The sequence below is a fragment of the Sinohyriopsis cumingii genome, chromosome 2 (genome assembly GCF_028554795.1).
Source record: "Sinohyriopsis cumingii isolate HCF-2022 chromosome 2, ASM2855479v2, whole genome shotgun sequence".
In the NCBI taxonomy this organism is placed as follows: domain Eukaryota; kingdom Metazoa; phylum Mollusca; class Bivalvia; order Unionida; family Unionidae; genus Sinohyriopsis; species Sinohyriopsis cumingii.
In genome coordinates, this window is record NC_142962.1 from 12635984 (window position 1) to 12780162 (window position 144179).

A 144179-nucleotide genomic window follows, 5' to 3' on the forward strand; every position below is an offset into this window, starting at 1 on the left:
ATTTGCTGAACGGGGTGAATGTTCGCCTGAGACTGAATCGGAGCAGTACCGCTTTCCATTTATTGGCTAATGCTGACGAGTACAAAACCAAAATCCAAGAAGCCAGACTCTACGTGCGACGTGTGGAAGTGCTACCTAAAGTAGGTAACGACATCAGTCAGACGTTGAGCAGAACGACCGCCAAGTATCCGATCCGACGTGTGGAAGTGAAAACCTTCACCATTCCCAAGGGACAGCGATCCATGATCGAAGATCATTTGTTCCAAGGACAGCTACCCAAACGTTTGATCGTTGGTATCGTCGAGAATGAAGCCTTCAACGGAACTATCACTAAAAATCCTTTCTACTTTAAACACTTTGACGTGTCTAAGATTGAAGTCAGTCGCGATGGCAAGACCTTGTGTACCCGACCTTTCGAACCTGACTTTAAAAAGAAGAATTACTTGAGGTCGTACTTGTCCCTGTACGAAGCCACCGGACAGTTAGGAACCAACACCAGTCACGGCATTACGTACGAGGATTATGCAGGAGGCTACGCTTTGTGGGCTTTCGATTTCACTCCAGACCAAGGCAGCGACGAGGGACATTTCCACCCTATAAAATCCGGCCAGATTCGTGTGGAAATTCAGTTTGCAATCAAAGACCCCGGTGCTGATGATAATCCAACGTTGAACGTCATCCTGTATGCAGAATTCGATAATACCATAGAAATCAACAGTTTGAGAGAAGTCATTCTAGATTACTAGAAGCCATGGAAGACTGTTATCCTTCTTTACCTAGTGAAGAAACTTTGGACATGGAATGTGAGGAGACCGTGGAAGGAGAATCCCAAGACAAAGACGAAGAAATTGTCATGATGAAGTCGAGATGGCCAGAACAAGAAGCCCATTTAGTCTGCTGTTTTGCCAAACACTTGGTCGACAAAATGACGGAATTGATCAAGAAAAATTGCTATGGATGTCAAAACGATCATCCCAGTCAAATTCAACACGATAAATGCCTGATGTTGAGTCAAGAAGAAAAATTGGACGAGTATCTGGACGAAGCTTGGAGTCTCATCTCAAACAAAGACGTGTTGCACCAGTGGTATAAAGACTTGCGTGAACATTCTTGTCCACCATTAACCACTCAAGAGATCCATCGTATCGAAGCTCTCCTGAATCAGAGTGAGGAAACAGAACGAATAACCGTTTATTCGTCAGACATTTTCAAGCAAAAAGTCAGGATCGAATTGACGACTTATTATTACCTGTGAAGAAGAAGAAAAAAACAACACAGAAAACAATGGATACCTGGGAACTTTATTACCTTTTGAACCACAGTTCGTATACAGCTTCTTGGAATCCTGTCGTCTGTGCTAAAGATGAACTCCCTCATCGCAAACCTAAAGACCATCAAGCTTACGTGATCAACACGGACGAGAGTCATCTCCCAGGAACCCACTGGGTAGCCGTCTACTTTCCTCAAGAAGGATGTGTGGAATATTTCGATTCGTATGGATTGCCCCCTTTGGAAGACGATATCATTGACTTTATGAGAAGAAATGCTCAAACCACCCGATTCAATAACGTGAAATTACAAGGCACAGATTCCTTGGTGTGTGGACAGTACTGTGTGTATTTTCTGCATCATCGCAGCCTGGGCTATTCCTTAGAACATTTAGTGACTCATTTCGATCCTCGTTCTTCTGCTAGAAACGATGTGAAAGTAGATCGATGGTTTTGTGACCATTATGCTTATCTTTTGTCTCAAGCTAGGAAACGTAGTGTCCATCAATGGCCTAATGATTTCCAACAGTGGAAATCACAATTTCATTCACAACGTTGTCAACCCTGTTCTAAGTAGATTGCATTTGATAAGATTGTTAGATGTTATAGTGTTGGATTATTGTTAAACATGTTAGAGTTGTTGTTTAGTGTTAAGTGATTTTTGAATAAAAAATGTTGCGTTTTGAAAAAAATGCCTTTGTCTTTTGTTTAGCTATAAGAATGTTGGATTGATGCTCTTTCATTTCTTACTATCCCTCTCATGACACTCACTGAACGTTGCGACTCGAAAACCGTGTGGGGGATGTTTTCCTTCACGTCCGCGCTTTGACTTTAAGAACCGGTTTGTTCCCAGTCTAACCATCCATTGTCGACTCATCCTCCTAAGATGTGCTCCAAACTAGCTAAGCTCAACGAAGCCTACGTGAATTTGCATAGGGTCAGACACAGTCTGATACCAAAGCCAGAAGAAATAGAGAATGTGAGAATGTTAAAAATCACTGAAGACCTGATAGAAGAGCTCTTCAGAGAAGAAATGAACAGGGAAAAAGAAGAATGGACAGAGAAGTACAGACTTCAGAGACAGCAGCAACAACAGCAACAACAGCAGCAGCAACCTGAACCTGACAGAGGCTTTGTCGATTGCCGTATCGACACCAAAGAGTTCTTCTTCTCTTTCCGAAGAAGCAGACCTATCGCCAGAAAGTCTATCCTCAGAGGACATCGCATTCTTAGAAACTAAAAAAGATTGCCATAGCAAAACAAAAAAACAGCCCTTTTCAGGGCTACCCAATACTCTAGAAAAGAAATAACGATTGATTTGCCAATGTGTGTAGGTAGAGTAGTGTGAAAATAAACACTAACTCTTTCTTAAAAAATGTGAGGGTATGTGTTTGTGTGATTGTGTTTGTAAGTGATAAAGTAAGTTGGTGTGGATAGTAGATTAAAATGATGTTTGTTTTTTTTTTGGACTGTTTGAGGTGTATATTTGGGGTTAGATTGGATTGCCTTGCGTATGTGGATAGTCTATTGAAGTGATTTATAAAAATTTTTACAATAGTGATGGTAGCATAAAAAAGTGAGTGAGTGTTTCTTTTAGGTCCGCGCGTTGTTGTTTTTTTTTTTGGTCATGATCTAGGTAAGATGAATTTTATGTTATTAGGGGGATGTTTTCCTTCACGTCCGCGCTTTCAGTATAAATTGAAACTCGTTCGGCAGTCCAGCTACCCTTGTTGATTGATCAACACCAAAAAATGAACACGAGACTTGAGAAACTGTTGGAGCTTCATGTGCATCTGGAATATGCCAGGCGCATATTAAATGAACTGGCCGCGGAAGCCATTGTCGAGGAGGGAAGGATAAGAGAGGAGGAAAGAAGAAACAAAGAAGAGGAGGAGAGAAGATATAAAGAAGAAGAAAGAAGATATAAAGAGGAAAGAAGAAACAAAGAAGAGGAGGAGGAAAAGGAGAGAAGAAATTTCAAAATCCCAGAGAGCGAAAATTGGGATTCTGAAGCGACATATCCTGCCTCTGCTCTCTCCCCCCAAAAGGTAAAAAGTAACTGGGGGATAAGATGTGTATGTGGCGCCAGGCCTGGAAGGTGCCACCATTAACCAGGTGTCCATGAAGTTCCAAACAAAACAGCCCTTTTGAGGGCTATCCAATACTCTAGAAAAGAAATAACGATCGATTTGCCAATGTGTGTAGGTAGAGTAGTGTGAAAATAAACACTAACTCTTTATTAATAGTGGAAGTGAATGTGATTGTGTGTTTGTGTTAGTAACTAATAAAGTAAGTTTGTGTGAATAGTAGATTATGGGTTTCTTTATTGTTTCTTAGCGTATGTGGAGAGTATAGTTAGGGTTATATTATATGAAATGAGAAAAGTGGGGATGTTTTCCTTCACGTTCGCGCGTTGTTGGGTCATGATCTAGGTAAGATCCATTTTATGTTTTTTAGGGGGATGTTTTCCATCACGTCCGCGCTTTCACTATAATAACCCACAGTGTTCGTCGTTCAAACCATTCTGCAAAGAATAAAAAGAAGATGGCGTCAAACCAAATCGACAAAATACAAACCTTGCAAGACGTTTTAGACAACTTAGGAATAATGGAACAGATGCTATTAAGACTGGTTGAAGACCATTATTCCTATAGTCCCCATCGTGTGAAGATGGAAATTAATAACTTAAGGAAAGCAAAGGACAAGATTAGTGGTGTCATGAAAGAGATTAAGGAGGAGAAGGAGGATGAAGAGGAAAGAATAAGAATACGCAATTGGAACGAAAAAATTGAAAAAGAAGAAGAAAATGAGAAGAGGAAGAAAGAAGAGGAGGAAGAGAAGAAGAAAGAAGAGGAGGAGAAGAAAAAAAAAAAGAAAGAGAAGAAGAGTGTAGGAGATAAAATAAGAACTTGGTGGAGGAAAAGAAGAAATTAGAAGAAGAAGAAAACCCAAAGGCCCTTTTCAGGGCCAGCCATATTTCTCGAAAAGAGATAGTCTTTGAATTGCCTACCCCTTTTTTAAAAAAAATTTTTTAAAAAAAGAAAAAAATCCCATGTTCCATTCCCCTTGTCCCTAAACAAGCCCAAACTATTCCCCATGTTAAATTCCCCTTGTCCGTAGAGTGACCCACGATTTATCGCCATGTTAAATTCCCCTTGTCCGTAGAGTGACCCACGATTTATCGCCATGTTAATTCCCCTTGTCCGTAATCTGACCCACGATTTTTCGCCATGTTAAATTTCCATTGTCCGTAATCTAACCCAGGGGGGTCTGTAATGCTAATTCCCATTGTCCGTAAAGTGCCCCCCTTAACTACTGGCATATAATGCAGAGGTGATCTGATGCAAGGTCATGGGATACCAGGGAGGACCGTAGAATGTTACCATCAGGTCTATGAAGAATAGGGGTCTGTTTACGGACAATGGAAAACCGAGTCAAAAAGATTGTGGGCATGATTACGGACAAGGTTTTTCAGACCCCCATGGGCACGTTTACGGACAATGGGAATTTAACATGGGGAATATTGGGGCTGTTTACGGACAAAGGAAAGTGAAGTTGCTGTATAGGGACAATAGGAATGGAACAGGTAAGGTGACGTCACGGTATTGAAGATTGGTAACAATGTTGCAAAGTTCTGACCTCAATCGGGCCAGAGAGCGGGGAAAAAAAAAACCTACAACACTTGGCGGGAACGGGACTGGCGGGACATAGACATATATAACACAGAGACATTGATGGATGACCATTGATCTATCAAACAACTAGACAACCGACTAAAAAATAATGTAGGCAAGAAAGCAAATCTGTTCGAGGCATATGAATGGCCATGAAAAGGGGCCTTTGGGTTTTTTCTTCTATTTTCTCCAGTTATTCAACCATCTCCTCACCAGCTGAAGTCATGGGATTGGTTCTTCACCATAAGAGAACTTGAGATAGTTGATATCATGACTAAACACCACCTAACCTACAACACAGCCAAGAAACAGGAAAAGACCAGTCCCTTGGAGAAGAGTACCAACACCATAAACACCAACCCAGCGACAATGTCAATGGGTGATTCAGTTCCAAACAACCAAAATAAGAAGGAAGACAAGGAAAGAGAGAGACCAAAAAAAGTATCACTAAAGAACAATAGTAAAGGTAAAAAAAAACAATCAAGGCAATAGGACAAACAGCAGTAAGAACAAGAGTAACAGTAACCACGATGGTAATAATGGTTATTGCATAAACAGCAACAGGGCCGGCGCCTGACGCGGCCAGACTATCTGGCGCCCTAGGCAAGGTTAGATTCTGGCACCCCCCCCCCCCCGAAAATATCAATTTCCAAATTTATAAACAATAAAAAAAATTAAAACTGCGCCCCCCTGAAATCAGCGCCCTAGGCGGCTACCTAGTTTGCCTATATGGTAGTGCCGGCCCTGAACAGCAATAGTAACAGTAGTGTGTTTGATTTGGACTTTTAACATAGCTTTAAAAAAATTTCAGTCATGTCGCTACGATGTCTGCAGTGTGGCAGTTTATAGTGATGTCTAGCACTGAGGCATCATGCTGCAGGCATGTAACATGATGTCTCACCCAGTCACATTATCCTGACACCAGGCTGACCAGTACTAATACTAACCTCTTAATGCTGAGCACCAAGTGAGGCAGCTGTTAGTACCAATTTTGTAAGTCTTTGGTATGACTCGGCCGGGGATTGAACCCACGACCTCCCGCATCAGAGGCGGACACTCTAACTACTAGGCCACCGGAGCAGTCAGTAACAATAGTAATATCAACAGTAGTAATAGCACAGATAAAAACAACCAATGGTTGCCCATCAATCAACAGGAAGAACAAAGATCAAGAACAAATGAGGAACAACAGTTTATCTTACATTGTTAGTCTCAGAGCAATGCAGAGAAAAGCCAAAACAATAACATAATAAACCAGGACAACCATTGGGTAGGAAATACTTACCCTAACACAAATTATTACTGGAGGGATAAAAACAAGACACACTGCTTTGCTATCATGATACTCAAAACTATCAAATTCAAAGAAAAGGGATACAAATGCAAAAATACTAAAATGAAGAAAACATTCAGCACCAAGTGCGACATGTAGAAGTGAACCCGGGAAATGGATGATATTCTGATGGTGAACAAGTTTTTTTTTTAAATTCTAGAGCTATAATTACAAACTGGAGTGAATAATCCTCATTGACTGGGGAACAACACTCTTAGTAGATATAGCCTTGGAAAAATGGGTAATATACTAGTTTTTAAAAGGTGTATCAGCACGTGTGTATGTCAAGGTATGGATGCTACAGATATGTATGGATAGATACTCCACCATTTAAACAAAGCCAGAGAGAGAGAGAGAGAGAGAGATAGAGAAATGCAAAACAAAATTATTAATAGACAGAGAGCTGGACAGAGAGACTTTAATATAGGGCTATGTTTCTTCAAACTAGTTAAGCAAAGCCCGAAACGGAACTACTTAACCCAAGAAAAAGAAACAATGGAATAAAATTATGAATCGTTTAATGTGGCTGGACTAATGAACTACAACGTCACACAGATACAAAGTTAAATTGATGACATACTACTGATGTAGAAATATTTACATATATGATGAACAATGAAAATTCAGTGAAATGAAACCTCAAACGGGAAGCACATTTAGACCCTGCATGGTGTCAATTTCCCATCTCTGAACGAAGAGGACCATTTCAAACTAGAACTGATAATACAGCCATCTGGTTTAACATTTTTTTGTTCTAAATGAATATAGACTAAAAATGACAAGGGACAGAACTCTTGTTGGTTAGCATATATTTATATAAGCAGTTATTCTAAATTTCTTACCAATGACTAATGCATAATTATTTTTTTTTATCCAACAAAGGTTGCTCCTTCAACAATATCATCAAAAAGTAATGTAAATCAGCAGCAACAAGAAAACTTAAGTATTATGGCACCTACAATATTCCATTTTAAAATGAGAAATCACTCTATTCTCCTTTCTAAACTGACATTTTTTTTTAGCAATTTCCTGATACTGAGCAAATACAAATTCTTTTATTGTGATTGTAAAATGTTAGAGGGTTTGCTGCTCAACTAGACAAAATATTTACTACCCAAAAAATATTGACAACTAATGCTTTAATCAAAGAAAAGTGATTAATGAGGCCCCCATGTCCAAAAACTGCTCTACCTTTTATCCACTCATACGCTGAACATAATAGGAAAGAAAGGTCTGTCAAAATGTGCATTTGTTTTCACAACACTCCTATGTTTTGGACTGAACATCCATAAAATATTGACAACTAATGCTTTAATCAAAGAAAAGTGATTAATGAGACCCCATGTCCAAAAACTGCTCTACCTTTCATCCACTCATATGGTGAACATAATAGGAAAGAAAGGTCTTTTTAAAAGGTGCATTTATTTTCACAACACCTATGTTTTGGACTGATGAACAAGTATATTTACATATAACAGACTGCTCCCTGAAAGTGAACATGCCACCATCGCAGCAACTTTTTGTCAGTGAAGTGACTGACTCTTTGATGACTGCTTCAACGAAGTTGAAGTTTAGATTTGTAGAACAAAGCTATATCACTTGTAATTCTATACAAATGTCAGAAATATACAATACGAGAAAAAAAACACAAACAAAAGATTTTCAGAAACTTAATCACATTTTCATTGGGAACAATAATGAAACTGAGATATTCTTGAGATATTCTTTATCACATTCATCTAAATGTAACTGCAAAATATGCAAATCCTTAGCAGGAACATCACTGGCATGATGTAGCTAATTACATGTAACACATGATCTTATTTTTGGTTTTAATATCTTATGTTCAAATCACAGTATCAAGTCACACAATTAGCACCTTCATGAATGACTAAGTTGTAGGTCCCTCTGAAACAAAAGCACAATACCCAGTACATTACCCATGTGATGAACTATTATATCTTTAATTGTATGCAGACCCTTTAATATTGGTCAGATACAAAGGTACTAAATGATTCTAGACATGGCGAACAAAAATATTCAATGCTACTGCCAAGCAAGATTCCCTAGCAATACTAAATGAAAGAAGCTATTTCATTGGTCAACGACATCATGCATTTTGACAGTCACGTCACAGTGTTAGTTATGGACATCATCACATTAGCAGAAAGGCCTGCATTTCTAAGTGGTGAATCGATTTCAGGTTTTTGATTTAAAGCAATTTATTTTGCTGAAGCAACTGTTTTCTTTCAGCTTCCGAGACCTTGGCCTTTGACACCAAACTCAATAGGTGCCTTTCTCATCTCAAATGTTTAATGTTTCAAAGCATGGGACCTTAGTTGTTTTGTGAAAACTGTTTTCCTGCTTGATAAAAATTCTTGTGAAAACCCGATGCCAATACGAGGTTCTGCTCTGAAAGAATATCAACAAGATTTTCAAGATAGCTGCCATGGTAACCATATTGGGCAGCAGATTGGCACCGTTCTGATTTAGAACCTACAGAGCTTGGGATGAATGTGTGTACACCAAGTTTCAAAGCAATCTTCCAAGTAAATTATTAGGAGTAGCAACACCAAATTTGTCGTTTCATGATCTATCCTGACATATGACCAGTAGATTCTTTGTGCAAAATGAGATCACCAAGGGTGTATCAAGAAATTTTCCTGCAAGTGTTCGATTTGGCAAAGTGGCTAGTTTGTTTTGCTTATAATGGCCAGCTCTTTTCTCTGAAGAATATACAATGCCACATACGGCTGTGACTATGAAGTACATGTAAAACACAAGCTCTCTTGCACTTCTTGTCAATCTTTTAATACATGATTTTTGTGCAAAATACAACATTCAACTACAGAAAACTTGCAACACTGTAGGTAATTAACTGCTCTAGTTTGATAGTTTGTCCTATCCATATCAGGGACAACCACATTGCAAGTTTAACTGACACATGAGGTATCCAATTATTATTACAACCTTAAGATGAGAATGAGAAAGGATGAACACAGTAAATTCTTTAAAACTCCTGCTGCAGTGAAATGGTTATGGAAACTCTCCAAATAGGTCTCCTTTTAAATAACTAGTAAAACATAGTTTCAGGTAACTCTCTCTCTCTCAACACTCACATTTCACATCATTCACAATAAAATACACACAATGATTTCGACAACAAAGATTTTAACAACTTGCCATGATGTGTCATGAAAACCTTTTTTTTTGGCCTCAGTTTTGTACTAATATGATACAAATACAATAATCAACATCTAAATTTTTGGGTACATACTGACAACAATCAATAGCAAAATGTACATAATTACAAATTACAAGGGCAATTAATTTTAACCCATTAGCTGCGTAATTGAAATCTGTATCATTCTTTTTTGTCAATACTATTGACCTACTAGATTAATCCCACTGACGCAATGTTTTATTGTTCATTTTCTAGAGTTCCTAATGAATTTGAATGATGCTCATGTGCAAACAAACATTTTATCTATAATACCTGTAAATTGTCAATATCTCTGGTGACAGAGAAGGTACTGATACATAAAGCTATCATAATAAGACACTTGTAATTGAAAATTGAAAAATTTTTGGAAAATAGATTGCCTGTGAAAATAGGCAATAGGGAGAAACATTCACCACTGGTTAAAATCACAGATGCATGAGAATGACAAGAAATACCCAGACAAACCATGGTCACTTCAAACAAAAGGCATTCCTTGCAAACTCTTCCACCACCCACGAGATAGGAAACTGGGTCCTGGTACAGTAGGGTTTAATGCCTTTTTTCTGTACATAATATGCTATAAATAGCAGTCAGTAAATTTGGTGGACGAAGAACCAACAACTCAAAGGAAGCTACTAGCAAACTTTCTCATATACCAACTATGATGCAAACTCACACAGACAGCGGCAAGATGTGCGAGTGATCTGTAAAGGTGAGTGCCTTGGACCACTTGGACACCATGGGGCCCCTTGGTCTAGGTCTGAGCATTCGATAGCGTAGTGAGCTTTTACTAACTGATGCCTAAAAAAAGCATACCCATTATGGTTATCAGGTTTTCTCCTTGTGAAGTTTCATCAAGAAGAAATACCGCAAATATATTTTTCAATTAGGAGTCATAACACAATATAAACTGAGATTCGTAGTCTTGTAAAATTCTCTCTTTTACAACTTTTCCTTTCATGGGCCAATGAGACAAATACAGATGATGAAGCAAACTGATGATTCAGATTGTTAAAATGAAGAAGGGCCAAGCTCATGAATATTAATTATTTCATTATTCCAAAAAAAATAAAAAATATTTTGCTATTCGCTGATATGTACACTAGTGACAGTGTTCAATCCAGCCGCTTTCAGCCACTTGTTCTTCCTTTTCGAACCTATGGCATAAATGTTTTGAAACAGGAAAATATCATTCCAACAGCATGCCACAGCATTTGTTTTCTTGCTAATGAATAATTGCATTTAACAAAAATAAAAAAGTAAACAAGATTCATAAAAACCAGTAAAGGCTCTTATTAACTAATCAAATATTGTAAACATACAAACGTACAAGTAAGATTGAAACATTTACCCATTTCTTCAGTTCTAAACATGAACACATTATATATTAACTGAAGTGATGCCATTTACTTTCCCCTTTCTAATCATTAGGCTCAACAAACTGCTGGCTGCTGTTACAACACTATAAATGCTCATACCTCACTCAACTTGTTCCATGTGCTGTGCATCTTTTACTGCTTATTTTAACAGGATACAGCATACAAGATGTCTGTTAATTTTAGGTAAAACATCAGAATGATGTTTACAGGCAGTAAGCTAAAACTAAGCTGTTGATACATGTAAATGTTGCAGCCTCGTCTTCAAATACTATCAGTTCAACAATTTCAGTAAAAAATTTAATAAAACCCAAGAATGCACTTGGCTCTAAAATTTCTAGAATTGAAAATGCCCAACAAAATGTTTTCTTTTCAGCCTTAAACTGAATATGACTGTTCAGCAATAAATAATAGCTGAAAATACGTAAAATCACTGGACTTGGATAAAACCATATATAATGGTGTTCTCCTATTATTAACTCATGGGACTAGCATATTTTCATTACCTCTTACCCCACCCCCTTAAAGTATTAGATATGACAACCTGTGATACATACATCAATCACGTAATGAGCCTATTCATCAGTCAACACTGACAATTATCACAATGGCCATGGTTGATCGGATCTTTTATCGACCCTTAAATGCAGATGAATCTTTGCTACCTTCTCTCATTATTACTCTATCAACTCTTTAATACACTTAACAAGGTCTCTTAAGAGTAAACATGGCATTAATACACTATCTCATGTACAAAGCATCTCGGGGCCAAAATCTGTGATACTGAAAATCCAATAGCAAAGCATATATATGAACTATTCAAATTTTACATGTCCTGCAATTTCCATCACAAATAAATGTGTTCAAAGTGAGTATGTCAAAGGATACAATCTGAATAACTATTAATGCTTGACAGTTATAGTCTCTGAAATTAGTGTTTGATCAATGCATTGATCAGATCACTACTGATGAAAATAATTTGGACCAACATGTAAATCTGGGTAAAATGTAAAAATTTTGTTCAATATTCATTCCTTTTTATGCACTTTACTTTTTGTGAGACTAGTCCTGTAATGTACCAATTGGACATGCGAAGATCCACAACTCACGGTTCAGATGTAATGCAACTGTATACAGAGTATAAAAATTTCCAAGACTGCAATAACGAATCTTTTACAGTCTATTTCAAAAGTGATTGCTGCAACATAATTTTCATTTAAAAACAATGGGAATTTTTTTTAAAATCCTTAGTTGTAAATCAATCTCACTGGATCAATTTCCCAAGTGGAAGGAAACAAAATTCTTGACTGAGATTGAGAAATGAAAGAAACAAAAACCTCTTTTCTTTCATCATATCAAAGATTTACAACAATGGAGATCAGCCATTGATACTTTCACTGAACTGTTTCAAATATCTTGAATTAGAACACACAAAATAAACAATGATGCAGGATTCTATGAGCTAGAAAAATATTGGTCCTTGATTAGAAAATCCTTGATCAACTTTCATTTGTTTCATTTGAGATGACATGCTTCCTAAACTAAGACCACCTGGCCTTGGTGTCCCAAGCTGAAGATTTCCAACACCTCCACCAAGACTCCTGCTCATTCCAGCTGCCATGCCAACAGCAGATCCATCCTGGGAAGATGCACTGCTTGGCTTGTTGTAAAACCTATCATAGTAGCTTGAATACATAGAACTGTAGCTGGATTTTTGAGCTGCACTGCCTTGGGATGATGACAGCATTCTGTCTCTATAGTCTGCCACATCATAATCGTATCCATTGGAAGTTTCCCTGCCATGACCAAGAGGTCCAGCTGCAGGAGCTCTATCTGCTGGTGGTGGTGATCTGTAAGACATAGAGTAATAAAGATAAATGTATTCAATAAATGTAAAGTGTATATCAAGACTGGTATCAAATCACAGGAAATACACACAAAAATTGCCGTATTAGCTAAATAGTGAAGACTGGCATATATGCCATTGCACAATGCCCCATCAGAAAGGATCTATGCTGCTTGGTCTACAAATGACCTCATTTGCCAAGGCAAACAACTCCGAACTTTTATTTGTCCTGCATAAAGTTTGCTTATCCTATACTTGTTTATAATTGCAAATGCTGAAAAGGTGAATAGTATCTTTCTTCTCAATGCTTTGGCAGGTTCTATAAGTTAGGGCTATTCTAACACCTTTTCTGGCTCTGCAAGCTACACAACTGTTTCCATCTTTATTATGCAATTTCGATGATTCTTTCCTACATGTATTAACTAATTACAATTTGTAATGTTATTTATGGATATTTACGAAAAACTTGACAAAACAGCACAATGGGACCCTCATCATACTCCAGCCAATACTCCACTTAAAATCTGAAGATTCATACTGCTTTTCCTGCCAGGTACATTTCTGTCCTTGTTGAATCCTCTACTATTCCTTTTATCTTTTATCTGCATGCCCACCACCAAAAACACTTGTTAATGTCTTCATGCCCATTGCTATTACAATTATCAGTTGTATTAACCTATGATTCCTCAAATCAAATCCGTGTGAAAATCACCTTGTTACAATTGAGAAAAAGTCCATTTGCAAACCAGTCCAATCTTTCTAGTACCATAGTTACTTTTCCAGATCAAATGCATGTAATGCAAATGTACTGGTGATCAATTGCTTCATTTTCTCTAAATACAGATGATCAAGTATTCCTGATGCACAAAAAGCTTAGGACTGTTCCATTTAAACATACATGGTACCCAGGGAAGACACTTAAAAAAAAAAATATATGCCAGGACTAGTGAAAAAGTTCACAATACAAATTCTAAATTGCATCTATTGGTGTCTATTCTACATTAATAGAGCCTTCCCTTAGTCCGATGCATATTCTACAGTAACAGCCCTTATATAAATCCTTGTTAAATGACAAAAAAATGGTCCGTTTTTATATTAGTTTAATATGCAGACAGAAACTCATTACAAACGAGTTTATGTTAAGTTGGCTAACGCAACTTTCTGAAAAATGGATGAATCAAACTGATTAAAGAAAAAACTTTTTTTTCCCTTATTCGTATTCAATAATTGACTTAAAAATGCAACAGTCTGGCCTGCAAGTGTCTTGAAAATGCCACCTGCATGTCCTTGCCTATTTACTTAAAAATATGAGCAGACGAGTCGAACTTTCCAGCCCTGGATAAAATAAACAACTTCTGGTTGTTGTTGTTGTTGGGTTTAACGCCATTTTTCAGCACACGATAGACTATACATGGCGGCCAGTATTAATGGTGGAGGAAGAACCTGGGAAAACCCCGGAAAGAACCACCGACCCATGAGAAGCTACTGGCAAGCTTTGTCACATACCCACATTAGCCGAATCCGAGACTTGAACCCACGCAGACAGAGATGAGATGCCAGTGATCTGTAACGGAGAGCGCTTTGGACCACTTGGACAACTTCTGGTACTTGATATATTGTTGTTGTAGGGTTTAACGATATTCTGCAGCACAAGATAGGCTATACATGGTGGCCAGTATAAATGGTGGAGGAAGAACCTGGGCAAACCCCTGAAAGAACCACCAACCCATGACAAGTTACTAGCAAGCTTTCTCACATACTTACGCTGGCAGAATACAAGCCTCGAACCCACGAAGACAGAGGTGAGATGACATTGATCCATAACGGTGAGCGCTTTAGACCAATTGAGGCCCCGGTACTTGATATATACTGACAATATATATCAAACACTATTTACATATGTTTATACATGTAAAATGACATTGTTTTTGCCAATCTTCAGCAATTTCACACTGAAATGTTCCGTTTACAAAGGATATGGGAACATGCTAGCTGCAATATTAGCTGTGGAGACAGATGTAAAAATGTATTAAGACATGTCAGTTTACATAGTCGATTTTGTTTATTTTCTGTGGTATGATTGTTTTTGCCAATCTTCAGCAATTTCACACTGAAATGTTCCGTTTACAAAGGATATGGGAACATGCTAGCTGCAATATTAGCTGTGGAGACAGATGTAAAAATGTATTAAGACATGTCAGTTTACATAGTCGATTTTGTTTATTTTCTGTGGTATGATGGAAGAAGGCTATTTTCTGGATTCATAATGTATACTAGAAATATATTTTACAACAAGTTGAATATTTGTTGGGATTTTACATTTCTCCTTTTAAACAATCAACTTATTGTATCATGGTGTATTACTGATCTTGCCCAATTATTTGCATACCAATCCCACCTAGCCAGTAGCAATGTACACATGATCTGCAGGTACATACTTCAATGACAGCCGAGATTTATTACAGAAACGAACAACATTAGTTTACTATTAACCTAAAATACAAATTTGCTTTTTTGTTGTGAAGTGACCACTGAATGGTTTTTACCTTTGCCTGAAATCCAATCTTGTTCAGCCAAGGAAAATCAAAAGGAACCTATTTGGAGGCAGGAGGTCTATTGTATACTGGAGGAAAAGTTATAAGTTTAAGTTTTCTTCTTTGATGTCAAAACGAGTCCCTAACACTAAGAAATGTGTGAAAATCAGGTTGGACTCACCATTTTTGACAATATATCAACAGCAAAGGGAGTCTATGCTAAATTGTGAGAAAAACACTGTCGTGGGATCAGTATTTCATTCTTTAATGGACCCGACAATAGTTAAAAGTCCTCATGGGAAAAAAAACAATTATGTACAAATTCTTTCGATGTAACTGGGTCCAATCAGGAGTCGAAAGACCTTTAGATAAAGCACCAAAATGTGTGGTAAAGTCCAAAAGGCAAATAGAAATTGCACACTGCATGTTCAATCTCAAAAGGTTTCCTGGAATAGACAGACATACAAAAGAATGCACAAAGTAAATCAATATCCGACCATTCTTAAAATAAGACTTACCTCCTGTAATAATCAGGGGGAGGTCTGTGTAAACTCCGCTCAGCATAGTAAGGATCATCAGGAGGGGGAAGTAACCTGCTACGTTCATAGCGATCATAATAATCTCTACAGTCATCATAGCGATCTATTGGGAGTGGAGGATAACGTGGTAAGGGATAACGTTCTCGTAATCTGTCATCTGGATGGGGTGGTAAGCGTCTGTCTTCAGCATATAGTGGGGGATAACGATCATCAGGAAGAGGTAGCCTCTCCCCTACCCTCGATGGAGGGTAATATCTGTCATAGTAATCATAAGGGGATCTGTAATAGGGGTGGTAGGCAGGAGGTGGTGGGTATCGATCTCTCTGGTTAGAACTGGCCCCTCTGCCATGCCCACCAGAATCACGGCCCCTTCCCCGACCAGTGCCTCTCCTGTAAATTAAAAAATGTCTATAGAAAGAAAAAAAAGAGACAAAACACCACATACAAAGGTTCTACAGAATACAGCGTCCCACCTGTACATTGTTATAACATGTACACACTGGCTCTGACTTGCCTGCTAAACAGTGATATAACTGGCTAACTGTGTTAAATAATCATAGCTGTGTTACAAAATCATGGCCGGGCCGAAAACTTATCTAGCTTGTCAGAGCTGATACTTTCATGACTGGTACCAGATAATACATACATATTCAAAATACAGTCACAAATTCAAACTTTTTATCCAATATTCATCATCCAGGTCAGAGTTTTTTAAAATAATTTTAGAGATGCGGTTGTTCATAGTAGTGTGCAATTTATAATATGCCCCCTAAAAGCACGGTTGCTGCAAATGGTGACTCACAACTGTTAATCTATATAATTCATTATTATTATCATAGAATTAAGATTCCGATTTATTATGAACAAAGCAATAGTCACTATAAGTATATTTGTCATTTGCAAGAGAACTTCTGAACTATTTATGAGATAGGAACATTGACAAGATGTGAAAAATGATCTGCTACCAGAAACAGGAGACTATATTGGCTATAAAGCTGACAAAATAGCGTCTCACCACTTGTATTATTATTCATATTTGATGCATATTCCACAAACATGGATTTTAGTGATGGCATATTTTGTTGTTGTGCTTGTTTTTATGTGATTGGGTTTCTACAGAATGTATGATGTTCTTTCCAGCATAACAGGCTTTAAAATCAGAATTAGAGCAAGAGCAGAATGCATTTTCGTCTCCATTGGAACTTGATGGCAACCACTGAAATTCCCATTTCCATCCATCACTGAATTTCACAAGATATTTTGGTTCCTTGAATTTTGGAGTTTTGGCATTGGAATATCAAATCATCTGATATTCTTCAGTGATAACAAATTAGCTATTATTGTGGACATGCTAGATTAGTGCCATTTTAACTTCGGGCCAAGAAAATTATCATTATGTCTTTTTTTGGGTAAAACTCCCGTGTCATTATGGCCAGCCATTCTGTGTAGTAACTGCAAGATTTTCTTGACAGCCAAAATTAGATGTACAAGATGCATCATTTTCATCTAGGATCAACTAGGTATCATAAGAATTCAACTGGTAAATTTGGGTGGAAAACAGACAATATTGTCAAACTGGCCACCATGGTAACCACACTGATGTTCAATTTAGGACCAATTATATATCATAAAAACTCAGCTGTTGAAAACTGTCAAAATGACATCCTTCTGAAAGATGTCATTTCAAAAACCATTTTAATTTAGAACCAACAAGATCGTGAAAGTCTTCAGATGAAAACCCCATGTCAATATGACTTTCCATTAAGAAGGCTGGTGATAATATTTTCAGGATGGCTGCCATGGTGGCCATATTGAATGTCAGATCAGAAGTTATTCTGTGAAAACCCCATGTTACAGGGTTTGGGTTTTATGAAGCACGTGATTTCAAATACGTCATGCCTTAAGCTGCTCCCTGGAGAGTGATCAATCACTCTCCCCAATCTTATTGTTCAAGCAAAGATTTCCAGATGTTTTCTGAGTGAACTTCTAATTTTTTTGTCTGAGATTTCATTGCAGTTACCTTTCAAAATACTGATATGATTACAGGTTCCACCATTTTGACACATGACACCATGTGTTGTAAATGATGCAACTCCCCTCAGCACTACCAGGTGAGCTATTTCCAACTCTGCATTTTATTAAACACAAGCCCTGATGTTAGTATGACCATTCATTCAGGACGAATAGCAACAACCTGATCTTCAAGACAGCCATACTGTATGGAGCAGCACCATTTTTTATTTTGGACCAAGCAGACCAGGGGTCTCAGACTCAAATCACCATGAGGGCCAAATGAGGACTAGTACATTAGCCTGAAGGCCACATCACTACAGAAAAAATGTCCATGGGCCACATGTTTGAGACCACTGAAGTAGACCAAAAAGCATGTACGTGTAAAGTTTCATGTCAATCCTCTAAGAAGAGAAGGAAGAGTAGAAATAACAAACCTATCATAATGGATGAACAAGGACCTTCCTATTCTCTTTACTGGCCTTTAAAAACTGACTCTATGCTTTAAAAGTCACTTATAAATGACAAACAAACTGTAAAAAACATTTATTTATGACATTCAAATAAACTCATTTTCAGTTATTACTTTATGAGTCTCCTAAGAAAATATAAAATTAAATGCATACATTCTCTCTTAACTTGCATTCTTTTAGAAAATGTTTATCCAGTAAACTTGCCAAACAATTTTTTATATAAATACCATAGCGTATGAATTATATTGAGGGACATACATTTTGCCACTTCCTCCTCCTCCTCCACCTCTACTGCCTCCTTGTTTTGAAGAACCTGTTGATTTCTGAAGCAGAAAAAAATTTGCTGGAATCATGTGAGGAATACTTATACCATGAAATCTTACTTAATAAAAACGTATTTAAAAGTTTGGTATTCGGAACAATGCAGAGACAGTAAAATGAAAAGTTTGTAAAGTAGATGTAGATCTTATTTACCACGAGTACAATTTGCACAAACTTCAGTTCCAAACCCTATGCAGCTCAATTATATCTCCCACCACAAGACATATTCAAATTGACACATAATGTCCAATAAATATAATGGTGCCAATTACTGCTTTTATTCTTAAAAACTGGAGAATTGGTAGATAGGTCTGAAAATTGGGATTTTCCCAAATTTTTTTCAGTAGATTTGGCATGTCTGTATAATACGATTTGAATTCCTGATGCTCAAGAAAACATTCCCCTCTATAAAGAATTCATTCTGGATATTTGAATCTTCATTTATTTCTTCCTCTACACTACCTGGGCAATAAATGCAGCTATATTTTTATCGAAGATTTAATCAATAATCACGGTTATGTCCATTTTGTTTCAGTGAAAAGGATTACCCTCTGTAAAATGCAGATATAGGTGTATTTTAAATAAAAAAATAAACAAAATTTATGATATCATACAGATATGATTTTTGTCCTCCATTTAAAAAAATGTTCACAGATGGTCCTCCCCCAACAGGATTTCAAGGGATAGTGCCCCTGATCGGGTGTCCAGGGGGCATCCCCCAGATAAAAATGAAGAAAGAAAAAAAAACTTTATAAAACTGTCAATAAAACTTGAAGAATTTCACAATGTTCATTGTCAAATCAACTATTCCAATAATATTAGTGCTGAAATTACTGCAAACGCATGCCAGTGTTCACACAGTAATTCAGTCACAATAATCTGGCTATATCTGCAGCAAATATAATATTTACACTTTGATCATTTAAGAAAAAATCTGTTAAATAACAAATATATCATCAATATAAAAATGATCACACGAACTTATTCGTCTTTTCGCTCGATGAATAGTATCTTTTTACTCTTGCCATGACCTGGGCTCAAGTTACTCATAACAAAACTAGGAGAATTATACACACACACACACACACACACACATATATATATATATATATGCAGTGCAGCTCGTATGATTTTTTGAAATTCCACTCCATGATAAAGCAAAAAATACCTATTAATCAGCACCATTCCTTGGCAGATATGCTGATGGCAAGCCAACCATTACTGATTAAATACTGGACTGGAACAAACAATAACCACCGTACAGAATTCAATGTAACATGTTTCACTGCATGACACTGAAGTGTAGCCATCACTCAGACCCAATCGATGATATAAGAATGAACTTAGATAAAAGTGGTTTTTAAATGATGAATAAAGTACTTCATTATACATATGCACACATGGAATTTCTCCTTTATGCTGAACATGCAGTTAGGATAAGAAAATTAACATGAAATCAGCGATGTTGAGATGGACTTCACATCTTTACGCCAATGTCTTTAGTACGACTCAACTTGTGTTTGAACCCATGACCTCCCACATCTGAGGCAGATGCTCTAACCACTTGGTCTACTGAAGTGGTCCTGTGCCACATGGGTTTGAGCTGTGAATCTGCTGCTTGCAAATATCTGTAGAGTTTTTAAGTATAATTTCAAGAAGACTTATGGTCCAATAGAGTAAGGGTTGGCAAGTTTGGAATACCGTGAAAATGTCAGGCTGACCAACTTTTACCCATTGTGAGCAGTACCTTCCTAGAATGAAGGTATTTCTTTCACATTAAGCGAAATAAAATGAACAGGAGAAAATAAAAGAATCATACATACTGGTTCTATTAGTAAAGAAATGTCATAAGAATGAATAAGATAAAAACACGAGTTTAAAGATGGCCTACACTGTCAGAACAACTGTGCTAAATATAACAATTTAAACACCTGAATACAAAAAGTAGCCATTGTGACCTTACTTTTGCCCTATGGTAACTGTAAATACAACTGTCAAAGAAACTTGGCAGGGTTGCATTTATGATTTAGTAAATTGGGCACCAGTCCTCCTTGAAGTCGAAAACTGGCACTAATCTGGTCAAATTGGGTCTATGAACCAATAATGGGCACAATATACTCCTGAAAGATACAAAGCCTAATATCTATTTATTAAGTTCCGGCACAGGTTATTACAGCTACAGATTTTTCAATATTTACCTAGGACATGCTCTATAAAACCTTTCAGAACTTTTATCAATATCTTACAGACATGTACACCCAATCGCACACACAAGGCAGGGTTCACCGCATACCCTGTTTTATTCGGAACAGGAACAGCTAAAGTTAAAAAAAAACAGCTTAATGTCTAACTGCTACATTCATACTATACAAGCTCTGACGGTTTACTTAAATATCAATATCCATCTAATCGCAGTGAAGTGGTTGCATTTTTCAAACTCTGTGGACTGAAATATTATAGGTTTGATGAGTGATGGTAGCTGAAAAATCCAGAAGCCATTTTCTTAAATGAAATGATGTCTAATTACATTCAGAAATTCCAAAATTTATTCAATCAAATTTGGTGTCCCTTAGCTACCATTGCTCAATCAACCATATGAAATGGTGGAAAAAAGCATCTGAGTGAGCAGTCTCAAAAAAGAAATCACAACACTAAGCTGTGCAACACACAATCAAAATCCAAAATGCAACACAAAGGAACCAATGACATAATTCACCCGTCTACAATAGCAACCATGCACTGGAGCAAACCAGGAATTTTCTACTTGGAAACAAAGTGTGCACGTTTCATGAAAATTTGCACCCAATCCTTAATTTTTCTCCAAAATTAAAAGATTGCATGGAATTTTCCATTTTAGTATGATCATGCATCACAGATGCAAAAACTAAGCTCACTGCATAAACTCGATGTAAACATTTGTGCATGAAGTAGGTCACTTACCTACTTTTACCCATGGTGGTTAGTGACCTCAAAGATGAACACACTCGTCATGACTATACATAAAAATGTCACAGAAACCGAGATAAATGCAAGAAGTAAAAACAGATGCCATTGTCATTGATGGCCAATGGTGCTGTTAACCAAATAATTGCTTGGTCTCATGGATGCCTTGCAGGCAAGACAAAAATTACCTCAACTCGCATCCTACTTCCTTTCACTAGTGTCCCTGTCAGTTCACTGATGGCTTGATTGGCTTCTTCATCATTTGTCATGTGCTGTGGAAGAAACATTAATATCATATCACATAACAACTTTTACTGTCAAAGGAACAAGAATTCCTATTCCTGTGTCTATCTAGCCAAGGCAATTAGGTAACAATTTTACCACTTTCCAAATATCCCGTGCTGTGAGTGTAGGTCAGGGAGGATAGGCAACATTTGACACACATGCCACAAAGTGGCACGTTAAGAGGATTTGTGATTTTAAGTGTTACCCTCTTACTGGTAACTAATCCAGAAAAAGGTGGCACACTAAGTCAAATATGTTGCCGATTCCTGGTATAGGTCAGTATTTCAATTGTGACTTCGGGCTGGTCTGACGGCAGAGTCAAACCCACACTTTGTCGATCACAAGTCTGGATGTGCAAGATTGTGGGTGTTCTAACAATTATGACCAAGCAATACACACACCAGATGCAAACATGCTCAGTAATCTCTGCTCTTGTATTATGCACCTTCAATACTGATGGAGCATGATGTGTTTCCCTTTATGCACATTTGTGCATCAGGGACGCACGCTGGAGAAAACTGACGCACACGTTTTGTTGCCATGCATTTTTTTACACAAAGAATTTGCATAAATCGATCAGGATTTATTTAACATCCAATATTTTGGATGAGGGATGGCATCGTGAATACATCGAGCATAGGCATAGCCTGGTTTCCTGCTTCATATACTCCATGCGTTGCACTCCGCTATTCGTATAGCGGAGTGCAATGCAGGGAGCATACAAAACAGGGAACCAGGCTAGCATAGGCAATGTTATTACAAAATAACTTCCCTATATCTTGTGAGCTCTCGCGTGATTTCCATCAAGCTCATCAAGATGTTGTCCAGATGTTTAACGTCAATGCTTGTTACACTAGAAAATGATCACCAGATTAAAACGGCTTGGACTAAGACTCATTAGCGAAGAAAGTGAAAGAAGCAGAACAGATTAACTGTGGATCTAACTTTAATGAAAAATGGAGAAAATAATTCCATTGACTGGAATATGGCACAACCATTAGGATTACCGGTGTGACTTCTGATCGCATGATTGCGAAGACTGCAAAAGTAAACAATCCGTTCGTGACAGGTTTTAAGAATTTTTAAAAAATCTGCTCTTGTTTGCCACAAGATATCTGGAGAACACATTATCACCTAAGACATTCTTTCACAACAAAGAAATCAGTAAACTTGCTGAGACAAATGCGTTATTTGGATTACAAAGTCAGGGGGTCATGGCAGATTTTGTTGGTTTATAACTTGCTACAATAAAAGAACGATCTTAAAGTTCAAGTGCAAGTTTTTAGAAAGAAGATTAATCATTAGCCTTTTTGATTTTTGGATAAATGTGTTCTAGGATGAAGTACAATGAAACCGATGATGGCACACATTTTATGACAGGCAGTAAATCAACTGCCATTTGGTTAAAAAGATTTAATTGGCTTTTGTATTGGCTTACATGTAATGTGTTGGTCTATAATATTGCTACAAAAACATTATAAGGAGAGTGTTAAAAGTATGGCTTTAAACTAAAAGAAAAATGAACTATTAAAATTATTCTTTGAATGGACAATGCATTTGTTAATTGTGCATGTTGGTTTATTTGTATTTTTTAAGAGAGAGTATGTGGTGCAAGTTGCAATATCCTATTTCAAGCTGAAAAAGCAAGGGTGAGATGAAAATTTGTGAGTACATTTTTGACCTCCACATTTTTTATTTGACCCCCAGTTCTGGCACCAAGGTTTTTTTTTTTAAACCCTAAATTTTATACCACTGGGGGATACAATGATTTGTCACCCGATTTGGAAAGCATGTATAAATATTCACCTTGGCAAACAAGAATTCTGCTAAATGTTTTATTGTGCCCATTTTAACCAGACATTCCACTACCACGCAAAGTGTCATTTTTTTGCCCATGATGGCCAGTACCCTCAACAATGAACAAGCAAATAAGTTTCATAACCATATATGCAACGTCAGAAAAATTCATTCAAAGGCAAAATATTTAGACTTTTTCCAACAATGATAATGCCATTGGAAAAATGAAAGTTGTATTGCGCCTATGCTTAACAGTAGATGAAATTACATTTTTACTTTGTTCACCATGTGTAATGGGAATGTTTTAATTTCTTATCTGCTTTATGTCAGCAAAATGGTTAGTACAGGAAGCAGTAGTAGGTACTTACAACAAAGCCATAGTTCTTAAGGACATCACACTCTGCAACTTCACCATATTGCTCAAACAGTGGACGGATATCAGATGCATCAGTATCGGAACTGAGGTTTCCTATAAAGATCTTCACCATTTTGCTATACTTCCATCAAATATCTGAAACAGAAATGATAGCAATGACATGTTAATTGATCATTACATAGGACCAAGAAAATGGGATTTCAAGAAAGATGGTACTCTGAAAGTATGCATTCAAAGGGAAAAACTTCAGGCAAAATTGTTGCAACCAGGACACCTACGGAAGAGACATTATGCCCTCAAACTTCCAAACTTTTTAAATGGACAATGGAAAATTGTAGTGCACAATGCAATCAAAATAGAGATAATCTTGTTTGCTTAAACAATTTTCCTGCTACATCTTGCTCCAATTATATACTCACTACTACCTGCATTTATTATAATACATTGTCAAGTTTTCTTACAGTTTTTTTCCCCCTTCAAATTGTTAAATGACAAATTGTGTATTTAGTGCTAGTTGTTCATTTTTAGATGAAAATAGGACAAGCTAGCAAGGTTGGATCTTCAGAGGGGTGAGGAATTGTATCTTCAATTGTTACAGGCTTTAACTCAGTCCTGTTAAATAATGCCAATGTACTAGTATGAGCAATAAAGGCAAATGGTACTAAGAAGTTGCACAAAGTAGTAAAAAAAACAGTTATTAAAGAAAATGTGCTAAGAATTTGTGCAAATCACTGTTAATTTTCATAAATAACCATATTATTATCAGCGTGATGCCCCACCTAGTTGCATTATCTTGACACCAGGCTGACCACTTCTAACACTAACCTCTTAATCTAGTGTGCTAAGTGAGGCAGCTGTTAGCATCATTTTTTTAAATCTTTGGCATGACTTGGCCGGGGTTCAAACCTGCGGTCTCCCTCATCTGAGGCAGACAATCTAACCACTAGGCCACTGGTGCGGTCTCAATTGTGGTAGAAAAGATATACTGCATGTAGAAAAAGACTTGTGCACAGAGACTATGATTATCTTTATGTCTAGATCAAAACAGGCATCATTATTTTGTTTTATCAAAATGCATATTTATACACATTATTGTCTTCATCATAAAATGTTTATTACCTCAAGTACAGGCCTCCCTACCCTTTTTTAAGGAACTATTGTCAGTGTTTAGAACTAACAAATATTCATTTTATTTGCAAACAGTATGTGCAAAAAATACCTCATTTTCAATTTCTCCATGCTTTATACAAAATCCTCTTCGCCTTGCTACTAAATGGAATATTCATAAGTGTCAGTGATATTTCTTTTATGCCACACACTGACTCCATATTGCTTAGTCCTACAACATAAGACACATCACCAGATATTTTTTGTTCGGGGGTAGGTGGTGGGGGTGATGGGTCTTACTGCCCAACTAACTGTGCCGTTCAGCAGGTTTTGATGTCGATTAACACTGTAACGAAAGTCACATTTTCAGGAATATCAAACACAACTGGCAATCAATAACAATATTTTTGCCAGACTTTACTTACCCATGTCTTTTCTCTAATAAATTCAAATTCCTACAAAAGAAATGGACCTGTTTTCAAGTTTCATTGGCCTACATTTCATTGGATGGAGAGCGATGCATGCCGATAACGCCGAAATCGGATTAAGTTGAAATATTATTCTTTAATGAAACAAATAAAAATATATTCTGCCTATTGGAACTGTAAGCAACGTTTAGTTTTGTTCAAGAAACATATTCACCACAAGAACCTACTTAAACATATTTCGGCATAACTTAACTACTGTTGCATTGCAACACAACAAATTCAAATGAATGTCAACGGAACATGAAAATGAGTCCATTTGCTAGTGTCATATTTTCATTCCACCAGGATAAAGACAGCAAAGTATATTAATTGCACAAAAATGAGTGGAAGAGTGTCAATATAGCTGGCCAAGTGAGATAATTCTGAAACTTTGACTACTCTTTCTGATGTCAACCTACAGCAGAACAGGCTATACAATGCCATTATTTGGACAGTAAGTCATAGCACTAAAACAAAAACATGTGCTATGTCTTACATTGTAGGACTACATATTGCGGTCTACTACATTTAAGTATTTGGACAAAAATGTATTCCATTTTATTACGATGTTATTCATTCACACACTCCTAAATGTTGCATGATACTTAACTAAAAGAAATACGGCATCACTACTACCATATTTGTGGGCCATTTCTTCATAATCAGAGTACCATCCCCCATCCACCCGTATCGAATTGTGCATTACCGATAGCCATCCATTTCATTTGTTTCGAATCCATCAGTAATCCTTCAAACTCACTTGTAACGGAGACCTACATCATCAAGTATTAATTACATATCAAACATAAAGTAAATATGTCATATTCTAAGTTTAAAACATATATTTCGTCACCGTAAAGTATATATTTCTACTTTGATTTTTGCCGCATGCCTCATGGAACACATTTTCGTGCAAGAGGGCCATTGTTAACCGATGCAGTTATATGCATTTTTATACCACTTTAGTGGATACATATACTATATTCTGAACACTGTTCATCAGATACAAAAATCAGTTTAATTCCAATGTTTTTTTTACCAATAAAATTCCTTTTTATGGAATGGAAAATCAGTCTCCAATTCTCGGCAAAATATCAGCGTGCTTCAAAATGGCGGCAAAGAAGAAAGGAAATGACAGAGAATTGAAATCATATCAAACGAAATTTCATTGGACAATAGGTTATATTAGCCAATCCGATTGTAGTTAACATTGGAAACAGTAGGGAAGCATGGGGAGAAGGCATGGTCAGCAAAGAATGAAACGCAAACGGAGCGTTATTGATTTAAAGGCTTTGACGAAGAAACGAAGGAAAGAATACCGAGAAAAAAATCAGGGGTCTTCGATTGATAAAAGGTATAAAGAGATCCCATAGTTCCTCGAAGCACTGAAAGTTGGCAATATCGCTAAATAACCCCCGCGGGGGATATTTAATCCGATGATGATCTGATCACATAAACGCTTGGAATGTATCATACTTCGAAAGTCGTACGAAAGAAAAAGAAAGTTGATATTCATATTTAATGCAGTCAAATAAACATGCATTCAAATGTATGCAGTGAATAAAAGTAGTTTTTCATTAACATAACAAACGTCAAAATTTTGAGTCCGTTACTCTATGACATATACCGTTTTTAACCCGTAATATAGAAGTGGAAATGATGGCAATGATTCACAGTAGTTTGTATAACATCAAAATACAATTCTAAATTATTCCATTCTTTGAACGGGGTAAACCTCACTATTGTAATCACATTCGTGCATAATCATGAGATTTTCTTCAAAGTTCCATGGAAATTATAGCGATTAATATAAATATCTTATACGGAATAAAACTCATTATTATATGCACATTCTTGGATATTATTGAGGTTTATTCCGTCTAAGATGGAATTTTCATTTCATACATGTTTGAATAGAGTCCAATGGTTTTATTTATCTGTAACTTATTTATGGAAGAAACTGCATATTAGTAATGCTAGCAGGGTTTATTCTGACCAAATATAATTGTATTTCTATTTCCTAAAACCTTTGGTAAATATTAAGTATAAATCATAAAATGACTCAAAAATGTATAATTATGTCATGTTTTATTTCCATTTGTATAAATATTGTTATTTTACATTAAATGATGTACATAATGAGCATGTAAAATTAGACATTGAAAGTGTGTGTGATTTGGATTTTTAACATAGCTTTAACAATATCAGCAGTGTGGCAGTTTATAGTGATGTCTAGCACTGGGGCATCATGCACCGACATGCAGCATGATGTCCCACCCAGTCACATTATCCTGAAAGAAAACAAAACATAATTTATGTTCATTATGTTGTTTCCACTTAGCAATATAATGCAGCAAAATATATTTATAATTTTTATTCTGTACATTGAAATGACTTTACATGCCATGCTTGTTTCATGTGATACATTTTGTGGTTTTGTACATGATCATCTATTCAGACTTTGATGTTTTTGGGGAGTCTTAAAAGAGAAACATATTTAGATTTAGAAAATGCATGTTTTATAATCTTAAATGTTCTTTAATTCCATTCAGTAATGGTCATATGTGAAAAACCCTGGAAATTTATCTTTAGAAAAGTGTGGGAATAATGCTAACCACTAGGCCACTGGAGCGGTCAGACAATGAAAGTGTAAAGTTAAAAAAACTACCCTTTATTTTAGTGTTATTACTAATGGATTAAGTCTAGTGGATGAACATGAATAATTATTTTACATTAAATAATATAAATATTCTGCGCACGTAAAATGTCTTCTCTATAATGTTACACAAAATAATTCATTATTTTGTGCAAAGAGTAATACATATTCCTACATTACTTCCTTGCTGAGCAAAGAAAAAGGTAATAATAAAGTTTACAAGCATGTGCAAATAAGGTAATAGCTAAAAAAAAAGAAAATTTATATTTTATGGACTGACATTCAAGACTTTATTCGTATGGCTTCATTGTGCCCAGTTTATATAAAGGGCAACATTGTGGGCACAGACTTTCAAGGAATAAAGGTATTATTTTTCCAGTACTATCTTAAGCGTTGCTTAAAAATCCAATGATTTATTGTACACTGTTATTATTACATAGACGATTTTTTTCTCGGGGGGGTGGGGGGATTTAGCAAATTACCTATATAGTCACTAAATTTACACTACCTAGTTTGATACACGTTCCACTTTCTTCCTAATTCTTTTATTTAGAACCCCCCCAAACCAAAGCCCATATAAACCCTTTCCCAGGAACAAAATAACCATCCCTTTCAGTGGTCTAGAAAATTCATCTATTCAGACAGAACATTCTATATAGGTCATCGAAAAAGAAATTTGTTTTAGCACATTACGGGTTTTGAACTAGGTTCACCTGTTTGTAAAATGATCTTATGTACCACAAGGCTATGCAGTCGTCTTGACAAATTACATTCAAATATCTGGGTCATATGTGATCTAGGTTTATTGATAGCAGTGATGAAAACTTACAATATTAAAATAAGGTTCATTTTCAAGTGAATTTCTATGTTGGAAAATGCAACAATGTAGTATAGCATTGTTCCAAGCATCTGTATGATTGTGATCATTAGGAAATTATAAATCCCCCGAGTTGGATGATTGGGGGAAATTTAGCAATATTGCCTGAAAGTTCACTCAATGTCACTGAGATGAAGTATTGTTGACTGGTTCGTTACTATATGAGTGGTCAAATTGGTAACTGGCGTTTGTATTATTGTCTATAGTACTCACTATATGTATGTGGATTTATTTTGTTTTTTATTATTGTTAACCATAGAGCTTCAGATAATTAGCAGCAAAATCTTCATTACCATGAATTCTGACTTGATACTGTCTTGATTGCATTGCATTCATTACATGTACCGGTATATAAAAGAAAATTTAATAAGTTTTAAAAACTGGACTCAAAATTGACCTGGTACTGGTTCTGTTGAGGTGCTATAAAAAAACCTGAATTTTTGAAGAAAAAAACCACAAAACTACATATACAAACTATATCCCACGATGAAGGCATTAATGAGTCGTTTTCAAAACTGCTTTCCCTTTTAAGATGATATTTTTTAAGGGAGACAAAGTCATTTGAAGATTGTTGTTTCCCACAAGTTTTAATGTGATTATTGCAGGCTTTTCTTTAGCAACATGGTTGCTATATTTCATTGGGTGAGTTTATGTTTTCAAGCAGCAAATGAAATGTTCACCATCTTAGATAATCTCAATAATTCTGTAAATATCTTTTTGAACACATGATGTAGGGCTTCCGATAATGCACAGATGTGCATCCCTGATGCAATAAACTCAAAAGTGACTCATTAAATTCCCAGCCTAAGAGTCCTGTATGATGCAATAATAATTGCATACCAAGGCTATTTTCCAGCTTGCAGATTGGTTGAGGTTTCGCAAAACAGAGGTCACGCTCATTGATTATGCATCGTGTACATTTTTGAGCAGCCAAATAAGTATAGTGCACATAATCTCAAAAGGACAGCACTCTAAGGATTCAAATTTAATTACAAGATAAAACCTACGATAATAAATATTACTAACATTTGTTGCTTTCATGTCAAGACTTGGACAAAATGCCGTTTGAAAATCTGGATAAGTATGTTTGCGTTAAACACATACATGCCAGCCATTGTGCTTTTGACATAATCATTATGCTTTTTCCCCAAAAATTACATTTAATCTTCTCCGCTTAAAAATTGTGTTTATCATTTTTAGTATCTTCTATTTAATTCCACTCTTATAAATTTGAGAATCTGCTTTAAAAACATCACTGCTGTGTAAGAATTTTCCTTGTTTTCCATTTATAGCAACTGTATATGACCCATTTTATTTCCAAACAGGTTTCATCAAGTTGAACTTAGCATCACAGATTCAATATATTCATAAAATAATTAGGTGTTCAACTTGAATGGGCTGATAAATAAGCATATTTCCAGTGCTGGTCTCTGTTTGCACAAATACCTTTCAGTCAAATACACTTGTAATGGCTTGCCTCTGGTACATAGTCTTACTTTCAATGTTAAACTTACAAAGTATCCATTTTAGGTCAATTGCCACCACTGTTTTTGGTCGATGTACAATGCACCACAATATTGTTTAGTTGGAATTACATACTAAGGGAGGCAACACATGAAATCCAATAGATGTCGCTAGGGCAAAGCACTGATATAGGTGTTCGATCTGCCATGGTGTAGATAGGGTTATCAGAACCTTTGCTAGCGAAGATGGTAGTATCATGATTCCAATTGTTTTTCCATGAACCTCACTGTTAATACTTGGTGAATCAAGTATACATTCTGCACAATTTCTGCATGCCTGTCATGCACTGTTCTGGAAAGCAATGTCAAATTGACATGGACAGAACCATGTATTCCACGCCACTAAGAGAGATAATTCTGCTGTACAAGGTTAAAAATTATTCTGTTACAGAAGATACATTTGATAAAATTGTAAACAAGCTATAAAAATTACAAAACAGCAATATGAATTATACTGGGGTATATGTGCATGCTGTGACTTATCTAGATTTGTTACATGTGAGTGTATTACTATTTGACTGTGTATATGATGATCATACCTTATTATTATTGTTATTATTATTATTTTATTATAAAGTAACATGAATATTTATGTTATCAACATTGAATATGTTACATACATTTGTGTGAAAGAGCTTTTGTTGAACATTGTTGATGTGAGATTTGGTTACTTTTGGATTAGAACTTTGTTGCTGTTAGATTTGGTTACTTTTGTATTAGAACTTTGTTGCTTTGAGATTTGATTACTTTTGGATTAGAACTTTGTTGCTTGAGATTTGGTTACTTTTGAATTAGAACATAGTTGCTGTGAGATTTGGTTGCTTTTGGATTAGAACTTTGTTGCTGTTAGATTTGATTACTTTTGGATTAGAACTTTGTTGCTGTTAGATTTGGTTACTTTTGGACTAGAACTTTGTTGCTTTGAGATTTGGTTACTATTGGATTATAATTTTGTTGCTGTTTGATTTGGTTACTTTTGGATTACAATTTTGTTATCAGTGATAGTTATTTTTAATCCTTTTGAAATGTGCAAGAAGCTGGATAAGTAGAAATTTTTTTGTCCTTTTTGTTCCAAATATACAATTTTTTGCACCCACATATTGGTTATCATGCAGCTATAATGAAGGTAGAAGTGATAAACTCTTTGTCATGATAGAGTAAATAGCTTGCTCATATCCCATGTCTTTTAAACAAAATTGATTTTAGTAAGATGAAATTAAATGAAATTTTTTTTTACTCTGACCAGTTTGCTGTCACTGTCAGCCTTCAGTTTATTATAAATACTGGTTTGTGTGATTTGGATTTTTAACATAGCTTTATAAAAAAATCAGTCATATCACTATTGTGTCTGCAGTGTGACAGTTTATAGTGATGTCTAGCACAGTGGCATCATGCCACAGATATGTAGCATGATGTCCCACCCAGTCACATTATCCTGACACCAGGCCGACCAGTCCTAACACTGACCTTTTAATGCTGAATGCCAAGGAAGGCAGTTGTTATTACCATTTTTGAAAGTCTTTGGTATGACTCGGCTGGTGATCAAACCCATGACCTCCTGCATCTGATGCGGACACTCCAACCACTAGGCCACCGGCGTGGTCAATTACTGGTTTTAATAAATCCATGCTATTTTGGAAATAAACCTGGCATTTTAATGTGTCACATGATCACTTCAACTAAAGGCATTCAGAGACTGGTACCATTGAGTATTCTGTATTTACTGTTTTTTGTGGTCTTTTTGATTATTTTAAATGAGATAAAAGTATTTAAAGGAATCAGCGTGACTAAGACAAGAAAATTATCTCAGATAAATTGCTGCTACAGTAACTCTTCGGTAGATCATATCCTTTTTTCTTGGACGTATGTGTCAATTTTAAAACATTTGCTTATAAAATTTACCACTATTTGTATTTTTCAGGGAGACGCTGAAGTTGCATGCAGATACAGAACAAGCTGATGGTGTAAACAAGGTACCAGGAGTGGAAATGTTCATTTTCCTAGAAGAATACATTTATGCATAAAAGTCTTAGACTCACTTGTCTTGTAAATACCTGGAGCCAACATGGCTTGCAGTATCCCAAATATGTAGTTTTTAAAGCCCAGAACTAATTCAACAGGATCAATGTAGAAATCTTTCTATCCATTTTATATCTGCTTGTCCCTCTAAACCAATTTTAATTGCCCTACTTTTACAGTTAATCTCCAAACAATGTTGTTTAGGGTTTCATTTAATTTCTGTCTTCAAAACTTAAGCCTCTTGTATTAGTGACCACCTCAGTTATCTGAAAGGTTAGAGAATCCACCTCAGATGCAGGATTTTGCTGGTTCGAACCCCGGCCAAGTCATAGACTTATAACATTGGTACTAGAAGCTGCCTCTTCAAAAACTTCAACAGCTTGTTATAAACAGTATTTCTGCAGGTATGCTGCATTGGAGGTTTCAGATGCTTCTCTGCATTTTAAGTGGAGTTGTGGCCCATAGTCAGCAATTTTTATTCACATCTGTAGTGTCTGATACTACCATGACTCGGTATTTACTAAACATACTTTTATGACATTTTTAAATTTTACATCTGCCTTACTTTCTTCTTCAGTTATGTTATCCAGTCATAATACCTAGGATAACTACTACTTCTTCCTCACAAATCTTGCCCTCGCAGATTTAAAATTTTTGTTGGTGAAAAAGCTAAAAGTTATCTGCCTACCTAGAGTGATCTCCCCTTGATACAGAAATGGTGACAAATCCTCCAGTTACTACTTCTGCTTGCCGCAAGAAACAAGCTCTTTACAGACAAAATTCATACAAGCAGTTTTGAAGTTTTTCTTCCATTAAACAACCTGAAGACATTTCATCTTCGAGGGGAAGTATACTCCACTTACAATTTCCATCTTTTCTGTTCTTTATTTTGACAACAAAGTTTACAACTTTTCAGTGTTATCACTCTGCCATCTTCACACACTTAGGCACTATTACGACTCTATGGTCTTAAAATAAGTATCAGAAGAGAGTGAAAAGCAACAGACTTTGTAAAATTTACCAAACATATTTTCCTTGAATACTAAGAGAAAATTTAAAAAAAATTAACTTATGGTATTGTTAACTAAATCATAAATAATCATAGAATTTTAACGCAAGTCCTAATGAGTAAAGTTCTAAGTAATCTTTAGGGAATTCCAAATAATTTCCAGTGCTGAATGTGTTGATGTGCCTGTAGTGGTAGTCTCTAACGTAATAATCTAGCAGTGGCCTGAATAGTATTGATGTGCCAAGTGTTTTGTTGAATCACAGTAATATAGTTCAAGGTTTCCTTGTTTGACTTCACTGTAATTCCAAGTTAATATCTCTTTCCAAGAATATTATAGAGCACTTTGTATTTCCAGAGAATAATAAATAATTTCAACCAATAAATAATTTCACCCAAATCAAAATCTGAATACAACAATATAAATGATTTCTGCCAGATGTTACCACAGGCATATATAATTTTTCCAGTAAACAAAATTATGTAAAAATAACTAAGAAACAAAAAAATAACCTGAATGAGGGCCAAAAGTTTATGTCTAGGAAAATCATAGTTATTATAATCAGGTCTGTTACTAACATTATACTAAAGAATATGGGATACACACTGTACTTGACTCAGACCAAGATAAATATATATATGTTTACTTCTCTTGATAATGACCCTATTATTAAGATACAATTGTACAGAACCCACAACATATAATGAATTTTAAAAAAACTTGATTTTTGGACAAGGTCAGATACAAACCTAACAGACAATGCAAATAAATATAAATAAGTTTTTTTCTTTAGACTGTGCGTTACTTAGGTGTGGATCTGTGACACATGGTTTCACATCCAAGAAACCTGTTTTCTTGGAACTATGTCATATACAGTTACTATGAATAGAAAATAAGGAAGTTAGAAGGAGGTCTAATGATGAATAAATATGCATCGGCCAATAGTCCCACAATATGAGCCTCAAACTGTAATTGTTATTCTGTGTGTCACTTACTTCTGATGTCTTTGAAGTGAACTTGGAAACATGTTTTTTGTTCTGTTTTTTTATGTATGATTTTTAACAGGTACCCAGTTGTCCATTTTATTACCCTGGGTTATTATCAACAGGCGATTAACCAGCATGTACCTGTTGTCATTCTTAATGAGCAGATATTTTAAATGATTGACTGAAATTTGGAGCTGAAAGAACTGGTGTACTCTGAAGCATGGCCTTTAACTTGTCACAATCCTCTGACATTTTTCAGACCAATGAAGCATGGTTTTCTTACTTAACAAATTGTAAGGAGTTCACCAATTTTAATAAATTTTGGAGCAAAATTTCCAGTAATACCCTTCTATAGCCAAAAATTGCATCAGTTGCTTTTTACTGATAGGCACTGGGAATTCAGAGCCTTGACCTTTCATCTTTAGATTTAATTTGTCCCACAATATGTCTTAAAAATGTAGCATACGTATAGCAAGGCTCACTTTTAGATCAATTGTTATCTTTCGAGATATCATTGTAGATGATGACATCATTAATGTAAGCATCACAGTTATCTAGACCAGGTGTAATCATGTTCATTAAACATTGAAAAGTGCAAAGCAAACCTTTCATCCCAAATGGCTTCCCTTTATGTTGTTAAAGTCCATCTGGAGTTATGAATGCTGAAATTTCTTCTGCCCTTTCATCATTGGAATTTGCCAGAACCCTTTCAAATGGTCAAACTTGGTGACATATTTTGCATTTCCAATGAATCTGGTTTGGTCACACTATTCACTTTTCTGTGGTCTGTGCACGTGTGGAAAGTATTTTCTGATTTCAGTACAGTAATACTTGGTGAACTCCAGTCACTTTTACTCAGTTCTATGAAATCGTTCTCAAGCAATTAATGAGATTCTTTTTTGCAAACATTCCTGTTGGAGAGGGTTCTTCCTGTATGGATGCTGTTTCACAGGTGTGGAATCCATAATTTCAACGTCATGGTAGATTTTATTTGTTCATGTTGGAATAACTTGAAACAGGTCCTCATATTCGAGTAATAGATGTTTTTTGTTCATTCTTTTCTTGTAGTGTTTTAGCTAAACAGTTTTTATCTGGAAGGGCTGGATTTGTGAGGTAGTAGTAGTTATTAAGGTATTATGATCAGGTAAGTATTATCAAAGAAATATTTTGCTAGAAAAAATTGTTTTTATCACAATGTTTTATAAAGTCATAGTTCTAAAATATATTAGGAAAATCAAAAAAGAATAGAATACATTTAGCTTTTTTTGTTCATTGAACTATTTTTGAAACTAGCTCTGTAAAAAGTAAAGAAAACAAACCTGATCAAAAAAGTACCATAAGGTGAAAAGTTCAGATCATAAATAAAGGTCTTCACTAGATTGCCAGTCATAAGAGTGAGTTCATTAAGTAGTGAATATACTCTCTCTCTCTCATCAGTTTCCTTTTCAGCTTGATTGTTGAGAGAGAGAGAGAGTGAGAAGCAGAATATAAAGAACTTTCTATATCACAAGAAAGGTTTCATGCTCTCATTTTTGTTTAATAATTATTTTTTGGCTATGCAATTCATTGAAAGAATACCTCACAGCCAATACCTGAAACCCCAAAAAATTTGAATGGTTGGCCCTATTTGAAGCTTATTACACTTGTCACTCTTGATGGTGCAGTGTATTCCCAAATATAGAAAAAGTTTTCTTTACCTGAAGACTCACTGATAAACAGACTTGCCCACCAGTAAAACTTGTGGAATTTGTAACTGAATGGGATGGCCATGTGAGAACACTTACCCATCAAGACACGGTAAAGTCAGATCAGCATGTGATATACTCCTGCAGAAAATTAATTATCACATTCAGCAAATTGAGCATGTTGCAATTGATGCCCCATTCATACATATGGTAACCAGTATCAACCTTCTTTGAGACTGCAACTATTGAACAGCCACCATATTTTTTACATATTGTGTGTGCAGCTTCCTCAAGGGCTTGGGTAAGAAATTAAAAAGCCACACCTTAGGATATATATAAGCAGATAAAACCAGGTTACAGGCTGGTTCTGGCCTGTGGGGCATAGCTTGCTTATGCCTGATTTTACATCAGCGTCCACTATTGACAGCAGACTTTCCTGGCCTGTTGTAATGATCGTTTCACTGATGTACTGTTACTTTTACGCAAAGTCATTATCTACTGGCCTATAGCTCATGCTATTTCCCTGATATTAGTAACACATGATTAATAATTGGCCTAGATTTGACAGGTGTCACTGTCCTGATTTATATTTTTATGGTATCCGCATACAGAATGGGTTCGTTTTGACCATAAAATATTTTTCCCTCATACAGAACTAAGTGACATCATCTATAAATATATGGCTTCTGAACTTCCAGGGTTAAACCTATTTCTTATGAAAATAGGTCAACTTTGGAAAGAAATGCGAGTTAGATCCCTTATTAGGTTCAGGGGTCATTCAATATTTTAAACTTGTCCATAAAGCTGGACAAAGCTTTGGTTCATGGGTCGCAGGGATTAGTCATGTATGGCTTTTTTGATCACAGGCTTCTCGCTTTAGCCAACTATCTTTTGATCTCTGTGAGTTAAGCAACTGTTTTCTTCCGATACTATTTTTAAAGTATGAACAGCTGTTTCCAAATTAAACTTACACAGGTTGACCAACAAAAGAGTCAGTATTTTGTTTTGTAGTTATTTGTAAGCTATAGGTCAGTAATAAAATTACTGTTTCGTCATGGTGCACAACATAACTTTAAATTGGCAATTATTTTAAGTACATGATGATTTAATTTATAGGATGGATTAAAGTGAGCAGGATACTGTAATCTTGTGTGGAAAATAAATTTGCGAGAGAACAATATATATACGTATATTATGGTTGTGTTTTATATTGTACATAAACCATTATTAATAATCTAATAATAATATTTGTTGCATGGTATTCGTTCAAAAACAAATTTTAAAGGGCAGACCTGTGTACACTGGACAGTTTAGCCTTTTCATAATTGGTGTCTCCTTTTCCCAGGTTTGACGTGACTTAGACAGGTGGCTTCTGAAGAATTATATGTCCCAACATAATTTTTTGTGGATTCCAGGAATAACTTTTTTTTAAAACTTTAGAACTTATTGCATTTTCATGATAAATGCAATTAAAAGCAACTTAAAAAATTAAATGTAACAATTTGCTGATTGCTGTTCATTATTGGTGTAAAATGCACACTCAGATGTAAGCAGCAAGACCAGATCAGTGTCTAGTACAGAATCAATCCTGATGTGCCAGCTCTTTGTGGCTGGTGGACCTGGATCTATGCTCTGTATGCATTCCATATGGATACAAGTGGCAATTATTACATTTTTCTATTTATGTTTTCAGCTCCCTGAATTGGCATCTTCTTCCGATGATGAAGATGATGCATACAGTCAGCTCTTGTCCTCTGTCTCAGGTAGTGCTAGACCCATACAGCAATATGCAGGTAAGAATACAAAATAATTTTTCAAAAAAGATAGGTAGCTTAAATAAGCCTTTAGTATAAAGCATAATGGGTTAATGCTGGCATTTCTCAGCAGTGAATTTGTGTATTATAAAATTTTTTGAGTAATAAATAAAACCTACCATAATCAGATAAAGTTGGCAGTCTGTCTGATAAGGAATCAGTTGTACAAGCATGGATTAAAACCATTACTTAGTGATTCAAGAGCATGTGCAGTCCTTTATACAAACATTTGGCCACCATTTTGCTGTCTCTTCCTACATAGACTAGTATTAATTACAGCAAGTGGTGCGGCTGTTACAAATTGAGACTGAGATCGAGATTGTATAAACACAGAGTGTAAAGATAATTATCTTGTGTTTTTTTTGGTTCAGTCTAAAACCTATTTGAGATCAAGGTCCATCGCAGATCATCTGATAGTAACTGGAATAGTAAATACATTTGTTCCACACTTGCTGGATGAAGAAATCCACTTGTACATTACCTTTATTCAAGCTCAAATTCAGCTTGGGGAAAGCTCAAATTCAGCTTGGGGAAAGCTCAAGTTTGCAAGGTGCTTACCAGAAGGAAAGGTAAAATACTGAGACAAAAAGATGTTGTGCAAAGTTTTATACGCTGTGAACTTGCCACTGTGTGTGTATCAGCACCTTAATTTATTATTGTTTATATGAACCACATGCTTCTGTTATATACATGTTTGTAATTTCATTTATCTATTAAAGGGGCCCTAAGTGGCAGAGTGCTTTAAAGCACTCACTGTTCCGGATCACTGCCATCTCACCTCTGTCTATGTGCATAGCTGCCAATCCTCACAAATTTGGTGTGAATTTCACGACTTTTTCAGCGATTCACGGATTCATGCCGCAAGCCAAAAATTCACGAATTCTCTGATCCTCAATTATTTTAAATCTTTAATAAAATAACCGATTTCCCGTTAAGCGATATTCGTGATATTCGCAGTTGTCGAAACTGTCCGGTACTGCTGCTCACGATATTAGTAGATCTACAGCCGATTAGTACAGTTCGCCCAGTAGTAAGCATTTTAGCCTATTTTAATCTAGATGTATAAGAGTAGTTTTACAAATGCTTTTGAGAGAAACTGGGGCCTAACCGGAATTTTGCTCCGCGCATGCATCACCAACACTGATTTGAATTACCGTTCAGCATTGCATGTAAGATCTTGAAAATGTCTTCACCACCAAGGAAAAATAAATGTATTACTCAAAAAGTGAAGTTTAATTTGGAATATATCAAAAATTGGCCGTGCATTCTGCCATTAAACATTGATATTCATCATGCTTTTTGCACTCAGTGTGCCATTGCAGAGACAATGTGAGGAAGCACGTCGGTTGCAAAAAACACATAGAAGTTGGGGAAAATTAAGAATTCACAGGTTTCAGCTCTGGAATATTTTAAACCATTGGCAGAAGACCTGCAGGCTACCAACACTGAAGCATTATTTGTGAGTTTTTTTGTCGAACACAATCTACCTTTATCAGCTGGAGACCATGCTAAATATTTGTTCTGACACATGTTCCCAAATTCGAAAATCGCTTCCAAATTTTCCTGTGGAAGAACCAAAAATGCTGCAGCTCTTGTGCATTCTTCACAGCAACAGTGACAGCGAAAGAGTATTTTCTTTAGTGAGGAAAAATAAGACAGACTTTAGGGCCTCCTTAGCTGCAGAAAATTTGTCAGCAATTTTAGTCACCAAGATCAACCAGCAGGCAAGAAGTCTGAACTGTTTAGAAAACAAATTTACAATCAAGCAGTTGAGGAAGTTCAAATCTGCCACAGTATCATGTCTTGATAAATAAATATTTCTGCATATATGTAGTGTTTTAGTTTTATTTTGCGATCTTGATATAGTGTAGTATTGACAGTCAGAGTGGATGGAGTTATTGTCATGGTATTTTTCACGAATTCATGTCCAAATTCATGACTTTTTATCCCTATTTTCACTAATTGTGAGCCTGGAAGGTTGGCAGCTATGTATGTGGGTTCGAGTCTGTGGCTGAGCTAATGTGGGTACATGAGAAAGCTTGCCAGTAGCTTCTCATGGCTCATTGGTTCTTCTTGGGGTTTTCCAGGGTTCTTCTTTCTCCAGTTATATTGGCCACCAAATATAACCTATCTTGTGCTGAACAAAAATGGCATTAATCCCTACAACAACAACATCTATTTGACCTTTTTTTGCATCCTGAAAAGGGCATTCCAACATGGTCTAATAGATATACCTTTCAGTTTTCTGAAAAAATACTTGACTAGATTAAAAATGATGACTGCAGACAATGACAACATTAAAACTCAATTATTTTGATCAGGTAAATGGAATGTCAGTTTTCTGTTAAAAATAAAATTTCTTCATCAGATATGTTCCCCAGTCACATTACATTAGGAATATTATCCTGCTGCCTCATGAATCCAGACCTACTAAAGGACAAAAATCGTTTTTGTCCTGTCTATGCCAGGTGTCGCTAGATTTTAGCTTTGCTGCTTTACTGAACATCGTACATTTTATGTACGATAACAGAAGCCATTTTGTGTTCAAATTGGACCATCTAGTATTCATTTTGGATTTATTGTGTGGGATAATCATTCTCGTGCAGGTTGCATACATTACTTTTACACTTTCTGCCAAATTTGGTGACTTGGTCGCCGTTATGGACTTTGTCTATTGAAGACCATATGTCAACATGCATCATTGACTTCATGCTGTCATTTGCAAGTTAGCATGACATTGACTATGTTAGTAAAGGAGTTGGTTTTAATGAGTTATTAACATGCTGCATTGCTAATTTATGCTTTTACTTTTTTGTGTTATTTCAGTATATATGTCAATTAAATGCCAGAAATGCACAAGTTCTAAGGATAATCTATAGGCATAGAATGTGACACTATCTTTGATTACTCTGTTAGTATTGGGGAATATGTATCAAGTTAGTAACATGATGAATTACTAATTTATGTGTTGTTTTCTCTTCTTGTGTTGTTTCAGGAGAAATGTGTACTAAATGCATAAAAATGCAGTGTTCTAAGCAATAGTCGATAATTCATTGAAGGGAAGGAAAGACAGAATAAGTCAAGGAAGACAACCTAAACTTTGTACTTGGCAATTATGACTCTGGGGTAGTGTCCCCAATTTTAAGTAGCCCATTAGGTTTAATTCCCCCTCGCCCCGCATGTACAAGCATGTCCAATCATGGTCTTTTGCCTGCAAGTCGGGATGCATGGGTGGATCCAGTACATAATTCAACCACACTATCACCAGCCGTCCTAGCATGGGGACATTTTCAGTGAAATGGTCCATCCAGCTATGATTTACTGGGATCTTTGTGACAGATCTTTCCATCTAGCCCAGTGGTTCCCAATTACAGGTCATGACCCAAATCAGGGTTGTAGAAGGTTGCCGGGATTTTTTTTAGGGTGGCAAAATGTAGAAATGGGGCTATCTGGCTCAAAAAAACTTGATGTTAGGGTTGCGACCAAAAAAGGCTGGGAACCACTGGTCTAGCTGTACATTGGTGATATGCCCTTACTATGATGGAGATTTCAGTGAGAAATCTTTCCAGCCAGCTAGACCCTTATAGCAGCCAGTACCACTGTTAGCCAGACCATCTTCTCTACCGTCAGCAACGAGACCAATTATTTGTTGTGCAAACCGAACCAGCAGTGCCAGACTTCCATTTGTTGACTGCTTATCCACCCAAAAAAAGCTAGTGACGTTTTCAAAATGGATGGAATTGAGTCATTGCCTCGTAGTAAAACGTCTCCACAGCTACAGGCAGACCGAGATTGAGACTTGACACTCAGTGAGTGTGATGAAATTCCTTCAAATCAGCTGTACTCAGATATGACCATCAACGGGTTATACACTTGTCGTACTTTGAGCTCTCACAGGATCAGAGTAGCCTCATTGGATTTTAGCCATCTCTGCCAGCCGTGTGGTTGAACGTAATGTTTCAACCCAAGACATAACAAGCTATTGGCATGCAGAGTCAACATTCCTGAGTTTTATCTCAGAGGACCACCGAACCATCCAACAGGATCTGTAGCAGGCCTTGAAATGCCTTGAAAAATGAATTTCCCTTTAAGGCCTTGAAAACACCTTGAAGATTCAAAATATTATCTGGGTACCATGAAGAGTATGGATTTTTTTTAAATCGATAAACATTATTTGTTTTACAGATTTCAATTTAAAACAAAAAAAAACTATGTGAAAAAAAAATAATAAACCTGATCTCTTGCTAAGTTTGTTCCAGATTGGAAATTTCCACAACATGCCACTGTGCAGTTGTACGTTTTGAACTTCCGATTAATCAAAGCCCAGATGTAGTTTCAGTTTAAATATGGATCATTTGTATGCTTCAAAATGGCTGGCTACCAATTCCAACTTCATTAGATAAATGAAGAAAAATAATTTTTTTTATATAATACGATCTTTCTCAGACAGTTTTGCAAAATGCAATTTATGTCAGAAAGATCTTGATTGTGTGCTGTGGGAGAGAATGCTTTACGATCTCATGCATCTGGAAAAAGACACTAAGCTCGTGTAACAGTTGCTAATATGTGAAAACAAGAAGCCATCAGCATGAAATCATTTTTGACAAGAGAGGTACGTTTGAGTTTTAAAATAGGAAACTCCATATAGTCTTATTTATGAAATGTAGTGCGAACCGTTTCTATTTTGGGACTGAATGGAAATAGACAGTAATTGTAATGAACAAGATATGTCTAAAACTATAGAAACCAGCTAAGCTGAGAGAAATATTAATATATCTAATATGAAATAGTTCATTATACCCATACGCTGTTTTTAGTAAGTGATAACATACACATACACTGTTTTTAAGAAGTGAGAACATAAAAAACATAACAAATATCTATGGGTTTTTTTTGTTTTTTTGTGGGGGGGAGGGTGGAGGTTTCAATAATTATGCCACTACACAGGCCCACATTAATTTTAAAAAATTTCATGAATTTAATATTCATAGGTGGGTTTCAGACAGGTTTATTGCAGGGTTTCATTTTAAAAATCTATATCGTTATCATGATCTCATTTTCATAGTTGGAATTATTGAAAGAGGGTTCTGTAAAGTATTCCTTCCCCCAAAAAACAATATTAGCAAGATCTTTAATATTAACATTTTTAAACTTGTTTCAGAACAAACCACAATCTGCTGAGGCTGAAAGTCAGAACTCACACTTAACATCTTCAGCCCCTTCTCCATTGGTCTTGTCAGATTTTGTTTCAAAGGAGGAAACACTAAAGTCAGAGGGGCCCCGAGTGGCCGAGTGGTCTAAAGCGCTCTCTGTTATGGATCACTGCCATCTCACCTCTGTCTGCGTGGGTTCGAGTCTCGGATTCAGCCATTGTGGGTATGTGAGAAAGCTTGCCAGTAGCTTCTCGTGGGTAGGTGGTTCTTTCCGGGGTTTTCCCCAGGTTCTTCCCCCACCATTAATACTGGCCACCATGTATAGCCTATCGTGTGCTGAAAAATGGCATTAAACCCTACATCAACAACAACAACTAAAGTCAGAAATAATATGGACTCTGCACACCATCAACTCGCACAACAGTTTTTTCTCAAATTCTGAAATCAATCAGACATTCCAGCGCATGTTTCCTGACATCAAGATTGCAAAGCACTTTGGGCTTTCAGATAGGAAAACATGCTATGTTGACAGCAAGATTGAAAAGCACTTTGGGCTTTCAGACAGGAAAACAAGCTATATTGCTGCTTTTGTGTTAGAACCATACTTCACATCATTGATGGAAGCACTTTGGGCTGTGAGACAGGAAAACAAGCTATATTGCTGCTTTTGTGTTAGAACCTTACTTCACATCATTGTTGGAAGAAAAGGTGAAGACAGATGATTTTGTCATTCTTTTCGATGAAATTATGAAACATGGATTTTTACAATCATTATTGGGACCAGGACATGATAACAACACATTTTTTACATCTAGGTTCCTTGGTCATGCCTCTGCATCTGCTATGATGAAAGCATTTGATGATTCCACACAGAAGCTAAACATAAGGAACACGATTCAGATTTCAATGGATGGGCCTAATGTCAATTGGCCTTTTCATAAAAAAGTCAACCTTTCATTGGAAACCAACCACAGTATCCAGTTGTTGAATGCAGGAAGCTGTGGACTTCACAAAGTCCATGGGACTTGTAAGGCTGCCATGGATGCTACAGACTGGAAACTGGATACAATTTTGAAAGCATTTTACATATTCTTTCATGATATTCCTGCAAGAAGAGATGATTTTGTTAAAGTGACAGGTTCGTCAACCTTTCCTATGGAGTTTTGTAAACACAGATGGCTAGAAAATGTGAAAGTTGCAGAGAATTCTGGATTTGCTTGAACCTGTTAAAACAGATAGCATGATGATATGATGTGTATCTGATCCAGAATCGTTTCGAATTGTAAAGGAAGCCTTGAAAGATATCTTTCTTCCAGCCAAGCTTGCATTTTTTATTTCACTATCAAAGCAAGTGGAACCTTTCTTGACAGGGTATCAAACACACCAACCAATGCTTCCTTTTGCTCATAAAGATTTGAATGCAATTGCATTCATCCTCTTTAAACAATACTGCAAGCCAGAAACAGTGGAAGTCAACAAATAATGTGTTGGCATTTGTAGTGACTGATTCCTCAAGCCATGTCATCAGTCATAAAGTAGATAGACATAGGTTTTGTGGCAGAAACAATTATTAATGAATTGAAAAAGAGAAAGAAAGCAGGTGAGCTACAAATCGTTAAGTTTCACGATGAATGTAAAGCATCATTGATATGTTTTACAGACAAGTTTATTGCTAAGTCCCCACTGCAATACTCCCTTGTGAGAGACATGGTATGTATTGATCCAGAAGTAATTTTTGTTAGCAAAGCAGAAGCAGAGGCTAAACTTAAAAGACCACAAACTGTGATTCTGTCATCTGAGAATTTTCTTGAGCACATTTTCTGGGAAAATAGTTAGACTTGATAAATTCTTTTATGACTGACTTGCATGTCAGAAAGAATATATTCATCTGTCGCCAGCTGTTAAAACATTTCTCTTGTTTCATGGACATGCTACAGTTGAAAGGTTTTTTTCCATGAATAATGATTGTGAAGATGTAAATATGATAGAATGGACTCTGATTGCAAGGAGAGTAATTGTTGACAGTGTAAGAAATGCTGGTAGAATACACAAGATTAATATAACAGCAAAAATGCCAAAAATACTTAAAAATGGAGACAGTGCATATAGTAGGTATAGCATGTACTTAGACGAGCAGAGAAAACACCTTGAGCAAGAGAGAAGAGGACAGACAAGAAAAGCACTGGATGAGGAACTAGCAGAGTTAAAGAGAAGAAAGGTATGTACTGAAAAAGACATTCAGTCAATGACAGCTGCTTCTGCTGATTATGCCTTGAAAGCAGAGGCACACAGGAAAATTTCCTTCGTCACAACATCAAATAGTATGAGGAAACGTGTGAAGGACAAAATCACTGAACTTGGAGCCCTTGAAAAACAGGTTGATGACAAGCTACAAGAATTAAAAATTTCACTATAAAATATTGTGAACTTTGTAAATACAGTAAAACCTGTTATGAGAGACTTCCCCTTCTGCCAACCAGAAGTGGTCTCTCAAGACAGATGGTCTCGTTTCCAGGGTCAATAGTTAGCATTGTTGAAGAAGAAAAGATACCCATAATAACTGGAAAAGTATAATATACTTTATTCATAAATCTTGTTAAACATTGCATGCATTCACAAAATAACTATCTAATAAAGATGTACATTTTCAAACAACGTGAATCAAATTTATATTGGAACATCACATGAATTTGTTGTTTCAGCACTACAGTGGCGGTTAGTGACATGTACTTTAGTCTGGTTTACTGCAGTTTACAAATGACACCATATGCTGGACTTTTAAACAAAAATACCTTATTAGAACAATCTTTACTATTTATGTGGTCGTTGTTACAAAGGATTAAATGATGGTTAGTGGTGTTTATCTCGCTATGTGGTTGTTCAGTTGTAGTGTTATTTAATGCGCACTTTGTTTGCATACTATATGTATCCTGAGCTCTCATGTTTACAAAGGATTAAGTCAAGGTCAGTGGTGTCGATCTGTTTATTTTTTATGCGTTCGTCCGTAGCAGTGTTGAAATGCATATTTTGCAAAGACATCGTGGTCACTGGTCATGTTCAGCAGATAGTCGCTCATAGCAGAGCGTTTTTATAATAAAATCGATCCATGCATTATGATTGTGGTCATAAATGACAGGTGGTCACTCATAAGAGTCATAAGATTTTACTGCAGTGTATTGTAGACATTGTAAAATAAACATTGTTCAGTAACTGTACAGCTGTAGAATGTGTATTAACTTATTTTTCATTTCTGTATCCTTTAAAGTTAATTAAATAATTCATCTTGAAAACCATGATTTTGAACCTTAAAAAACCTTGAAAATTCTGAAAAAAATATGCTACTAACCTTGATCCAGTCTCAACTGAAGATAGTTTCACTTGACAGAAAGGTATTGGCAAACCTTAGAAATGGTAGGTATTGTGGTGGCATCATAGATGGCCACCAGGCCTAATTAAAACAATCAACACAGCCTTCTAGCTTTGTTTTATTAACCGGTGAAATTTTGTAGGTAAGAAGATTTCACTATTTGTCTTCTTAACCATATGTTAGGGTCACAGGTCAAGTGACCCCAGGGTGTGTTGCTTATGTAATTAGGAAAATGGTTTGTCATTCTCATGGGGAATCCAACCATCATTCCTCAAAGAGATAACTGAGGTAGAGGTGTGTATTTGAAGGAGAAGGCAAATTTTTAAGTAAATTATGTTTCGCCAAGAATACTTACCCAATCACATTACTTAAAAACCCTCCCAACTGCCCAGCTATGCAAGCATCCTTGTTAGTATATCACTCAGCGAAAATCTAGCGACACCTGGTGGTGGCAAGGGAATGTAATGAGCAAGAGTTATTGCCTTTGTCTGTGTGAGAAAAAGACGATTTTTGTCTTTTAGTAGAACTGGATTCACAAAGTAGCAGGTTAATATTCCTAATTTAATGTGATTGGGTAAGTATTCTCAGAAAAATAATTGACCTAAAAATTTGCTTTATAGCTATGCTTGTACAAATCATCCATTTTTATAAAGTATTGTGGGTAAGACAGGTTCATTTTTATACTTTTACTAGTTAACCCCTATAGCAATAAACTTTTTTATAAAGGACATCCTATATAAGGCTTGTATATGAGACAAGAAACGCACTTTTTGATTTTGTGTTAAGCAGTGAAGGTCAATAGAACTTCAGGAAGGAAAATGGTTTCCACAAAATACCTCAAACCTAATGCCATAAACCATGAACAAACATTTTGGAAGGCTCTCATTTGAGACAAGAAAGGCAGGTTTTGATTTTGGGGTCATTGGGTCAAAGTTGTGGTCATTCAAGGCTGAAAGAAGCTGGTTTCTGCACACAAAAAATCCTTTGGGTTCTGCTTCATGTACCATGATCAAATTTTGCAGATAACTTGCCTTTTTAGATAAAAAAGACACCTGTCATTCAAGTGAAAAACATAATTTAGTATTGTTAGGCAACATTGCCTAATAAGAGTGACATTGAACTCAAGTTAGGTGGGTACTACATGTTTTGGTACCAGAGTACACTGGTCAACAGTGAAATCATTACTGACTTGAAAAGGCCCTAATCTGTAGTATTTTGGTGTGCCGAACACGAATATAACCGTGAAAAATTTGTATTGGCTCTCGTTTTGAAGATATTCATATACCTCATTTTCTATGTTTCACTGTGTAAATTTCTCCAGTAGGACTGCAGCAACATCCGGAATAATGATGTAACATTGCATAATACCATCATGCTCACATCATCCACAGTTGATTGCATCATTTTCTGATGCAATGCAATACTAATGCCATGCGGCTGCTGAAGTAAGTTGACGTCAGCAGTGTACTATACATGTGTAGGCCTATTATACTAATGCCAGGCGGCTGCTGAAGCTGACGTAAGCAGTGTACTATATAAAGCCCAATCAGATAGGTTCAGCATTTAAAATATTTTAGACGTTGTGCGAGACAGTTCAAGCTACTGTTACATAAAACTTATTATTTTATCCATTTACGTACAATAAAGAACAGTAATGCCTCGAAAGTGTGTTAATACCGCGGACAATTTTTGCTATATTTGTGGGGAAGTGACATTTGCCAACAAGAAGAAAAGTATCAATTCTCAAGTGAAGAAGGCATATCATCTTTACTTCGGATGCAAGGTTGGTGACCAAGACAAGCCTTGGGCTCCGCATATATGCTGTGCTACATGTACAACACAGCTTTCACAGTGGTTGAATTGCAAAAGGTCATCAATGCCGTTTGCAGTCCCAATGGTGTGGAGAGAGCCAAGCAACCACCTAAATGACTGTTACTTCTGCTTGGTTCCTCCTCTTTCTGGCGGAATAACGAATCGAAAGAAGTCGAGAATAGTCTACCCAAACATTCCGTCTGCATTGAGACCAGTTCCACATGGTGAGGGACTTCCTATTCCAGAACCTCCAGCAGAATATTCTCTTGACTCATCTGACGAAGACAAAGGTGAGTCGACCTGTTCTTCTCCTGGTCCATCAGCATGCAGTGATCCAGATTTTCACTGTGGTGCATCATCAACCCCACACAGAATAACACAGGAAGAACTAAATGACCTGATTCGTGATTTGGACTTATCAAAGAACAAGGCAGAATTGCTAGGATCAAGACTCCAACAATGGAATCTTCTAGAAGAAGATGTCACAATTACTGCATATCGAAAGCGCCACCAGCAATTGGAGCCTTTCTTCAGAAAGGAAAGTAATCTGATATTCTGTTCCGATATTGAGGGCCTCATGAATGCTTTAAAAATCACTCATGACCCACAAGAATGGAGACTATTTGTGGACTCTTCGAAACTGAGTCTCAAGGCTGTGCTTTTGCACAATGGAAACATTCTTCCATCTATTCCAGTAGCGTATGCTGTCCACATGAAAGAGACATACGATAACTTAAGGCAGCTACTGAATTCCATTGAGTATAACAAGTACAGCTGGCACCTCTGTGGTGATTTGAAGGTAGTTGCCCTTTTAATGGGACTGCAGCAAGGATATACAAAATACATGTGTTTCTTATGCGAGTGGGATAGCCGAGCAAGGGAAATGCACTACATGAGGAAGGAATGGACTCACAGGCAGAATGTAGCCATTGGAGAGAAGAATATCCAACACCCAGCTCTGGTTGAGGCTCAGAAAATCTTGCTACCACCCCTTCACATCAAACTAGGTTTGATGAAGAACTTCGTGAAAGCCATTGACCGGACTTTGCCAGCATTCCGATACCTGCATGAAAAATTCCCTCGACTCAGCGAAGCAAAGATTAAAGAGGGAGTTTTTGTGGGTCCTCAGATTCGAGAGCTTTTCAAAGATGACCGGTTCAACAACTTGCTGGAAGGTGACGCGAAACAAGCATGGAATGCTTTTCGCCTAGTTTCTACAAACTTCCTCGGAAATGTTAGGGCAGAAAACTATAAGGAACTAGTAGAAGACATGTTGATGAAGTATAAGAAACTTGGCTGCAATATGTCTCTAAAGATTCACTTCCTTCATTCCCATTTGGATTTCTTTCCTAGCAACTGTGGTATTGTTAGTGATGAACACGGCGAACGTTTTCATCAAGATATCGCAACAATGGAACAAAGATACCAGGGAAAATGGTCCACTACAATGCTGGCTGACTACTGCTGGACACTCCTCAGAGATGCTCCCAAACAGCTGTACAAGAGACAGGCGAAGAAATCTAAGATGTAGTCAATGACTTGATTTTTTATAGGCAGGCTATTACAGTTGACCTTTTACTATTGGAATGCATTTCGTTATGTAAACATTAATTTCTTGCAGATTACAAAAAAACTAGAGCCAATTTTGCAATTTGACTGTCATATTCGTGTTCAGCACATAAAAATTGATAAGAATTGACTAATTTTATTTCAGTAACATGACTTTTGTAAAAATTTGTTGTCCAGTGGTATCCAAACAGTTAAAGAGGGTTTTAAATCAGAGAAATATTGTGATACTATTTACAACTAAATTAGGTGCATTATATACTGTTTATGGTCTTACATCTTGTTAAATGATGTTTATTAGTTGTTGGGTTCTCATTAATAAATCAAATTATTAAACAAATATTATGCAGTACATTTCCTGTTTCAATTAAGATTACAGGGTTATTGAAAAAAATCTAGAAAAGTGCATGCTTTAAAAAAAATTCTACACCAAATGTTTTCTTGAATAAATTGGTAATGCTCAATAATTTGTGATACTTTGGCAGAGTCTGAAGAAGAATCCTTATCTGAATCAGAGGAGGAGGAATTTGTAAAGAGGGATAGAGGAGAAGAGCCTGGAGAAGAGTCAGAGGATGTAGATAATGAAGAAGAAGAACAGGAAGAGGAAGATGAAGGAGAGGATAAAGATGTAAATGAAGATTCTGTGTTACAAGGGGAGACCAGACAAAAGGGGGATAGCTCTGAAGAGGAGTTGGGAGAAGAGGACATTACATCAGATGTGGAGGTCTTGGAGGATGGAGACAATCTTGATGACTTTCTCATTAAGGAAAATGGTCATTATTTTTACCTCTTATATCTTGTATAACCATTCAAAATATTATCTTTATAGCTAGCATAGATAATGTTGAGGGGAATATTTTACTGCCTTAGCATCAACATCAGTCTGAGCTTTGGAATATGGCTCACCATGGCAGCCATCTTGGAAATCTTGTATTCGCTGCTCCACCAGAACAGGTGCTTGTGTCAAGATGGGGTTTTCACTATAAGGCTTCTTTGGTGTCTATCTAATTGATCCTTCAAGAAAATAATGCAGATCTGATATTAGTCTGCTGTGGTTATCATCTTGAAATTATTTTTAACATTAGTCCTTTGAAATGAATGATCATATCAAAATGTGATTTTGGACAGACTGTTTTGAAAATAATCAGTTTCTGTCATGGGTATTTATTGACCTTGTCAAGTGCAGGATGTTAATAGGTATTTTGTTAACATAATAAAGACATCAATTAACCATGAGATGGCCTATCTTATGATGAAAAATTACATTAAACTGAAAAAACAAAACAGATATTTCGTGGTAAATAGACCTCCAATTTCAGGGCTGTAGTGGTCATCTTTTTAATCTTGTTATCATTACTTGTCCAAAACTGATAATTGCGACGAGAAGGGTGATTTCACTAAAGGACTTCTTTTAGTATATAGTTCATTTCATATGTGATTGGTGCTGATCAGACAGATAATATTGCCACCATGGTAACCATACAAAAATGTTTGTTATAGCTAGTTTTTCTGAACAGATGGTACTATAGACACTGAGTTTTCACTGAGAAACGTATTACGCTAATCTAGTTGGTCCTAAAAAAAGAAGATGCTGTGGATTTGTGTCTCAGTTTCATTACACTTCTTAAATATGATGTGTGTTATTAATACATTATTTAGTGTTTGTGGCAGTAATTTAATTCATAAGTGATGTTTCTTTATTACTGTTTATTCCTCTTAACATACATGACTTTGAGGTCTTAGGAATAAGAAATAGAAATAATGCAGTTTACACAACCTATGTTATTAAGCATCATCATTTTTTTTTCATCAAAAAATTTCTTTTTTCAGAAATTATTTCATATGTAACAATGTGTGTTTAAGTTTGGGGACAATACTGCCACATGGGACACACACACCAGATGTCATGTACAAAATGTAGACAGTACATTCTTCCTCCACTCCATCTGTATCCCAAGCATCTTGGATTGTAGTCAAATGCTGGGATAGAGTGCATTCCTCAGATAAAAGCGGGGGACATCACCATACCAGAGAGAAGAGCTGTTACCACCCCAGATGTGGAATGTTCCCCAAATATAGGCATGAGGATCAGCATTTCCTCTGATAAAGAGATTGCATCTTCTACAAAGATGGCAGCAACAGCCTAAGGGCAATAGCTTGAGAGCTATGTTTGAGTTCAACCCCTGCCACAGGGGGGAGGGGCATCACCTTCATAAACATGAGGAAAGACTTAACACTGATATGGAAGGGGGGTAGAACATTGTTCTAGTGTGGAGACTAATTATTGTATACTGTATTGAGATGTCACAACTTTTCTTAATGTACAGATGGTGGAAGAAAATCTCTTGCGACGCTTGATGAGCTAAATTAATTTAAAACCAATAAAATCTGAGTTTAGAGTTAAGGTCTAACCGTCTCAAACTTTGGGGTCAATGGCAAGCATAAATCTCCCTAGCTTAAGCTGACAGAACGTACAAATGACTGCAAGCTCAAAGACCATTTCGTTGTTGTTAATTTTTACTTATAATACCAAAATTCCAAAACATGCATAACAAGCATTTTTTTTCGTTAGAAAACAGCTGTTTTCTTACCATATGTTCATGTCTTTTATTTTCTCTTGCAGATCCATTTAGTATCCATTTTGAAAAAGATTTGACTGAACAGTTTGCTGAAGAACTTGGAACAGGAAAACTGTGGACAAAGAAAGAAATAAAGGTTTGTGCAACATACAGTATATACTTGTATAAAATTCTGTAGCCAACTTTTTGTTGCTCAGATCACACGTGTCAGCTGCCATCTACTGTTAAAACTGGACATTTGAGATCTTTAAAGAGCAGGTAACTTCTTTTGTATAGGTGCATTGGTTTAAAAATATCTTAAGTATTTATCCATATACAACATCTATATGTTTAATATGAAGATGGACATACGAGAAATTATTTCTTATTGATTAATTGGTTGTTGTTCATTGTTATTTTAGAGTTAATGCCATTTTTCAGTGCATGATAAGCTATACATGGAGTCCATATAACTGGGGAAGAACATCTGGGAAAACCCCAGTAAGACCCACCAACCCACAGGAAGCTAATGGCAAGCTTTCTCACATATCCATATTGGCTGAGCTCAAGACTTGAACCCATGTGGAAAGTGGTGAGATGGTAGTGTTTGATAAAGGCGAGTGCTTTAGACCATTCAGGCACATATTAAGTGGTGAATTTGTATATGACCTTGGCTCTTGTTTAGGCGTACAGTCGGAAATAAGGCGTCTTTGAGTCCAATTCTCATAGATTTTGTTCTTGGATGTAATTTCAGATTCCAGGAGTAGGCAGTGGCACAGAGAGTATGACAGATTTGAAAAATACACCATCCAAGTATAAGAGAGAAAAAGATCTGAAAAATCTACATGTAAGCAGCATTGAACTTCTTTTGGAATGTAGTGTGCAATCATGTAATGTGTTTGGGTTGGTAAAGGTCTGGATGCAGATCATGTAATGTGTTTGGGTTTGTAAAGGCCTGGATGCATATCATGTAATGTGTTTGTAAAGGACTGGATGCAGATCATGTAACGTGTTTGGGTTTGTAAAGGCCTGGATGCATATCATGTAATGTGTTTGTAAAGGCCTGGATGCAGATCATGTAATGTGTTTGGGTTTGTAAAAGCCTGGATGCAGATCATGTAATGTGTTTGGATTTGTAAAAGCCTGGATGCAGATCATGTAATGTGTTTGGGTTTGTAAAAGCCTGGATGCAGATCATGTAATGTGTTTGGGTTTGTAAAAGCCTGGATGCAGATCATGTAATGTGTTTGGGTTTGTAAAAGCCTGGATGCAAATCATGTAATGTGTTTCAGTTTGTAAAAGCCTGGATGCAGATCATGTAATGTGTTTGGGTTGGTAAAGGTCTGGATGCAGATCATGTAATGTGTTTGTAAAGGCCTGGATGCAGATCATGTAATGTGTTTGTAAAGGCCTGGATGCAGATCATGTAATGTGTTTGGGTTTGTAAAAGCCTGGATGCAGATCATGTAATGTGTTTGGGTTTGTAAAGGTCTGGATGCAGATCATGTAATGTGTTTGGGTTTGTAAAGGCCTGGATGCAGATCATGTAATGTGTTTGTAAAGGCCTGGATGCAGATCATGTAATGTGTTTGGGTTTGTAAAAGCCTGGATGCAGATCATGTAATGTGTTTGGATTTGTAAAAGCCTGGATGCAGATCATGTAATGTGTTTGGGTTTGTAAAGGCCTGGATGCAGATCATGTAATGTGTTTGGGTTTGTAAAAGCCTGGATGCAGATCATGTAATGTGTTTGGGTTTGTAAAAGCCTGGATGCAAATCATGTAATGTGTTTCAGTTTGTAAAAGCCTGGATGCAGATTATGTAATGTGTTTGTAAAGGTCTGGATGCAGATCATGTAATGTGTTTGGGTAGGTAAAGGTCAGGCTGCAAACCATGTTATGTATTTGGGTTGGTAAAGGTAATAATGCTGATACTGAAATGCATTTGGGTTGGTAAAAATCAGGATGCAGATTATGTTATGTATTTGGGTTGGTAAAGGTCAGGATGCAAATCATGTAATGTATTTGGGTTGGTAAAGTTCAGGATGCAAATCATCTAATGGATTTGGGTTGGCAAATCATCTAATGGACTTGGGTTGGTAAAGTTCAGGCAACAAATCATGTAATGTATTTAGGTTGGTACATGGGATGAGCAAGAAACCAACTTGAGTACACAATCTCTAAGCTTTATGCATGTCTAATAAATGCAGACAAACCTATATTGCACCAGTTTCATGAATTTTTCCTCTTGTGGGTATTACTTGGTCAAAAACATCAAAACCTGTGTTAAGCAGTCACCTTTGAAAAGTGAAAAAATTGCCTCTAGGCATAGGTGGTTGCTTAATAGAGGTTAGTTTCAACTTGAATTTATTCTGAGGGACTGTGAAAAAAGTGTCTGCTTTAGGTATCATTTAAGACAGGTTTGACTAATTTTGGAGACAGCATGGCTATCGGGTATCATTTAAGACAGGTTTTAACCGCTCCAGTGGCCTAGTGGTTAGAGCGTCCTTCTTGGATGCAGGGAGATAATGGGTTCAATCCCCGGCCGAGGTCATACCATAGACTTATAAAAATGGTACTTACAGCTGCCTCACTTGGTGCTTGGCTTTAAGAGGTTAGTGTTAGAACTGGTAGGCCTGGTGTCAGGATAATGTGACTGTGATGTCTAGCACTGAGGCATAATGCCACAGACATATAGCATCATGTCCCACCCAGTCACATTATCCTGACACCAGGCCGACCAATTCTAACACTAACTTCTTAATGACGAGCACTTAGTGAGGCAGCTGCTTATACCATTTTTATAAGTCTTTGGTATGACTCGAATGGAATTCAAACCTCCTGCATCCACCAGAATCACCATTACTTTTAGCACTGACTGTCAAAATCTCACCAGAATCACTATTACTTTTAGCACTGACTTTCAAAATCTCACCATAATCACCATTACTTTTAGCACTGACTAGATGTCAAAATCTCACCAGAATCACTATTACTTTTAGCACTGGGGGCCCCGAGTGGTCTAAAGCGCTCTCCGTTACGGACCACTGCCATCTCACCTCTGTCTGCGTGGGTTCGAGTCCAAGGCTCGGCTAGCGTGGGTACGTGGGAAAGCCTGCCAGTAGCTTCTCGTGGGTCGGTGGTTCTTCCCTGGGTTTTTCAGGGTTCTTCCTCCACCATTAATACTGGCCGCCATGTATAGCCTATCTTGTGCTGAAAAATGGCGTTAAACACTACAACAACAACAACAACAACAACAACTTTTAGCACTGACTAGATGTCAAAATCTCACCAGAATCACAATTACTTATAGCACTGACTAGATGTCAAAATCTCACCAGAATCACTATTACTTTTAGCACTGACTAGATGTCAAAATCTCACCAGAATCACTGTTACTTATAGCACTGACTAGATGTCAAAATCTCACCAGAATCACTGTTGTAGTTAGCTTTGACAGTCAGACTAAGATCACCATTCTATTTAATACCGATTATCAGAACCTCTTCAGAATCACTTTTTTGTTTGGAGGGGAAAGTTTAACAGTATTATATTAAAAATTAAATAAAATTATTCCTTATATTAATCAATGATCCCAAAATGAGATAAATTTATATGAGTTTTATAAGAGAGAGGTTTTGTTACTACACAGATTGAAGATATAAGTTTTGATATATTCATTGTCATAATGATGAGCAGACAATTACCATAGCTGCCAAGTATCCCGTATTTGTCCCGTATTTTGGACCCGAATATGGGTGCACATTTTTTTGGCAAAAAATACGTTTTCTATTTTTTTAAAAAAATATTGTAAAAAGTCCGTGCAATTTTCAGTTTAGAACTGGCACTCGGTTCCATTCTGATAGAAATGTATCGCATGTATATAGGAATACAGTTCTACAATATGATTGGTTCATTCGAAATCGAGGCTACAATGCCTGTCTTTATCCGCCATCTTGGATTTCACAAACAGTTACCGCTGTCACTGTATCTCATTTTCTTAATATTCAACTTCTAATCATGTTGAATAGGAAAGCAGAATATTCAGAATTTTCTCCAGGAAAGACAAAAAAAACAAAAAAAAAAACTAGAAGGACAATTGTGCCGTCTTGTTTAGATTTGTGAAACTATAAAGTAAAGGAGAGAACTCTACATTTTGCAAGTTGTGTAACGTGATTTCGCTATTGGGCGCCTATGAAATAAAGAGCACAAAAAAGCTAATAAATATCAGCTTGCTGCTTCATCATACACAACTCAGCTTGAACTAGTGTTGCTGGCGATTTATTTTGCACACGTTTTCCAGACAGTAAAATCTCAAAGGATTACTTATATGCTAGAATGAAAACAGTTCAGTAAGAATATCACACAGAATTGAGATCATCAGTGAAAGTTGATACATTCAAATTGGTAATGATTGGAAGAAAAAAAAGGTGTGGAAAAGGCTACTATAAAAAGTTTGTGTCTGAGTGTGTTGCACTCTTGCACCTTCTGAATGGGCACCTGAATGGAATATGGTACAACATATGCATATTTGACATTAAATAATTATGTAAAGCACTGTCCTACTTTACTGATGGTTGTATATGTTGTAAATAGTTACATATGCATTAAAACTTTAAAAATCAGTATTTGTTCCTGAAAATCAGTATTTTTGTCAGAAGAAGTCAGTATTTTTTTATTCGGGTGTTGGCAGCCATGAATTACTGGTTTCTTATTTTATTTTCAAATTAGTTTCTAGAATAAGAATATTAATGAAACAAAAGGACAAATAAAAAAACCCCACCCTCCACAATGTTTTATCAACATCATCTCTGTGTCATAACCAGTTAGAAATCAACATGATTTCATTAAGACAAGTATGAAGTATTTAAGCATTAAGCTTCTTTGATTTCAGTGGTCAGTATAATCATGAAGTACAAGATTTTGTTTAGGAAGAAATTCATGCCATATTAATCCATTTATTTCCATGATTTTTCTTAACTTTATATTAAATGACATGGAAAATAAGGATATTCCGTCATTAATATTTAGATATATACCATAGTGATTTCTATCATGGAAATGAGGGATATTCCATCATTAATATTTAGATATATACCATAGTGATTTCTATCATGGAAATTAAGGATATTCCATCATTAATATTTAGATATATACCATAGTGATTTCTATCATGGAAATTAAGGATATTCCATCATTAATATTTAGATATGTACCATAGTGATTTCTATCATGGAAATTAAGGATATTCCATCATTAATATTTAGATATATACCATAGTGATTTCTATCATGGAAATTAAGGATATTCCATCATTAATATTTAGATATATACCATAGTGATTTCTAGCATGTAGAATAAGGATATTCCGTCATTAATATTTAGATATATACCAGTGATTTCTGTCATGGAAAATAAGTGATTTCTATTTGTTACATGTAGCTTACATTGTACTTTATTTAATGGGGCTGCTTGTTCAGGGATAATGATAATTTTGTACCAGAGTTGAGTCTGATAATTAATTCATTTATAATTTGATCTGAATAAATAAAGTTGATATGATAAACCGTGTCACATGGTTCTGATATTGTTTTCTTCATTTGTGCATGAAACACGTGTAGATTTTGAATTTAATGGTTAAAGTAAATATGTATATGACATTCGGAATCCAGCAAGTGAACAAGACACCAAGGATAAGCTCCAAAAGAGACTTTGCATTTAATTATACTTGGTACAGCTAGTTGAAATTGCAGTATTTTAACACCATATGCCTTCAGACTTATTTTTAAGTTCCTTCAAACCATTGGATAGATAACAGTTTCAAATATTCCTCAAAAATCTCTTACATGAAAAAAAGACAAAAAGAAATAGTTCATCGAAGGGTAGAAAAATAAAAGTAAACAAAGTTAATAATAAAATAGACAAGTGAAATCTGTCAGGCGTGTTGTAGGTGAGCTAATGATTTCATGCTGTTGCACTCGTACATAAATCTAGTTATATATAGTTTGCAGCAGTAAATTGAAATATTAAAAACTGATTTCATTTTTTACGTACTTCATTACAGTAAAAGTAAACTCTTGTTATATTTTAAGTACTCAAACCCTATTTCTTGCCTGTTTAGGTTAAACAGAGGTTGTGTGCTCAAGTGGAGGAAACAATGAGACAGTTGTGCAATAAAGGTGAAGACAAAGGTAAAGGTATGCTGCAATTAAAAAATTATTTGTAAGATTATATTTTTGTTTTATTTAAAGTATGTTTTTATATGATGTAGATATTTGTTATGCAGTACTATTTGCCTATTTACAAGCACTCTGAATTTTTTCCTTGTATAATCTTTTATTGTAATATAAAATTTTACCATACAAATATGGGGTCATCTGAAATTTGTTAGGATATAGAATTAAGCTTTGCCCACCAGCTTACTTTCTTATGAACTCTGCATATCTGGTGCTTAGAGCTGTTCCACTAAAGTTTACCTTAGCACCACCTACATTTACCTAAAAATGGTGGAATACTACCTATGTTTTTTCTAATACCAGCCAATATTTGAAAAAATGAAAGCATGTGTTTTTGAATTAACTTTTGCTGGGTCCTTCATTCATCCCTAATAAAAGCAGAAATATTTCCTTGGCATTCAACTCCTCCCTGGCATTCAACTCCTCCCTGTCAAATCAAATGGAATGACCCTTAATGTAGAAAATATTTACGCTCGTTTATTTATATAAATTATGCCTATAATCAAATGGTAATGGCTGTGGTGTTATAACTTGATGACACATCAGAAGCCAGGTAAAATTCTCTCACCTTTTTCCAACCTTTTTAGGCTGCTTAACTGGGTTCCAGCAAGGGCTTTTCAGCTGTATGAACAACTATCAGGTAATTCTGATTCTCTCCATCTCTCTCTCTGATTCTCTATCTCCTTTTCTTGTCTGTGTCTGTCAGTCTGTTTCTTTGTGTGTGTCTCTCTCTCACACACACACACACACACAGGGTGTAAACATGCTCATATAGGTGTCCCACACTTTAAAACTCCTCAGTATAAGTTTGCCTATTATGATGTAGATATAGATCACATCAGATTGTTTGAATTTTATTGCATTATTGCTGTTGGCATTATTTCACCTAATTTGATGCTTTGCAGATAAAAAGACCAATTATTGTGTGATTGCACATCATGAAATACCCTAGTTATATATTTGATATGATTTTATGACACAATAATATTCTCCCTCACTTCATCAACAGTAATTTAACAAGGTAGAACTTATTTTCTTTCCTGCCCAGGTGCACTCTTAGAGTGTAGGCAGGGTGGTGTTTTGTTGGTACAGATGTCTGTTTTGATTTCCATTCAACTTCCTGACTGTAGGCATTTTACATCAACTTAAACAATATTTATTCTCATATATTCGTCAGGTGTCAGCACTCAGCACAACTTTGTTTTGGTCAAGTTCTGGCATGAAAATCATCTCATCTCACTCTAGGCATAACACTGTAAATACTTATTAAATTTACCTCAAATGAATCATATTCAGGTAGTGTCCTTTCATTAAAAACTAGCTTTCTCAGTCATTCATTGTGTGTGTGTGATCTGGACTTTTATTGTAGTTTTAAAAAAAAAATCAGTCATATCGCTACAAAGTCAGCAGTGTGACAGTTATAGTGATGTTTAGCACTGGGGCACCATAGCCCCCCCCACCCCCACCCCCGTCTCGTGTGTTGAGTCACAGGAATATCAAACTGTCCACCAAAATAAACATATATAAAGCAGTTGTGCTAACAAGCCTCCTATATGGATGTGAGACCTAGACAACATACAAGAAGCACATCAAGCAACTTGAGTGCTTTAACGCGAGAGCCCTGTGCTGGATTATGGGTGTCAGATGGCAAGACAGTGATGAACCTAGAAGTGATGGATAGAGCAGGTTTAACCAGTATCAGAGTGATGGTCATGAGAGCCCAACTCTGGTGGACGTGTGTGTGTGTGTGATTTGGATTTTTTAATGTTGCTTTAACACTTTTTCAGTCATATCGCTACGATGTCTGCATTGTGGTAGTTTATATTGATGTCTAGAACTGGGGCATCATGCAGCAGAAATGTAGCATTCTGTCCCACAAAGTCACATTATCCTGACACCAGGCCGACCAGTCCTAACACGAACCTCTTAATGCTGAGCGCCAAGCAAGGCAGCTGTTAGTACCCAGTGGACGGGTTATGTCATCTGTATGGAGGAGTCTCAAATGCCTCATCAGATTTTGTATGGAGCTCTATCTAGTAGACACAAAAAAATTTAGTTGCCCGAAGAAAAGATTCAAAGAGTAATCCATCGTGGACATCCTGAGATGATGCTTGATATCTGTGACAAACCTCGAGTCCTGCACCAAGGATAGATCTGGCTGGCATGCAGCTGTTAGCAATGGGTGTAAAACCTTCGAGGATGCCTGCAGAGCGAAAGTCACCAAAACCAGGGAATGCAGGAAGGCCTCAACATCAAGAACCAACCCATGCCTCCAGTGTGCACACTGCTCCAGGATATGTGAATCTTATATCGGACTCGTCAGCCACATCAGGACCCATCAGCGAAGAGCAGCGCAGGATTGGCTTTTTCGAGCCCACTGGTCTACCAACACAAAAATAAAATATGTTTAGTATGTGTACTGTATCTTTGATAAGCCATTCATTTCCTTTTGATGAAAAATGTGTGCATCTCATGTTACATTAAAGGTACAGTTTACATACCTTATATAAAATAAAAAGTTTTATCTCTTTTTATAACTTCATACCTTTGGATATTTACACTTTGTAGACCTTCTGTGATATATGTTAATATTCAAGTGTTGAAATTTTACAATTTTACATTTTATTTTTGAAGTCCTTGAAATGGCCATGACAATCAGTTCTGTTCCCTCTAAAAATATTTTGGACCATTTTTTGCCATATTGTTCCCAAATGGGTTCAAAGGTAATTTAATATTATTATAATAAACTTTTATATTTCTTGAATTTATTGCTTTTATTCTTTAAAACATCATTGGGTCACATGGTGGGTCATTTTATTTTGGGAAACTGGATGCAAATAATCTCCTGTACAGTATCCTTTATTCTGGCATATTTAATATCCTGGAAATTTATTTTTGAGGCGCTGGAGAATCCTGAAAAAGTCCTTGAATCTGAGTGGAAGCATAGAAACCCTGATTTCTAGAGCTTCATTTTTTTAATCTACAGTGCCAGATTTTTTTGACATTCTGTCAATCCCTACACTACTACTATTACTTTATACTTGTGGTCAGAAACATATCATACAAAACTATTTATGGCAAGAACTTTTTATATAATTCGTCGCCACTTATAATTTTTTTTTTTTTTTATTCTTAATGCTGAATCAAATATGTAGATATTTTGCACATGTCAAATTTCTTGATATGATTTAATTGATAGTATGGAGTTGTCCGATGAGAGTATTGTATTGCTATTTTTAGACGTGAGAGCAGACTGGATAAATTGACAAAATAGTTTTAGTTTACTAGTCTGCCACATTATTTTCAGTGTATTCCTGTTTTATTTTGTTTTGTATTTTTCCACAGGATATTTATTACCCAAACAGAACTTTTGAAAATGCTGAAGAAATCAGGATGGTGTATTGCTTGCATGCATTGAATCATGTCCTGAAGTAAGTTTATGTAATGCTGTTTTAAAAACCAGTCAATTTGATGTTTGAAATGCTTTAATTTGTATCATTAAATCAGTTTGCTGCATACATTGTATGCTGTTTTTAATATTTAAGTCTGTGCCAGAAAGTTGTCAGGTTAAGGTAGATGCTGCCCTTTATGAAACTGTCCTCAGCATTGGTGTACCACGGGGCAGCATGCTGTCAGTCATACTGTGCATTGGTGTACCGTGGGGCAGCATGCTGTCAGTCATACTGCGTATTGGTGTACCACAGGGCAGCATGCTGTCAGTCATACTGTGCATTTGATGTACCACAGGGCAGCATGTTGTCAGTCATACTGTGCATTGGTGTACCATGGGGCAGCATGCTGTCAGTCATACTGTGCATTCGATATACCATGGGGCAGCATGTTGTCAGTCATACTGTGCATTGGTGTACCACGGGGTGGCATGCTGTCAGTCATACTGTGCATGTACCACGGGGCAGCATGCTGTCAGTCTTACTGTGCATTTGATGTACCACGGGGCAGCATATTGTCAGTCATACTGTGCATTGGTGTACCACGGGGCAGCATGGTGTCAGTCATGCTGTGTATTTGATATACCATGGTGCAGCATGTTGTCAGTCATACTGTGCATTGGTGTACCACGGGGCAGCATGGTGTCAGTCTTACTGTGCATTGGTGTACCACAGGGCAGCATGCTGTCAGTCATACTGTGCATTTGATGTACCACAGGGCAGCATGCTGTCAGTCACACTGTGCATTGGTTTACCATGGGGCAGCATGCTGTCAGTCATACTGTGCAACATCAACATTAACAACATAGTAATTGTCCTAATCAAGGAGCTGATGGCCAGGAATAGTGACAACTTTTTCATTTGCTGTAGATCCAGAAACTATGCTTACCATTTAATGTCAACTTTACATATTCTTGTCTAGAGTTAAGAAATGGCCGGATCAAAACTAGTTCAGATATTCAAAATCTAAAACTTTTCCTGATGGACCTCTTATCCCTTTTATGGAGGAGTCCAGATCATTAGGACTTATTCTTGATGGCTAGCTAACATTTCTCCCACATATTAGATACCTGTGACAAAAAAAACTTTTAATACAAGTTGTGGCAAGCACAGATTATGGAATAAACTGGAAGGTTGTACAGGAGAGGTTAGTAAAAACCCAACTAGACTGGTGCTCATTTGCATAGAGACCAGCTCACAAATTTATTCTGTGTATGCTTGATTTGAGACGCAGTCTGGGATCATTTCGAACTTCCCCTTCAGAATGCATTTATGCAGTGGAGTAGCAGGGAGGATGAACAGACCACCTCCCTGCTGCTATTGGCAAGTGAACTATCATTGCATCTTAGAAAGATAGAATTAACTTTTTAGTATACTACCAGACTATTCCCAGATCTATCAAATTCTGTCTATAGTGTTGATTTTAGACCAAGCTACCAAGCCTTGTATGAACACAAACCAATTTCCATTACACCTTTTGGCATATGAATTCATCCTGATTTAGAAGCAGCAGAAATCAATTTTGCTTGTAATATAGAATTCCCCATTAACAAATTCGGACCTTAATTATTAAAACCCCTGAAAATACTTGTAATCTTTACCAATACAAAGATTCTATACCAGTCCTCTAATTTTATTAGATGAAAAGATTGAAACATTATTGCAGCTGCTGTTGCAACACCCCAGGTCTCTGTCGTGAGACACTTTCTGAATTTTTCATTCTTGCAGCAGAAATTACAGCCATATTCATATCCTTGAACTACATGGAAACATCTGACAAGCTAATTTCATTGTTTTTTTGTGTACTTGTTCCAAACTGCAAGCTTTGCCATCATCATCTTTTTGTGTACTTGTTCCAAAGAGCAAGCCTTGCCATCATTGTCTTTTTGTGTACTTGTTCCAAACTTCAAGCCTTACCATCATTGTCTTTTTGTGTACTTGTTCCAAAGTGCAAGCCTTGCCATCAGTCTTTTTGTGTACTTGTTCCAAACTTGAAACCTTGCCATCATTGTCTTTTTGTGTACTTGTTCCAGACTGCAAGCCTTGCCATCACTGTTTTTTGTGTACTTGTTCCAAACTGCAAGCCTTGCCATCATTGTCATTTCATGTACTTGTTCGAAACTGATGGCCTTGTCATCATTGTTTTTTTGTGTACTTGTTTGAAACTGAAAGCCTTGCCATCATTTTCTTTTTGTGTACTTGTTCCAAACTGCAAGCCTTGCAGAACTTTGAATTGAATCCCATTACCATCACTTACAAAGCATAATCTGATTATATTTTCCGGAAAAGTATTCTGTACTGATGGCTGACAGGTCGTATTAATATTAAGGGTAATGAAAGGGCATATCAGGCTGACTTACAGACACCCATTTTGAGTGGACAATTCCACCTGGTGACTTCAAAGCTGACTTACAGACACTCATCTTGAATGGACAATGCCACATGGTGACTTCAAAGCTGACTTACAGACACCCATTTTGAATGGAAAATTCCACATGGTGACTTCAAAGCTGACTTACAGACACCCATTTTTGAATGGACAATTCCACATGGTGACTTCAAAGCTGACTTACAGATATCCATTTTTGAATGGACATAGTGACTTCAAATATAATATAAATTGGCATGTTCTATGAACTTGGCAAAACACTTTGACTGAAAACTCCAAAAGATGCTGTGGAGCAGTAAATCTCACAGGAGAGTGACAGCCCTCATATAGAATAAATAATAGGAGATATGCTGATCATACGTATAGGACACGCATGTTCTCATGCTTACCTTCTGAAGAGTGGATCACGACCAAAGTTCACACCATGCAACATTCCACTGACAGAAAAACATTATTTTCAGATGTATCAACTTAGATCATTTGAGAATTTTTTTTATGTGAACTCAGTTAAGTAGCTTTTTGATGATGTACAGCAAGAAAAAGAATTGGATTTTTTGTGGAAGTTTAGGTTTATAGAATACAATTTAGACCCAGACTTTAAGCATTGTACAATTTTGTCTATTTTATTTTTATATCTTTTTAAGAAATTGTTTTATCTTTAGGGAATATATGTTTTATTTGGAAGAGTTTATCTTGCTAAAGTTGTTGGGAAGTTGTGCCTTTACATTGGTAGAGTTCAATGTTTAAATGGTGCTACATAGCTAGGATTGTGCTGACATGCCCTTAAACCCTGTGCATATATTATTTTGACAGAACCAGAAGTCGAATAATTGCTCATAATACAAAGATGAAGCAAAAGAAAGATTTAAGAGCAGATGAGTAAGTTATCGTGTTTTTTCCATCTTCCTTTCTCTCTATCTTAATATATTGTTCAGACATCATGTATTTAGAATAATATATTAATACTTTCAGTTAATACAGTATTCAAATGCAGAATTTAACAATGCATCATTATTATGGTTTACAGTTGTTGTTGGGTTTAACACCATTTTTCAGCACAAGATAGGTCATACATGGTGGCCAGTATAAATGGTGGAGGAAGAACCCTGGAAATCCTGGAAAGAACCACCGACCCACAAGAAGCTACTGGCAAATTTTCTCACGTATCCACATTGGCTGAGCCCGAGACTCAGACCCACGCAGACAGAGGTGAGATGGCAATGGTCTGTAACGGTGAGTGCTTTACACCACTTGGCCACTCAGGGTCACTGGTTTACAGTAATTATAATTTTTGTTTTTATGCAGGACTTGATTAGAATAGGGTAAATTTTACTTTCGTTCTAACCATAAATACAGAAGTCAGGGCTAGTCAGTTCAAATTATCGGGGAGGGGACACAAGCCAGGGAATGTCAGTGAATTTAACAGGGAGGGTGCTATGCCATTGAATAATATTTAGCTTGCCTCCACAAAGTGCAGTTGAGATATTGTACTAACAACAGCCTTGTCTGCCCATATTAAAGCACATATAATTTATAATACACATGTACATCCTCTCTGTGTCTTAAATATTTATACTTTATAGGTTCCAGGCAGCAGTCTAGAGTGTGTTTCATAGTACATAACTCCTGGGGAGGGAGCTAAAGGAACTAATTTTGTGCATACATGTATATTATTTGTACGTTCTTATTTAAATCTTTGCATTTATCTTGAGTTTTCTTGCACCGTGTATGTGTACAATTATACCTGAAATCATTATACTTGGTTGGGGTTTGCATCTTACATCATCATAAAAATAGGTCACTATGACCCATAGTTATGCTTTGCTGACTTTGTTTCAATTTTGTGTATATTTCTTAAGCATCAGGATTGGTGTGTCTTTGTCACTAGGTAACCAACTTGTGTTGCCATGCCCTAAAACACAATCCAAACTTAATTATTTCTCAAGCGAACTAGAAGATTGTATGCATCTCTGTTAGTACTGAACCCTTATGACAAAAGGTCATTGTGACCAGCAGTTTGCATTTGGTTTTTGGGGGCCCCGAGTGGCCGAGTGGTCTAAAGCGCTCGCCGTTACAGATCACTGCCATCTCACCTCTGTCTGAGTGAGTTCAAGTCTCAGCCTCAGCTAACGTTGGTATGTGAGAAAGCCTGCCAGTAGCTTCTCGTGGGTCGGTGGTTCTTTCCGGGGTTTTCCAGGGTTCTTCCTCCACCAATTATACTGGCTGCCATGTATAGCCTATCTTGTGCTGAAAAATGGCATTAAACCCTACAACAACAGCAACAGCATTTGGTTTTTGCATCCTGTATAAATGGTTTTGTAGATAGTATCAAGAAACTTTGTTACGGTATTCGTCTCGGTAGTTACTCCATCCTCATCACCAAAATAGGTATTGATGAATATTTCACATTTCAATGACATTGGTTAAATTGAATATTTGAACTTTTGATGGTTGTGAGATTAAACAGAATCATTGTTTTACATCTGTATTAGAACCATATCCCTATAAGAAAAAAGTTCACTGTGACTTGCATTACACATTTTACTGGCTTGGGATACTTTTTATATTTAGCTTATGGCATCAAAGGTTTATTGCATGCTATATACTTGTTAGCCTATCGCCAGGGTCTAGGAAACATTTAATCACATGTATTTGGATGTAATTTTTTTATCTGGGATGCAGAAAATCACTTATGCAGAAGTCCTCTTATGCATGCAGTAGCTGAGCGGCAAATTCAAAGGCTTTCCAGTCCTGCTTCAACCACCTGCTGGGTGGGAAAATGTGTTGATCAACTGATCATGTTAGCTGTGCTGATATTTACAATGACAGAATTTAGGGACCTCATTTGTACATGTTGTCATATTAAGATTACATCAAAAGAACATGATGCAATAGCTGTGCAGCAAGTTCAAAGACTTCGTCTAGCTCCTGAGTGGCGGGAAAATGTGCCGATATTTACAATGACTGAGGTCAGAGGCAGAAAAACCCAGAGATGTGATCATTATAAGCGTACATGAAATGAACAAATTTGACATGCACTACCTCTAAATCAAGATACTTACAGACTTAGACAAAATGCCGTTTGCATATTTGGATAAGTATTTTCGGGTTAAACAGCAAGTTGATGAAGATTGTAATGAGATTCAGAAGAGTGCTAAAGTTGCTAGAACTGATGGTTCAGATGGAACAGTAGCTAAGTGTAAGAAAGTGTGTAATGACTGGCTTAGTGTTCGGAGTAAGACCTTTCCTTGGACTGACAAAATTCAGCCCCATTCTAATGGACAAACAAAAGCTATATGCCAGTGGTGTAAAGAATTTGGAAAACTAAACTCGGTGACAACCACTGGTTCTTCTCATCTGGACATTTAGCCACTTTAGGTATGCCCAATATGCTTATGGGACTGCAACTTTTGTTGATGGGACCCTTGTTTTACCAAAGTAGGAGTTCTGGGCTCCTAATTTTAAAATCCTAGTGAGACCTTTGATCTATAATTATGGAACTTGGCAAGGGCATGCATCTAGATGAGCAGTCAAAGCACAACTCCTTCTTTCCAGAAGTAGGTTATTCTGGAAAATCAGGCTCCTGTGGGTGGAGAAAATTATAATTCACCGCAAACAAAAAAGGAATGGAATCAGTGAGTGCACAGCTTTCCTCAGGTATATGTATATCTTTGCACAAGGCCCTTGATTTATATCCCCCTCAACCAAAACCAGAGTGTGATCAGATTTTAAAACACTGATAAAAAAATTAATCTATGGTTTTTATCAACTCGTTTTGCTACCTGTACTTTTACATCATAGAAAAGAATGTTCCTTTTTTTATAGTAACAGGGGCCCACATTTCATTATTAGGATCAAGTATAAGTCTATTTTCTGCACAATAGTTAATGTTTATAATTGCTCCTGGAGACTGCCTAAAGTTTGGTTAGAGGAGAGCTGTATAATCATTGATCACGCTCTGGCTTTGTTTGAGGCAGATAAAAATCAAAGACACTGTAAAGATATGTATGCCCCGAGGTTAGCTATGTAATCATTGATTACACTGGTTTTGGTTGAGGTGGATATAAATCAAGAACCTTGTGTAAAGATACGTATACATGTGTGGTGATTGTGTAATCAGTGATCACACTCTGGTTTTGGTTGAGGGGGATATAAATCAAGAACCTTGTGTAAAGATATGTATACATGTGTGGTGATTTGTGTAATCAGTGATCACACTGGTTTTGGTTGAGGTGGATATAAATCAAGAACCTTGTGTAAAGATATGTATACATGTGTGGTGATTTGTGTAATCAGTGATCACACTCTGGTTTTGGTTGAGGGGGATATAAATCAAGAACCTTGTACAGAGATATGTATACATGTGTGGTGATTTGTGTAATCAGTGATCACACTCTGGTTTTGGTTGAGGTGGATATAAATCAAGAACCTTGTACAGAGATATGTATACATGTGTGGTGATTTGTGTAATCAGTGATCACACTCTGGTTTTGGTTGAGGTGGATATAAATCAAGAACCTTGTACAGAGATATGTATACATGTGTGGTGATTTGTGTGATCAGTGATCACACACTGGTTTTGGTTGAGGTGGATATAGATCATCTGAGTTTCTTGGTAGGTTCACTGCACATCATGAAAAGTCACAAAATGAGATCCATTTCTTGTATTTTATTTTTTAATATAATGTATGTATGTTACTGACAAAAACCAATATTGGTAATTTTGTTCAGGAAAAATATGCCTTGGTTACATCCTGCCTGGTCATTTGAGGTAGATGTAAACCAAGGACTGTGTAAAGATAAGTATACTCATGATATTTATGTGATTGTACTGGGACTCCTAGGTTAATTCAGATGGAATAGTTTTCTGTTTGACTTGCTTTTGTACTTATATTTCTTATTTTTATGCCAAAGGGACTACAGGGACCATGGGCTTACCAGGCCAAAAGTCCTGATTCTAGTGCCTTTCAGGGAATCTGCTCTACGCATAGTCAACACAATGGTCAGTCTGGTCCTCCCCACAGATGAGGTAAAGAACGAAACTGAGCAGTCAAAATAAACATGTCCACTCATTAGATTAATTGCTTTTTCCATAAATTAAAAGTTCTTTAAAAAATAATGGATAATTACAGTGTAGTTTTGTGTTAATATTAACATTGTTTTGCAAAACTGTATTATGGTTAGTGACACTATAACAAGGTGAAACAAATTTGTAGCTATTGAACAGTGAAAACTACATGTGTGCTGTCCATATGCTCCCTTAAGGTTGGACTGGCTTGTTTTTCAGTTTAGGATTAAATAATATCAAATAACCTGAGATCAATATAGGTCTTGACTAATTAGAAATTATACTGCTTAAGGAAAAAAAAAGGTCACCATGTCACAGTTTTAAAAATTTCATATTTTACATTGTCAGTTTTGTTTTTCCCTTTGGTAAGTGTACTGACATTTTCATTGGTGAAGATATTATTGAACCTAGTTAAGTGTATTGTGCCTAAATGACAATTGTGCAATACATAATCATGTACAGCACACACATCATGTAATACATGATCATACACAGCTCACACATCATGTAATACATGATCATACACATCACACACATCATGGAATACATAATCATGCACAACACACTCATAATGAAATACATAATTATGAACAGCACACACGTCATGTAATACATAATCATGCACAATACACACATCATGGAATAATCATGGACAGCACACACATCATGAAATAATCATGCAGGTACACACACATCTAATAATCATACAAAGCACAAACATCATGAAATGCATAATCATGCATAGCACACACATTATGTAATAATCATACAAAGCATAAACATCATGTAATACATAATCATACACAGCACACATCAGGTAGTACATGATCATAGCACACACATCGTGCAATACATAATCATGCACAGTACAAACATGTAATAATACAAAACACAAGCATGTAATACATAATCATGCATAGTACACACATGTAATAATCATACAAAGAACAAACATGTAGTACATAATCTTGCACAGCACATATCATGAAATACATAATCATGCACAGCACTCACATCATGCAATACATAATCATGCACATTACACACATTATGTAGTTATCATAAACATCACGCACATCATGTAGTAAATAATCATGCACAGTACACACATAATGTAATAACTGTACAAAGCACACATCATGCAGTACATAATCATACACAGCACACATCATGCAGTACATAAATCATACACAGCATACATCATGTAATACATAATCATACACAGCACACATCATGTAATATATAATCATACACAGCACACATCATGTAATACATAATCATACACAGCACACATCATGCAATACATAATCATACACAGCACACATCATGCAGTACATAAATCATACACAGCATACATCATGTAATACATAATCATACACAGCACACATCATGTAATACATAATCATACACAGCACACACATCATGCAATACATAATCATACACAGCACACATCATGCAATACATAATCATACACAGCACACATCATGCAATACATAATCATACACAGCACACATCATGTAATACATAATCATACACAGCACACATCATGTAATACATAATCATACACAGCACACATCATGCAATACATAATCATACACAGCACACATCATGCAGTACATAAATCATACACAGCATACATCATGTAATACATAATCATACACAGCACACATCATGTAATACATAATCATACACAGCACACACATCATGCAATACATAATCATACACAGCACACATCATGCAGTACATAAATCATACACAGCATACATCATGTAATACATAATCATACACAGCACACATCATGTAATACATAATCATACACAGCACACACATCATACAATACATAATCATACACAGCACACATCATGCAATACATAATCATACACAGCACACATCATGCAATACATAATCATACACAGCACACACATCATGCAATACATAATCATACACAGCACACATCATGCAGTACATAAATCATACACAGCATACATCATGTAATACATAATCATACACAGCATACATCATGTAATACATAATCATACACAGCACACATCATGTAATATATAATCATACACAGCACACATCATGTAATACATAATCATACACAGCACACATCATGCAATACATAATCATACACAGCACACATCATGCAGTACATAAATCATACACAGCATACATCATGTAATACATAATCATACACAGCACACATCATGTAATATATAATCATACACAGCACACATCGTGTAATACATAATCATACACAGCACACATCATGCAATACATAATCATACACAGCACACATCATGCAGTACATAAATCATACACAGCATACATCATGTAATACATAATCATACACAGCACACATCATGTAATATATAATCATACACAGCACACATCATGTAATACATAATCATACACAGCACACATCATGCAATACATAATCATACACAGCACACATCATGCAATACATAATCATACACAGCACACATCATGTAATACATAATCATACACAGCACACATCATGCAATACATAATCATACACAGCACACATCATGCAATACATAATCATACACAGCACACATCATGCAATACATAATCATACACAGCACACATCATGCAATACATAATCATACACAGCACACATCATGCAATGCATAATCATACACAGCACACATCATGCAATACATAATCATACACGGCACACATCATGTAATACATAATCATACACAGCACACACATCATGCAATACATAATCATACACAGCACACATCATGCAATACATAATCATACACAGCACACATCATGTAATACATAATCATACACAGCACACATCATGTAATACATAATCATACACAGCACACATCATGTAATACATAATCATACACAGCACACACATGATGTAATACATAATCATACACAGCACACACATCATGCAATACATAATCATACACAGCACACACAATATGCAATTCATAATCCTGCACAGCACACTTCATAACATGCTACGTCAGTATCATAATATATATGGAAAGAAAACAATTGGTTCTGCCCATACATCACACTTTTCTTTATGGAGAATAACTCCAAAAGCATTCACTCTTTCATTTCTGGAACATAATTCCAGTACCATCTAAGATATTTCTGTGAAACTTAGCTGGGGAAATTAGACTGAAAAGTTCTAACAGTAAACATTGAATCCAAGGATTGTATCAACAACCTTTACTGTATCGATCCAAATCTTTACTGTGTCAGTGAGAATCTTCACTGAATCCATGAGAATCTTCACTGTATCTATGAAAATTATTTTATTTGCAACCAATCCTGCATGTTTTGATGAATTGCCCTGAAACTTGGTGGTCTCTGTATACATCAGATAAATGTGTACTTTCATCATTATTGGATGATTTTATTTCACCTGGCCATAAGACCAAGCAAGCTTATGATGCTCCTGCACCCATTGTCCATCATCCATCACCTATTAACAGTTGCTATTTCCAGCTCCTGCACCCATTGTCCATCATCCATCACCTATTGACAGTTGCTTTTTCCAGCTTCTGCACCCATTGTCCACCATCCATTACCTATTGACAGTTGCTATTTCCATCTTCTGCACCCATTGTCCATCATCCATCACATATTGACAGTTGCTATTTCCAGCTTTTGAAAAACACTGGATCAATTTCAGTAAAACTTGGATAGCATGAAAAGCTGTTTGTTTTTAATAAAATGATGCTGATTCACCATAAGTTATGGACACTGTAACTAAAGCCTTTCAATGACTTCTTTTCAAAATTCCCTTAACATGGTCTGACCAAACTTGACAGAAAGCAACTTGGCACAAAGAGTTTTGAAGACATTTCTGCACTAAGTATACTAAAAAAGTATATATCCTGACTGAGGATTATTTTGTGACTTTTGTTTGGCCATTAGGTAGATAAAAGACAGGTGAGCCTAACTTGGGCCTCTTGCTAAGTATTTCTTTTCTTCGTGAACTTGATCCAATTCCAACATCACTGCAGCTTGAGTGCTTAGATCCAGTATTGCCTTCACTAACTGATGTTATTAATACCTCTCTCATCCGGGGAATTCCCATCATTTTTCAAAACTGCCATTTTAAAGCCTCTGTTGAAGAAACCAACACTAGACCATAACGATTTAAAGAACTACTGCCCAGTTTCTAATCTCCCATTCATATAAAAAATCTTAGAAAAGGTTGTTCTATCCCAGCTTGTATCTCATCTAAATTCAAACAGTCTTTTTAGCAATGTACAATCTGCATATCGCCCTTGCCACAGTACTGAAACTACTCTTCTAAAAGTAGTTAATGACATTCTCTCTGTGTTGGATAGCGGAAAGATTACAGTCCCCACCCTCCTTGATTTGTCTGCAGCATTTGACACAATAGACCATGATATATTCACTGTCTCCAGCATGTATTTGGCATTCATGATACAGCCCTACTGTGGTTCAAGTCCTACTTGGTCAACAGGACACAAATTGTATCTGCAAATGGAATACACTCCAGCCCAGTTGATCTATGTTGTGGTGTTCCACAGGGGTCTGTTCTTGGACCTGTTCTCTTCATTCTGTACACTCAGTCGCTCTCAAGTGTCATAGATCATCATCCAGTGTCTCACCAATTGTACGCTGATGACACCCAAATATACAAATCTAGCCACCCAACTGAAGTTGATGCTACCATGCAAGGTGTAGAGAGGTGTATTTCTGATGTGAAATCATGGATGACATGTAACAAACTGCTGATGAATGATGATAAAACTGAGGCCATTCTGATCACAACACAAAGACTTTCTCATTCACATCCTTTACCTCAAACAATAAATATCAGCAACGCCAACATTAAATTCACACAATCAGTACAAAACCTAGCTGTTACTCTGGACAGTACTCTCACATTGCACCAACATGTCATAAACATATGCAAGGCTGCATATCTTGAGCTGAGACGCATCAGTTCAGTTCGCAGATATCTTTCAGTTGATGCCACTAAAACACTTGTGTGTTCATTAGTACTTTCAAGACTGGACTATTGTAACTCAATTCTGTCTGGTTCATCTCAATACCTACTCCAGAAACTTCATAAAGTTCAAAACACAGCTGCTCAGATCATACTTAGAGTACCATGAGCAGTGCACACCTCCCCGATGCTCTGTACCCTACACTGGCTATCCATTCAATTCAGAATCAAACACAAAATTTGTTCTCTGTGCTACGTTTCACTGTCGGACTCTAGTCCAACATACCTATCCGACCTCACCCAGGTGTACACACCAGCAAGATACTTACGCTTTGCTTCTGACAATCATATACTCATTATTCCCACTATGAAAACAAAGTCATATGGACAGCGTTCTTTTGCATACCAGGTCCCAGCAACATGGAGTGAATTGCCCACTGAACTTAGACACAAAGACACAGTGATCACATTCAAGAGTGCTCTCAAAACTCACTTATTTCGACTGCAAGAACAAATTTAAAGACCTAATAATGTTTCCTACCTGAAATATTCTTAGCATGTTTTTTTATTTTTTAGTGTTTTTTTCTAATTTCATGGTGTTTGCATTTGTAATAATATTATTATCTGTTTTTTATCTTATAGGTGTTTAATGTTGTAAAGCTCTTAGAGCTTCTAAAGATTAGGCACTATACAAAGTCCTCATTATTATTATTATTATTACTATTATTAAAATAAATTTTTAATGTTCATTTGCATGTTCATGCATGTATATATTCATCCAGAGGTATTTCTCTTTTCTGCTTGCACTGCTTTTTTAGGCAAGGGCTGGGGGATCCATGTCCTATAGACACATTAAATGTTAAGTAAAGAAAATCAGCTGATTGGTAAATGTTTAAAGTACATACATCATCAGATTTTAGTCATTCTTGCATAAGTATTGGTATAATGCTGTCAGCTTAAGTAAGACGTCTATATTTCTTTCTTCACAATTATTTTTTCCCCACCTAATTATTTCTCATCAAAATTTAAGTTCACATGCCTTATTTATTAAAGTGTGTGTAGAGTATGAACATGTCAGTGTTTGAAGGGCTTTTACCATCTTCAGTTTGTTTGAACCTGTTGTGCAAAATACGACAGAGAAATTCAAGTTAATTTTTGAGTCATTATCCTGCATTTTTACATTTTGAAATTATACGACAAGTAAAATACAATGAAATAATTTCACATCTGAAGACTGTCAACGTATTAATTTATATTGGTATTTGTTTCAGAAATTTGTGAGCAATAAGAAAAGATTTCAGGAAGAATTTGGACTTTCCAAAGATGAAGAAGTGACAAAAGGATTTAAGCCTGGTATTGTACTAAAAATTCAAGTTGACTTATTTTTAATCTCATCAACTGACACATACTTGGATGTCTAGAGAGGAAATATAACCTTGCCTCAAAGGATTTGAAAATTTGTTGGATTAACTTTGTTCTTAACTGTTCCACTTGGTCTTCATTGCAAGTATTTATACATACCCCATCCCAACATACACCATAAACGAGGGAGGGGAATAAGTACATTGAAGCCAGCATGACCATCCACTTGGATAGTTGAAAAGGGTATATTGTTTTGCTGCTTTCCATTCTTAAGTTTTGTGGTATATAAAACAAAATGCATATTTGTATTGATATATAGAGTGACCCAATTATATTTTCAGTCATTACAGAATTTTAAAATTGTTGAACCATTGTTAGTGACAAGCAAAACATTGTAGTCTCTTTAATGCCAGTGATGGTGTACGAGTCCAGGGTGTTGGTTTAAGTGATTCATTGGCATATATTTCCTTCACTCTTCAATTAATCTTCATAATACAGGGCATTAATTTTCATCATAACATTAATTTTCGTACTAGGCATTTGTTTTCGTCATCTATTGGACATTAATTTTCATCATACTAGTCATTAATATTCATCACACTAGACATTAATTTTCATCATACTCAACATTAATTTCCCTCATACTTGACATTAAATTTCCTCATACTAGACATTCATTTTCATTATACTAATCATTAATTTTCATCATACTCGACATTAATTTTCATCATACTCAACATTAATTTCCCTCATACTTGACATTAAATTTCCTCATACTAGACATTCATTTTCATTATACTAATCATTAATTTTCATCATACTCGACATTAAATTTCGTCATACTAGACATTAAATTTCCTCATACTTGACATTAAATTTCCTCATACTAGACATTCATTTTCATTATACTAATCATTCATTTTCATCATACTAGTCATTAATTTTCATCATACTCGACATTAAATTTCCTCATACTTGACATTAAATTTCCTCATACTTGACATTAAATTTCCTCATACTAGACATTCATTTTCATTATACTAATCATTAATTTTCATCATACTCAACATTAAATTTCATCATACTAGACATTCATTTTCATCATACTTGACATTAATTTTCGTCATACTAGAAATTCATTTTCATCATACTGATCATTAATTTTCATCACACTAGACATTACTTTTCATCATACTCGACATTAATTTCCCTCATACTTGACATTAAATTTCCTCATAATAGACATTCATTTTCATTATACTAGGCATTAATTTTCATCATATACATTAATTTCCCTCATACTCGACATTAAATTTCCTCATACTAGACATTAATTTTCATTATACTAGTCATTAATGTTCATCATGCTAGGCATTAATTTTCATCATATACATTAATTTTCCTCATACTCGATGTTAAATTTCCTCATACTAGTCATTAATTTTTATCATACTAGACATTAATTTTCATCATACTTGACATTAATTTCCCTCATACTCAACATTAAATTTCCTCATACTAGACATTAATTTTCATTATACTAGTCATTAATTTTCATCATGCTGGGCATTAATTTTCATCACATATTAGTCATTAATTTTCATCATACTAGTCATCATAGATTAGGCATTAATTTCCATCATCCATTGCACATTAATTTTCATTATACATAGCATTAGCTTTCATCATGCTAGACATTAATTTTCATAGTTGGCAATAATTTTCATCATACTTGGCATTATTTTTCATAGTTGGCATTAATTTTCATAGTTGATATTAGTTTTCATCATACTTGGCATTAATTTTCATCATACTAGGCATTAATTTTCATAGTTGGCATTAATTTTTATCATACTTGGCATTAATTTTCATAGTTGGCATTAATTTTCATATATTAGGTATTCATTTTCATCATGCTAACAGCTAGGTATTCATTTTCACCATGCTAACAGCTAGGCATTCATTTTCATAGTTGGCATTAACTTTAATCAGTTATTAGGCAATAATTTTCATAATCCTGTGCATTAATTTTCATCATACTATGCATTAATTGTCAACATACTAAGCATTAATTTTTATCATACTATGCATTTCCATCATGCTTGGCATTAATTTTCATCATACTTGGCCAATGTATGTGAAAGCTTGCCAGTAGCTTTGCTTGGGTCAGTGTTTAATTCTGGGGTTTTCCTGGGTTCTTCCTCCTGCCCATAATAACATCATCATATTAGACATTAATATTCATCATACTTGGCACTCAGCATTAAGAGGTTAGTGTTAGGACTGGTTAGCCTGGTGTCAGGATAATGTGACTAGGTGGGACATCATGCTACATGTCTGTGGCATGATGCCCTAGTGCTAGACATCACTATAAACTGCCACACTGCAGACATCGTAGCGATGTGACTGAAAAATTGTTAAAGCTATGTTAAGAATCCAAATCACACACACGCACATTAATAATTTATTAAATTGAGACCATTCAGCAGCAGACACACCTGCTCCTTTGACCTTAGGTCAAGGTCACTCTTAGAATGGTTGCATTAAGGTTTTTTCATTTCCTTATTTCCCCTAAACCCCATTATGTATTTTATTCATATTTTGAATGAATCATTATGAAACTTGGACAATTAATTTGCCACATGCTCACTCAGCCCTTGGGCCTAGGGATAGAAGTCACACATTTTACAGCAGTGTTTTTGATCAAGGCTTGACATGTAGCCCCTGCATTTTATGGAACTTTTTGGACTTTGCTGGTTTTTCACAAAATCCTTGTTTGCACCATAAGTAAATTCCCTTTGAGATAGACAAGTGAAACTATGTAGGCATATTTGTATTCATGTTCATTTTTAAGTGCATAACAGTAATTTTAAAATTTTTACAATTTATGGTACTGAGATTTTATATGTAGACTCTATTATAAACCATTATGATGATGTGCCACCAGAGAAAGTCTTGGGCTTTTTTCATAAAATATGGTTTACGTATATTAAAAAAATTGTATACCTTTTTCAAGCATTTGAAATCTTTTTCAGTTTTCTTTTATTTTATATACTTTTTACAGAATTTTAACATCATTACCTTTTAGCTTTTACTTTTTATATACATTTATATGGAAGGATTTATCTTCCTCAAGTTTTGTGAAATTCTTCATAGATTGTTTTCTATAACTTATCCTATTTCATCATTTGTTTACATATTTTTTAACTTGTTTTTATGTTTGTTTTTTAAATTAACACAATTTATTAGCAAAAAAATATTAATGGTGGACAAATTAAAATTTTAATCCCAAAACTTTTCTTTGATATACCTTCTTGCTTGATTACTGTAGCTTAGCATGATCACATTTGGCAGATTGCATTGGTTCGATTATATAGATAAATAATCTTGATCTTCAAATAAATGATTTTGTGAATCAAGTTGACTCGCTGCATTAGAGGAAAAAATTATTCTATGACAATTTTGTGATTTATACTTACTCAGCTTTGTCAGCTAAATTTATCAATTTTTAACAACAGACAAATCCTGAAATATTCCAGTGAAATATTGTAATCATTTTGTCATCAAGTTAAGACATTTTTTCTTCTTCTCTTTGTATCTACAGAGGATTATGAGGCTACATTTGCTGGAAATATTGATGAACATTTTCGTATTGGAGTTGGAGTGGCCAAAAAGACTCTCAAGCTATACACTAAATTCTATTCTTCTGATATCATCCTGGCTTCCCCTCTTGGGCTTAGGACTCTTATAGGAGCAGAAGGGTATGTGGAAAACAATTCTTTATCCCCCCCCCCCCCCACTTGACTCATAGAATAAAGACTTGCTAATCAAAGACATGTATAGAAGTTTATAGTACGATTCTTGGTATCAGAGGCTAGCAATTAACCATCAGGTTGAATAAGGGCTTATCAAATAAATAGGTGTACTAAAAACATAATTTCCTACACAATCAAGGAAACATTATTCTGTACTGTTGGCTGCTTATCTCATTGGCATTTAAGACAGTGAAACAACAGCTAAAGCAGCCCAAGCTACCCTGTAATCACCTGTTTCTGAATGGAAGATTACATTTACTGACCTAAAATAGTATATAAATCAGCATGTTCTTCGTCTTAGCAAAATATGTGAAATGAAAGCTTTACAAACCAGGTTCAGGTTATTAAACCCACCATTGAAGAGTGGCATCTCTCATATAGAAAAATCACAAACGAGGTGGCATTGTGCCAGTTGCATGTCAAAAACATATGCCGAACTCGTGCATACCTCCTGTAGGGTGAACCTTGAACCTTGACTAATGTGCATCCTATGCAACTGACAATGGAATACATTCTTTCACCCCATGAGAGAGAACTTTCTATGTGAAATCAGAGGAGAAACTATATGTTGAAGTACTACCTGAGAAGCACTTGGACTTTCTGAGGGAATGCAGTGTATATAATTTGACTGCATTTAATGGATTTTGTCTAATTTTCCTTTACATTTTATTTTAGCTATCTTTTTACATAATTTATTTTCACATCTTTACCATCTAACTTTAATTGTTTAGTACTTAATGTTTATGATTTATTGGGATTATATCTTCCTTGAGTTATCATTCTGTGTGATTATTTATATTTAAATTTTCTAAATGGCATTGTAGTTTGCTTACATGGTATGTAACCCTGCTACTACAACTACTACTGCTGCTGTGTTGTTATGGTCTTTCAGAATTAAAATGTACTAGCTAGACCGAGAGTCCGATGAGTTGGAGTCATTTGTGCATATCCCATTGGGCAATGATTGTATTTTCAATCTGTTAGTGTTACAAAGATGATGCAGGGAAAATGGAAATAAACTTTACATACTTGGTCTTTGTGCCTTGTACAAGTTGGGTCTGGTTTGGTTTTGTGGATTTAATGCCATTTTTCAGCACTAGATAGACCATCCATGGTGGCCAGTATATTTAGTGGAGGAAGAACCCTGGGAAAAAACAACTGACCAATGGGAAGCTACTGGCAAGCTTTCTCACATATTTTGGCAGAGCCAAGACTTGAACCCATGTGGACAGGGGTGAGATGTTAGTGATCTTTAAAGATGCTTGCCTTTAACCACTTGAACACCTGGGACCATTTTAAAAGTTGGGAAAGTTAAAAGAAAATGTGCATTCCCATCAGTGAAGTTTTTCTTGGCTAGTTGGGGTAAGGAATTGCCATTCCCTAATTGTCTTTTCTTGCATTCATGATAAAATACCAAACTACCCCATGAGGTTGACTCTAATGCAGTCATATTAACTACATTTAAGTTCTACAAATATGATAAGCTTACATTTTATTCATCTTTTGTTGATCATGCGACAAATTCTTGCAACTTGTAGATATTCTTGATAGTTTAATTGTGATATCACATGTTTTTGTGATGGAAGAAACTGGAGAACTTTGAGCCAATTACTGTTTAGAATTCAGATGGATGATCACTAGCTATTACACATGCAGGTTTGAATTATCAAACTTTGACCACAGAAATGCTAATATTTATGTCAGTTGTGACAAAGCATTAGAATCATGAGAAGAAAATAAAGAAACATAATGAAAATTTCAACTTGAGCTTGTTTTAATCATATGCAATACATGAAATTTTTCCAAGCATTGGTTACAAAACAGAAGTTATTATTATTTTCAGTTCTTACTAAGAACATTTATCACAGGGGAATAAAAACCTTTTAGTAACCATAAGTAAAGTGACATGGATGTAATCCCATTTTGTAGCATATACATTGTCTCTCCATTGACACCATGGGCAAGAAATTGTATATTATACCTGTTCAAAAAAATTACTTTCTGCTAGATACACTGTCTCAAGAATTAATGCCAGATACACTGTCTCTAGAATTAATGCCAGATACACTGTCTCTAGAATTATTGCTAGGTACACTGTCTCTAGAATTAATGCCAGATACACTGTCTGTAGATTTAATGAGGGGGAAGCAGCACCATCTACTGCCCACAGCTCGCTGTGGGTTGAAAGGTAGTTGAGCCTTCATTAAGTGGGGAGCAACATCTTTTCAGGCCTCTTGGCCCATTGATCGAACCGCTCAGTGTGGGATAGCTCAGATCATATCTGGGGAAGGGTCTTCCAGCTGATCTGTGTTGCCTGACAGGTCTTTGTTCAGTACCTGGGGTCATTGGAGAATTTATAGTACAAGGATGGGGATTTGGCCCAATCCCCATCCACCAACTACCATTGCATCCCATGGGGACAGGGAACCACTTTACCGATTCCAGATTAGGGAAGAGTATCCGATCTGCATTCCCCCTTCCCTATTTGCCCTTTAAATCCCGATGGGATGTTTGGCTTCCCACCACAAGGAAGTAATTTGCCCTTCTGCTACATGTGGCCATGGTCTTCTGGTCCTTGGCCAGGTGGTAATGAGGTCATAGTGCTGAGATTGGTCCTACATCGTCTTACAAAGTAGGATCATTAAAGAGGGATGAGAATGGACCTTCTTCCCCAAATATTTTTATAGGGTGAACAGTTACCTTCATCCACCTGTTGAATCCACTACTAAAGAAAATTTGTTAACTCTGTGTGAGGATTTACCAGCTCCAGTTTCTCTTCCCCCAACAAGTTAGAGGAGATCGAGAGAGAGAAATTGGGTCCTGTAGTCCTGCCTCTTAGGAGAGAATTGGATGAATATGACTTCTATCCTCTTCGATGTTCACAAGTTTGATACATAACAAGTGATGTTCCCACTCCCCTTGGGATCTCCTGCCTCCTCTTACCCTTGTGGAAGAAGAGGAAGAGATCTGGTGTTTCAGTAAAGTGGTAAATATGTCCCACACGTTCAGATTCTGGTGACTTAAAAATTCTTTCCAGTTTGGATAAACTCTTTGGGGCAAATTCTCGCCAGATCTTTTGTTGCTTCATCACTTGGTTATGATTAAGGAACTCTGTCAAAGGTTTAGCAAGGGTCAATACTTTGCTAGGCAACATAGAGCATGGCCTGTCCTCCCTCCATATTGTAACCCTTGTTAGCTAAATCTAGCTATAAGGTCCATACCCCTTCTTGGGCCACTAAACCACCCACCTTGGATGCTGAAGAGGAAGAGGTTCACTCCTTTGAAAGGGTGCAGTACAGCTGGTGTGAAATGACCAATCTCCGGCCTACTACTCCTGGATTTTCCTATTTCCTGAGAAAGGAGGAAAGTCCCATCTTAACAGATTTCTGCTGGAGGAGCTATTCATGATGGAGACCACAGCCTCAGTCTAGAATGCCACAAGACCTGGCAGTTTAGCAGTCTCCATCAATATTCAGGAGCGTACCTTCACGTCCCCATCTTTCCTCTACACAGAAAGTACCTCCAGTTTTGTTTGGATGGGGAGGTCTTCCAACTTTCAGCCCTACCGTTCGTCTTAGCCTCTTCACCCAGAGCTTCTACCAGGGTCATGCAGTAGGGTAGCTAGGTGTCTTAATTCTCCAATATTTCAACATCAGGTTGATCCACAATGGCTGGCTAGAAGACTCACTGTTCCAACTTTGTGGACTCCTTAGGTGGAGTTGTTTGCCACCAGTTTTGTTTGGATGGGGAGGTCTTCCAACTTTCAGCCCTACTGTTCGTCTTAGCCTCTTCACCCAGAGCTTCTACCAGGGTCATGCAGTAGGGTAGCTAGGTGTCTTAATTCTCCAATATTTCAACATCAGGTTGATCCACAATGGCTGGCTAGAAGACTCACTGTTCCAACTTTGTGGACTCCTTAGGTGGAGTTGTTTGCCACCAAGCTAAACAAGTTCCTCTTTTTTGTTTCCCCAGTTCCCGACCAGAAGGACTGGGCAGTGGACACTTTCAGCCTTTTGTGAGACCTTCAGTTCACTTACACCTTCCCACCTTTTCAAGATGGTCCACAGCTTCTATAAAAAGCACAAAGTCAGGTACACCACTACTGAGCTCATCTTGATTACCCCTCTTTGGCAATTATGGTTCATTAGTCTTCTTGACCATCCCAGGTGCTTACCGCAGAGGAGAGATCTCAGGAATGTGCCAAGCAACAGCTCACAGATTCTCTACTTTCATCCTTGGTTCATCACAATCACTCAGCAAAAAAATTTTTTCAATAATAGTTGCCATATACAGTCCAGGATAAGATCTGTGTCTAAGGCATATGATGCCAAATGGAGAATCTTTTGTCATTGATGTAGTAAATAATATAACAATACCAGCTGTCAGAATTATGAGTCTGTTTCTCTCCTTTGCCAACCAGGTTTTTCGTTTTTAGGGAAATACCAGCTTCTGTGGTTGCTCCCCTTCTGACTGAGATTCCCAGTCTCCACTGTATCTGTGCATGGGTTGAGCAAGGTAGTTTTTCACCACCCCCAAACTACAGTTTACTGGTTTAGGATAAGTGTTTGCATTTAACTCGTTTTTTTAGTATGCTTTGTACATACTATCCTATCTGGAATCATGCACATCGGAGGTGTATATTGATGCACACTTATTTGATTTACAGGTCGTTATGGCCCATATTTTATGCTTCAATGACTTTATTTAAATATTGTGTTGATGTTCATTTCTCATGCACTATTGATGCTAGAACAGTGAAAGAGACAATATTATGCATCTTTATTACTTCCACAACTATATAATTAAAGATAGTTATCATTACCTATATTTCATCTTTTACTATCTTTGCTCAAGTTTCTGACTTGATGAGTGTTTGATTTTTTATATACATACTCTCCTACCTAAAATCATGAACTTGGCAAGTGGGTGCATCTTGATAAGGTCTTCACCCTTCTTGAAAAAAGAGGTGTCTGTGACCTGTATACTAATTCTTCAGTGCCTTTGTTAACATTTTGTGTTTAATGTTCATTTATTGGCTGATGTTTAGTTTCAGTGATGAAACTTGTTAATTGAATGTATCTTCATTATTACTACTTTTATGTTGGATGAAAGTGTCTTATATAAATGTATTTGTGATCACAAAGATTCTACCCTGCCAGAAGTCCCTTTCTGACCAGTCAGTGGATGTGTTGATCTAATTGTAAGCTTTCCATATTAATGACTTTACATTGGATATTGGGAAATGTTACCCTCTTTGCCCTGAAGTGCTGTACATGGGAATGATAATAGAAATTCGATGAGTGGACTCTGTGCATGCTTTTATGTGAGGCCTCACATGTAGTGGTTAATCATGCTTTTATGTGAGGCCTCACATGTAGTGGTTAATCATGCTTTTATGTAAGGCCTCACATGTAGTGGTTAATCATACTTTTATGTGAGGCCTCACATGTAGTGGTTAATCATGCTTTTATGTGAGGCCTCACATGTAGTGGTTAATCATGCTTTTATGTGAGGCCTCACATGTGGTGGTTAATCATGCTTTTATGTGAGGCCTCACATGTAGTGGTTAATCATGCTTTTATGTGAGGCCTCACATGTGGTGGTTAATCATGCTTTTATGTAAGGCCTCACATGTAGTGGTTAATCAACACAATTACTGATGCATACGTTACTGCCGACTATTACCCCAAGGTTACTCATAGCCTTTGACTTTTACTCAGTAAAATCAGGCTTCTAAGAGTGGACAATGATAATAGCTTGTCAAGCAGATTTTTTTTATAAAGAATGACTTTTTAAAAAGATAATGTAAAATATTATATTCTGGTTTGTATCAACTCATTATAGTACCTCTGCTTTGATATCAAAGGAAAGAATTTTTTTTCGTTGTTTGGTCTTTCATACCCTCTCACAGTGGGTGGTAGACAGCTATAATAGTTTGTCAAGCAGATTTTATGCTTTTCATGCCTTGCCTCAGATGTTAATCAGTATAATAACTGATGCATGAATTGTGTTTGTACTGCTGGCTGTTGCTCCAAAGTTACCCAGCATTTGACTTTCATGTGGTTAATAAAATGGATTCAGTGTGTGTGATTTGGATTTTTAATGTAGCTTTAGCAATTTTTCAATCATATCGCTACGATGTCTGCAGTATGACAGTTTATAGTTGTGTCTAGCACTGGGGCATCATGCTGCAGACATGTAGCATGATGTCCCACCCATTCACATTATCCTGACACCAGGCCGACAAGTCCTAACACTAACCTCATAATGCTGAGTGTCAAGCAAGGCAGCTGTTAGTACCATTTTTGTAAGTCTTTGATATGACTCGGCCGGGCATCGAACCCATGACCTCCCGTATCCGAGGTGGACGTTCTGACTACTAGGCCACCAGAGCAGTCCCAAAATGGATTCTAGGAGTGGACCATGATAATAGCCTGTCAAGCAGATTTTATAAAGAATGATTTTTTATATAAAAAATAATGCAAAATTTTATATTCTGGTTTGTATCATCTTCATTATAATACCTCTACTTTGATAACATAGGAAAGATTTTTATTTCATTGTTATTTTTTTGTACCCTCTCACAGTGGGGGGCGGGTAGATTGGTCGATAGGTGGTGTCACATTATGTCAGTATATTTTTAACTAAAGTGTTGATTCCAAGTTAAAATTGCAAAGTTTGGAAAGATTAAAATTTTAGATATCAAGATAAAAGATTGCTACAGAATTGATTAATTACAAAAGGGGCAAAGGAAGCTTTAGTCTTAATGTTTTTTCAGCATGATAATGTTTACAATGGCTACAGGAAACTCTTGCAAATAAATGTAAGTTAATTAATTGTTGATTAAACTATGTTAGTAAAGAAATGATGTTCACTGTTTTCTTTTTTTCATCAGGGAGAAGGAGAGGGACCATGATTTCCTGAATTCCATTGAGATTCTGATATTAGACCAGGCTGATATCTTCCTGATGCAGAACTGGGACCATGTGCTGGTATGTGGGCAGCTTTTGGGGCCCATCTTTTTTTGTGTGACTACAGTAAAACATCCAATGTCCAGGCACTGGTTATAAAAACTTGTCATTCATTTAGACTAATGGATTGTCCACCAGTCACACAATTTACTATGCATAAAGTTATACTCTTTCTGGACAGTCAGTTATGGAGACAAAATCCGTGTCTCCAGATGGGTCTGAATAATCAACATTTGATGTGCTACTGATGACAAGAGGTCAAGCCTGTCGTGGCAGAAGATTGACCCAGTTCATATCCATATGTCTGTCCCAGTGTCCATCAACACCTTGGATTAACTTCACTGTTAAAATATTTTATTATTAAGTTAATTTAAACTAAAACCCAGAAAAGGGAGGGGGGTCTATTTTGATTTTACATGCTGTTATGCTGGTGTAAGAGACCTTAGGCTGGTCTTTGTTGTTTTATGTTTTTACTTGCTGCGGTGCGAATATAAGAGACCCAAGGCTGGTCTTTGTTGTTGTGTTTTTACTTGCTGCCATGTGGATATAAGAGACCCAAGGCTGGTCTTTGTTGTTATGTTTTTACTTGCTGCCATGTGGATATAAGACACCCAAGGCTGGTCTTTGTTGTTGTGTTTTTAGATGCTGTCATTCAGATATAAGAGACTCTAGGCTGGTCTTTGTTGTTATGTTTTTACTTACTGTCATGCAGGTCTAACAGAATTAAGACTGGTCTTTGTTGTTGTGATCCAGGAGTCATAATGCAAAATACGTCACCTGTCACAGACATAATCATTATAGGGCATACAGTCTGTTAAAACAGTTAAACTAACATACCACATGCTTCAATGGGGGTATATTGTGATACTGTCTGTTCATCTGTCTGTCTGTCTGTAATTACATCTCCTAAACCACCAAGTATTAATTCACCAAATTTATAAATTGGTCGCCCCATATGAGACATGGGTATAATATTTTTTTAATTTTCCCCATGTGTTCCCTGGGAGTCGATTTGCGAAGTTAAATACAAAAAGGTACAGTTCCGCTGAAATTTTTTCATACACATGAATTTGTAGGATGAAGGCACATTAGACACATATATTAACAAATTTGGGGTTACAAACAGTTGATGTGGAGGGGAACATAACAAGAAAAAAAGAAGAAATAAACAATTTACCATCTCAGTACCTCAAGTATTATTAATTTTAATCTTTAGAAAAATATAACCAGTGGTGGTAAACTTTCCAGCATGCCTTATGGGATGAGTTACACTAATACATTAAAACAGTTACACTGTTAGCATACATGCTAACCATTACGCTTTTGGCGTATTCATTATGCTCTTTTTCACTAAATTATGCCTTATGCATAAACTTAAATGGATTACGCAGTTTCTGTATATCCCCCTTGTTTTCTCGTTTTTATTAACATCCCATTAATCCCACAGACCTTATTAAAAAATAGACGGCTTCTATATAACTACGATATAAGAGTATGCTTGTCTGTATACTTGCATGCACTTTCCTAACAGTATTATGTTCTATTTATAGCAGCATTCCTATTTCCAAGAAACATGCTGGTTTCTACTTTCAAATTTTTGACCTAGGATTCTATTTATAGCAGCTGTCTGGCTTAGTTAGGAGAAAACAGACTGGTTTTCTAAGTTTTAATCTTTACTCGCAGATTCTTTGTTCTAATTAATGTTTGGTACAGAATCAGTCTAAAGGATATTTGGTGCTAAAAGTCAGTCAGATTCATTCAAGTCAATGAGTATGCTAGAGCAAAAATGTTTTTCAAATAATTTCACAGATGGATTAAATAAAGATGAAAAACCAATTCAGAGATGAATACATAATACATCATTCCATTCTAGGGCAGATTCATGCCCATTGCAGGCTGTTTGGAAATGATTTTAATATTATTCATGGTGGTAAATTTGATGTGGAGCAACACTTGAAAACTAAAGAAATCTTGAATTATACTAACTCCAGTACTAAGGTAACTTCTTTTTTACAGCAAAACTCAATTGTGGACATGAATGTTTTAAATGCAGTGGTGTTATTTACCGAGTTCTTAATAGAACATGGACTATCCCTAGCGGTATAAGACTGCATTGGTCCTTTGATTACATGGATGTTTCCTGATTCCAAACTTGAAGAATATATGCATGTGCAAGAGCAAAATCATCTCATATTTTTTGGTGTTTAGCTGAAGATACTTCACTTAAAATTGCAGAAGCCATGAAAATTGGGTCGTTTACTATTGCCACAGACAGGAGTAGTAATTATGATGACAAAAAGTTGTACTCAGTCTGTGTAAGAGACTTTGACAACGAAAAGGGCAAAGTCAGAGTGCTCTTATTTCGTTACCAGAATTAACAGTAGATTCCACTGGAGAAAACATTTTTTGCATTTGCTTGATAATGCTTTGAATAAACATAAGTTGGCAGAACTATATGGGTTTTTCAGCTGATACTGCATTAGTGATGACTGGAATTCATAATGAGTTGCATTCTATATTTTGAAAAATGTCTCCATCATTGTACATATCAGGTTGTCTCTATCATATGATGCACCATGCTGCAGGAAAGGCTGCTGATAAATTAGAAGGAGAATTCCTGAAGTATCAGGTTGGCACTCTACCTGACAATGTGCTTCATGCTGACAGAATTGATTTTTTCATCTTGTGTCCCAGCTAAATGACCCAATAGCTGGAAGATATAAATTTCCTCCTCTTTGTCAGGTTATGAAAGGAATATTAGTTCTTTACCATTCGAATGCTGGCTGTGAGAGATTGTTCTGTTTTGTGTTGTGGATATTTGATTTAATTATATCTGATTTAATATATATTCATTTCAATTTAATTGTTTGTCAGTTTTAAATTTTTTATTTTTCATTACATGATTATGTAACGTAAATTTATTCACTAGATATGATACTTTTTTTTAGAAAATAGTTTGACCTTGACTGTTAGTTTATAAACACCAGGTGTTGATCTAAATCCTGACCTGTTTCATGATTTGTAACAACCTTCGTAAACAAGTTCAATTTTTTTTAAAATTGATTGGTTGTTTCCAAGGTCATGATGGGACTTTGTCTTTAAGATACAAACAATTGTTTTATTAAAAAAATTCTTAGAGTAAAATTGATTGGTTTTCATCAGGGTCACACTGGGTAAACGTGATCTGTAACAAGTACCTGCTTCTATAAGCTTCCAGAAGACGATCACCTGACCCTTGTTTATGTTTTAGAAGGCCCATATAACCCATGTTTTGGAAAATTAATCTCTGTAGAAGCTGGGCTGTTAAACTGTTAGTTGTATGTTATGCTGTTTAGAGTTATTTAAAATTACTTGGTTTTCTGGAAAATATGTGTGCTCATGTAATATTGTGAAACAAGGACAGTTTTTTATAAAAATTTATTCAGCTATCAGAAACCGGAGTGATGATTCTTGTTTTTACAAGGAACTTTAGACTTCAACACCACAGATTGCAGCATACATCATATTTTTCCATCTTAGATTCTTCGTCGGGATTTAAACATGAAATCAGTGGAACTTTTTGTTATTAGGACTACTAAAATTTTATTCTCAGATTATTTTTGGTTTATTTTTGGATTTGATTCAGCAAAACCGTATATTCATATTTTTTTTAATTTTTGCAGAATTTTTCCAGGGAAATAAATTATTGTATTTTTCAAAGCTTGTTTTTTCACTCTTTCTTGTGTTACTGTTTATTTGAGCCTAAACAAGTGACATAAGAATTGTTAACAAAAATAAAACTGAATTCATATCCAGGCTCAGTAATCTAGTACTTAGTGCTCTACTGGTGTGCAAAACATTCATAGTCTCAGCTGGTACAAAGTGTTTTTAAAATGCAGCATGATAGTCTGTTGCTTTTTAAATCTAAAAGTACTACATATATGAAAACTAAGCAGTAATTGATGTTAAAAGATAATAGGGGTAAACAAGAGTCATTTTGTACATATGCTCATTGAATTTTTATCATGATATATGTGGATTAATCTTTTTCTCCTCAGATTACTCTTTTATTCCACTTGGATTACACTTTTTCCTTGCCAGGGGTTGGCATGTATGTGTTCAATTAAAACCATTACATTGATACATGAAAAAAATTACATTGATGCATTAAAACAGTTACATCTATACATTAAAACACTTAAACTGATGGGGCCCCGAGTGGCCGAGTAGTCTAAAGCGCTCTTCGTTACGGATCACTGCCATCTCACCTCTGTCTGCGGCGGTTCGAGTCTAAGATTCAGCCAATGTGGGCATGCGAGAAAGCTTGCCAGTAGCTTCTCGTGGGTCGGTGGTTCTTTCCGGGGTTTTCCGGGTTCTTCCTCCACCATTAATACTGGCCGCCATGTATAGCCTATCGTGCTGAAAAATGGCGTTAAACCCCACAACAACAACAACAACTTAAACTGATACATTAAAACAGTTACATTGATATTGGAATAAGTACAAAGATAACTGATATTCAGTTGGGGGTGGGGTTTGGGGGGGGTTTAATACTATTTTTAAGCACTTGATAGGTTATACATCTTTGCCAGTATATTTGGTGAGGAATAACCCAGAAACACCCCAGGAAGTTCCACCGACACACAGGAAGCTACTGGCAAGCTTTCAGACATGCCCACATTGGCTGAGTAAAGACTCTAACCCATGCAGATGGGTGAAATGTCAGTGATATGAGAAGATGAGCACCATAGACCACCCAGTCATGTGAGGTCCCTTGATATTCAGACATGCATGAATCAGTACTTGGTTAAATCAACAAATTTAATAGGCTTTTCTTAGTGAAATCAATAAAGCCTTATTGTTAATCCATCCATTTGCCAATCTAATCATTCTTTAAGAGTCTGCCCATCTGTCACCAGTTTGGTTTCCACAAGTGTCATCATTCCATGCAGTTATTACTGCTGATAGCCAGTACTCCTAACTTTAATTTCTGCTGCACAACTTTTCCAACAATTGCTGGATTTCAACCGAATTTGGTTTGCATCTTTATTTTGTTGACACTGTAAAATTAATTTAATTTCTCGTGTTACTTGACTTTATTTACAGGTGTTGTGCCTCTTGACTTTATTTACAGGTGTTGTGTCCCTTGGCTTTATTTACAGGTGTTGTGTCCCTTGGCTTTATTTACAGGTGTTGTGTCCCTTGGCTTTATTTATAGGTGTTGTGTCCCTTGACTGCACATCCTACTGACATCGTTTTCCACAGCATAGCTTTACAAAAGATTCTTTTTGCTGGATTTCAGCCAAATTTGGCATGCAGCTTTACATTGCTGAGACCTTGAAGCTTTAGACGATGTCATGTACTGGAGTTATAGATCACAGTGTCATTATGATTAGTTAAGTGATGGCCCATATTAAAATTCCAATTGTGGGGGCTTTTTCAATAAGGATCATCCAGAATTTCAGGCAGATTTCATGTGCACATGCATGAGTTTCAACAACAGTATTTTAATGTCATCATTATATGTAATAGCCCATTGTCACTCGATACACAAATTTTGTTTTCACAAATTTCATCTGTTTAAGACACTGGGCAAATTGTAGCAATTACTGCCCTTTTTATATGCCCATTGCTGGTAGATCTAGTTTATTATTATTAACTGTTAGCTGAAATTTTCTTTGGTATTTTAAAGAGTAAGAAGAAACATGATAATAAGCCGATTTTGTGGAATGTAAATTTTCAGAAACTTTGAGAGACTTTGTTCTGTTTTGTAGCACATCATGAATCACCTCCATCTCCAACCAAGCGAGTCCCATGGTGTTGATTTTTCTAGAGTGCGAATGTGGATCCTGAATGGATGGTGAGAAAAGGCTACTATAGCAAAAATCAATTACTACAGCTAATATAGGCTTTCAAAGCAGTGAGAGATCATCAGGGAGACTTGACACACTTTGATCATGATAACCACATTATTGTATTATTACTATCATTATTTTTATTATTATTATTATTATTATTACTATTATAGCTAATCCCCAAGTTACGAGATATTTTGCATTTCAAAGAGTGTTCACATAAAACAGAATTGCATAACTTTAAATTTTTTGTTTCCGTACCTCTAATTTTCATTCAAAAATATGTAATTTAGCTAAGTTAATGCCATTCATTTTTGCAATTTACAACTCCTAATTTTGGGGTTTTAGATAAATAATTTCATTACTTTTTTCATCTTCTGCACAATTTGAATTAAAATTTATTTGTGTTACTGTGAGATTCACCTAAGTCAAAATCGTGTAAGATACCACTATTATTATTATAAGCTGTGAAATGTGTAATTATTCTCTTTGTAGACATATTGATCACAGTAGGAACAGTAGTACTACTTTTTGGTGAAATAGTAGTGTTCACAGCTGTGGTGTAAAATTATTTCTCTTGTTTAATAGTCTCAAGAGGACAGTTTCATTATAGTGACATTTGGTTTAACCTTGGATTTTACCCTTTTGCAGTGTAAACAGTCTGGTTTCATGGCAGGATATTTTGAAATTGATTTAGGAGACCTATAAATTTGCATGTTGTATTTTCTGTGTTTTTTACTCAGAGAAAGTTACAAGACTTACCTCATCAAGCCCATGACACTTCACCCAGACAAGATGATGACCACTCTCAATTGCTAAGATTTATCTGACATGGCTCAAAGTGCACTGGCAGACATTTTTGTAATAACAGTTGGGATACTATTGACTTCTTGCACCCTTGGCAAGAAGTAATGGCAGTACCAGTACCAAAACCTGAAATGGAAGGGCAAAACCAGCCTTTCCAATTATTGTCTCATTAACAAGCCATATTTGCAAAACCGTGGAATAGGTGATGAAATGGTGTTCTACTTTAGTATCTACATTTGGATGGTTGACGTGGATTCTGATGCCAGAGATGCATAATGGACCATTGTGTCAGACTCAGCATTTTTTTGGTGAAGCTGATATAAAGAATGAAAATTTAGTTGCCCTTTATTCCTACATGGAGAAAGCTTGCATCACAACATGGCATAATGAATAACCTATTTTACCTAGGTCTCAGGGACCACCTACCTAACTTTATAACTTTAATTTTTTTGAAAGACAAACTTCAGAGTTAAGGCCAGGTACGATAAAGAACTGAACAGTGTGCATTGTAATAACTGATCGTTCTTTACAATATTGCATTATGCAAATTTTACTGTATTATTACTTAATATTGTTAATATTGTGTTGGCATGATCTCATGAACTTGTTACTATGATTGTTATTATTATTATTATTATTCCTCTTCTTATTCTTCATCTTCATTTTATTTTTATTTTTCTACATTTTTTTCTTCTCCTCCCTCTTCTTCTTCTTCTTGATTTAAAGGTCTTAGGTTCCCAGCAATATGCCCACGTAAACTTTTGGTAAGCTTTAGAATTGTTTTGGCAGGATGGACCTCCATGGAACCAAAATTGAGTCAACTTTAACTATTTTTCATTTTTCCTTCCTTTCAGGTCCAAATTCTATCGCCAGAATTTAATCTTCAGTTCGATACAGACTCCAGAAATAACTTCTGTCTTCAATAAACACTGCCACAGTATCCTTTATTATAAATACAATCAATGCAATTTCTGACCCTTTAAAAATTGTTATATAGTAAATTATTTGAAAAGAATTATTCTTTTATTTTTCTATTTGAGTTGATTTACTTTATTAGAATTACAACAATGGAATTATGGATACTTCTGGTTTTTCACTCTTGAGTTTCTTAAGGGTAAGAATAGATCCCAGGGCCAATGTCAGTTGCTTGCATAAATTTGTTGTTTTATGCCTGGTAAGTGTATGCAGATGGTTATGAGTTGGGAATGGCTCGGTATCATATGTATAAATTTGTCTTTTCATGTCAGGAAAGAGTATGGGCTGTGTCCCTGTTTGTAGGGGTAAGACCCAGGGGTATGAGTTTATTTAGGACAGTATTGCTGGTTATGGAGACACGAGTTTACTACTTGCTTTTATCCAAGCCATGGTCATTTATCATGAATATTAATTAGGCACATTAAGCTTAGAACTCATTGTGTAGCTCTAACAGAGTTGTAAGAGTCCATTATATACTTGCATGCTAATTATGAACAAAACCGACTCAGTGTATAACTTTAACAGAACTGTATGAGTCCATTATATACTTGCATGCTAATTATCAACAACCAACTCAGTATATAGCTTTAACAGAGTTGTATGAGTCCATTATATACTTGCATGCTAATTATCAACAACCGACTCAGTGTATAGCTTTAACAGAGCTGTAAGAGTCCATTATATACTTGCATGCTAATTATCAACAACCGACTCAGTGTATAGCTTCAACAGAGCTGTAAGAATCCATTATAAAAACAATTAACTCAGTGTATAGCTTTAACTGAGCTGTAAAAGTCCATTATAAAAACAACCGACTCAGTGTATAGCTTTAACAGAGTTGTATGAGTCCATTAAATACTTGCATGCTAATTATCAACAACCGAGTGTATAGCTTTATCAGAGCTGTAAGAGTCCATTGTAAAAACAACCAACTCAGTGTATAGCTTTAACAGAGTTGTATGAGTCCATTAAATACTTGCATGCTAATTATCAACAACCGAGTGTATAGCTTTAACAGAGCTGTAAAAGTCCGTTAAACACTTGCATGCTAATTATCAACAACCAACTCAGTGTATAGCTCTAACAGAGTTGTATGAGTCCATTATATATTTGCATGCAAATTATTAACAGTCAACAAAATACTAAAGGCAGTAGTTAGACATTATATATCATTATTAATTCATTTTGACAAATTGGTAAAGGTTTGAGATCTGCATTCACATATAACTATTGAAGAATCATTCTGCCACACATCTCACTTTAATAAGTCATTATTACCTCCTTAATATAACTAGATTATGCTGGCAAAGTGCAATTCTCAAGGCCAGCTACAAATGGCAGCATCTGTCAGATTGTGACACAACTCCCACAGGTTAGTTTCTACATTTTCTTTCTTTAAAATTACTATCGGCCCTGTTAAATATTTTACGTTGGAAGATAACCGATATGATATGTTAGGTGCTAGCTGTTATTGGACATGAGCTTGAAACAGTTGTAGATATCTGACTCTTGACATTCTGCTTGCTGTCTTTCAGTTCTTATTAATCTGTCCATGTATTTATTCATCTTTTTCTCTAACTACACCCCATTGTATCAATGAATCTTGTTTAACTACACCCCATTGTATTAATGAATCTTGTTAACTACACCCGATTGTATTAATGAATCTTTTTGTTAACTACACCCCATTGTATTCATGAATCTTGTTTAACTACACCCCATTGTATTAATGAATCTTGTTAACTACACTTGATTGTATTCATGAATCTTTTTGTTAACTACACCCCATTGTATTCATGAATCTTGTTACCTACACCCCATTGTATTCATGAATCTTGTTTAACTGCACCCCATTGTATTAATGAATCTTGTTAACTACACTTGATTGTATTAATTAATCTTTTTGTTAACTACACCCCATTGTATTCATGAATCTTGTTAACTACACCCCATTGTATTCATGAATCCTGTTTAACTACACCCCATTGTATTCATGAATCTTGTTAACTACACCCCATTGTATTCATGAATCTTGTTAACTACACCCCATTGTATTCATGAATCTTGTTTAACTGCACCCCATTGTATTCATGAATCTTGTTTAACTGCACCCCATTGTATTAATGAATCTTGTTAACTACATTTGATTGTATTAATGAATCTTTTTGTTAACTACACCCCATTGTATTCATGAATCTTGTTAACTACATCCCATTGTATTCATGAATCCTGTTTAACTACACCCCAATGTGTTAATAAATTTTGTTAACTACACCCCATCGTTTTGTCTAACTACACCCAGTTGTGTTCTTAAATCTTTTGTCTAACTACACACCATTGTATCCATTAATCTTTTTGTCTAACTATACCCCATTGTATTGATGAATCTTTTTGACTAACTACACCCCACTGTATTCATGAATCTTTTTGTCTAACTACACCCCATTGTATTCATGAATCTTTTTGACTAAATACACCCCATTGTATTATTGAATCTTTTTGGCTAGCTTCATTGGATTGTATTCATTAAACTTTTTGGCTAACTACACCCCATTTTATTCATTTTAAGAGCCTTAAAAGTCTTTAAGCTATTACAGTATGCTTGTAAATTATACATTTTTCTCGAATCATATATTTATGTTGTAGATTTTAATAATTTTGTTCCTCAAACGGTCATGCTAGTCAATACATTCTTGTTTACACATAAGGAATATTTATTGCAGCATGTGAAATATTTCTTAGATTTTCTTGTAGTTTATAGTGAAACAAATTAGTACTTGCATCTCTTTTATAGTTGTATTCATATGTATCCCTAGACAAACTTGAATTCCTAATGTCCACCCCACTTGAAATATTTGAATAATGTGGCCCACATTAGAATGACAAAATTATTTGAATTTTTCAGGTTTTCCACAGAATTGAGAGCAGCAGTTATATACATATGCCTGAGGACCGCTTCAAATTCTTTGTGAAAAAGGTGAAATTATGAATATTCATTTTGTTTGGTAATTTATGTCATCAAATGTAGGAAAGGGATATTTTTGTGTCCTGCCTGCAAAAACAGACATTGGCATAATGTCACCACTTGTAGTGGCATGAGAATAAAGATTTTATTTGAAGATTTTTTTTAAAGTGGAAGTACTACCTAAGATTTTGATCAATTGGGTATTTTCCTCCGAGGTTTGGAACCAGCTCCTTTTAATACCATACAACACAAACTTACGATACTACTTGAGTCTTATTCGTCGAGATGTTTTTTATACCTTTGAAAAAATGTTAAGTGGCTTGGTGAAAAGACAGACTTGGATATACTTGATTGGTAGCTAGGTTTGATTTGTGTTCTCACTTATAGAGTACTGCCATTACAAATTTGCCATAATTTCTTTTGATTGCATAGTTTATGTCATGCTCCATAATAAAATGTTGACTGTGCTGCTTACAGAAGAACACACACATCATTGGATCATAGGCTTTTAATTAAAACGTGTTCTTGGACTGCATATTTTTAAAAAAAATATGGCTTATCTAGTTCTGGAAAGTCATACATCATCGATTATAGCAGGGTTTGGTTTGGTTTCTGGTTTTTCAGCACAGCAAAAGAAGTACATTACTAATGCCAAGGCAGTTTGAGTAAAGCGCCTCATCCAAGGACATGCCATGGTAGCAGACCTTTGCTGATCTGATGGTAGGATTTGAACTTGCACCATTTTGGTGGCAAGTCTGTCACATTGAACATTGAGCCACCATGGCTCCTAGCAGGGTTTGAAGATGAGTTCAGAATCACTATGTACTGCCATTTATATCTTGTCCTAGTTGAGATGAGTAACACTATGTACTGCCATTTATATCTTGTCCCAGTTGAGATGAGATGAGTAACACTATGTTCTGCCATTTATATCTTGTCCTAGTTGAGATGAGTAACACTATGTACTGCCATTTATATCTTGTCCTAGTTGAGATGAGTAACACTATGTTCTGCCATTTATATCTTGTCCTAGTTGAGATGAGTAACACTGTTCTGCCATTTATATCTTGTCCTAGTTGAGATGAGTAACGCTATGTTCTGCCATTTATATCTTGTCCCAGTTGAGATGAGATGAGTAACACTATGTTCTGCCATTTATATCTTGTCCTTGTCGAGTAATACTATGTACTGCTATTTGTATCTTGTCCTAGTTGAGATGAGTAACACTATGTTCTGCCATTGATATCCCGTCCTAGTTGAGTAACACTATGTACTGCCATTGCTATCTTGTCCAAGTTGAGATGAATAACACTATTGTCTGCCATTGATATCTTGTCCTAGTTGAGAGCCAGACTCGCATTTAGTTAGTTGGGAGTTCAAATTCTGTCTAGACTGCCTAGATTAGCTATGGTATGCTTCTGTGCAAAACTTTTTTACTCCCAGTGCCTCAGCACTAATTAATTCCTCATGTGCTGATGAGTATTGAAACACCAATTAACTACTTACATCCATGTATCAATATCAATAAACTGGAAGCAAACATTTTTTAAAAACAATTTCCACCATCAGTTATGTATTGTCACATCAAGCTATGTCAAATACCTCAGAATAACAGATCAGTTATGTATAGTCACATCAAAATATGTCAAATACCATAGAATAACAGATCATTTATGTATTGTCACATCAAAATATGTCAAATATCATAGAATAACAGATCAGTTATGTATTGTCACATCAAGCTATTTCAAATACCATAGAATAACATATCAATTATGTATTGTCACATCAAGCTATGTCAAATACCATAGAATAACAGATCATTTATGTATTGTCATATCAAGCTATGTCAAATACCATAGAATAACAGATCATTTATGTATTGTCATATCAAGCTATGTCAAATAATATTGAATAACAGATCAGTTATGTATTGTCACATCAAGCAATGTCAAATACCATAGAATAACAAATTATGTATGTATTGTCACATCAAGCTATCTCAAATACCATAGAATAACATATCAATTATGTATTGTCACATCAAGCTATGTCAAATACCATTGAACAACAGATCATTTATGTATTGTCACATCAAGCAATGTCAAATACCATAGAATAACAAATTATGTATGTATTGTCACATCAAGCTATGTCAAATACCATAGAATAACATATCAATTATGTATTGTCACATCAAGCTATGTCAAATAACATTGAATAACAGATCATTTATGTATTGTCACATCAAGCAATGTCAAATACCATAGAATAACAAATTATGTATGTATTGTCACATCAAGCTATGTCAAATACCATTGAACAACAGATCATTTATGTATTGTCACATCAAGCAATGTCAAATACCATAGAATAACAAATTATGTATGTATTGTCACATCAAGCTATGTCAAATACCATAGAATAACATATCAATTATGTATTGTCACATCAAGCTATGTCAAATAACATTGAATAACAGATCAGTTATGTATTGTCACATCAAGCAATGTCAAATACCATAGAATAACAAATTATGTATGTATTGTCACATCAAGCTATCTCAAATACCATAGAATAACATATCAATTATGTATTGTCACATCAAGCTATGTCAAATACCATTGAACAACAGATCATTTATGTATTGTCACATCAAGCAATGTCAAATACCATAGAATAACAAATTATGTATGTATTGTCACATCAAGCTATGTCAAATACCATAGAATAACATATCAATTATGTATTGTCACATCAAACTATGTCAAATAACATTGAATAACAGATCATTTATGTATTGTCACATCAAGCAATGTCAAATACCATAGAATAACAAATTATGTATGTATTGTCACATCAAGCTATGTCAAATACCATAGAATAACATATCAATTATGTATTGTCACATAGGGCTATGCCAAATACCATTGAATAACAGATCAGTTATGTATTTTTTACATCAAGCTATGTCAAATACCATAGAATAACAGATCAGTTATGTATTGTCACGTCAAACTATGGTAAGTACTATAGAATAATAGATCAGTTTTGAAGCTTCTTTTAAAATAAATTGGTTTATTTGGGCAATTCTTAAATAGAATATTCAGACAGTTCTATGGAACAATTTGCTTTAATTTATCAGTTTATTAATTGTCCTTTCCAAAACCTTAACAGTTGATTTTTCTTCAGATATGTTTTCTGATCATTAGGAGTACAACCACTATCACACAAATCCAGCTCTCCCAAGCTTTTTCTTTGTTGAATAAAAGTGTTAAAAGTTGTACATCCACCTATTTGGGAGTTGTACAAGATTATCTCCTCAAATGGAGGAATTGGCACAAAATTCAGTCCATGCTATAGTTACTGCTTGTGCTAGGAAGCATTCTTATTTTGGAAGCCTCTCAGAACTATTTTCCACTTGTTCCTTTTCACATCTGAAGCAAATTTTAAGGAGTTTTCTCACAAAGAGAAGTATAAATCATCATTTCTTTTCATTTCTCGCTCTGTTCTATCAGAAATGAATTCACACATTATATTGGTCTTTGTTTTGTGATGTAAAGTATGAGCACCATATTTGTAATATATCCTTGGTGTAGAGTATGGCAATTTTAATCCAGGTGCTACATTAATTCTTTCTGGAAGAAAAGTTGCATTTGAGTTTGATAAGGTGCAGAAAACACTAAGCCTGCTATGGTGATTTGATATCCTGTACCCCATTCTGGCATCCTGAAACCAATACAAGCATAGTAAGAAGTATGGCCTGTACTAGCTATCAGGACTGGACTTTGCCATTAGAAGTGGATCAACTACATTCAGTACCTACAAAGATATGACCTTGTCTGATGCCAGAAGGTACCAGTAATGGTTATCCAGTGTCTAATACCTCATCATGGTATTGTTAAACCAGCATCGTATAGTGGTTGGGCTCATGATAGTTCCTTAGTGTGACAGGTCCATGTCAGCCTGCTGCTGTTATTGACTCATGATAGTCAATTGCCATTATGGAGTCATATCAGTCTGATGCCTTTTCTGATCCATGTCTGTCCATTGCCATGATGTAGCCATGTTGCCCAGTTGCCATTTTGGAGCCATGTTGGATCTTTACCATGTCTGCCTAGTACCATTGGGGATCCTTGCTGGTTTTGCTGCCATTATTATGGATCCATGATAGCCCTGTGCCTATTTGGATCTTTGTCTTCCCATTGCCATTACAAAGCTAGGTGCCATTTCAGACAGTCGTAGCACAGACTATTGTTACTTAACTATTCACCAGCTACAAAAATGATCCAGTCCTTGATGCCCAGGATTTGTGATGATGGGATAGGGGACATATTGAGAGCCCATATCCTTCACAAGAAATGAGTTTTCAGAGACCTGTCAGCCCTTCAGAGACCTGTCAGCCCTTTTATTGACAAAAGCAAGCTTGGGATGGATGGATTTTCAATGAAGTGGTCATAATCCTAATGTATAACATTTGGGCAAGTATTATTAACAAAAAAAAATGATTTTACTTCAGCAACGGATTTCCATGAATATAAATATATTTTCAGATTCTTCCGACCCACAAAGATCCTCTTATGGCACAAACACTTATCTTTGTACCATCTTACTTTGACTTTGTACGACTCCGGAACTACTTAACCAGGGAGGAGATGGACTTTGTTCAGATCAATGAGTAAGACATTTTTACATAATCATTTAATGTTTTATCACTATAAAACAATGAGTAAAAGGTACCTGAATCTGTACTAAATTCTGTCACTTTGTGATCTTGTAAATTGCAGAGCATTTTCATGCCATTTTGATAATATAGTGATCTGTCAAAGTCTTTTACTAGTGAAAAGAGAAAATAAGTATAACAGTACTTACAATATATAAATATTTTCAGTAGCAAAATGCAGATGCATTCAGACCTACCTTCAAGTCCACCTAGTTTAATCGATCACCTGTCCTAAACAGGCATAATCTCAAGGTCTCCACAACAAAAGTTCATAAGACATGAACCATATTAAACAGCCACATGTTTTAAAGATCAATTTTCCTTCTTTCCAAGGAAGATGTTTTAAAACAGGTTTGACTGAAATATATTCATGCTGTATTTAAATCACAGGAAACTCGGGTATTTTATAATTGGATAAAATCGAACCAACTTGTGAATTTTCATTTGAAATGTAGAGTATGAACATGCAAAACAATCCATGTTAAAATTCTCAAGCACCTCCAACCAGGTGACTCTCTCTCTAGGCAAATGTAACAGCAGACATGCTTTTTATCCATCTTTACAGTTAAATTCTGCTTTTCTCCTGACTTGAATCAAATTTTTCTTGATTTAGTCCGTTTTTTATATCATTTCTGATCCAATTTTTAAAAATATTTGTTCCATATATTAGTTAGCACATGACTCTCATAAAGAGTATTCTGATTGGTCAAAGGTTTAAATTCATCCAATGAATCTTCATGTAATTGAAACTGATGGCAATGGAAAGAAGAAGCATGCTTGCATAATATGGTGTCCTGAGTTGTTGAGAGAGACCATGACACAAAAGTTTAGATAAAAGTTTAAAAAAACAGATGGAAATGGGAATGGCTGGAGCAAAAAGTTGACGGAAATTAGTTGGTCAGTCTATAAGAAAACTGAATGCTAGAGGACTATCATTTTGTGACCTCTGCAAGAAAGATCTGAATTACGGTAATCGTGGTTTAAATAGTTTGGAACAGCACCTACAAAAGAAGCAGTACACGGAAAAATCGAAGCTCAGAAGGCATCTGGAAAAAGTTCAGTTAATTACTATAAGAAGAAAGATTTCTTGCATGAGAGAACAGATATAGCCCTCTGTCAGAATATGCGCACTGCATGTCGCCGATACAAGCACCAGCTTGAAAGGAAAAAGGGTCTCATTGAGATGGAAAAGAAATTATTGCACATTGAGCCCAAAAAGTCAGTGATGACAAAAAGGAAGACTAAATAAATCTTTGCCAAAGCTGCAAAAAGAGCTTGACTGGCATATCAACAGGTTGTATCCATTGGAGAAAAAGACAAGTGAATGTATGGGATTATTTGTATATAGATGATGTACTTGTTTTTTTTTATATACAGATTTGTTATGAAAAGAGAGATGTATATTTGCTGCAAAAATTGACAAATTATTGTGACTTAATTACAATGTGAACACTGACATACACATGAAATAACCTCAACATCATTAGTATTGGAGAACAAATTCATGTGACTATAAATATTGTGAAATTATTGAAGTAAAGTTGAACATTTTTGATAAGTTTATTAGTTTTTCAAAATATTATTTTGGTTTATTTTATGATCATAAGTTGCATCAGGAGCAGTTTTTATGAGTGTAAAATGCGTTTTTGGCTCAGGTACACTACCTCTCGAGACCCCATTGGGGGAGGACCCCCAATCCCCCTAAAAATTTGTTCAGCTTTTTTTTTCATGTCTGATCAGGCAACTACTTGAATAATGAAATGCCATCAAAGCCTTTGCAGAATTGGATGTGACCAAGGCAGCTAGCAAAACAAGAAAAACATGAGGGAACTTTGCAGAGTTAAAAATCAGAGATGAGTCACATCAATGATGACAAAAGTAATAGCTGTTCAAGTAGCAAAGTTTATAACAAGCCTTGTAATCAGAGTGGCTCCTCAAGTACAAATCCCATTTCAACGCCTAGTGAACAATAAAGTAAAAGTTGGAGGGCAGCCAGTTTATCTAATAGTACAAAGTTCAGTTCACCTTCCAGTGCTGATAATAGCAAATGTCAAAGTAGGATGGAAACCAGTTCATCTTTGAGCATAAAGTCCAGTTCACCTTCCAGTGCTGATAGTAGCAAAAGTCAGAGTAGAATGGAAACCAGTTCATCTTAGAGCATAAAGTCCAGTTCACCTTCCAGTGCTGATAGTAGCTAAAGTCATAGACTGGAAACCAGTTCATCTTAGAGCATAAAGTGTGGTTCAGCCTTCAGTGCTGACAAAAGCAAAGGTCAGAGTAGTAAGGTGATGAACCTAGAATGCCAGGATAGAGTTAGAGTGTACTCTTTTATTCGATAACAGGGTAGAGTTTGAGAGTTTAAAGCTGTTGTTGCAAAGAAATGACTCCTGCATACATATCCATTTGCAGTTGATGCTGAAGGTACTGAGTGAATTGTACATTACAAGACACTTTGCTCTTTTTACCTCGGAATTAAATAACTAAATGTGTCATAAAGCACTAAACCAGACCAAAGTAAACCATTATTAATAAATTATCTTTCATGACAAATAAGAAAATACTCGTACTGCTACAACAAATGTTTATGCTGTGATTACCATTGACAGGTACTCAAAAGACAAGAACATATCTCGTGCCAGAAACCTTTTCTTTCATGGCAAAGTTGCCTTGATGCTTTACACTGAACGGTGCCATTTTTACAGAAGGTAAGTAGGCTTTTAAAATATTTTTAAATTTTGAATTTGATTTGCCTGACGTAAACTAGATGTTCTCTGTCCATCTCTCTGTTTCCAATTTTGTTTCTGCACAATAAATAGTTGTCTACCTTTGCAGTTACGTAAATGATTGGGTGGCTTGTTCTTGGGTTAAAAAGAATCATTGATTTTATGTTAAAACCTCAAATATCAAGATCATTGTGACTGAAGAAAGATAACTGGTTTACACACAGTAACTCAAGTGGTCCACCAACTACAATTTCAAACTGTGTGGATAACTTGCACTGGAGGTAAGGAAGAAGTCTTTCAGTTGGGTAGGTTTAAAAGTTCAGAGGTCATTGACACTGCAGCTGAAAGCAGAAAACAGTTTCTGCACAATGACTTGAGTTCTCCACCATCTACAGTTACCACTTGGGGTAAGGAAGATTACCACTTGGGGTAAGGAAGAACCCTATTGAATTGAGCAAAAGGGAGAAGGTGTAGGTCACTGTGAAAGAAAGATAATGGTTTCCACCCAATAGCATTATTATAAATAATATAATGGACCAAGCTTTGTGGATGGCTTGCACTTGAGATAAGAAAGAAGTATCAGTTTTGGGGACAACAGAAACACCTGACTGACTGAAAGAACAAAAATGATTTCCGCACAATCACATTAGTGATAAGCAAAGAAGCTCATTGATATTTCAATATCAAAGGTCAAGGTCACTTTATTCATTAGGACTTTTGATAGTAATTCTTGGATTATTTGAGATTTAAATCGCAATAACATAGGTTATTTTTATATTTTCACTATGTATTCTAGGAATATAAATTATTGTTGAATTTTACAAAACTTAGTTTTTGCTCTTTTCTATTACGTACTTTAAGACCGTAAAGTTGTAATACTTGGAGATTTCAGCACCAGGTCGTTTAAGACTCCTGTCTATCTACCTGCCAATATGCAACAGGAAAGATATAACTTACAATTAAATACTTTTCTTGGCAGACACATCTTTCAATGATCATTTGAGGTTACAGTAATATTCTAGCATGATTCAACAAAAGGTAACTTTCATTAATATTAGTGTTTTATTGTATTATTTGCTAGATATAACATATAAATTCAGACAGAACAACTATTCCTTGTCCAGTTGATTTTGAACTTCATCATTTACAGCAAAGGTCCTAATTAATTTTGTGGCATCTGCACGAAAACTTGTTCTTGGTAATGGTTCCTTATTGCAATAGCATTTCAATATTTTATAGTCAAACTTGTTGTTTAAATTAGAGTCATAATTTATTTGTTTGAAGGTAGAACTGCTTTATATGGTATCATACATTGGTCAGTTGCCTCATCATTGTTGAACTTTGGAGAAAATAGTAATATGATAAAGTTTCATATTAGAATTTGTGCATGTCAAATGCAGGGTTAGTACATAACTGCACAGGTCACAGGTTAGACACCATGTACAGAAACCTTGTCTTTCTAGCTTGACTGTTCATTGAACTCATGGGATGTCCTGTTGTACATTGTCCATCCATCCATTATAACAATTTTGTTACTGCTACTCTTCCTAAATGTCTTGGAGAATTGCCATGAAACTGTGCACTCACATGTATCCCATGGTCTAGTTGGTAATAAGCAAAATGATGCTGATCAGGTATCTGTTATGGCTGTTGTGGTGGCTAACATAAAAATTTAGTTATCACTGCTTATCCTGAATGGATAGAACAGATAGCATATCAACCTTAGGTTTTCAGTAAATAATTTCCTATTGTATTTTGTTTGTCCTTTAAAAAAATGGTGCAGATCTAACATTCAATGTGGCCACCACAACAGCCATCTTGAAAACCTAAGTATCCCATTGTCTGAACAGAAAATCAGGATACTGAGTTTTCACCAGAAGACTTATGAAGTCTTATTGAGCCTAAATGAAAATTATGCGGATCTGATTTCAAATATGGTTACCATGGCAGCCATTTTAAAAAAATTGTTATTACTACTTTTAAACTTCACATGAACATTGCATTTTCACAAGAAGACTTTTTATATCAAGTTGGTCCTAAATAAAAATAATGTTGTTATCATTCAGAAATATCAAAGATGGCTTAAACACTTTGTAGTTAAAAGAAGAAATAATGTATTCTTAGATTACCCTCAAATCTTTTTCAGCCATTGAAGCATCAGGCTCTTTGAGGATTTCATGCTATTAATTTGATTTCTTTATTCCACAGGTTTCGTATTCGAGGCATTAACCATGTCATCTTCTATGGTTTGCCATCATATGGCCATTTTTATAGTGAAATGTGCAACATGCTGCAAGAGAAGAAAAGGAGGACCGATACAGGAGTGAACCACCAGACCTGTACCGCCTTGTATTCCAGGTATGAAGCACAGCGTCTATCGGATATCATTGGCACAGACAGAGCTGTACATATGTTAAATTCAGACAAAGGTATCCACATGTTTGTCACAGGAGAGAATGGTTGAACTTTATGCTACATTACAAATAATGACTACTGGTGATCTGTGATATCAGAGACTGGGTAAAGGGAAAATGTGTTACAGTATTTCTTGGTGACTCTGGAAAGCATGTTCACAAAACTACTCTTGGAATGGAGTTATAATGTTTTTGTATGTGTAGTCATACATGCATAATTTTAACAGTGCAGCCTTCCAAGCAAATGGAGTTTGATTTGTTTAAAATCTCAGTCTTCTGTATATACAAAGAATCAACAAAGATAATTTTCATGTATATTTCTGGTTTTCTCAGATGGTTTAATGTAACAAATCAGTATGATCATTTTTCACACATACTAATATCAGTCACATGGCATGATTGATTTTATCTTTCATTGCAATGTTTCATTAACTCATTTGCAATTTTGATTTGTGACATGTGGAATATAATATCATGATGTTATCCATAGTAAAAGCATAATGCCCGATGTATTGGAATGTAATTTGAGCTAACGCTACTATGCATTTTTTGTTACCAACAGTTAATTTATTGAAGCATTATTAAATTATTGTATCATGTAAAAAATAGAATTTCACATTAGCACCATGTTATGTAATTGTTTTGAAACTCTTTGAATAATTCTTAATGAATCTTGGAAATTATTAGACTTGTTTGATAGATTTAATCTAAACTGAGTACTCAGATAAGGTCCTGCAGTTTCACTGTCTGATGCTGAGTAAGCACAATAAAACCTGTCCATGATAATTATGTGTACAAATTGAAGGCTATAAGAATTACATGTCTTTGATTCATTGTGATACCTTGTTATTTATGAAAAGAAATTCACAAATAAAGAATTCAAAATTGCAAGCTTCTTTCTTAGGGAGCTGAAAGAATTAAATGCATTTTACACATTCAAGCTTGATTTTCGTCTTTTTATGTTGTGTTGTTTTCTGAACTGCTTTAACATGGGGGATACATATGGGTCACTCATTCTGACAGTGGAAACATTAAGGTTTGGCTAAAGTTTTCTGTATAGTTGGACTTTGAGGCATTTGCCTTCATACATACAATCAGTAAGAATTGGTCTTTCCTTACTACACACCACCCTTGAAGTACCTCTCCAGGAAAGGTTAAGTTTTGTTAAGTTTTTATTTAAAGCTTTTCTGTATGATCAGAAGTCACAAAGCCATAAAGGAATGCTGTCACACTTGGGCGATAGAAACAGTAAGTATTGCCTTGCATCTCCATGCACTCCCATCCTCCCTTTTACCCCCAAACCAGGTTATGGCAATCTGGTTAAGTGTTTAAGTTACAGTTTTTCTGTACAGTCAGAAGTGTCAAACCAAGAGGTATAGCTCTGATACATGGACTGAAGAATTAGTAAGCATTCCCTTTACAATTCCATGCACACCATTGGATTTTCACCAAAACACCACTTGTGATACCTAGTTGGTCCTTAATGGAAATGGTGGTGATCTGACATCCAATATTGTCACCATGGCTGCCATCATTAAAATCTTGTTTTAGTTACTTGACCTAAATCTGACATCCAGCATGGTCACAATGGAGGCCAGCTTGAAGATCTTGTTATTGATGCCCCTCCTGAATGGATGGTCATTTTCACTAAAAGATGTCTTCTGATGTCTTATTGGTCATAAATTTTACGATCCCAATCTATAAAGCTAATTTAAAAATTTTATTGCTCAAAATTATATGGGTGGTTTCAACATTCAGCAATTTAAAAGAAGGAATTGTCTTATCTTGAATAACTGGAAATTCTTTTTGGCCAGTAGAATGTATGTCCTGTCTTGGGACTCTTGCTTGATATTAAAGGTGAACTCCTGTGTAAATGTTGTATCTTTTTGCTAAATCTCCAGCTGTAAGCATGGTATGTTCATGGAACTTGGTCAGGATGTTTCTCAGCTGAATACATTATCCAATCACATTAACATGAGGGATTAACTTGTGCAACCTCCTAAATCCAGTCCACCCAGGAAGATGAAACAATTTGTCATTTCGATCTATATTCCATATAAACTGAAAATAGCGTGTGTGTGAAAAAACTCTTTCAAGATAGCATTTTAATTATACTACTGCTAGATGGCTATAAGTGCATTGGATGTGCCCATTTTAAGTTTCAGACAACATACTGACATAAATCCATTGGCTTTTCCCATAAATATCAGCCACCTTCCTGAATTAGTATTAAGTACAATTTTTTTGCAGTTACTAAAGTAGGGAAACCCAATTTTGCAAGACTAGACAATACTAGCTTCTGAAAATATAATGACTGAATTACAAAATATATTTTTTTACAAAGTAAAAGAAAAGTTATTGACCCTTTTTTTAAAATACAATTTTCAGTAAAGCCAAGCTGTTTGCTCTATAACTCAGATTACACCATCAATCATACACCAAAAAAAGGGAATTAAATTTTCTTTTAAACATACTGAAGATTTACAAGGTCTTTTTTTAAATAGCCAATATAACCAGTGAGGAAAACCTGGGAAATTCTTTTTCTTTAAAATTCTAACCTTCTGCAAAAGCTGAAACTGTTGAGTGCCACCTAAACCATCCAGAGCCCTTGCCAGTTAAACATCTGGAAGAACATGTACCTCTGCTCCAATAGTAATTGATTAATGATGGGATGTGTGGGTTCAAGACTCTGGTTCAGCCAATGTGGGTATGTGAGAACACTATCCAGTAGCTTCTCGTTAGTCGGTGGTTCTTTCCGGGGTTTTCCTGGGTTCTTCCTCCACCATTTATACTGGCTGCCATGTATAGCCTTTCTTGCGCTGAGAAATAGCTTTAAACTGTACAACAACAACCCAATCATAATAACATAGGAGAACTACTACTACCTTACAAATCCAGCCCTTCCAGGTTAAAATGTTTTAGCTGAAAAGCTTAAAGTTATCTGCCCACCTAAGTAGCAGTTAGAATGATCTTCCCTTGATACCAGGTTGGTGCCAGATCACATGAAGTCATTAGTTACTATAGTTACTACTTCTGCTCATTCAGTTTTGAAGTTGTCTACCTCACAACAAGTTTGAGAGTTTCATCCTTGAATGGAAGTTTACTCCATCTATAAATTTCCGACTTTTCCATTCTTCCCATCGTTGAAGACAGAGTTTTCTAACTTTCTAAATTACAACTTTGCCATCTTCCTGCACAGTCATGTTACAGTCCACTCACATTGCTATAACTTTATTAATACATGCATGTCTGGTGTGTGATAAAGAACACTGATTTAATATTGCTGTATAATTTCTGCTGTCAGGATACATACAGTTAAGTTTCTGTTTTGTCTTGTCTTAGCGTCTATTTCATACTTGACGCTTTACTCATTTTACCTGTGTAGAATATCATAGGGCATTTCCTACAGATAACAGTCTCATAATGGGTATTGTAGCATTTATTCATAAGTATCATTAATGATCTTTCAGTTCCTTTTTATGTGCATTTTTTGTGTGTAATATAGAAAACTCATTTATGTTACTGTATAGTTTCTACAATGGTTGGATAAGTACATCGAAGATTTCTATACATTGTTTGCTCAGTAGCATCCAGCTTGTAAAGGTAATTATTATAAGCAATGCTTCAGTGATTTTTACCTGTATATGCAGCCAAAACTTGTCCTTCCTATGGGTAAGTTACAACTAGAATTGATTTTTTGACCTCCACTTCATACATGTAGTTAATATACGCATTGTTTTAATAATTTTACTCAGCAGTCAAAATTTATCTTCCTTCATGTTACTATTTACTAGAATTAATAATTTAGCATCCACTTTGTAAATATTAATAGCGATGCTCTAATTCTCAACCTGTACAGGCCATGTGCACCCATTTACAGGTACTTATCATAGTGGGTAAGTTTGTACAGACAGAAACCAGTTCTTTGGACACTAAGGGGAAAGTGTACAAGCATAGCTTGAGGGATGAAAACATCAGCCTGCATGCAAGGGTTCCAAACCATATCATTTACTGTGGAGCAAGATGGAGATCGAAAACAGCCTCAGTTACAATCTTTCATATCAGAGTTACGGAACGGCTACAAGTATCAATACCCAGTACCACATCTAACCTCAAGAACTGGACAACATTATGCCAGCCAAGATGGCCATGTTTCTTCACAACCGGACACAGTCATATAAATCTGATTGCAGTGGGCCAAAATCTCAATCGATTATACAGTAACAGCCACCAGAAAATGAACTTGTTACACTGCATGACTCACATAGTGCTGCTAGGCATATGATGCCCAGTTTAGTACCACAGTACCCATGAATCCACTTTGTGAAACCTGGTATGCAGCAGACTAGCCTGCATAGCGCTGTTAAGAACTTCCTTCGGGTGATGCAGTCTATACAGGCACTCTCATATATCAGTCTAACCTGCATAATGCTACCTGTGGGTGATGTCCATTTTATATAGGTACTCTCATGGATCAATGTAACCTGCATAGTAACTACTTATTTCCAGTATATGATGTCCATCTTGGTGTCACGTTTCCTGAGAGATGTCATTTCACTCACCCTAAAGGCTCTGTCACCCAAATGGAGCTTCTATTTAGCAATGCCTTAGAAGTAATGGAGTTAATTCATAATGTGCTGCAAGTATTGTGAGTTGCCATCCTCAACATTCTTCTCTACTACTTAGCAAGCAGAACAAGAGACATTGGTTTCACTACCTCAATCCAAAGCCTACGCAAACTGGTCCTCAAGTTCCCTTGTTATTAGACCTTACAATGATGTGTGAAACTGCCGTGCAGGCTTTGACTAAAGAAGTTTTCTGCCACTGTCTTCAGAGCTGTCCTCCTTTTTCCTCCACATCACTTGCAGGGCGAACATCAAGTGATAATTGTCATTGGAAGAATCTGCTTTCAATTGCTTCCACAATCTGACAAGTTATTGACATTTTGGAACTGCTTACATGTCAGTTACAAGTTACAACCATCTACAGACATTTATTCTTGCAATGCCTTCTCTCAGTTATTCTTGTAATGTCTTTTCTCAGTTTTCCATTTGATACCTGTAAGTTAATTTGTAACGTCATGACCTTGGGATTAAAGTTGCATCTAATATCTAAGGCGATCTTCAATAGGCCAAATACAGTTTACCTTCCTCCACCCTGAATCTCATTGGAAATACGTGGGAGCATGTGTATAGAATGGCTCACTTCATAACATACAGGTCCAACATACTATACCCATGGCTGTAACAGTAGCTATGAACTTACAACTGGTACAACAAGATGCAATGCAATCTAGCTCCACCTTTCTTTAAGACCATCATAGGCCAAGCTGTGCTTGCAACCTTTATCATCTAATATCCTCTTTAATGATCAGGTTGATGGAATTCGTTACAAGCCACCAAGGATACAATCCTTCCATCCCTTACAATCTCTGCTACAGTAGAGGGATTTGCAAGGCAGCCAACAGAAGGTTGCAGGGATGTCCTAGAGCTTATGCCACTGGGAAGCAGTCCTAACAAATTTACAACCATCGAACACCACAGTTCTCCCAAACTAAGTGGAAGAGTCAAAGGGCGGTCAGTTGTTTTCGCCAGCATTCCACAAGATTCTCCTTGTCTCAAATGACATAATTTCATCCACCCACCCCCTTATCACAGATCCTGGTAGGGAAAAGGCATCCATCTTTCATTGCCAAACGGAGAAGATTTACCATGACATGTGTTCCCGACAGGTTGTTTTATGTGGACTCAATATCACATTCAGCCTCTGCCCAGAGTTCTTTCAGATACAATACAGCATTTAGTCATCAATTAAGCACATTCAGTCAACTCTTTTTCGCTCTTGGGTTCACGATGGATTGCAACAATGGGTCTTGTACTCTCCATTTTAGAGGATACAAATCATTGTGGACTTGCAAGAGGTGTGACTTAAGGTCCTTACTAACATAGCTTCCAGAAGTTTTGTGTTTCACCTACGACAAGTTACAAAAGAGCAGGATTTTTATATTTTGGAGCAAGACATGATTTAACATGTTAACCTCCTCATTTTCTATCTCCTTGTTAACAAATGCATCTCCAACCACATTCCCTTTCAAGATTTCGGTCAACTAGATCTGGAATCAGTATTCAGGTAAGAATATCTTTCTCCCAAAAAAAGGGAGTTTAATAAAAAGCAATGGTAGATTCCTCTTCTGTACAGAGCAACCCTTCTGTTAAAGAATTCCCTCTCCTGACGAGTTTTGCTTAATGCAGACTTCGTAATCCTAGGTCACATCCTTCGACACCAATAATACTGATTCTGTGGTCCAAGTGAAGCCCAAACGCTGCCCAATCTGTACAATAGGAGTCTGCATCTCCAAGGCAGGAAAGCCACTCTAGACTCGGATCGGGAATACCTCTGCAAGTGCAACCTCTGGCAATCAAGATCGGTATGGATGCGAACACAGAGGACTGGGGGGATCAAGTCTCCCACCATTTCGGGATGCCATAGGATTGTGGCCTCCGGAGGATCATTATTTACATATGAACATTCTTGAGAGTAAAACCATTTTGAAAGCATTTCATTGGTGGCTGAAGAACCTACATGGGAATGGAGTTCTCATTCTATCCGACAACTCCGAATGTGGTGACATAAACAAACCCAGCAAAATGGTACAAAGCCCCCAGACCTTTGTATTCTTGTTTGGTTTTGTCGAAACTGGTGTCCTCAATGACAAATCCACGTTTAGGTCCGACATATTCTAGGCTGGCTAAACTATTGTCAAACTAATTGTCCTGCAAGAAGGAACTAATACAAACGGAATGGTCTCTTCATCCCTCAGTTTTCACTTAATAGTTCATATGATCGACCTATTGGCGACAAGGTTAAATGCCAAAACTATAAGCTTTGTCTAACCAGCCTGGGATCCAAAAGGCATGGATAATCTATGCTCATTTTGTAAATTGGAATGGCGAAATGTATACAACACCTGGGACTATGAAGGTGATACAGGAATCAATGGAATCTGAGTGTTTTGTCATCCTGATTACTCTGCTTAAATGGGAATCTTGGATCAACCACAGCAACAGAATTGCGAGGAATTGAGATATTCCCACATCTCAATAAGTAACCACAACCTGCACATCTAGATCTTATTAAAATATGCCCCTGAGAACAAGCAGTTCTCACAAGAAGTGGTGGAGAATCCCTTAAGTGAGATGGCTATCCGACTTTGAGGCGTACGAAGACAATGTGATAAATTCTCAGTGGAGTGCACAAGAGCACTTTATACCAATGTAACACATCCATACCACAATGGCTAACTTCCTGTGGCTTTTCAATGAGAAACAGCACCAGTCACAATTAAACCAGACATTCCAACATTTGCACACTGTTATCATTGAAAAGAGGATATTGAGCAAACCAAATACCTATCCCATCTTCTGTTCTTTTGGATTTGACCTGGTGAGTGACATTGGACCGTTGCTCAAGTGAAACTCGTGGGTATTTACCTGGCTGAACAAGACACCATTTGAAATGCTATCAAGAGCTTAATTAGTTCACCTCACGTATATGTACTGCCTCTTCATTGCTTTGACAATCAGCAAACAAAATCAGCAAATACATTTCCTACTGGTGAAAGCCTCCAGCTTTCATTGACAAAAACAGGCTACTGTTCATGGGTAATCAGATATTGGCAGTAATTTTCCTGTCTACTCTGGGCACTTCATCTCAAAGTCAACTACAGGACCCAGTGCGAGCACCGAAGTGGTATTTCAGGACTACTCAATCATTGCATCGAGGGAGATCACGCCTTATTTTGCCTTCAGAGAGGGCGAGGACTATATATAATCAGGGACACTTTCGTCCTGAATAAAGTGGGCTATCTGTTCGGCCTATTGGACTTTACCCGCACCAATGCATTTGCTTCGCATATCGGCTCACGAAGTTGGGATAGTTGCCACAAACATTGCATATGAGCAAAACTGTTCTCTAACTGTAATTATGTATGTTGTGTGATGGAGATCCTAGTACACTTCTTCAGTTTCTATGAGAGATCTTTCATCCTAAAAGATTCGATTCTATCTGGAGGAACCTCTAACCATATTGGAAAAGTTTACCCTTCCTGGTCGTTTGACAGCTTCATAAAGATGTAGCTTCACAACTTCCGCTGGATTTGCGGGAATGGAAGTATGTCCCTTTCGAAGCAACTCCCCAACATATGGAGTCTGTATTTTCCAGTCCGGTTATCTAGAAGCTGTCTCAGATATCTTAGGGGACTGGATATTGCCTTTCCGGTGTAAGGGGATGTCTTTCCCACCACATCTTACATATTCTTCTAAGGGATTACCACTGGTTAACGTATTTAAAGAAGAAACCAATTTTTTAAATGTGAAATGTTTCTTCCATAATACCCATTCATAATACACACACAACCTCCCAGGCTACCCCCAGTTACATCCATATATAGAGTGTGCCTTGCGTTCCAGTAGTAACTGACAAATTCACAGGATTTGGCGTTTATCCATGTATCAAGGGGAGATCACTAACTGCCACCTAGCTAAAAAAACTTAACCTGGGAGGGTTGGATTTGCGCGGTATTAGTATTTCTTCTAAGGTTTTACGATTGAGTAAGTATTGTCAAAAAATCATTTTGCTAGGGGAAAAAATAGGTTTTCGTTTGTGGGGGATACATTTGCAAAGTAGTGGAATGAGTAAATGTCAAGCATTACTTTTTTTAGAGTCTAACCTTGCTGTTATCATCTTAGCAAATTTGCAACCTTGGACATAGCGTATATAGGGAGCATAGTTAAGGTGTTTCTTACACAATTCTGATTCCCTCTAGAGCAGGGGTGGGCAAACTATGGCCCGCAGGCCGCATGCGGCCCGCCAAGGGTTTTCATGCGGCCTAGGAACAAAGTCATCATTCGCACTGACTCTGTTTATGTTACTCTGTTTATCAAATAAATGTGCTTCTTTTGAAGTTTAAGGTGATGTTTTTAAATATTAACATATTAACAACTGAAAATCAGTTAGATGTTATTTAGAAAAACCTTTTGTTTTTGCTATTTCAAACATTAATTATTTTACTTAATGAACTATGCGGCCCGCGACAAGGTGTACATTTGTGTATGCGGCACTTGCACTGGAAAGTTTGCCCACCTCTGCTCTAGAGAGTAGTATGGCAGTGGCCTGATTTTTCACACAAATGACTTTGGTATTAAAGTTTAACTCCGGTGTAAAAGCCATGTCCTGCCGGAAGATATCACGTATCTGCATTGAATATTCATGGAGCTGGATAAGGTTGTTTTCTTGCAGTGTTCTGAAAATAGCATATAGTAACTCGAATTTTTCAGGTTGACCTAGAGTAAATATTTGATCTTAATGATGAATCTGCATCTTAAGTCTGTTTGTGTGTGTGCAGAACATGGGCAGGGTCTTCCTTATATCATTTGTAATCGCCCCAGCTGATAGCTTTTGAGAGTGACTTTTTTTTTTACACTAATGACGTTAGTTACATGTTAATCTTAATGTAAAAGCGTTGTCCTCCTTGTAAATCTTCAGCAATATAATAATACTTACATGAAAATTGGCCAGGATGTTCATTACCTTATTTTGTGCCTATTCCCCAACCCAAGGGAAAGTTGATTACAGTGGCTTACTTTTCATACACAAATTAGGTTTATTTGACTGCAAGTTATCTCCATCGTCAAAGAAATACTAGCTTATAAGCGAGCATGTTTGGATCACAACTCTTGTTATTAGGTACCAGGAGCAGGTGGGAATGAAATGGTATGAATGGCTCACAGTAGATCTCATATACACAAGGCCAAGTAATCTTACGGTATGGTCCTTTAATCGTCTTGCGTCGTTCGTCGTGCCTAGTGCATCATCCATTCACTATGATTTTGCATCGACTATCCTGGCATCTAAGGCTGTTCATATTTGTTCAAATGATGCCGATCTGCCATTAGATATGACCGCTGTAACTATATATAGGACAGTTTTTAAATGTCTTATTATAAACTGGGTGACAGAACTTGACAGAAAGCATCCTGAAATGGAAAGCTTTCAAGCTTGTTAAAGAAACCATTAGCCATCAAATATGGCCACTGTTCCTAAAAATAAACTCAAAACTTTAACCTTCCACATACATTGCTCAACAGAATTGAACTAATTTGACAAAGCATCCAGGCTGCCTAGCATAAAGAACCTTCAGATTTGTTTAAATGATGACAGTCTGGTTAGTAGTAAATGGGGATACCCTAGCCTCAATGGGAATTAGCATTACAGGACCCCCTGGGACAATCTAGCCTCAATGGAAATTTAACATGGAGAAAAATCGTGGGACAATCTAGCCTCAAGGGGAATTTAACATGGGAAAAAGTCTTGGGACACTCTAGCCTCAATGGGAATTGAACATGGGAAAAAGTCTTGGGTCACTCTAGCCTCAAGGGGAATTGAACATGGGAATAGATAGTGGGACTGTATAGCCTCAAGGGGAAATTAACATGGGAAATGGAATAGGGTTGGGACCCTATTTTAATACGGTCCCGACCTGATGGGTCTATGGAAATGGAGCAGGGGAGAGGGATATAAAACACACACACACACACACACACGAATTTAACATGGTGGGCCTGTCTAGGGACAATGATGGTAGAGGGCCAAACACAACAGAGACAGAGACATACATACAGTAGTACAAGCGTGAGATTTATATATAAAGCATTACCAAGACCTGAAATCTTGATGGGATGTTCAAAAATTTGCATAATTCTAATGATGCTATAAATAGCTATAATCAAGGAAATGCTCAACGACAAAATGGATGTGACTGAAAGTAACGTTAAAATGACGAAATTGTCCCAGAATTTAAAGGAAAATAAACATATCCCCGAAAATTAAGTTACAATGGTTTAGACTAAAATGGATAAAATTAGTAACTAATTACAATATCAACTTCTGTGACGATCGTGGATAAATACCTATGTATCTATAATCAGCTGAAATTCCTATGAAATCCCACTATCTATTTATAGCTCCAACTTGTGGGTTTTTCCTTTGGAAAATCCCACTATCTTTTTATAGCCTCAGCTTGAGTGACGTTCCTGTTTATGAATTCTAGTATATATGTATAGCTACAAAATGTGGAAATCCCCAAGTCGATATTTATAGTCTCAAAATTTCCAGCGTCAGTGACGTCACTGTACTGAACACTAGGGGATAAACGGCAACAGTATTGCAAGTGGCTGACCTGAATACGCGCTACTGTAGGTAGGTAGGTAGAGTGTATCTGATAGGGATAAAGTGAGTTTTATAGGGACAAATAGAGACCAATACACACACACACACACATACACACACACACACACACACACACACACAACATACGCGCGCAGACACACGCACACACATACACACATACACACACACAGAGGGAAGAGGAAAAAACAAACCCCAAATATACTATCAACTCAGAAGGGAGATAATACAAACCCCAAATATACTATCAACACAGAAGGGAGATGATACAAACCCCAAATAAACTATCCACACAAACGTACGCGAACTCATACAAACCCCAAATATACTATCAACACAGAGTGAAGAAGAAAAAGTTTTTTGAAAGCACCTAAGCCCTCACCTGCAATGACCAACTCTGCCAAACACCTACACCCCCCCCCCCAATCCCAACACTACAAAACCCATTTAACCCGTTATTTTATGGCATCAGTGTGTGATTTAGGAAACATCAAGACACAAAATGATGGATGAATAGACTGACTATTGTTTACGGACTTGCATGCCTAAAGAGCGTGCGTGAAGGAAAACATCTTTCCATTTCAATTCTAAATAAAACGTGATCCAGAGGGATAGAGAGAGGTGAAAGAGCACAATTTCATAAAGTGTGAGTAAAAACAAAACACGCCATCCTTATTATACAATGTCAAGACCAAGAGACACTTACGTTTTCTTTCTGGTCTATTCTCTTTTAGAAGGTAGTATGAAATTTCACATCAGGGCCAACGCATCGGCTCACATTGTCAATTTTTCCATTTCCATGTCTTTACTGGCACAAGTTCTTCATCATCTTCAATTTCTTCTTCTTCTGAATCCCTCTTCTCTGTTTCGTCTTGTTTCTGTTTCTTCTCTTTTCTCGTAGGGCACTCTGAATTCCAGTGTCCTTTCTCCTGACAACGATATTAGGTATCTTGACTTTTGTCTCTCTTTCTTAGACGAAGCAGGTATTCTGGAGACAAATACCCATTTACCTTTGCAGATATAGCAAACTTCATTAGCACATACTTTCGTATGACTCTCATCAAATCAACGACCAAAAGAGTAAGTTTTGTTGCCACTTTCGCATGTGAATTATGCTTTCGTATGACTTTTAGCAAATATTTGACCAGCAGGTCGATCTGTGCTGACTCTTCCATCTTCTTGATCGTTTGAGAGTGGAATGAATACTCTGACGCTAAGACACTCTCCTTATATACAGGGACCTGCTGCGTATGAAACCTAGTCAAATGTAATTTTGCAACAAGATGAAACGATTTCATTGAGGAAGTAAAAGGCAATGATGTACCGTATCGCCTCACACAAAACCTGAAGTGTTAGCTCAGATCCGTGTCAGCGATTTCGAAGACGACATAACTGAGCTTTCATCAATGCTCTCCATTTATACCACAAAACCACGAGTCCTGATTCACGCCAAAAGAAATTTCGTTCGGTCCATAAAAAATAGTATCACATCTGAGAAACGCAAAAACGAACTTCCAGAAAACTGAGAACGACGGCTTACACCTACAACGTGAAATGTATGAGTTCAAGTAGTGCGTAAAACTTAGTCAAATTAAATTTTTATAGTCAAGACGAAACGATCTCTTTTCGAAGAAGAAAGCAGACACCAAGCGACAATGGCGATCCGTGTCACACAACACTTTTCAAAATGTATATGATCAGAGGTTTGTTCTAGCGATCTGTACGGTTAAATTAAATGTTGATGTATTTTGCAATAAGACGGACACAATTTCCATGGGATCGCCCATGGAACCATTGTTCGTGCATTAGTTTAATTTTTTAAAATATTTTTTTATATAAATCGCCTAAAGGATAGACCCAGTAAAGCATGGCCATTCTCGTCACTGTGTGAATAGCTACTCAAGTCAATTCGAAGTGAACGCGGTAAGAAAATAAGTATAGCCAATGAAATGGCTTACAACGGGTGATGCATTGTTTTGTTCTAGGACTGTGTGGCATAATAATCCCTATGTTCTTGCGTTGTTACCATTACAGTGCAGACAGACTGAAATGTGAACTTACAAGCCCTCTTTGTGTGTGTTGTACCATTTCTTCTTACCACATCAAAATACTGAGCGTCACAGTATTGGTTCGCGTTTTCAAGCTGACCATTTTTTTATATCTCACTTAAACATTTTAACATAAACACTCACACTCACATCGGTAGAGTCAGAACAGATGTGTTACAGTACTGAGGGGCATGTTATCTTTTTTTTTTCAAACTAATAAATTTGGGGTTTGTATGAAGTAAAGAACCGAAAGTACAGTGAAACTCAAGGATGATGACCCAATCTGTCTGTCTATTGATGCGTGTATTTACTTAAGAAGAAATATGACCTCCAAAACACAAAGAGATACGGCAAGCATGATTAGAATGAACATAACGATGTTTTCCTTCACGCCCGTGTAATTTAGAGTTTCAATCCTCTTTGAAAACAAACTTGGTCTCCTTTTGTAGGGCTTGAAATAATAAAAAACCTGAAAAAATCTTAAGCACTTTGCTATAGATAATTTCATCAACAGACTAAACAACATAAATGCCGTTACAACACTAGAAAGCCTTAAATCTTCTATCAAAAAGAAATGCATCAAAAAATTAAAGATTAACGATAACTAACCAATGAAACCGAATTTAACAAAGGCAGTGACATGTGAAGAAATGTCTCTCACTTTGGAAAGGTAGGCGAATGTACTCTGTCATGAACCATCAACTTGAAAAAAAATTATAAACAGAGAGAAACCTGAATTCAAAATTCAGTTGTTTTTTTCTTCAAAATTGTTTCGTTTCTTTTTTCTTTTTTTGGAACAAATCTAAGCACTAATATAGAGTGGAAAAGGGAAAATGCACATACAAGCTTTGATATTTCTGAAAAAATGAGGGGATATTCCTAACGTTCATAACCACCTATATATGCTTGGACTTGTCTGTGACTTATCCACAAAACAAGATGTACATATTTCTGGTCAAGCTGCAAGTGTGTGCGTGTTTTTGAAAATGGTAAAAATTGGATATACAATTTTCTCGTGACACTTATAAAGTGAAGAGTCTGTGCAAGTGTCAAAAGCCAAAGTCATACAAGTTTTGTATTTTGTACGGCTTGTAAAGATTGCCACTTTAGAAAATGTGAAGTATCACAAGTTATTATCACAAACAAAAGTGGAACATAGGGGCTTGCAAGAAAGAAAATAACCCAGACAGTTGGTGTCATCAAGAGTGCTAGAGACGGTACCCGAACTTGCTTGCTTGCTTACTTGAATTAAAGTGATTTTCGCTCTAATGGAGCATATATCACTGGTTTAATAACGCACCGCGTGATTTTTAATTACTCCTGGGGAAGGAAAGAGAGCCTCATCCCCCAGGCTTTTATGTACTCACAGACTACTTTTAAATTTAGCCACTCAGGTGTAGGACTAACTAGTCCTTAACAACCTGACTGAAAGGCTTTAAACATGAGTGGGAATAGTCTCACCACACACTCATTTTTCTGTCCGAGCGTGGTAAAGGAGGGAAAAGGTGCTCAGCAAGACAGCCATGGGTGTTAAGTACTCAACAAAACGCTAGCCCGTACTTATTTCAAATCAAGTCCCGTTTTTGCTAATGGACAGTAAAAAGTACCAATAATGTGTTAACCACTTGTGCAATTAGTTCAAATCTAACGATTCTGTTAAATTTCCTACTTCCTAACATATCTATCTAATATTAGTACTTAGTGTACATAAAAATAGCCATACTGATCTTATTTAAATTATTATGTCTAAGCGACATATACCAGTTTGGTCACTGTTAGGTTTAAAAAGTTAAGTTTGTTGCGGTGTTCCAATGGGTCAAGTTTGTTTCGAGAATAGTTTAGTCAAGGAGGGATACCAAGCCAAATATGGTTCCCTAGTTAATAAAAAACAATCTTTTGGAGCCCTAAGAAAGGCTGTTTTTTCTGTTAGAAGGTAACACGTCTCTCTTTTGCTTTCACGTTCTTTCCCGCACTCCTAGTCTCATGATTCTTGATATCAGGAAATGCGTAGCCATGATGGGCGGCAATGTAAGCAGCGACTTCTACCAGTTGACTGAGGGGGTATCCAGTGTAGGTTTGTCTGTAGAATTGGGGAAGAACTCTGACCCTAATCCCCATTGAGAAGGTCTTGATTTAAAGGTGTCTAGAGATTTGTAGGCAACGTATTGTATGGCTCTAATAAACTATCCTGCTTTGTTGACGTCATACAATGCTTGATCTAGTCCCATTTCGGTGTATTTCTCAACGAGTGTCAGCGTCCCCCCTCCTCCTCCTCCTCAATCGCCTCAATTTCCTCTTCTGGTTCTGATACTAATTCTTTAGTTGAGGTAGATAGTTTCAAATCCGCTGTTATGGTGTCTGTCGCTGTTATTGTTGCTGTGGTTGTTCTTTCAGCTGAGATTGCCTGTAGTATCGGAGTGAGAAAAGAACGTTGTTGTTGTTGTAGGGTTTAACGCCATTTTTCAGCACGCGATAGGCTATACATGGTGGCCAGTATTAATGGTGGAGGAAGAACCCGGGAAAAAACCCGGAAAGAACCACCGACCCACGAGAAGCTACTGGCAAGCTTTCTCACATACCCACATTAGCCGAATCCGAGACTCGAACCCACGCAGACAAAGGTGAGATGACAGTGATCCGTAACGGAGAGCGCTTTAGACCACTCGGACTTAGAGTCGCACTTTCTAACCAAGATAAAGAAATCAACTGTTGACAAAGCCTCTGTCAGGTTCATGCTGCTGCTGTTGCTGCTCTCTCTGCTGTTTATGAAGTCTGTACTTCTCCATCCATTCTTCTTTCTCCTTCTTGAATTCCTCCTTGAAGAGCTCTTCTTTCAGGTCTGATACCGAAGCCAGAAGAGATAGAAAATGTGAGAATGCTAAAAGTCACTGAAGACCTGACCTTTAGCATTCTCACATTTTCTATCTCTTCTGGCTTCGGTATCAGTTGTATCGACACCAAAGAGTTCTTCTTCTCTTTTCCGAAGAAGCAGACCTTATCCTGTGAGAAAGCCTGTCGTCAGAGGAGGTCGCCATCTTATAACCTAAGCGACCGCCATAGCTTCAAGTTCCAAAAAAAAAATATTCAGGGCTACCCCATACTCTCGAAAAGAAATAACATTCCATTGCCTATGATATGTTAGTCAGTTAGAAGAAAAAATACAGAAGTGAGTCTATCAGCACATGATTTCTTTATCTTGGTTAGAAAGTGCGACTCTAAGTCCTTCGTTTCCGTCGCTTATCAAAATTTTAAAAATAGTAATGTTCTGTAAAAAAGTGAGTGAGTGTTTCTTTTAGGTTTGTGCGTTTTTTTTGTTGGTGATAATATGGATAATGTAAGTTCGGGTACAACTAAATTAAAAGAATTAGGCCCAGAACTCGGTGTGGAGGGAAGAAATATACGCAACAATAGCGGGAGCAAGAAATGCAGACCTAGCCAGTTAGCACTCCACCCACCTCGAGAACACAAATAACATCTAGTCAACATCCGACTATACCTAACAAACAACCTGCCCTGGAAAGAGTGGTGGCAAAACAAAGGGCCAATTATGTTAGACAAACGGTATGGCAAACTCAAATGTAATTATCGGAGGCACTACGTTCTTTTCTGGGGCCCCGAGTGGCCGAGTGGTCTAAAGCGCTCTCCGTTACGGATCACTGTCATCTCACCTTTGTCTGCGTGGGTTCGAGTCTCGGATTCGGCTAATGTGGGTATGTGAGAAAGCTTGCCAGTAGCTTCTCGTGGGTCGGTGGTTCTTTCCGGGTTTTTTCCCGGGTTCTTCCTCCACCATTAATACTGGCCGCCATGTATAGCCTATCGCGTGCTGAAAAATGGCGTTAAACCCTACAACAACAACAAAGTTCTTTTCTCACTCCGATACTACAGGCAATCTCAGCTGAAAGAACAACCACAGCAACAATAAGAGCGACAGACACCATAACAGCGGATTTGAAACTATCTACCTCAACTAAAGAATTAGTATCAGAACCAGAAGAGGAAATTGAGGCGATTGAGGAGGAGGAGGAGGGGGGACGCTGACACTTGTTGAGAAGTACACCGAAATGGGACTAGATCAAGCATTGTATGACGTCAACAAAGCAGGGTAGTTTATTAGAGCCATACAATACGTTGCCTACAAATCTCTAGACACCTTTAAACCAAGACCTTCTCAATTAGGGTCAGAGTTCTTCCCCAATTCTACAGACAAACCTACACTGGATACCCCCTCAGTCAACTGGTAGAAGCCGCTGCTTACATTGCCGCCCATCATGGCTACGCATTTCCTGATATCAAGAATCATGAGACTAGGAGTGCGGGAAAGAACGTGAAAGCAAAAGAGAGACGTGTTACCTTCTAACAGAAAAAAAACAGCCTTTTTAAGGGCTCCAAAAGATTGCTTTTTATTAACTAGGGAACCATATTTGGCTTGGTATCCCTCCTTGACTAAACTATTCTCGAAACAAACTTGACCCATTGGAACACCGCAACAAACTTAACTTTTTAAACCTAACAGTGACCAAACTGGTATATGTCGCTTAGACATAATAATTTAAATAAGATCAGTATGGCTATTTTTATGTACACTAAGTACTAATATTAGATAGATATGTTAGGAAGTAGGAAATTTAACAGAATCGTTAGATTTGAACTAATTGCACAAGTGGTTAACACATTATTGGTACTTTTTACTGTCCATTAGCAAAAACGGGACTTGATTTGAAATAAGTACGGGCTAGCGTTTTGTTGAGTACTTAACACCCATGGCTGTCTTGCTGAGCACCTTTTCCCTCCTTTACCACGCTCGGACAGAAAAATGAGTGTGTGGTGAGACTATTCCCACTCATGTTTAAAGCCTTTCAGTCAGGTTGTTAAGGACTAGTTAGTCCTACACCTGAGTGGCTAAATTTAAAAGTAGTCTGTGAGTACATAAAAGCCTGGGGGATGAGGCTCTCTTTCCTTCCCCAGGAGTAATTAAAAATCACGCGGTGCGTTATTAAACCAGTGATATATGCTCCATTAGAGCGAAAATCACTTTAATTCAAGTAAGCAAGCAAGCAAGTTCGGGTACCGTCTCTAGCACTCTTGATGACACCAACTGTCTGGGTTATTTTCTTTCTTGCAAGCCCCTATGTTCCACTTTTGTTTGTGATAATAACTTGTGATACTTCACATTTTCTAAAGTGGCAATCTTTACAAGCCGTACAAAATACAAAACTTGTATGACTTTGGCTTTTGACACTTGCACAGACTCTTCACTTTATAAGTGTCACGAGAAAATTGTATATCCAATTTTTACCATTTTCAAAAACACGCACACACTTGCAGCTTGACCAGAAATATGTACATCTTGTTTTGTGGATAAGTCACAGACAAGTCCAAGCATATATAGGTGGTTATGAACGTTAGGAATATCCCCTCATTTTTTCAGAAATATCAAAGCTTGTATGTGCATTTTCCCTTTTCCACTCTATATTAGTGCTTAGATTTGTTCCAAAAAAAGAAAAAAGAAACGAAACAATTTTGAAGAAAAAAACAACTGAATTTTGAATTCAGGTTTCTCTCTGTTTATAATTTTTTTTCAAGTTGATGGTTCATGACAGAGTACATTCGCCTACCTTTCCAAAGTGAGAGACATTTCTTCACATGTCACTGCCTTTGTTAAATTCGGTTTCATTGGTTAGTTATCGTTAATCTTTAATTTTTTGATGCATTTCTTTTTGATAGAAGATTTAAGGCTTTCTAGTGTTGTAACGGCATTTATGTTGTTTAGTCTGTTGATGAAATTATCTATAGCAAAGTGCTTAAGATTTTTTCAGGTTTTTTATTATTTCAAGCCCTACAAAAGGAGACCAAGTTTGTTTTCAAAGAGGATTGAAACTCTAAATTACACGGGCGTGAAGGAAAACATCGTTATGTTCATTCTAATCATGCTTGCCGTATCTCTTTGTGTTTTGGAGGTCATATTTCTTCTTAAGTAAATACACGCATCAATAGACAGACAGATTGGGTCATCATCCTTGAGTTTCACTGTACTTTCGGTTCTTTACTTCATACAAACCCCAAATTTATTAGTTTGAAAAAAAAAAGATAACATGCCCCTCAGTACTGTAACACATCTGTTCTGACTCTACCGATGTGAGTGTGAGTGTTTATGTTAAAATGTTTAAGTGAGATATAAAAAAATGGTCAGCTTGACAACGCGAACCAATACTGTGACGCTCAGTATTTTGATGTGGTAAGAAGAAATGGTACAACACACACAAAGAGGGCTTGTAAGTTCACATTTCAGTCTGTCTGCACTGTAATGGTAACAACGCAAGAACATAGGGATTATTATGCCACACAGTCCTAGAACAAAACAATGCATCACCCGTTGTAAGCCATTTCATTGGCTATACTTATTTTCTTACCGCGTTCACTTCGAATTGACTTGAGTAGCTATTCACACAGTGACGAGAATGGCCATGCTTTACTGGGTCTATCCTTTAGGCGATTTATATAAAAAAATATTTTAAAAAATTAAACTAATGCACGAACAATGGTTCCATGGGCGATCCCATGGAAATTGTGTCCGTCTTATTGCAAAATACATCAACATTTAATTTAACCGTACAGATCGCTAGAACAAACCTCTGATCATATACATTTTGAAAAGTGTTGTGTGACACGGATCGCCATTGTCGCTTGGTGTCTGCTTTCTTCTTCGAAAAGAGATCGTTTCGTCTTGACTATAAAAATTTAATTTGACTAAGTTTTACGCACTACTTGAACTCATACATTTCACGTTGTAGGTGTAAGCCGTCGTTCTCAGTTTTCTGGAAGTTCGTTTTTGCGTTTCTCAGATGTGATACTATTTTTTATGGACCGAACGAAATTTCTTTTGGCGTGAATCAGGACTCGTGGTTTTGTGGTATAAATGGAGAGCATTGATGAAAGCTCAGTTATGTCGTCTTCGAAATCGCTGACACGGATCTGAGCTAACACTTCAGGTTTTGTGTGAGGCGATACGGTACATCATTGCCTTTTACTTCCTCAATGAAATCGTTTCATCTTGTTGCAAAATTACATTTGACTAGGTTTCATACGCAGCAGGTCCCTGTATATAAGGAGAGTGTCTTAGCGTCAGAGTATTCATTCCACTCTCAAACGATCAAGAAGATGGAAGAGTCAGCACAGATCGACCTGCTGGTCAAATATTTGCTAAAAGTCATACGAAAGCATAATTCACATGCGAAAGTGGCAACAAAACTTACTCTTTTGGTCGTTGATTTGATGAGAGTCATACGAAAGTATGTGCTAATGAAGTTTGCTATATCTGCAAAGGTAAATGGGTATTTGTCTCCAGAATACCTGCTTCGTCTAAGAAAGAGAGACAAAAGTCAAGATACCTAATATCGTTGTCAGGAGAAAGGACACTGGAATTCAGAGTGCCCTACGAGAAAAGAGAAGAAACAGAAACAAGACGAAACAGAGAAGAGGGATTCAGAAGAAGAAGAAATTGAAGATGATGAAGAACTTGTGCCAGTAAAGACATGGAAATGGAAAAATTGACAATGTGAGCCGATGCGTTGGCCCTGATGTGAAATTTCATACTACCTTCTAAAAGAGAATAGACCAGAAAGAAAACGTAAGTGTCTCTTGGTCTTGACATTGTATAATAAGGATGGCGTGTTTTGTTTTTACTCACACTTTATGAAATTGTGCTCTTTCACCTCTCTCTATCCCTCTGGATCACGTTTTATTTAGAATTGAAATGGAAAGATGTTTTCCTTCACGCACGCTCTTTAGGCATGCAAGTCCGTAAACAATAGTCAGTCTATTCATCCATCATTTTGTGTCTTGATGTTTCCTAAATCACACACTGATGCCATAAAATAACGGGTTAAATGGGTTTTGTAGTGTTGGGATTGGGGGGGGGGGTGTAGGTGTTTGGCAGAGTTGGTCATTGCAGGTGAGGGCTTAGGTGCTTTCAAAAAACTTTTTCTTCTTCACTCTGTGTTGATAGTATATTTGGGGTTTGTATGAGTTCGCGTACGTTTGTGTGGATAGTTTATTTGGGGTTTGTATCATCTCCCTTCTGTGTTGATAGTATATTTGGGGTTTGTATTATCTCCCTTCTGAGTTGATAGTATATTTGGGGTTTGTTTTTTCCTCTTCCCTCTGTGTGTGTGTATGTGTGTATGTGTGTGTGTGTGTGCGTGTGTCTGCGCGCGTATGTTGTGTGTGTGTGTGTGTATGTGTATGTGTGTGTGTGTGTATTGGTCTCTGTTTGTCCCTATAAAACTCACTTTATCCCTATCAGATACACTCTACCTACCTACCTACAGTAGCGCGTATTCAGGTCAGCCACTTGCAATACTGTTGCCGTTTATCCCCTAGTGTTCAGTACAGTGACGTCACTGACGCTGGAAATTTTGAGACTATAAATATCGACTTGGGGATTTCCACATTTTGTAGCTATACATATATACTAGAATTCATAAACAGGAACGTCACTCAAGCTGAGGCTATAAAAAGATAGTGGGATTTTCCAAAGGAAAAACCCACAAGTTGGAGCTATAAATAGATAGTGGGATTTCATAGGAATTTCAGCTGATTATAGATACATAGGTATTTATCCACGATCGTCACAGAAGTTGATATTGTAATTAGTTACTAATTTTATCCATTTTAGTCTAAACCATTGTAACTTAATTTTCGGGGATATGTTTATTTTCCTTTAAATTCTGGGACAATTTCGTCATTTTAACGTTACTTTTAGTCACATCCATTTTGTCGTTGAGCATTTCCTTGATTATAGCTATTTATAGCATCATTAGAATTATGCAGATTTTTGAACATCCCATCAAGATTTCAGGTCTTGGTAATGCTTTATATATAAATCTCACGCTTGTACTACTGTATGTATGTCTCTGTCTCTGTTGTGTTTGGCCCTCTACCATCATTGTCCCTAGACAGGCCCACCATGTTAAATTCGTGTGTGTGTGTGTGTGTGTGTGTGTTTTATATCCCTCTCCCCTGCTCCATTTCCATAGACCCATCAGGTCGGGACCGTATTAAAATAGGGTCCCAACCCTATTCCATTTCCCATGTTAATTTCCCCTTGAGGCTATACAGTCCCACTATCTATTCCCATGTTCAATTCCCCTTGAGGCTAGAGTGACCCAAGACTTTTTCCCATGTTCAATTCCCCTTGAGGCTAGAGTGTCCCAAGACTTTTTCCCATGTTAAATTCCCCTTGAGGCTAGATTGTCCCACGATTTTTCTCCATGTTAAATTTCCATAGCTAGATTGTCCCAGGGGGTCCTGTAATGCTAATTCCCATTGAGGCTAGGGTATCCCCATTTCAAATATTTCTACTGTTACTAATAATAGAAAACATTCAGTAACCTCCCAAACACACCTAAACAAAAATTTTACCAAATTAGACAGAACGCATACTAGCATAGATGGCTTTAAGGCTTTAGACAAATGATGCCAAAAAATCTGACTGACGTTACTAAAAAAGATAAACTCTTATGCTCGAATAAACAGCAACACATGAAAGAGTGAAAACAACAAGCTTTGAAAAATTTAACAAATTATTTATTTGCCTGGAAAAAATACTGTAAAAATGAAAAAAACAAAAATAGAACTTACGGTTTTAATAATCAAATCCAAAAATAATCCAAGAATAATCCAGGAATAAAATTTTAGAACTCCTAATATTGAAATGTTCTAAGGAATTCAAGTTCGAATCCCGAAGAAGAATCCAAGATGGAAGGCGATGACGTATGTTGTATCCTGTACTGTGTTGAAGTCTACAATTCCTCGTAGAAACACAAGAAATAATCCGGTGTTTGAATTAATGAAATTTCTTTGTTCAAGAATTCTGCATGAGCACACAAAATATTTCCAGAGAAACGAATTAATCTTTTAGAACCCAAAAAATTCTAATAAACATTAAAATGTAATTCCCAGAATGACACAACAAAAGAAACACCTTTACGTCCTAGTCTTTATAAGCCCAACTGTGAGATCTCTCTCTAAGCAATGGTTTAAAACTTGAATATTGCTTAAAACAGATGCCCGGATAAAGATCACGTGATCATGTTTACATCACGTACTCTCAGCATGGAAATGACAAGAACCAATCATTTTACTCAAAGAATAAAATATAAAAAGTTGTTACTTCACTAAAATCTATTTACAAGTCGAGGGTCACGTATCCAACACAGCCTCGATCTCAACCTTATTATCCCCACAATAAAAATAAATTTAGAAAAAGAACTTGTTGACGTGACACTAATTTTGAATTAAGGTCGGGAACCAGGTAAGCCTTAGGTGTTTACAAAAATGAACAGTGATGGTCAAACTATTTTCTGGAAAAAGTATCTAGTTCCTAGTAAACAGAACTACATTATTTTGACATATAATAAAATTAAAAAATTAAAAGATTTTAAAACTTACAAACAATTAAATCAGATATAAATTAAATCATAATTACATAACAAAACATGTAAACGCCTTCTCAAAAGCAGTCCGAGAATATGAACAATTTTGACAATCACGGTGATCCGCCATTATTACTATAAAAAAAAGAAAAACCTTTAAACTACTTTGACTCAAAAACCTCTCAACAGAATTTTACACAAATTATAATGAAAATAATGCCGTCCCAGCATGACGGTTTATTCTTAATACATATCTTTCAACGACTTCTCAAACATTGCAAAACATAATTTGTCTAAATGTTAATGAAAGTTTTTGAAAATTAAAGGCTTCTAAATTTGTGTAAATGATTACGATATGTTTCATATAAGGCTGCTGTTGCTAAAAATATAAATCCTTTAATAACTTTTAAAAAAAAAACAATGTGTCGGAAAGAATACTGGTATGAACGGGTTTAAAATTTGATTCCAATCATACGAATCTGCCTTAGCAAGTTACTATAAATAGGAAAGAAAAAAATGCATGACTTCTTAGAAAAAAAGCCAAACAGAATTGAAATAAATTGGTCAGAAGGTGTCATAGCTTGAAGGCCTTTCAAAAAATGTACAAATAATAATACTAATCTGCCCTAAAATATGGCCACCGTTACTAAATATGGGAAACATTCCCACAGCTTTGTCTAAAACAGAAACCAAAACGTAAAATAACAGACAATGCTCAACAGAATTTGACCAACTGTGCTAAAGCACAGACGTTATTACCTGATTGGCCACACATCGTTGGCTTCAGTCAAATAGCAGACACTCTTCGATCAATGAAAATACACGTCCGTATGTATGTTATGGTTGTTAAAACAGAGAGAATGTGTATGAGCTAGTGGTTAAATACTTTCAAATTTATTTTCATATTACTGGGATATAGATTTTCTACCGCTTTCTTGCTAATATAGACCAGCGTAATTTGGTTCAGAAGAACAAATAAATAAGCAAAGAGGTTAAGTCTTTATCAGAAAGGTGAGTTGTTCTTTCTAATTTATTACTGCGCAAGGAATGTCGTTAATTAGTTTTACTTGTGAGTAAGAACGATTTGTGCATATACACATTTGAGCAAAACGTCTACATGTACAGTTTTCTCTTGCTTTAATATGTAGATCAGTCATGTACACATTAGAACGAAATGTCTACATGTACAGATTTATCTTGCTTTAATAGGTATAGCCGTCATGTACAAAATGTCTACATGTACATATTTCTCTTGCTTTAATATGCATAGCCGTCACGTACAAAATACAACTATCACTGTTTACATTGTCTGTCTGTTAACAGTTTCGTTTCCGGACCATAACTCTGCAATCATTACCAGAATCTCTTGGAAACTTGGTACACTTATAAGACAAATGGTCCATATGTACATTTGGTATTCACAATTCATCAGGTTCAGTATTTTTAATGTTTTTTTATCTGTTTGTTTGTCCATCTATCAGTGATGTATTAACACGCCTCTCTGGGCATAACTCGAAAACCGTTTAAGATTATTCGTGAAACTTTAACTTGAGGTGTGCCTTGTGCTGTTCTTAATTCCTCCGTTTTCTGTTGCACGGTTTTCGATCGATCGATCGATCGATCGAGAGAGAGAGAGAGAGAATGTGTGCGTGAGTGTGTGTGTGTGATTTAGATTTTTAACGTAACTTTAAAAAATTTCAGTCATATCGTTACGATGTCTGCAGTGTTGCAATTTATAGTGATGTCTAGCACTGGGGCATCATGCCGCAGGCATGTAGCATGATGTCCGAACCAGTCACAATATCCTGACACCAGGCCGACCAGTCCTAACACTAACCTCTTAATGCTGAGCGCCTAGCGAGGCAGCTGTTAGTAACATTTGTATAAGTCTGGAGAGAGAGAGAGAGAGAGAGAGAGAGAGAGAGAGAGAGAGAGAGAGAGAGAGGAATGACTATATGACCATAGGTACATGTAGTAGATGAAATATATAGCTATCAGTAGTGAATAGGGGCACCCTAGCGTCAAGGGGAATTAGCATTACAGACCCCCCCCCCCCCCCGGGCAACTCTAGCGTCAAGGGAAATTTAACATGGGAAAAAATCATGGGCAACTCTAGCATCAAGGGGAATTGAACATGGGAAAAAAATCATGGGCAACTCTAGCCTCAAGGGGAATTGAACATGGGGAAAAAGTCTTGGGTCACTCTAGCCTCAAGGGAAATTGAAAATGGAACAGGGTCGGGACCCTATTTTAATAGGGTCCCGACCTGAGGGGTCTATGGAAAGGGAACAGGGGAAAATTGAAACAGGGAGGGGTCTCTATTTTTTTTAAACAAAAAAAATAAAAAAACGGGGTAGGCAATTGAAAGTCAATCTCTTTTCGAGAGACTTGGGTGGCCCTGAAAAGGGCCTTTGGATTTATGTTAATATGCCCTTAACATAAAGGGCATCTGCGGCGTCTTCTTGTCCTCAAGCTGCGTCTTACTGCAGGGCCATAAATCAGAGTCCTCTTGAGGCATCCTTGTCTTTCCACATACACTCTTCGTATCCACAGACTGGTGTCTGACTTGTGGACAACTGTCCACTTGGATCGGACATACATTAGCATGTCCGTCCTGAACATCATTGAAGAAACAAGGGTGGATGATTTGACTGTGGTCCACATCTTGAGGCAACGAGAACAGGTGAATCAATGCAGTCAACTGCGCTTATTTATAGGTAGAGGAAGGATTGAAACGGATTGAGTTCATTGGCCAATCCAAATACGGGTTACAAAATTTAGTCAGCTCGCATCCAATCCGAAGAGAACAGTCTGTGACGTCACGTGGTCTATATAGATTCGCTAGCGCCTGTGTGCAGTCAATTAATCTATGCGACGGTTATTCAACATGACGGAAACTCAGAAAACGATCCATTGGGGTGCACCAGCAGTGGAGACCACCCAAGGGAAAACGGACTTACTTTCAGAAGAGGTAAATTGGGATTTTGTGGATTTTCTTACCTCGCAAGAATTTGTTCCGGAACCTTCGTCACCTTCTTCATTACCGCACGTGGAGAATTTTAGACAGAGACAGAAAGAAGAATTGGAGAAATTTATACAACGACAAAAGGAAGCGGAACAAGCTTTTCTCCTACAGCAACAGCAGCAAGAATAAGAGATAAGAGAAAAACAAGAAGAAGAAGAAGTAGCAGCAAAGAAACAAGAGGGTGAAAATCAAACGGTCACGGTACTGCTAGACATTTTAGCGGAGTTAAGAAGTCTGAAACAAATGTATCAGACTTCTTTATTACGACCGAAGAGAACACGACCTTTCCGAGCTAAACACGCCAACCCTGTGACTAAGCCTACCGTACCACCCTTAGTGATTTCAACCAAATCATCATCATCATCATCAACAGCACGCAGTCCAGAAGTAGGCCTTGGCCGTGGCAAAGGCTTAAGGCAGTTAAAGTTGATTGCTTAAACTCACCCCTACACCAAAAAAGGCCCTTTTCAGGGCCACCCACGTCTCTCGAAAAGAGATAGACTTTCAATTGCCAATAACTAAAAAAAAAAAACAAAAAGAAAAAGAACCATTTTACCCCTATAGTACGTGTCTGTGTATGAGTGCGTGAGTGTACGTTCTTATTTTAAAATCAAAACCCAAAGACACTTACCTTTTTATACCTAATTTATTCATTTATCAATATTTACAATCCAATTCACAATTCACAACAGAGCACTTTAAAAAGTTCTTACACTCCTTCTGTCTCATTGTTTAGTCTCTCTGATTTTTAAATTTCTTCACCGTCACATTCTTTTCCTCCTCTTCCTCCTCACTTTCTTCCCTTCTTCTTTTCTTCTCCTGTTTCTTTTTCTTTACCTGGCTGCTTTCTTCCTCTGAAGAATCCCTCTCTTCTTCTGAAGAATCCCTCTTTTTTTGTGACTCCTCTTGTTTCTTTTTTGGGCAATCTGGAGACCAATGTCCTTTTTCTTGACAATAATAACAGGTATCTTGACTTTTGTCTTTTCTAGCCCCTTTTTTTCTTTTTTGACGGTCTGGACACTCTGAAGACCAATGCCCTTTCTTCTGACAGATATAGCAAGTATCTTGACTTTTATCTCGAAAGGAAGGACAGTAGTCCGTCGGCTGGTCTGAAGAGAATTTTCTAATGACCCCTCGCAAAGCTCTGATGAAATGTTCGATTTGGCTAGTCTCTTCCATCGTTGTGCTCGGTTAGAGAGTGAAATGAATAGTGAAAGGACAAGACACACACCCTTTTATATACGCTGGTCTGCCATGACTATAAATTAGTCCATGGTGTTTAAACTTGAGTCATTTGACATTTTTCACTCAAGATGAAACGATCCTATTCATTCAAGAAGAAAGAAGAAGAAGAAAGTAGGAGGCAGAAACGTGATCTATCGCCTCGTACCAGGGCTGAAGTCTTGGCACAAATTCATGCCAGTGATTTTGAAGAGGACATGAGTGAACCAGAATCCAAACCCTCTAAACAAAGTTCGCCACCCTTAGTAAACCCTGAAAAGTACTATTCCATTCGAGAGACGGAAAAGCGCTCCTCTAGAAAATTTAGAACCACGGCTTACAAATACACGGTGAAGTTTAAAGATTTCAAGGCTGAAGTACCGTTAGAGAAAGCAGAAGGGTTCATCACCGGGGTGTAGGATTCTTTTCTCACCACACTCAAGCGACAATGTCAACCCAAAGAAGACGATCGCTTGAGACTTTCCATACAACACGATGGTTTCAAATCCCCTGTTTGGATCGAGTTTGGCACCCCTGCAGAATTGACCGCTTCCAAAGTCATGGACAAGATTCAACACGTACAACAATCCAATGACCAGTTTGACATCAAAGATGGAAAAGCCACACTGGACATGACCCACGTCTCTCCTCCTCAAGGGACTGGACACAAAAAGATGTTATTGGTGGACGAGCTTCGCAGCACCAAAACAAGTCTCGTTCAAATTCACAACCCTCAAGATCAGATGTGTTTAGCCAGGGCTATCGTGGTCAACAAGAACGACACGGTAGAATGGAAAAGAGCCTGGAAAATTATTCATCAATCCGACCGAGCCAAACAACGAAACGAAGCAGAACTCCTGTTACGACAAGCTGGCTTACCCAAAGACAAACCCTGTGGCATTCCTGAAATGCAAAAATTGCAAGATGCCCTAGCTCCACGCTACACCTTGAAAGTGCATCCTCAAGAAATGCGTGGGCCTCTGTTGTTTCGAGGGAAAGACTTTCAGGAAGGAAAATACATTCACATCTATCATCACGATGACCATTTCGATACCATTACCACTATCACTGGATTCCTGGGATACAGTTATTACTGTGAGAAATGTGACTATGGCTATAACAATCGAGAGCAACACAAGCATTGTGGATCGAAATACTCAGGATGTTTGGCCTCTCCACCCTGTCAGAGCGAAGGACAAAAACCACGCAAGGTTCACAGAAGAAATGCGCTTGTCAACTGCTGAGATTGTGCCCCACGTGTGGACAAGGCCTATGTACCAATAGTGCCAAGGGACACGTATGTTCAGGAAAGAAAAAATGTCACATTTGTCACCACATCGTGGACTTGGAACACGAATGCTACGTGCAAAAATACCTACCCCCACCAGAGAAAGAGGATGGACACAGGAAGAAAGGCAATTTCATCTTTTTCGATTTCGAATGCATGCAAGAGACTGGCATTCACATTCCTAATTTCTGCGTGGCTCATCGAGCGTGCGAGAAGTGCATTCAAGAACCTATCTTCAGTCATTGCCCTCACTGCAGCAAGATTCCTGGAGGGCGTGAAAAAATCTTTCGAGGACCGAACACGCTAGCCGATTTCGCCTGATGGGTCTTAGACCCCATCGACAAGACGTGGAGCCAAGAGGACATCGAATGTTACGGAGATTGTCATCGTCATGCCACAGTGATGGCTCAGAATTTCTCCGGATACGATTGACAGTTTCTTTTGAGGTACTATACGGAACATGGTACCGAACGTCCTAAAGTCACTTTGAACGGAGCCAAAATCATTTTCATGCAAGTGGGACATGTGCAGTTTAAAGATTCGATGAGTTACTTAGCTATGCCTTTGAGTCGAATGCTTAAAACGTTTGGAATGACAGAATTGGCTTAAAGGGTACTTTCCACACTTTTTCAATACGGAAGCCAATCAGCACGTCGTTTTACCCCATTTGCCTGAAGCTTACTATTACGACCCCGACAACATGCGTACCGAACAACGAGAAGCTTTCTACGCTTGGTACCAGGCTCACGCCTCGGACCCTTTCGACTTTCAGGAAGAAATGTTAAAGTATTGTCGTTCCGACGTGGATATTTTACGACGTTGCTGTGGAAAATTTCGAGAACTGTTCATGGAACACGGAGGGGTCGATCCTTTGAAAGAAGCTTGCACCATTGCCAAAGCGTGTTCCTTAGTGTACCGGCAACGATTCATGCCTGAAAACACCGTGCCTGTCATCAGTCCTCAAACGACCAACTATGTCAAACGTCAATACTCGGTCAAAGCCCTACGCTGGTTACATTACTTGTGCGACAAGGAAGACAAATGGATTCAGCATGCCCGCAACGGAGGGGGCGAAAAGACCATTGGAACGCATTCGGTCGATGGCTGGGATTTTTAGAAAACCCCAAGATGGTGTACGAATTTAACGGTTGCTTATTTCACGGATGTCCCGTCTGTTACCCTGACCGTGGCACTAAAAATCAGTTTTTACAACGAACCATGGGAGACTTGTACCAGGCCACTTGTCAGCGACGCTTAAAGTTAGAACAGGAAGGATACCAAGTGGTGGAAATGTGGGAACACGAGTACGATCACCGTTTGAAAACCGATCCCGAGTTTAAACGCCTCGTGGAAAGTTACCAGCTCATGGACCCCCTGAACCCGAGGGATAGTTTGTACGGAGGAAGGACCAATGCCACCTGTTTGCTGTACCAAGCCGACGAAGAGAAAGGAGAAGAAATGAAATACTTGGACGTGTGTTCGCTGTATCCCTACGTGTGCAAATATTGTCGCTTTCCTGCAGGGCACCCACAATTTTTGACGGAACACATCGACCTGAAAAACATTCGACAATACGAAGGCTTGATCAAGTGCAAAGTTTTGCCTCCCACGGACTTCTACCATCCCGTGTTACCTCACCATTGTCAAGGCAAACTGATGTTTCCTTTGTGCCGTACTTGTGCCGAAACGTGCAACCAAGACCAACCTTGTCAGCACACCCAGGAAGAACGTGCCTTGACGGGAACCTGGGTCAGCGTAGAATTGTTCAAAGCTCTGGACATGGGATATCAACTGTTAGAAGTGTACGAAATTTGTCACTTTACCAAGACACAACAATACCACAAGGGTGACCCCACGCAGAAAGGCATTTTCACCGACTACGTGGATGCCTTTTTGAAACTGAAACAAGAAGCCAGTGGCTATCCTTCCTGGTGTCACACTCCCGAAGACCAAAAGACATTCAAAGAGAAATACTGGGCACAAGAAGGCATTACTTTAGATCACATCGAGAAAAACGAAGGCAGGCGATCGTTTGCCAAAGTGATGTTAAATTGCTTGTGGGGTAAAATGGCACAACGTCCGTGTTTACCCAAGACGGAGTATTTGACAGAACCTTCCCGCTACTTCCAGATGATTCACGACAAAACCAAATTCATGAAACACGTGGACGTCGTTCGCGAGGATTTGATCTTGGTCAATTACGAAGAAGATCTGGACTTTGTACAAGACGACCCTTTTGGAAATGTCATCATTGCGGCTTACGTGACAGCTCATGCTCGCTTAAAATTGTAAGAAGCTTTACAACTGTTAGGGGAACGTGTCCTGTACTTTGACACGGACAGTTGCATTTACATCCATCACCCGAGTCAACATCACCCTGACATCGAAGAAGACAGTTTAGGAGCCTGGACAGACGAGCATCCCGACGACAAGATTCTAAGTTTCGTCAGTGGCGGTCCAAAAAATTACGGCTACGAATACCGGGACAAACAAGGAGAAGTGCACACGAACTGCAAAGTGAAAGGATTGACTCTGAATTATCGTACCAGTCGTGTGGTCAACTTTGGGGTATTGAAAGAAGCCTTGCAGTCTAGAGAAGATGAACACTTTAAAGTGATCACCTATCAACCCAACAAGATTGTACGTTTACCCACTCACCACATCGTTAGTCGACCCTTGGAAAAAGTCTATCAAATCGTGTACCAGAAGCGAGTGCAACTTCCCAATCATTTCACCTTACCTTATGGACACGTCGGTATTGGTCTCTATATAAAAAGGAACCCTAGGCAAGATCGATAGTTCATTGTGACTACCAAGACCAAGCGAACAAGATGAATACTTTCAGAGAAACACAAAACATGTTCAGACAGGTACACTTTAAGTGTGGGACTTCTGAAGTGGAATGCGATTGTGAGCCTTGCGATGGGAACGATGCTGTACGCTGTTACCTTAGCGATGCCGTAAAGCATCATGGGAACTTTGTTCTCACTGCCCCTATCATGGAAAATGATGCTGTGCGTGTCAAACCTGAGGGATGCGAAAGCAATGCCGCTCGTCCTCTTGGACACTTTACTGGGTTTCGTTTTAAAGGTGGATGTTCACCTTCACGTTTACCTCCCTTCGGATGTCATCCAGCCCTGAGCAAACTCCTGTCCATGTCACCCAACCCTCATCGAAACGAACCTGTGAAAGACGAATATTCGTTCCCTGTGCGTTTGTCGGAATACTGCGACTTTGAAAATCGTCTTCAATCATTCAAAGGAAAATGGCCTAAATATCTGGGAGGACCGACCCCCGAAGAATTAGCCAGAGCCGGATTGTTCTACTTGGGCGAAGGAGATAAAGTCAAGTGCTTCAGTTGCGGTGTGTCACTTCACCACTGGGAACCACAAGATTCGCCCTACGTAGAACATGCTCGATTGTCACTGAATTGTCATTACTTACCCTTAGTGGGACCGAGACATTGAAGTAACTTACCATAATCTGTTTATGGATACTTTGCAAGAGAACATTCGTGCTTTGCCTCTGGAGTTGAGAGAACGTATTCACCGAGAGCTGGTCAAAATACAAGTCAAACGTAAAGAACAATTGCATCCGTTACGTCACCTGTGTTTGAACCACTGGTACCTGAATGTTATACAAGGAGTGATTGAGTTGAAAGTGTTCCATTGGACAGACATTGATCAACGATCCCCTAGTTTTAAAAAGGATTGGTTTGCTATGGATGATTCTATCTACTACATTGTAAACTTACTGCATCGAATTCCAGAGGAAGAGTTAACGAATTATCAACATCTTTTACGCAATGTCAACTTAGTGAAAGAGGAAACTTCTGAACGAATTGTAATGTGTAAATTAGTGATGAAACGATTTAAATTCGACACTGAAGTAAAACCATGTCTGTGCAAACGGTACATTTCTTGTGTCAGACAAAAGAGGATTTAGTATGACCTATTCATGGATACTTTACAAGAGAACATTCGTGCTTTGCCTGTGGAGTTGAGAGAACGCATTTACCGAGAGCTGGTCAAAATACAAGTCAAACGTAAAGAACAGTTGCATCCGTTACGTCACCAGATCTTTAACCACTGGTACCTGAATGGTATAAGAGAACTGATTCGTCAGAAATTGTTTCAGTGGTCAGACCTTGTTCAATACTTCCAGGGCCCCGATGATCCACGTGTTGATGATTTTGGTTACTTCGAGATTCACCTAGTGCAACGCATTGAGGAAGACAAGTTAAAGGATTATCAACATATTTTACGTGGAATCTACTTATCGGAAGAGGAAACTTCTAAACGAACTCTGAAGTTTCGGTTACAGTATGCAAGATTTAGATTCCCTACTGGAGAACGAAGATCTCTGGCTAGAAAGTACGTGTATTGTTTCCGAAAGAAAGAGACTATAAAAACAGGCTGCCATGCTACGACTTCTGTCACATGTAGTTGAACAGATTCCGTGAAAGGAACTCAATGACCATATTCAAACCGTTGATCATTACCATCAATTATTACGAGAACTGTATCCAATCAATTTGGGACGACGCATAGTGTGTGTCTTAGTGACTTGTTTTCTGGGATTTCGTTTACCAGCCGATGCCTTGTGGACTCTTTACGAACAGTATTTACCACCCCATTCAACATGAAAGTGGTGCCTTTAAATGTTCACGAGAGACTCCTTTTGCTCAAAGCCTTACGTTTTCATCTGGATACTTCTCGACCTCTACGTGAAAAAAAGATTCGTCAACTTTTAGCTACCCAAGACATGTATGACGATGTGTGTGTAGCTTGTGACTTACACCCCCATTGGACAGATGTCCGTGCCTGAAAAAAATGGGATTTTGAGGTTTGAACCCAAGAAGTGGCCCAGTATGCTCGAGAGTTGTGATCCTTCCTTTCAACGTCCAAAGAAAAAAGTTACTTTTCAACCTGTGTTAGTGACAGTACCAGAAGAACCCGTCACCCAGGACAGGACTGTCGTGGACATGCCTGAAAGACCCTTTCGGGAGGACACTTGTGTGACCTTACCCCCTATAGAACTGGTCAGAACATTACCCAAAACATGTTGTACAGACACTTGTGTTTATTCCACGTTGATGGTTATCATGTGCCTTTTATCGTTGTACTTAAGCCTTTGGCTTTTATGTATTTTTGTCTTAGGTGTTCATGTTTAAAACATTCAATAAACGTGTCCTGAAAAAAAGTATATAAACTCTTGTCTTGTCTTTTTTCGTGTCACAAGTGACATTCCTAACACTATGGCTACCTCTGCTGTCTCTGCTCCCTCTTCCTCTACTGTCAAAGTCATCGACGAACACTTAGATCGTGCCAGTTGGGAGGCTTTGTATCTTCGCCATCCCTTTAACATGCTCATTGCTGGACCTAGCGGTTCAGGCAAAACCGAATTCGTCAAACGCTTGATCGAACATAAACATCATTTGATCGATCGACCACCTCAACGCACCGTGTGGTGTTACAAAGAGTGGCAATCGGCGTACAGCCTCTTGCGAGAAAGTCAAGGCGATTCCATCGTGTTTGTGGAAGGCATTCCTAAAGAAGACGACGGCATCGTCTCTGACTCCCGTCAAACCCATTTGGTCATTTTCGACATGTTAGGAGAAGACGAAGAAGAAATTAAACTGTGGTTCACGCTCAAAGGGCATCACCGTAATGCCAGTGTCGTTTACATCACTCAAAATTTGTTTCAACAAAGTAAAGCCCATCGCACCATCAGTCTCAATGCGCATTACGTGGTCTTGTTTAAAAGCCCTCAAGATAAATCGCAAGTGCAAGTCTTAGCCAAACAGTTAGGGACGCCTTGGCTGACTCGGGCGTACGACGATACCACTCAAACGCTACACATGCCTATTTACTCGTCGATTTGAAACCTACGACCCCCGATGATTTGCGATTTCGTACCCACTTGTTTCACCACTGGTGCCAAGACGGAGGGCCTGTCGTGTACACGTCTCCGTCCTCGACTTAACTTCATTCCACAAAAAAATCTATAAAAACCTCAGACCCTTTTCGTCTGTCTCACACAACGGTAGCCTCAGGTTCATTCACTTCCCCGTTGATGACACCAAGAACTGAAGAGTATTTGGAGACGTTGATCACACCAAGAACTTCTCCGTTGATGATTCCAAGAACTTCCCCAGTGGCAGGACCCTCCAATTTAGTGGCAGTGGCCGCTGCTCACAAAGTACCTGCTCCCAAAATCAAAGTTCAAGAAAGATCGGGCATGTTACAAAGTTTACTGGATTTGTCCAAGCAAGAACTGGCTCGATTTAGTCCGTTGCGTACCCCTGCACGACGTGTCATGCCTGTCCTCAAATTGATACACGGTAAAGACAATCAGTGGCGACGCGTTCCAGTATAAAAAAGCTCTGTGACCAAGTAGGGTATCAGTGTTTTGGTGCTGAAGACTCAAAGATGTCACCCTCCAGAAAACATCCCTCTTCTAAACAACTCCAAGGATAGAAAAGGAAAGGACTGCCTCCTCGTTTAGTCAAACATGGGGACATGTTATCTGTCCTGTCCAAAGCTTCTCCACCCCTACGAAAAAAAAACTCATTCAATCAGCCTCCAAAGAGGTCATCGATACCGTGTGCGAATGTTGTTTGAACGTTTTGAAAGGCACGATCCCTTTGTCCAAACACCAGAAACAATGCTTAGGCAAACATCGTCACGTTCTTCGCCAAATGGTTCAAAAGAAAATTCCCATTCGTCAAAAGAAGAAGATGTTGGCCCAACGTGAAGGCATTTTACCCCTCTTGTTAGGCCCCTTACTGAAAGGAGTCTTGGGAACCATGTCGGGAGAACTGGTGGGAGCAAGATAAAAAGACCCTCTGAAGTCCCAAGATCTCAGAATCGACCCCTGACAACCCCATGGAAGGACGAAAACTAGCTTTAGTGTCTTACAAACGATGGATGGAATACCATCGTTGGCAAGAACAACACACCCCGCATTTACCTCCCAATCCCAATTTGAGCGACATGTCCCAATTACAACACGAATTGCAGTCCTTGATGGATCGCCAAGATTTGTCCGAAACAGAAAAATCGCAAAAGTACGGTCAACTCTTGCAACGACTGCAGCTCTTTCACCAGAAAGCCTCAGACGAAACAGCTCTTCCCACTCTGAAAGATTTTAAGACCTTGATGAAAAGTCCAGCACCATCACCAGTACCACTACCACCACTACCAGTGACCAAGACAGAAAAAGGAGAAGAAGAAGAAGAAGGGTTTCAAACTCCTCCAGAAAAAGTACGCAAGTTAACAACACCACCTACCTCCAGAATTGGATGGATTAAAAAGATGATGGCCACTCCTTCTTCATCAGAAGAGAAAAAGAAGGTGAAGACAGAAGTGAAACAAGAACCGATATCCCCTGTTCAGACATCCTCCTCCTCGACACCTATTGCCGGTCGCACACGCAAAGCATTGCAATCCAAGAAAGTACCCCAAGAGAAAAAGAGTAGCATCCTCCAAGAGTGGGTGACTTATTAACACACAAAAATGGAGAAGGTGTTAGCCAGCATTTACTACGATTCCTCCCATTCTGCAGGTTACGCAGGAGTTCAAAAATTGTATCGTGCTGCCAAAATTCGACTGAAAAGTCT

At 36.9% G+C, this 144179-nt stretch overlaps 2 protein-coding genes across 4 annotated transcripts; one reads left to right on the top strand and one right to left on the bottom strand.

The window, feature by feature from the left end:
• Positions 1-6776: 6776 nt before the first annotated feature.
• Positions 6777-26704, bottom strand: LOC149804347 (uncharacterized). Its single transcript, XM_089939174.1, has 6 exons — positions 26612-26704; positions 23991-24133; positions 21729-21812; positions 18535-18599; positions 15773-16183; positions 6777-12724 (listed from the first exon to the last, which is right to left on the bottom strand). Exons 2-6 carry the CDS (start codon positions 24108-24110, stop codon positions 12337-12339), a joined length of 1068 nt encoding a protein of 355 aa, XP_089795300.1. The 5' UTR covers positions 24111-24133; positions 26612-26704; the 3' UTR covers positions 6777-12336.
• An 83-nt stretch (positions 26705-26787) lies between these two features.
• Positions 26788-108239, top strand: LOC149804348 (U3 small nucleolar RNA-associated protein 25 homolog). 3 transcript variants are annotated; one of them, XM_089939186.1, is made up of 21 exons: positions 26788-26926; positions 32550-32601; positions 38019-38118; positions 50523-50810; positions 52661-52752; positions 53350-53442; positions 58715-58790; positions 59417-59469; positions 62175-62260; positions 65481-65546; positions 69582-69696; positions 75982-76063; positions 79677-79833; positions 86783-86879; positions 92612-92697; positions 94354-94436; positions 95770-95846; positions 97380-97451; positions 101993-102117; positions 104769-104867; positions 107094-108239. In XM_089939186.1, the coding sequence occupies exons 1-21, from the start codon at positions 26802-26804 to the stop codon at positions 107347-107349; spliced, it is 2280 nt and encodes a 759-aa protein (XP_089795312.1). In that variant the 5' UTR covers positions 26788-26801; the 3' UTR covers positions 107350-108239. The 3 variants fall into 3 exon arrangements, with proteins under 3 accessions (XP_089795312.1, XP_089795321.1, XP_089795328.1); XM_089939195.1 differs by having other exon boundaries at positions 58715-58784; XM_089939202.1 differs by lacking the exon at positions 26788-26926 and adding an exon at positions 27032-27121.
• Positions 108240-144179: the final 35940 nt, after the last annotated feature.

Excerpts from the sequence above, each read along its gene's own strand:
- LOC149804348 (XM_089939186.1), top strand. The coding sequence starts at position 26,802 with ATGGGGAGAAGGCATGGTCAGCAAAGAATGAAACGCAAACGGAGCGTT. Across the intron at positions 52,753-53,349 it reads GGACAAAGAAAGAAATAAAG|ATTCCAGGAGTAGGCAGTGG; the intron begins GTTTGTGCAACA and ends ATGTAATTTCAG. Across the intron at positions 94,437-95,769 it reads CTTCAATAAACACTGCCACA|ATTATGCTGGCAAAGTGCAA; the intron begins GTATCCTTTATT and ends TAATATAACTAG.
- LOC149804347 (XM_089939174.1), bottom strand. The coding sequence starts at position 24,110 with ATGGTGAAGATCTTTATAGGAAACCTCAGTTCCGATACTGATGCATCT. Across the intron at positions 16,184-18,534 it reads GGAGGAGGAAGTGGCAAAAT|GAGAGGCACTGGTCGGGGAA; the intron begins GTATGTCCCTCA and ends TTTAATTTACAG. Across the intron at positions 12,725-15,772 it reads CCCCCTGATTATTACAGGAG|ATCACCACCACCAGCAGATA; the intron begins GTAAGTCTTATT and ends TATGTCTTACAG.